At 34.4% G+C, this 121,896-nt stretch overlaps 1 protein-coding gene across 7 annotated transcripts; it reads right to left on the bottom strand.

Moving 5' to 3' along the window:
- Positions 1 to 3,207: 3,207 nt before the first annotated feature.
- LOC143249549 (uncharacterized) lies at positions 3,208 to 106,752 on the bottom strand. Of its 7 annotated transcripts, XM_076499585.1 has the most exons (14): positions 106,682 to 106,751; positions 104,162 to 104,255; positions 103,497 to 103,638; positions 102,046 to 102,304; positions 82,758 to 83,073; positions 38,069 to 38,217; positions 19,341 to 19,483; positions 18,539 to 18,754; positions 18,285 to 18,371; positions 18,032 to 18,105; positions 14,888 to 15,070; positions 13,918 to 14,021; positions 13,471 to 13,518; positions 3,208 to 7,248 (listed from the first exon to the last, which is right to left on the bottom strand). In XM_076499585.1, exons 4-14 carry the CDS (start codon positions 102,160 to 102,162, stop codon positions 5,341 to 5,343), a joined length of 3,345 nt encoding a protein of 1,114 aa, XP_076355700.1. In that variant the 5' UTR covers positions 102,163 to 102,304; positions 103,497 to 103,638; positions 104,162 to 104,255; positions 106,682 to 106,751; the 3' UTR covers positions 3,208 to 5,340. The 7 variants fall into 7 exon arrangements, with proteins under 7 accessions (XP_076355700.1, XP_076355697.1, XP_076355703.1 ...); XM_076499582.1 differs by lacking the exon at positions 103,497 to 103,638 and having other exon boundaries at positions 106,682 to 106,752; XM_076499588.1 differs by lacking the exon at positions 103,497 to 103,638 and having other exon boundaries at positions 82,758 to 83,021.
- Between the last annotated feature and the right edge of the window lie 15,144 nt (positions 106,753 to 121,896).

Raw genomic sequence — 121,896 nt, 5'->3', positions numbered from 1 at the left:
AGATAATTATATATTCAATTTAAGTAAACAACAAAAATGATATTTTTACTCATAATTTGGTTTGTTTTGAATTTCGCGTAAAGTTACACGAGGGCTATCTGCGCTTTAGAAATTAAAAAAATGTTTATCTCGGTAAAAGACAATGAACCTGTGAAGAAGGAAAAGTTTTCACACAATATTTTGTCACTACGTACTACAAGGCCGAAATCCTTAGATCTCATTAATTAATAATGGATCAAAACAGAACGTTGTAGCCGAACTTGGCATATGCAGAAAGATATTTTTATGCATTATCTTGAGGAACAAAAATCTTAACATTGAAGAAACCAACAAAACACGGTTTGAATAACATTAATTAACACAATATTTTGAAATGCATACCAAATTGCTACAATGAGTTAAAACAATAAAATTATACTTCATTTAGAACTTGACTGAAGGTTACAGATATAATTAGCTATTCAAAAGTAATGAAAATTCGAATTACTTAACACAATAGTCTGGATTGAACACCAAATATGTTATAATGGGTTAATACAATAAGATTAAACTAGATTTTAAACTTCAGGTTACAGATATAATTAATTATTAAAAAATAATGAAAATTCAAATATACAAATACAGCTCCAAAACATACAAAATTTGCATGAAATAGACTCTTTGTCAAAAATATTTTAAACTAAACATGGATGGCAAAGTTTCCAGAAAGCTCATTGATGGATACAATATTTATACATATAGATGCAAATATTTTGTTTTCCTTATGCCCAATCTTGGATAAGAAGGAGAGATTTGGTCAAATTTTATTTAAACCATTCACAAAGGAATAAACAAATACATAAATACTGTGTAAACCTTTTAAGTTCTTCAAATCAGGCATAACAATCAAGGAAATATAAAAAATGTGTACGTATTCTTTAACAGTACCAAATTAAAATAACTAAAAGTTTGCACTTGAACCAATGTTCCTTTACTGATGTTAGAAAAAAAAAAGCACATGCCTAATAGAAAATATCAGATACTTTTACCTTAATATAAAAAACAATGTTTTTGAAGGTTCTGTAGCTTCTGTGATGAATTGTACCTTGAGATGGAATTTATGACTTGTCATTATTTTACTCTTAGTTGTTAAACATTGCACAAAATAATTAAAGGATGATTGGAACATGAAATATTACAGATATGATAAGTCAAAACCACTGTTATTAAACAGAACATGTATTCTGTTTTTAATGCATTGTTATTTTTTTTGTACATAATACTTTTCTACTTCTACATAATACAAAACAAAGAATAACTGAATTTTGCAATATTATAGCTAAAAGTGTGACAAGGCAAAACCACAATGCCAGCACTTTCATCAGCTCATTGTTATACATATTAGTTATGTGACCTGATATGTAAATCAGCAATCATTCAGCCTTGTCTGTATATATTTGTCTCATACAATCTTACCTTAGTTGTTTATTTGAAGTGAATCTCAAAGCTTAAAGCCATATCTGCAGGGCTGAGAAAAATACTGTTCCTATGAGGCATTATGGAATACATTTTGAAGTTATTCCTTGCAGTTTTAAACATTTTGGGGGTTAGTGTATGTTACAAAGGTAAGCATTTTAGTACTAGAGAAAGGGAAGTCACTGAAGTAATTGTTTAATCATTTCAGTAGATTTGCATCTGTGGCTTTTAAATATTCTTAAGTTGTTCATGCCTAGACTTCATAAAGGACACTTCAAAGTTTCACTCATAAGAAGAGATATTGCACATATAAAAGCTTATTTACATAAAGGAAGCTGTGAAACTGCTTCCACACCAATGTTACAGTTGCTTGAATACCTAAACAAGGCACACCCTCAATTAAAACCCTTATCAGTCAATTTTGCATTAATATCTGCTTCAAGACTAAATCTGATGTTTTCAGTTACAATAGAATGTTAAGTCATTGTATAATAAGTAAAAAACAAATAGCATAAAGCTGGTGTATATACTAAATACTTCATTACAAGTTTTCCACTCATTGTACAAAACAAACCATGTTATTGGCAGTGGTGTTCAAAGTACTTCCAGCGGATCACTGATATGACGGGCAATATTCTCCTATTTTACAGTCATACTGTGGCTTTCAGCAGATATTGAATTCATACTCCTTTAGAGAGAGAATCTGGAACCAGATCCAACCCTAATTAAATGTAGAATAATGTCACAGACACACATGTATATACCAATGTTGACAATATGTTGTAATCATGAACAAGCATTGGTGGACATGCAAACCTCTGCCTTCTGTAGAAATGTGTTGTTAAGGCCAGACATTATAGGGATCACATCCTACAGCTTTTTCATGCTGTAATATATCAGTGCATTTGGTACAATGGATGATAATTTCCACTCCCACTATAGTATAGTGGATATGAACTGAATGGAGTGGTATGCATTATAATTAGATGTTACTTCTATCTAGCATGTATGAAATGCTCTTAGGTGATGCAAATATCCTATCAGGGATTCCAGACTTTAGAAATGTTCTGGAAATAGCTCTGTCAGAAAAGTATTTAGGACTTTCTGTGACCTTAACAACATTGTAACTGAGCATGAAATATTGGTGCAAGATTATCCTTGTTGTTCTTCAAACCCCTACTTTATATTGAAGTGAAAGGAAGAAAATCAGTCTTTATCAGATATTAATTTGTGAGTCTAGGCTGAATGACTAGTTATTTGCATCTTAACTTGATTTACATAATAATTAAATGGGAATGACATGGTTTTATACACTAGTTGTACCTTCTGTCACAGTTAAAACATTAAAAAATGCAGTTATTTTTTAACTGTTCTATGCAGTTTTCATTACATTTCATAAGACATGTGTATTCTGTAGTTAACATTGGTGAGTTGTTGTACATTATACCTTACACTTATACCTATTTTTCTTTTTTTTTACACTATTATTTTTTCCTACTTCTAAAGACAGAACCAGTGTACTGCCAGTCACCTATGAAAAATGCAATCATTATTGTTCGTAATTAATAATCATCAGAATAAAGGATAGTTGAACTGCTTTGTTAAATTTACTTAATTAATAAGCATCATTATTTACATACACAGATTGTAATTTATACATAGCAGAGAGGGACAGCATTCAGTATTGTTTAAACTGTTCCTTTAGGCACAGCATTTGCTCTTATTGAAGTGGCAGAACAATAGAAACCTTACTACACTCGTACCTTTATCAATACAGTAAAATGTATTAGAAAACAATACATGCCATTGAAGAATACAATACACATCTCTTTTGATGCAACACTTGTAGCACTTAACATTCCAATGTTAACAATGATCAATCTATTAGAAAGTCTTCAAATACAAAAAAATAGAGCTTTTAAGAAATATATATAATTTCTATTGTGCATTTATTCTTTACTTTTAATCCAATATTAACAATTAATAATAACTTCTTCTGTAACATTTACAATGAAACTGTGGACTTGATTTAGCATTATAAAAAGATAAACTTATTTATTCATAAAAACTTATGTTTTGTTTTATATAGAGCTTTGTTATATCTATAAATAAAGTATCATATGTTTGTATATATACCCATAGATATTAAAATGTATAATTCCATAAAAATAATCTAATTTAATATTAATTTACTTAGATTGAAAAATTAGCTTTCACATATGAACATTGTAAATACTTTTTTACTTAAAAAGTATTTATACTATATTTTTGTTTGTTAGTCATTTACTCTATACATTTTAAATTGCTCTTTACTAAGTGACTATTTGTACTTCAAAGCTTAGTCAATAACATTTCTATAAACATGTTAATTCCTTTTTTTACCCTGTTTTTGTTTGCTTGCAAGAACATTATAATATTTATAAATAAACATTATAGTTCAAGCTTATGTAAATATATATACATATACACATATATACACACAGAATGAATTATAACAAAAATTTGGATTTCTACTAACAAGAACATATAACATAAAAAACCATAAATCATATAAATGGGCAAGAAATTAAGTATTATAACAAGTGTCACAAATTAAAATGATTTAAGCAGAGAGTCCTATAATAGCATATATACATTAATTACTTCAACATGTGTCTTAAAGTTTTACAGAAACAACAACAAATTCTTGTTAAGTCCATATGATTTTAAAAATATGGACACACAACTAAGAGAAAAAAGTAATATTTTACAGAAATCTTCAAAGCATACTTTTGTGCTTTTATTATGGTCTTTCACAAAGATATATAATTAAACATTCAGTAAAGTGAGATTACTCCTACATCCCCTTATGTAATTAAATCACATAATTTGTGCTCAAAATATTCCCCCCCCCCACACACATCTAATTCTTCTACATATATTCTCCATTACCCACCACAAAGTAGTAGAGGGACAAACTAGATATCAAGTCAATGAACATGGGCTTGGCTGGTGAACAAAATAACACTTGACATTTCATAATAATTGATGATGTAACACTGGATATCACATCAGTTTCAAACTTTCCGATCTTTTAAGTGAAGTGAGGCAATTCAGAAATCTTCAGATTTTGTTAAATCAATCCAAGAACAAAGTACAGGAATGTTTTGTTCAGACTGAATAATAAAAATATGTCATGTGTTGTAAAATGTATCCAAAATTAATCTTTGTTTTGAATATGTATAGGTTCCACACAGAACTGGTGCTATAGGAGTGCACCCCTAAATTTAACTTTGGCCAATCCAAGTTAATTCTTTCTAGTAGGTTAAAAATCATTTGATTTTTGACTTGTCCATTTGTTATTCTTGAAGTAGGCAATACCTGTTACCATCTGTGAGGAGCACTGCTTAATGAAACATTCTGTAAAAATATTAGCAGCAGTGTCCTTCAATGGTTTGTTTAGATGACATACAGAGGTTACTGCCTCACCAATGTTATAATGAGAATAATGAGTTATGTGGGTAGCACAACATGCTATTCTGGACAAATACTAAGTTTCTTGGGAACTAAGGAATCTTGTATTGAGTGAATGTCACTGAAGAGTTGGCACATCTTGGTCGTCAGTAGTTAGTTTAGTGATTCAGTGAAAGTGTTTAGTAAAGACTGTTCATTTAGCATTTCACTTTACATCAAGTATCATTCCTTCATCTGATATTGACTCTGCTAGTAAGAGACTTAGTGCCCCTCAGTAGGTGATATCTTGAGTAAATCTCCTTTCATTTAGTAGATCCATTTGATACCATGAAGAAATATTCAGTTCACCTTTATATACCACAAGTAGTGAATGAGATAAAATTTAACATTATACAACACTAATATCTGACAACACTAGATATCACTTCAGTTTCAAACTTTCCCACCTCTTAAGCCATGCGAGATATTTCTTAAACCTTCAGATTTTGTGAAATCAATCTGAGCATAAGACAGAGGAATTTCTTGTGTAGATTGAACAGTAGGGGTTTGAAAAGTTGTGCTTCTTAGTGACTGAGTTTTCTCTTTGTCTGAATCAGTTGGTGTTAAATCAAGAAGTGCATAGTTAAGGTTTAATCCTGGACTTTGCTGAGGTGGTTGAGAATCTTCTGGGAGATGATGATCACCAGATTTAATAGCTTCAATTGAAATGACTTGTCTTTTCACCGGTTGAGGTTTTCTTTCCAAGTTGGTAGAGTTTAAGTTGTGTATTGGATTTGGCATGTCTGTTAGACTGTTCTGAATTGGACATTGAATTGAAGAATTAGCTTCAGTTATTCCCAGTGATAAGTCTGAAGCTGACTTGTTGATGGAAGAGTTGGATAATGCTGGGTAGGAACTTTTTTTGTGGTGCAATGAAGTCTTTATTGTTGGATTAAGAGATTTATCTAGTGAAATAGACCTCTGTTTCCTTAACAATGTATGGATATCTTCACCATCAGAATAAGTGTTTTTTTCACTTTTCAGCCCATCATATATATTTCTACTTCCAAAAATGGGTGAGTGGCCTATGTTACAGTCAGATAAAGATCCATTGTACAGAGAGGAATGTATTACAGAGTACTGATATGAGCTCAGAAAGTTCATTTTCTCATGATTAGGAGATTCTTTTGATGACAATAAAACATAATCTCCTTCTGCTGCTTCTAGAGGGCTGTTTATAGAAGGTATAGAAACCTGCAATAATTTATTGGGGTGCTTCTGAATATCAGGCAAATCCTGTTGGGAAACAGAATAATTATCCAGTGTTTCACTCAGCGGGTTCTGATTACTCTTTTGGTTGATTTCACCATTCTTGCCATTTGTTGACAAATGATATAAATTGGCACTCTTACTCTGTGCAAAAAATGTGGAAAAACCTGATTTTGTGGTTGGCAAAATGTTACGATAATTTAATTTCTGGTTGTCTTCTAGTGGAAGAAGTCTAAATGACATTGATTTGGAACTTTTTAAGCTATCTGACAGGTCATCTTCTTTTTGAGGTATGATACATGATTTATTCATTTCAAAACTCATGTTTTTATTTTCATTGAATCCCATACATTTTGATACATACAAAGGCTGAAACAGATGTTTATCTTTAACTAAAGTTTCTTGCCTGTCCATTGTCATGTAGTCTGAGGTGTTTTGAAAATAATTTAAACCATTGTGTAATTCTTGGTTTGTAGAATCTGCATTCATATTTCCATCTTTAGACATGGATGTGTAATCTGATGTCTGATGAGATCCAGGTTTCATATTAAGGTAATCATTAGATGGTTCCCATTGGGTTGAAGAAACACATGTATGCTTATCAGCGATCTTGCCATTGAACTTAAACAAAGTTTGTGATGTTTGTGTTTTAGTGATAGTTTCTGCACTTTGGCTTTTTTTTCCTTTGAATAAAGTTGGTATTTCCTTTGCTTTTAAAGATTTTCTAAATTTTGAAAGAGAAAAAGGAATGGTACTATTTTGTTTTTTAGCAAGTTTCAGAAGTACTGAAAGGGGTGTGGGTCTTCCTGTTGCTGTTGTTACATGTTGGTTATCATGAATTTGGTCTACATGAGCTTCATTACTTGCTAACCTAGAATTTATGCTTGGAAGTTTTTGTGAATAATCTATCTCTTCAAGATTTTTATTGAAACTTCTTTTCTCACTTGTTTTGCTCTTATCCTTAATTTTTGTCACAAGTGTAGGTGCACTTTGAGACTTCTTTGTAAATCTACACTTTTCATAATCCCTTAACACTGCAGAAAAGGGATTTGATTCACATTGCATTTTCATATTTGGGTTGGAGGAATGCTTCTGCAAGTAGAACAAAACAAATAAAATATGAAATTATTCCAACTGTGAGAAATATTATAACTTAAACAATTTTTTAAATATCAAATGTTTTTAAAAAGTGGACATTTGAAACAGTTGTTCTTTAGTAGCATAAATTACTTAATAATCTAGTCTTTTCTGTAAAATTGCAGTACTCATGAAACAAGATGTGCTTCTTCATACACTGTACTTTACATGCAGCCACATTGTTCCAAAAAATCAAGTTAATGCATTAGCTTTATCATCAAACCTATAAACAAGAATAGCAGCTTTATTTTAATAAAGATTTTTTTTCTTCATTACATAGGTGCTTAAGAATGATGTGTTTTTTAAATAGGGCTCTTCAATAATAGCACATTTTAAACAAAAATGACCATGAATGGTGTTTTTAAATATGGTTTTTGAATAATAATATATATTTTAGTCATTAGGTTAATATGCTTATGACCTCTCTTCTGAAGTGTGGATCATATCAAAGTGGAGAAGTGGTACAAAAGTTTATCAACTAAATATGCACTGATATTTAATCACCCCAGATCTATATATAAGGAAGTTACTACTTAAGGTAATCTGGAACTGTAGAATACTACACTAGTATTATTATACTATGACTTGAAAGTGTGATATAGACATAATCCTCTCTGTTTACAGTCTTCATTGTGTGAAGAAGTTGCCTATCATTTTTCCAGCTACAACAACCAGAGAAGCCACACTAGATGTTAGTACTCAGCCAAGATCCCATCACGTCCTGATAGTCAATGTTTATGCATGAATTAGAGATTATGTTCTTCATTTTAAACTTGTTTTTGAGTCTCCTATTAGTAATGTGTGTTAATTTCATTCTGTCAAAAACAAGTCTTGTCAATCTTCCCAGGATTGAAATACTTAGTACTTAACCTGTCAATTTCAATTCTACCTAACAATACAACAGCCAAGTTTGGTGTCATAAGCTAGGATGTTTCTTTGCAGAGTTTATTTGAAAATTGTTGTTTTTTTCATTCAGTCATGGCTTTCCAACACCACATACAACTTATAATGGTGAAGAGTAAACTGTAACTTAAGTAGAGTGGTATGAAGAGTAGAAGAGACCCTTTTAGGCCCAAGGGCTTCTAGTAGTTATGGTAATAATTATGCCCACATTATCAGTCTATAATTGGGACCAAGATGTTGAAAGACAAAGAAAATTCTCAACCTCTGCTAATTGGCTCCAGTAAGCAGGAACACAAGGGAAGAATGTTGGTTCACAGTAGTGATAACTACTGACAACTTTGATGGAACACTAATGGATTCACTGGCTAGACCAGGTTCTGCTAGACCCTGAGCAGGGTTTGTCTGTGATTAAGAGAGACATGGAATGTGTATTTTTGATGAAAATGCCAAGAAGACTGCACAAGTGTCACATGTAGCAGCCAGCTACTTTCCTGGGTAAAGGGTCAGTCTGACAAGCCACACTTAGTGATTTCCTAAGACTACATCTGTATCCTTATGCAATGTGGTATTCTGCTACTGACCTAATGTTTATGGATGGTGAAAATGTAAGACCTTCCTCAAGGAATGATGGTACCTAAGCTGCATAGCAGTTACAGAGACAATGGTAACAAATATCTGCCTTTACCATCACTGCAAGAGTGACAATCAAGTTGTACCCATATAGCTGGTTGGACAACAATGGATTTGGCACCACATGGTACATACCATGATAATAAAAGGACATGAGGTTGACTTTCTACTTGCCTTTGCTGTATATCATGAGAGAGACAATGGGTCATATACTTAGGTTATATTATATTCAGTAAAGGCAATAATTACTTATACTATGAAATATAAACATGGTGTATTCTGTGTTAATTTGATTTTGGTTTAGTCCAAAACAGAAGTGCTTATAACCTCATGGTTTTTCACCAAAATTGAAGCACAAAGCTACTGCAATAGCTGCCATTATACAAAGTGAGAAACATGGTTAACCATGAACCCACTGGTTTTTATTGCTATTAGTCAATTAATATCTTACAATTGTGATTTTGAAACCATGTTTATTTTTTTACTTGAAATGAAAGAAAGCATTACATTCTTACTGTTTTCTAGTGTTTTCTGATTTAGAAATGAATTTAATTTTTAGAAATAAAAGATTTTTGAACTTTGCAGATACACCTGAATATTTTATCTTAATATTTTTTATATGTATGACAGTGATTTTATAAGAATTTTATGATTACTAGGTTTATTTGTAATGTAATAGCATCATTCCACTTTATTTATGAAATATGTCATAATGTGACTCATTTATTTGGATATTTAACTCATTTCAGAAGGAAACTTGGTGATATGAAGGAACAACTTAAGAAACATTTACAGTTGAAAGCATTAGTCACTGCTTATAAATGAACCATGTTAATTTATTACTATCTCTTTCCCATTGGAAATGGAGTCCTGCCTGAGTAACTAGACAAGAGTGGAAGAAAACTCATGTTAAGTGAATTATATTTTATATTAATCAACAAAACCATAGTCAGGGGCATGGCATATTCAAGGGTTTAGCTAACATAGTTGTAGGTGTAGTATTCCATTAAATATCAATGAAACAGACACTAAAGAGCTTGGAATAGTGTATGCTTACAGAAGAAAGATGACTCTTTCACCATGTGAGCTAAAACTAGATTAATGCTATTTTCCTTGAAAACAATGAGTTGTGGTTTGATTAGCTGTAACTGTTAACCTTACTCTTATAGCTGAACTTATAATCTATCATAGACTGAGCTGACTTGGAGTTTTCATTCCTAACATTTGCTACAAAAATCCCCAATCTTTGACTACTCACTGCTTTTACTTCAGAACAGACCTTGCAGTTTTGAACCTGATCACTGAACTTCCTAGTTAAAATGGTGAAAGAAATTTGTTGAATAACACATTTTATGATTTTATCAAACTTATATATACAATCATCCTAGGAACTGCTTATAAATTAACCATTGGAAATGGAGTCCTGCTTTAGTAACTAGACAAGAGTGGAAGAAAACTCATGTTAAATGAATACACCTGACTCATTCTGCAACAGGAGACCAGCTATGTATGTAGCAAAGCTTCTCTTGACCTTGACCTTTCATAGTACCAAACAATACTGTGAATCAGCCCTAATACCAGAGAAAGTGGAGACTAACTCTAATAGAACCATAAAGTCTCTTATCTTCAAAAGATTTCCCAGAAGTTTAAGAAAAGGTGAAAAATAAAAACACTTGTTTTCCTTGTGCAACTTCAAGAAACTCTTTCAGTGATAGTGGTTAGTGCTTGTAAAAAAATCCAACTGGCAGACAAATCATCACCTTCCTGATAGTTGTTCTACCTATGGCTTATAAATACCTGACTGTGGTAATAGGAAGACAAACAATGATTTAAAAGCATAAGGAAAAGTTTTATTGAGAGTGGAACATACTACATGTTATGACAAAACATTAGTCTGTCTTCTTCAGGTATGATCAGTACTAAGGAATATAAGGTTTATATCTTGTTAAAAAGAAAAAGGATTAAATGTGATAGAAATTATGTCAGTGAGTGACAGGATTATAGGTAAAGGTCATGTCTAATCAAATGTATGAATAGTGAATAGACCTTGCAAAACATGGCTGATGTTGGGGTCATTATTACAGTTTAGTAAGAGGTCATTTGTTTTGATGATTTCAAAAAGTTTCTGCACACTCTTCTGTTTTTATTTCTAGGTTGGTGTCAGAAAGAAGAATTACATCCCAAAGTACTTTGTGACCTCTTTCTTATTGACTGTGGAGGAGACTGAGATATGAAGCTAATACTGCCAGATCCAGGCTATAGATTAAAGAGTAGTCATGGAAATGAGATGCTGAAAAGGGGCAGCCCAAGCATCCAGCAACTTACAGCATGGCTACATAAAAATGTTGTATACATGTCCAAAGCAGTCCTCCTAAAGATTAGCCCAGCATGGCCAGGTGGTTAAGGCATTCGATTCACAATCTGAGGGTTGCCGGTTCAAATCCCCATCACACCAAACATGCTCGCCCTTTCAGCTGTGGGGGTGTTATAATATGACGGTCAATCCCTCTATTCGTTGGTTAAAGAGTAGCCCAAGAGTTGGTGGTGGGTGGTGGTTACTAGCTGCCTTCCCTCTAGTCTTACACTGCTAAATTAGGGATGGCTAGTGCAGATAGCTCTTGAGTAGCTTTGCACAAAATTCAAACCAAACCAAAAGATCAGGAATAAATGGAAGAAGTGCATATGGGTTTTGACTGCCTTCTGTCATCTCTCCAGATGTATGATAAATGTATCTCAATTTTTTGTGTATGTGTGTGTGTGTGTGTGTGTGTGTGTGTGTTTATGTAGCTTTTGTTCAATTATTTGATGTTGTACCAGATTTATTTTGTTTTGTGGATTATTATTTTGTAAGTGCAACTTGATATGAGATTTTAATGTTTTATTTGAGTTGGGTTAGTTTTCATTTTTATAAAATAACTATGTTTTGACCTCAGTCAGGCCTTATTTTGTCCTAATTGTCTTTATCTGTATTAACTTTAATTATCTTGAGTGCTTCATGTTATGCACTAAATTTTAAAATATGTAACTGGCCAGTTTTCACTGGTAATTACTGTATTTATTTTCTCATTTTTATTTAATTATCATTTTAATACCTTATGGTTGGTTAGGTCTAAGTAGTATGCATAGTTTCTTATGATTCTGAATTTTTTGTATCATTTTGTTTTTTAATTTATTGTATTTTAACTAAGTTAATTTTAATGTAAACTATTTAATATTAATATTTGCTATTTTCAGTTTCGTGCTTAATTAAGGTTGAGTTTAGTGTATTTATCTCGTTTTAAATTTTAACTTGTGCTTTGAGGTTAAACAAGTTTTAATTTTCATTTTATTTTGGTTAATATTATTTTATTTTACTGTTAATCTTTTTAGCTTCATTTTTCTTTATTCTCCTGTGATCAGTTTCAGTTTTAAAAACATTTATGCTGTATTTATTAGTCGTTTATTCTTGTTAATTTGATTATCTTATGATTTTATTTATCCCTGCATTTCACTCTGTTTAATACTGTTGTATTCATAATTCATTTCTATATCAAGTAATTTGTTTTTTAGTTTACATTATTAATTTCTAGTTAATGAAAGCTAGCTACAAAGATCAAAGCTAAGAATTAGCCCAGAAATGAATAGTGTTATTTTACTATTCTTGCTTATAATGCATTATAGTCTCTGTTTTTGTTTCGTTTTTTAATCTAACCATTCTAGAGGTTTGATTATGCTTTCTACTGGATAATCCTAAGGAACCTGCCCAATAACAGAAAGCATTACAACAAGTGAATTGAATTGAGTAATCATTTTTTTTAGTGGTATTTACAGTTGTTATGTTGAGCAAGTTTAGGCAATTTAGATTAGTGATGAATCCATTTACTAAGCTAATAATGCAAAATAAATCTTACAATAAAAATACATAAAACACGTAAAAATAAAATATAAATACATATATTAAACATTATGATGACAGTAAAATAACAGAAATAATAGCAGAATTCAAGTAAATTACACAGTAAGCCTCGGTGGTTCAAGTTTATATAAGAAATAAAACTTTTCATTCTTTGTTTTACACTCATGTTTAAGTCCATCTTTTTTTACTGCATCCATTATATTATCTTGTAAACAAGTGTTTTCTCTTATTCCATTATTGCAATATTTAGTAGATTTATAACTGTGAATGATAAATCAACTTTAAGCTCAGCTCATCAAAGGCAGAATATTCTTATTAAACAGGTGAACATAACTGATTGTTCTACATTTTTAGATATAGATGAGTGTGAATCATTATTTCAATCAGGGCGCTTCAATAACAACATTATTTTTATTCATATAACTACAACTGATTATATGGCAGGGGAATCTTTTTTAATGTATTCACACTGATGACCAAGAATGGTTAGTTTACAACCAGATACTTTATTAATGGTAAACGTTTTTATATCATTAAGTTTGTAGAAAGAATGGGTGTTTGATAATTTCAGATTTTTAAGTATTTCAAACATGATAGATGAAATTGCATACAATTTTTACTGTTGTTAAAACATGTGTATCTTAACATATCACCAAATAACAAAAACCTACTAGTTATCAAATTTGAATCTAATATTCCGTCAAATGTTTATTACGGATACAAGAAATAATATGACTGTCATAGTATACCTGTTGTTTAAAGGTGGCCAAATCATGAGGCAGAAAGAATGATGTAACCTATAAGAAAGTCACACGCACACAAAAAAGATGTACAAGTTTCATACTTGAAATAATATTGTTATAAAAATAAGTTATTTTGCTTTAAGATGGCAAGCAGCAACTCAATGATAATAAAGGATATCAAACAATAATAAAAATGTTTTTTCTTGTCACACTTTTCTTATATATTTAGGTTCTGATATATTTACCAGCTATTTGATTAAACAGCAAATTCAAAACATTTGGCATGAAAGTATTACAAAAACAATACAGTATGCTTTTGAAGTTACAGTATTGACTGTAAAACAAATAAATATTTTTTGTTAAAAAATCTTTGGATTAAAAAATCCAACACAGTTATTATCTTTCATATTACTAACTTTTCATATCTTTTGGGCTAAAATGCTCAATATTTACCTTATCAAGATGAAATTTCTCATTGTTCTGTGTTGCTATTGAAGAAGAGTCTGCCAGGATTCTCTTTAGGTTGACAGGAAATTCCATTTCCAAGTAGTTGCTGCCTGTTGCAGAAATCAAGAAATCATATTTTTTATGAAAAACTATAAGAGAAAAAGTAACAACACTTGTATATACTTCCAGAAGTTATAGTTTTAAAGGTTCCAAAAAAAACAATTATTTAATACTGAAAAATTTCTGTCAACTATGTTTAAAAATTTGTGCATTATTTTGAAGTGAAAAAAAGTCATTTTTCTGACAAAATGTAAAAAGTTTAAAATTTATGCAATTTAATGCATAAGTAATTTGTAAAAATGTGTCTAAACATCCAGTGAGGTCCATATGTAAAACACATACATTCCAGACTTGGGATAAAGGAGCTGGTGTACCAAGATATGTCTGGAAAGAAATGGTTTAAGACAGTATTAAGAGAAAGGAACAGATGTTATTTAAAATATCATCATAAGAATATGAAGTACTAAGATTTACTTTGGAATGAATGATTTTAAAACACTGTTAAGAATTACAAAATAGATTATTGAAAAACCAAATGGTTTATTAGATTTTTCCTGGAAAGAAACTAAAAGCATATTTGCTTGATAACTCAGTATATCATTTTATGGAACAATTTTGGATGAATGTTAAATTGCATCCACTGTTTTTTAACCCTCACATCAAGTTTAGTACAACCCTTTCTTATCTTAGTTTTGTTCTATTGATTGTCCTTCTCTTACTGTGTATGCTTGCACATTGTAATCTTAGGAAGTACAACTATAAGAAACACTTGAAGTTTTCATGCCATATTTACAAGTTTGCTTTGTGTGCATTGTTTTAAAGAGGTTCTGCAATTCAGTATCACTAGTTTTTTATTAATACTAAAATTTTCTGTGTATAACAGTTAATAAAAACATATACTGCATACAATACTCACATTCCCCCAAAGACACTGATGAAATTAGCTGATTCATTTCCATATATCCTTCTTGAGCAACTGATAAATTAAATGGTGATGTTTTTGGTAGTTCACACTTTTCTTCTAATGTTCTATCCATGTTCATATAAACATTTCCATCTTCTTTCTGTGTCACTGGTTTTGAAAGACTATGTTTAGCTTCTGAAAGAAATCATAACAAAAAAGAATGATTTGAAATATTAATATATTGGATTTACATCAGAATCAAATGTAATTATAAATAAATTTATAATACTAGATTATGGATGGTCATTTACACTTTTGTAATATGAAGCCTGATATACTATTGTTGAAGATTTTATTTTTCACAAATTATGCTTTGTAACAATAGCGTTTTAGGTCTATGACCTCTAAGCAATGATAAATTCAAATTTAAGGCATAAAAGCCCAATGAATTTTTCTGCTTTGGGTTCTTTGGTCATCTCTCTCATAAAAACAGTCATTGATTTCAAGGGTTGATGAAACTTTGGAATTATGTCTTCTTCAGATTGATATCTTTATTTATCATCTTGCTAACAGCACCAAGAGATATACTCGTTTCTTAATAATGGCTTTTAAGGTAAATTTTGAAAGCATTTTACAAATCCAGACAATGCAGTTTGCTTTTTTTATGAGTGACTGTTGTCTGTCTGTCACATAGCAGTAGGTGTACAACCATCCTAAGATTTACAATGAAATGGTAACTAATTTTAATACATTTCTGTGATTTGAAAATATATTTTGTAAAACAGAAAACAACGAATTATTTAAATATAGTTTTACCTAACAAATTCCAATTAACTTACTTTAATTTGCCCAGTCCGTTCTCAAGAAAATATAGACTAAAAAAAACAACTAACACACATGAAAATACAAATTTCTTATAGGTTTTTCTGTCTTATATTTTCCTATTTAAACCTTCCAATAAAATCACCATATTATTGGAACCAAAATAGGAATATTACAGCTTTCCAAATATACTTACCAATTAACTAGGTTTTTGTTAAAGGTTTTGTTTACTACTACAGTGGAAAACTTTACCCTTCAAAGTCCTGTTTTTGCATGTTTTTATGAAAATGGATTTATAGTCCATTTTTTAACAAATTGGACCATTTTTAAAAACAGGTTTTACTAAGTTTTATGATCTTTTAAGCAACATATGTACACCAAATACAAAAATTCAAAATTTTTAAATGCCAAAGTACCCTTTGCCACTAAAACTAGCCTTGCAACAAAAGTATTCCATTTTGCAACTAGCCAACCAAGTTAGGAAAAAAAAATATTAAAATACTAAATACAACCTTGTTTCAAATACCTGCAATTTTGTAAGGCTATTAAAGTACACTAATCCTAAAATACTGTGGAGCGCCGTTAAGCCGCGGTATTTGGAGGGTCAACCTGCTTAACCGCGGCTTAAACCTTTGTGACTGAAAAGCCGAAGTCGCCAACAGCTCCACAGAGTAGCCTCATCCGGGCCATTGCGTGATCATTATATCGGATTATCGAATTAAAAATCATACTTAAATTATTGATCACTTTTTTCACGGATTTACCGCGGATTAACTTTAATGTATGGAGAGGTGTGATTCGGTAACAATGGCGGCCTCCATAAAGCTAACATCGAGAGCGGATAAGGTAAATTAACGGTCGATTTCTATTGTAATATATTTTATTTATTTCCCAAATTAAAGCAAATCCTTTTTAAATATCCCCTTGAAGTTATAAAGCCAGGATTAAATTCGTAAGCCGCGTTTTTACACGTTCTTAAATTAGCGGTGAGCCGCGATAATCCTCGCTCACAAGACTTGCTACAGCGGCTTAAGCGATTTCGCTCCACTGTATTGAAATATAACAAGCTAATGTGGAGACAGAAATCATCATACCAGATTAGAAACTGTACTTATAGAAAAGTATATGATGGTAAAGTTTCATTATTCAAACTAAACTAAAAAAAAAAACTTGAATATATAATTTTCAAATTTATTAGAAGGGTAAAGCTTGTCCTTTAGATATATAAATTGCTTGTTTGTTTTGAATTATGTGGAAAGTTATGTGAAAGTAGTGAAAGATTAGAGGGAAGGCAACTACTCATTACCACCCACCACTATCTCTTGGGCTACTCTTTTACCAAATAATAGTGGGATTGACCATAACATTATAATGCCCCCATGACTGAAAGAATGAGCATGTTTGGTGACATGGGGATTAGAATCCTTGACCCTTAGATTGTGAGTCAAGTACCATAACCACCTGGCCACACCAGGCATACATAAATGGAAATTTGTGTTATTCCATTCAATGCCAATACTTTATAAATATTTGACAGATTTTTAAATAATACTAAATCAACCAAATTCTTTTCAAATAGTGGAGTCATGTCCATATTGCCACAGATGGGCACCCCTCAATCCCCTAATGCTGTCAATACATTGATTTAATAAACTCAAACACCTGTATAAACATCTGATTAAACATTTTTGAACTATTTGTTTGTACTGGAAACCAATAAGTTAATTTATTAACAGCAGAAATTTAATTGAATGAAAAGTAAAAGGTAACCCATTTATTATTGCTTGTATGATTATTATTATTAATCCACCACTAATAACAAAAGTACTTTGTTGTTTGCTTGTGTCCCACCCCACTCCAAAAAGAATTATCTGTATGGCATTACTGTCTCTGTTTGTTTTTTCAATTTCTCACAAAGCTACATGAGGGCTACCTGTCTCTAATTTAGCAGTGTAAGACTAGAGGGAAGGCAGCTAGTCACCACTACATACTGCCAACTTTTGGGCTACTCTTTTACCAACAAATAATGGCATTGACTATCACATAATAATGCACATATGTCTGAAAGAGAGAGCATGTTTGGTTGGATTGGGATTGGAACCCATGACCCTCAGATTGTGAGTCGCACACCCTAACCACCTGGCCACATAAGGCCAATCATTGTGTTTAATCCAATTACAGTTAACAATAATAATCTAAGGGCAAAACTGAGAATTAGCTAATTTGAAATAGGCAAATGTAACACTGAATTCCATCACCAGTAATCTAAAAAAACAAAAGCTTCAATAGGTACAGATTTTCTCAGATTATTATGTAATCCAAATAAAAATGTACCTGTTGGTGGGTCCATCGGCAGGTAGTCTTCACATATTTCATCCTGAAACTCTGTTGAAGGAAAACTGGAACATCTATAATAAGAATACAAGATTTAATTGTTGTTTTTCTAAAGAATTTCATTTTCTGAAGGAATTACATTTCCTTGATTAAAATTAAAACTGAAACACATCATCACTGGTATTTTGGAAATAACAGAAAACTAGCAGAGTTTCATAAGCAGATGCTACTTCTTGTTAAGTATGTTACAAACCTGAAGGTCTGGCAGACATAATGATTTTCAGGTGCATCTATAGACAGGTTACTGGTTACACTGCCTAAGGAACAAGCTTCATCAAGGCTGAAAGTAACAAACAAAATTTATTCAAGACAAGATAATCTTAAAAATACAAGTAAAGAATCTAGTAAATGGTAAATAACCTAAAGAAAGTAACACAAAAGAAAGATCTGAAGAACAGCATGAAGTTAACAATGAGTTGTTTTGGATAAATTAAGAGCAGAGCTCACTTTACACTTCCAACTTCACTGCAGCTTTCACTTGGTTTTGATGTTCGAGATACAATATGGTCACAGAGATCAGCCAAAGAAGTTCCAATGGAGGTCCATTCCGAGCTGATAGATGATCTCCAAGATGAGCTAAATTTGCTGTTTTCACAGGTAGATGAACTTCTAACACGATTTACTGGCAAAGAGTTTTCAATATTTCTTGAGGACTTCATGTAACTGTTTCAAATGATATGGAAAAAAACAACAACATACATTATAAAATTGTTTAAAGATTTGTACTTTATGTTACTTTATTTGTGACAATATAGAAAACTTTAATGAGATGTCTCATTCTGAAAAGTCCTGAGAACTCTAAAACAAACTGAAATTTCAGGGGTGTTTCTCCAGAAATTTCATACAATGCTTTTCTTAAGGACAGTCTACGTTAAATTGAGATACTTATTAAATTGCTCCTCAGTGATAAAAGTATAATGTGTTAAGTAAATTGGTGTATATATATCCAGGTGGTGCTATACGTTATCTAAATACATCCAAATATATCGTCTTTCGAAAAAAAACAACATAGAAAATGGTGAATGAAGTGAATCTTATTTTATGTTTTCAACGTCTCTGGCAACATTATCTCTTTAAGATTTTATCGCGGAATTTATTTTTCACACGAATAAAAACCCAAGAAATATTGAATTAGCAAACATTATTTTGATATTAGAAAAATATAGTTGTGTTCTTATTCTTCTTCCCAGTTTTAAGTTAAAACTGTGTCGCAGAAGATAAAAAATTCTAAGAGTAGAGACGCACTTACTTTAAGATTGTTTCGTGCATGTTCTGGGAAATCAAATTTTCTTCTGCTTGCATCCATAGCTCGCCCGCTCCTGTTACTGCTGAGCGACCAACTTCCATGAAGAAGAAACAGTCAGAGTGTCCACATCTACGGATTGTTACCAACTGAAAGACAACAAAAACAAGTTTCAAGTACAAGTGTCCAAGAAAGCCACTGAAAAATACTTCAACTGAGCTTTTGACAGAAACGATTGTTGAACAACATGCCCAAAATTCGACAAAACTTGAGCACCGAAACATCTAGGAAATCAGTTATATATGGTCGACACGATCTGTTTGACTTAAGACGACAGTTTCTCTAAAGAATTTTCTGAGAAAATATAACACAAAGTTAAACAGTTTTTAAGATGAATTTAAAAAATGACATTTTTTTTAAAAAAAGCATACAGTTATCTGTTTCAGAGAATTTAACTTATCATCATGAGTAATGAAGACCTGACAGTACAAATAAAAATAATGTAGTTCAGTTCCAAGCTTCTGTTCTATTTAGGTTGCATTCAAGAAGTTTTTCGTAATTTATTCCGGCAAATGTACATTTTAAAATTTATCTTTTATTTTTATATTTCTTTATAATTTTTTAATTTGTTTTCTCTTCGTGTCAGACCTCATCTCTGCTAGGATAATATAGTAAAATATAATATATTTGTGGTTTCGTTTTAAGGCGCTGAAATAATAACATGTTACATCATTGAATGAATGTTCAGTTTCACAATATTAGCAAAGAGTTCTCTGAATCCCAGGTAGATGTCGTCACCCTACGCCACAAAGAAGAAGTATGGGTTAATAAGCCAAGTGAAAATGTGGCAAAGGTACTGTAATGTCTCCAAGGGCAAAAGTTCACGTAGCCTGTTGTCAAAGGCTCATCGATATAAAAGACATTTCCATGTCCGGAAAGTGCCATCAAAATAACTGTTCGTGTAGCTCATTATACACTTGATCATCGAATGGAATGATTACTATGTGGAAAATATGTCGATTTTTCCTCAAGATGCTTTCGCAATTCGCAATCCATAAAAGTGAAAACCGATCTGTTTGCAGAAAGTGTGAAAAACTGTTGCAAAACCTAATGGGATGATTGGACTTTTCTGGTTCTGATGGGAACGAATAAAGTACTTTATGTCTAAACTACACAAAGCTGATTGTATATGTCGTCCATGTTGTAGTGTTAGCTTTCTGAATGAGATAAACATTCCCCAACAGTACACGCGTTATCCAGACCGCAAGAACGCAAGAGATGAACGGTCAGAAAATGAGGAAGAAAGAGTGGGATTATTTAAGACTTGCAACTTTCTAGAATAGTTAATTATGTTTGATCTGTTAGAAGTGATGGAAGATTTCCTCACACGTACTAATTCGAAAGCATATGATAGAGGGCACAGAAATTAAAAGGTAAATAGCCGGTAATTATAAACATGTAAAAATTACAAGATTAAATATATTGGAAGGAGAACGTTAGTTTAAGCCATTTTGGAGAAGATAACTATATTTGTGAAGTAGTTGGTTTTAAAGGTGTTCTCTTTTGAGTGTGGCTACTTAATCCATTCTACAGAAAATCTATTGACGTTTTGTTTTTGGCTACTAACGTGGCGTCCACAACGATGGCCTTCTGATGTTGCTAAGATGTTGTCGAATTGTTTATCGCACAAACACACAACGTTTCTAGATTATACAACAGATCAGATAGTTAGATATACAGATGCAGAAATTGGAGTTCGATCCCCATATTTGGGTTATGTTGTTTACATATTCAAAAGTGATGCATCTAGGTTTTTATGGATACTAGATTTAAATGCAAAAGGTTGGGAATGTTAGTGTTACGTCTGTGTGATATATCATGGCAGTGAAATCCTCTGCGATTATCTCGTATTTCTCCACTATTGCTATCTCGGCTTTTAGCTGAGAAGATGATATGTTAGAACCAGAGAAACGCGATTTTTATTACCTCTCAAGTCTGATCGAAAGAACGAATCACGAATGTCATAAGCTGCTTTCAAGACAGTAGTGGATACTTGAAATTTAGAGTTGCCTAATTCGAATGAAAAAGTAATTTCCTGTGTTTGGGTAGTAAAAGCATCAACTTCATTACAATAATTACATAATCTTAGGAACTGAAAATAAGGGAAGTATGGGAGGAATAATCTAGGTAAGAATGACTGTCAGTTGTTTTACGATATGTAATAGAAGCGATGCAGTAATTGCCTAGGTAATGAAAGTTATCAGTAAATGTTGTACGAGTTCAAGGGTAGGGTAAAAACAGGTTACCTAAGGTAAATCTTTTTTTTTTTTTCTCTCTCTCTCTCTCTCTATATATATATTTACATGTTGAGACTACACTGACGACATCTATACATCTACAGCACATGTATCTGTTTCTCTGGTATGCTGGTAAAAAAATTCCAAACAATAACTCTTTTTTTTTATTTTTATAACAGTTATGTTGAAGGAGAACATACGTTAAACTTGTATTAACTCTAGCTAAGAAAAACACAAATCCTCCCTGATATCTAAATAATATTTAAATATGGTAAAAATATAGTTCTCGTGGATACAATTAATTTAGCAATCTAAGACTAGAAGGAAGGCAGCTAGTCATTATCACCCACTGCCAACTCTTGGGATACTCTTTTATCAACGAATAGCCGGATTGATCGTAACTTTTTGACGCTCCCACGGCTGAAAGGGCGAGCATGTTTGGTGTGACGGGGATTCGAACCCGTGACCCACAGATGACTAGTCGAGCGCTCTAACTACCTGGCCATGCCAGGCTAAGACGTCGGAGTGCATTTCGATAAAATTATTTATGGAAAGCAGAAAACAGGTATAGGTGGCCCACATTAAATGTACAACAATTAAATATTTAGTGGCTCACATGCATGTATGCACATGCCATAGTACAAATATTCACGTGTTATTTGAAATAATCCACTGAAAGGAAAAATTACAAAGTTTTGCGCTAACTTAAAAAAACAAAACAAAATCAAACCATTCTTTGACAGATTCTTTACGCAGAGTATTCATAATGAAACTTTACAGAATGGACAGCAACTGCCGGTTGTGGGGCCCGGCATGGCCAAGCGTGTTAAGGCGTGCGACTCGTAATCTGAGGGTCGTGGGTTCGCATCCCGGTCGCGCCAAATATGCTCGCCTTTTCAACCGTGGGGGCGTTATAATGTGACGGTCAATTCCACTATTCGTTAGTAAAAGAGTAGCCCAAGAGTTGGCGGTGAGTGGTGATGACTAGCTGCCTTCCTTCTAGTCTTACACTGCTAAATTAGGGACGGCTAGCACAGATAGCCCTCGAGTAGCTTTGTGCGAAATTCAAAAACAAATAAAAAAACAAAGTCTTCCGCCTTTCGTGTTCAAGACTTTCGAAACGTCGTCCTCTACACTTGTGTCTGCATAGCAGGCAGTTGCCGTTCATTCTACAAAGTTTCGTCAAAATCAAACCAATTATCACAGCAGTGTTCATGGCATATTTTAAAAAAAAGACTTTTATATAGAATACGCTATGTGACAACTCATTTCACTACAGTTTCACACACACACAATGAAGATCGAACTTAACCATAATGTGACGGTTAAATTTAATACAAGTTATACTACGTGACAATTTTCACCACATTCAACGAAACTCGATCTTAACTGTGTACATAATACGACAGTTAAAATGAGATTAATTATTAAAAAGTTATGATGAAACACTAGCCTTACTATACCAAGTAACGGATTAAGGTTCGCTAGTGTTAATTAACTGTTATGCTTAAAATACGAGCCCATATAACGTTTCAACTAAACGTTATATGTTGTAATATAGCTCTGGTTTTGAAAGAACATATTGATAACTAGTTATATTTATTCTGAAACAATGAGATAAAAAAAGGTGATCGCCAAGCATTTCGAAGTCCTGTTAGTCGTAGGTCCAATAGCCACAGATTTTTGGTGTCCGCAATACAAGTGAAAACTGAACGAATAAACATATTTATATATCCACAATAAGTGGATGCAATCTCAAACGAAACGTTTGAAAGGTACATCTTGACAGGAGTTTCTTTTTTTTTTGGCTATGGAATAAGAATTTTGAATGTATATTTTCTCTGTAAAGAATGATTCCTAAATCCAATCCTGATACGTAAATACGCGGGCTCTACAACTAACATTACACAAACTTACAAGCAAATGGCACTGAGGAAGTGATGATAAAGATGAGAAATTGCAACATTTTAGGTCGTGTTCTGGAGCGTTAGTCATAAAATATACAAAAATTTCACCAACCAATCAAGTTAACATTTCAACAGTTAAAAAACAGAACACGATAAGGGAATTAATGTTCAAATAAACATGTTGTACTAAAAACACTGGCGCATTTTAAAAGAATCAACTGAAAAGGCTCATTTTCTAAACCATCACTTTACACTTCTGCTTCAATACAGAAGAACTGTCGGGATCCTCCATTTAAAATTGCGCTAAAACAAGGTCGAGTTACGGACGATTTAACAATAAAAAATATCCTTCCACCTATTTCACGTGCTAACTTTGTATTCATCACGTGCTTTGAGTAGTTGTGTAGCAGCCTACTTTGAATAATAACTTTGATTTGTATGTGAAAATACTATAACGTCAACTAATGCTGTTAAACTGCTAATTTAAAACTATTTATTCATTTTATTTCCGGGGGGTTACATGAAATGTATCTGTCGTGGTAACTGCTTTTCTATATTTTAATTTACATGTAAATGCAAATATGTTTGAAATTTATATGTTAAACGTTTCCTTTTTTTAATACAGAAAAAAGTATTAGTAAGTGTTTACAATATTAATAGTTTGTTTGTTTGGGAATTTCGCACAAAGCTACTCGAGGGCTATCTGTGCTAGCCGTCCCTAATTTAGCAGTGTAAGACTAGAGGGAAGGCAGCTAGTCATCACCACCCACCGCCAACTCTTGGGCTACTCTTTACCAACGAATAGTGGGATTGACCGTCACATTATACACCCCCACGGCTGGGAGGGCGAGCATGTTTAGCGCGACACGGGCGCGAACCCGCGACCCTCGGATTACGAGTCGCACGCCTTACGCGCTAGGCCATGCCGGGCCTTTACAATATTAATAGTGAAGACGTTTATTGGAAGCTCATGAACTCAACGAGCATTGGAATAATACTTTAAGAATTCCGTATTTCTTGGAACAATTAATTACAATATTAGCCATGTATAGGTGACAAACGCACTCTGCAATTTAATCTAAACCGTGTGTAGAACTCATATATTGCAGAATTAGTTAATAAGAGCCATTGCTATTTATAATTTGACCAGGTGGTTGAAAAGTATGCTTGTTGATTTATTTATGTACGTAATTATTTATTGTCCCCCCAACGTTTTAGTAAATCGTCTCGTAGATTTGTAAGTCAACATGATAAGTGATAAGACATTTAGTTTAATACAAGTAAATTTACATTTATAATCTTTCATGCGCATTTCATGAATATTCATGTCGATTCAAACACAAACAAGCAATTTAATAAAGAGAATGGGAGGTTGTAAGTTGATACGTATATATACGTTAATTAAATTGACAAGTGTACTTGGCGTTCGTGTAAAATTATAAGTAGCAAGTGCGTTCATGAACTAAACTATTGCACTCGTAAGTTCGTACAATTACCAATATTGTATTCTCATCTTAACGTAAGCTGAGGGTCGCGGGTTCGCATCCTCGTCGCACCAAACATGTTCGCCTTTTCAGCCGTGGGGACTTTATAAAGTTATGGTCAATCCCACTATTCGTTAGTAAAAGAGTAGCCCAAGAGTTGACGATTGGTGGTGATGACTAGTTGCCTTTCCTCTAGTCTTACACTGCTAAATTAGGGACGGCTAGCGCAGGTAGCCCTCGAGTAGCTTTGCGCGAACTTCAAAAACAAACAAACAAACAATCAATCCTCTTAACGTTGTGATCACATGGCCCGTTCCGGAATCAAGAGACTGACTAGCTTACTGGTTCGCTAGTTCTTCTTGATGTTGAATAAAAATAATAGTTAATTAGATATTAATAAAAACAATAAACATAACTCTGATGTCTAATTTTTAAATATATTTGTAAAAATTAAAGTTTACACCAAAATAGTTATTGTACAAGAAGTTCGTAATATAAATAGCGTCTCGGCCAGTGCTGCTACTGGTTTATATCGCCCCCGCACGATATAACACAATCTTGAGCAAAAGGCATCGTCGCCACCACATTAGTAGGTATATTCTAGTTGAAACCTTATTACATATTCATTTTATTTTCATTCATAATTTATTATAATTTATACAGCGAAAGCTTTATCAGTTTTCCGTGTTACTTTATCATTTGAAACGATGTGTGATTGTTTGTACTATGGCTTGTTTATTTGTATATTAAAAACGTAACATTTGAAGGTTACGAAGACTGTTATCCTACTGCTTGTAGGACGATAGATTTGACACCCGTTAGTACAGCGGTAAGTCTATGCACTTGCAACGCTAAAATCAGGGGTTCGATTCCCCTCGGTGGGGTCAGCAGGTGGCCTGATGTGGCTTTGCTATAGAAAAACACATACACGCGACAGATGTACTGGTACATTAACAAACGTCGTTTCTCGTTTCCATTGTCTTAAATGATGCAGGATTATTTGTAATACAACAAGTTTATGTGTACATTAATTCTTGCTTTAATTCATCATTCCAGACGACACATGTCTATTTATAGCACATGAACATTGTTCACTGAGCACCTTATAGTTTCATTGTAGGACAAGCCAGGTGTATTATTATGTAATATACCAATCAAATATAAGTTATTCAAGTGTTCATTTATGATCCACATGTTTAATATTGTTTACGTCAACAATTTAGCATATTTCTATGTAAAAATCACCAATTATCGCCATGGCCTGATGGTTAAGATGCTCGACTCGTAATAGAGAGTCGCGAGCTCGAATACTCGTTACCGGACATTCTCGCCATTTCAGCCAAAGAAGCGTTATAACGTGAAGGTTAATCCCACTATTCATTAGTAAACGGGTTGTCTAAAAATTGACAGTTGGTGTGACTAACTGGATTCCCTCTAGTCTATCACTACTAAATTAGAGACGGCTAGCGCATATAGCCCTCATGTAGTTTTGCGCTAACTTAAAAAAACAACAACAAAAGCAAACCATTCTTTGACATATTCTTTACGCAGAGTATTCATAATGAAACTTACAGAATGGACAGCAACTGCCTGTTGTGGAGACACAAGTGTAGAGGACGACGTTTCGAAAGTTTTCCGCCTTTCGTATTCAAGACTTTCGAAACGTCGTTCTCTACACTTGTGTCTCCATAGCAGGCAGTTGCCGTCCATTCTACAAAGTTTCGTCCAAATCAAACCACTTATCACAGCAGTGTTCATGGCATATTTTAAAAAAGACTTTTATACAGGATACGCTATGTGACAACTCATTTCACTACAGTTTCACACACACACACAATGAAGATCGAACTTAAGCATAATGTGACGGTTAAATTTAATACAAGTTATACTACGTGACAATTTTCACCACATTCAACGAAACTCGATCTTAACTGTGTACATAATACGACAGTTAAAATGAGATTAATTATTAAAAAGTTATGATGAAACACTAGCCTTACTATACCAAGTAACGGATTAAGGTTCGCTAGTGTTAATTAACTGTTATGCTTAAAATACGAGCCCATATAACGTTTCAACTAAACGTTATATGTTGTAATATAGCTCTGGTTTTGAAAGAACATATTGATAACTAGTTATATTTATTCTGAAACAATGAGATAAAAAAAGGTGATCGCCAAGCATTTCGAAGTCCTGTTAGTCGTAGGTCCAATAGCCACAGATTTTTGGTGTCCGCAATACAAGTGAAAACTGAACGAATAAACATATTTATATATCCACAATAAGTGGATGCAATCTCAAACGAAACGTTTGAAAGGTACATCTTGACAGGAGTTTCTTTTTTTTTTGGCTATGGAATAAGAATTTTGAATGTATATTTTCTCTGTAAAGAATGATTCCTAAATCCAATCCTGATACGTAAATACGCGGGCTCTACAACTAACATTACACAAACTTACAAGCAAATGGCACTGAGGAAGTGATGATAAAGATGAGAAATTGCAACATTTTAGGTCGTGTTCTGGAGCGTTAGTCATAAAATATACAAAAATTTCACCAACCAATTAAGTTAACATTTCAACAGTTAAAAAACAGAACACGATAAGGGAATTAATGTTCAAATAAACATGTTGTACTAAAAACACTGGCGCATTTTAAAAGAATCAACTGAAAAGGCTCATTTTCTAAACCATCACTTTACACTTCTGCTTCAATACAGAAGAACTGTCGGGATCCTCCATTTAAAATTGCGCTAAAACAAGGTCGAGTTACGGACGATTTAACAATAAAAAATATCCTTCCACCTATTTCACGTGCTAACTTTGTATTCATCACGTGCTTTGAGTAGTTGTGTAGCAGCCTACTTTGAATAATAACTTTGATTTGTATGTGAAAATACTATAACGTCAACTAATGCTGTTAAACTGCTAATTTAAAACTATTTATTCATTTTATTTCCGGGGGTTACATGAAATGTATCTGTCGTGGTAACTGCTTTTCTACATTTTAATTTACATGTAAATGCAAATATGTTTGAAATTTATATGTTAAACGTTTCCTTTTTTTAATACAGAAAAAAGTATTAGTAAGTGTTTACAATATTAATAGTTTGTTTGTTTGGGAATTTCGCACAAAGCTACTCGAGGGCTATCTGTGCTAGCCGTCCCTAATTTAGCAGTGTAAGACTAGAGGGAAGGCAGCTAGTCATCACCACCCACCGCCAACTCTTGGGCTACTCTTTACCAACGAATAGTGGGATTGACCGTCACATTATACACCCCCACGGCTGGGAGGGCGAGCATGTTTAGCGCGACACGGGCGCGAACCCGCGACCCTCGGATTACGAGTCGCACGCCTTACGCGCTAGGCCATGCCGGGCCTTTACAATATTAATAGTGAAGACGTTTATTGGAAGCTCATGAACTCAACGAGCATTGGAATAATACTTTAAGAATTCCGTATTTCTTGGAACAATTAATTACAATATTAGCCATGTATAGGTGACAAACGCACTCTGCAATTTAATCTAAACCGTGTGTAGAACTCATATATTGCAGAATTAGTTAATAAGAGCCATTGCTATTTATAATTTGACCAGGTGGTTGAAAAGTATGCTTGTTGATTTATTTATGTACGTAATTATTTATTGTCCCCCCCCAACGTTTTAGTAAATCGTCTCGTAGATTTGTAAGTCAACATGATAAGTGATAAGACATTTAGTTTAATACAAGTAAATTTACATTTATAATCTTTCATGCGCATTTCATGAATATTCATGTCGATTCAAACACAAACAAGCAATTTAATAAAGAGAATGGGAGGTTGTAAGTTGATACGTATATATACGTTAATTAAATTGACAAGTGTACTTGGCGTTCGTGTAAAATTATAAGTAGCAAGTGCGTTCATGAACTAAACTATTGCACTCGTAAGTTCGTACAATTACCAATATTGTATTCTCATCTTAACGTAAGCTGAGGGTCGCGGGTTCGCATCCTCGTCGCACCAAACATGTTCGCCTTTTCAGCCGTGGGGACTTTATAAAGTTATGGTCAATCCCACTATTCGTTAGTAAAAGAGTAGCCCAAGAGTTGACGATTGGTGGTGATGACTAGTTGCCTTTCCTCTAGTCTTACACTGCTAAATTAGGGACGGCTAGCGCAGGTAGCCCTCGAGTAGCTTTGCGCGAACTTCAAAAACAAACAAACAAACAATCAATCCTCTTAACGTTGTGATCACATGGCCCGTTCCGGAATCAAGAGACTGACTAGCTTACTGGTTCGCTAGTTCTTCTTGATGTTGAATAAAAATAATAGTTAATTAGATATTAATAAAAACAATAAACATAACTCTGATGTCTAATTTTTAAATATATTTGTAAAAATTAAAGTTTACACCAAAATAGTTATTGTACAAGAAGTTCGTAATATAAATAGCGTCTCGGCCAGTGCTGCTACTGGTTTATATCGCCCCCGCACGATATAACACAATCTTGAGCAAAAGGCATCGTCGCCACCACATTAGTAGGTATATTCTAGTTGAAACCTTATTACATATTCATTTTATTTTCATTCATAATTTATTATAATTTATACAGCGAAAGCTTTATCAGTTTTCCGTGTTACTTTATCATTTGAAACGATGTGTGATTGTTTGTACTATGGCTTGTTTATTTGTATATTAAAAACGTAACATTTGAAGGTTACGAAGACTGTTATCCTACTGCTTGTAGGACGATAGATTTGACACCCGTTAGTACAGCGGTAAGTCTATGCACTTGCAACGCTAAAATCAGGGGTTCGATTCCCCTCGGTGGGGTCAGCAGGTGGCCTGATGTGGCTTTGCTATAGAAAAACACATACACGCGACAGATGTACTGGTACATTAACAAACGTCGTTTCTCGTTTCCATTGTCTTAAATGATGCAGGATTATTTGTAATACAACAAGTTTATGTGTACATTAATTCTTGCTTTAATTCATCATTCCAGACGACACATGTCTATTTATAGCACATGAACATTGTTCACTGAGCACCTTATAGTTTCATTGTAGGACAAGCCAGGTGTATTATTATGTAATATACCAATCAAATATAAGTTATTCAAGTGTTCATTTATGATCCACATGTTTAATATTGTTTACGTCAACAATTTAGCATATTTCTATGTAAAAATCACCAATTATCGCCATGGCCTGATGGTTAAGATGCTCGACTCGTAATAGAGAGTCGCGAGCTCGAATACTCGTTACCGGACATTCTCGCCATTTCAGCCAAAGAAGCGTTATAACGTGAAGGTTAATCCCACTATTCATTAGTAAACGGGTTGTCTAAAAAATTGACAGTTGGTGTGACTAACTGGATTCCATCTAGTCTATCACTACTAAATTAGAGACGGCTAGCGCATATAGCCCTCATGTAGTTTTGCGCTAACTTAAAAAAACAACAACAAAAGCAAACCATTCTTTGACATATTCTTTACGCAGAGTATTCATAATGAAACTTACAGAATGGACAGCAACTGCCTGTTGTGGAGACACAAGTGTAGAGGACGACGTTTCGAAAGTTTTCCGCCTTTCGTATTCAAGACTTTCGAAACGTCGTTCTCTACACTTGTGTCTCCATAGCAGGCAGTTGCCGTCCATTCTACAAAGTTTCGTCCAAATCAAACCACTTATCACAGCAGTGTTCATGGCATATTTTAAAAAAGACTTTTATACAGGATACGCTATGTGACAACTCATTTCACTACAGTTTCACACACACACACAATGAAGATCGAACTTAAGCATAATGTGACGGTTAAATTTAATACAAGTTATACTACGTGACAATTTTCACCACATTCACGAAACTCGATCTTAACTCTGTACATAATACGACAGTTAAAGTAAGATTAATTATTAAAAAAGTTATGATGAAACACTAGCCTTACTATACCAAGTAACGGATTAAGCTTCGCTAGTGTTAATTAACTGTTTATGCTTAAAATACGAGCCCATATAACGTTTCAACTAAACGTTATATGTTGTGATATAGCTCTCGTTTTGAAAGAACCTATTGCCAACAGTGGCATATACAGAGTTCAGGTAGTTGAAAAGTTTGTGCTCTTCAATCAAAAATAAATTGTGTCACGTAATTTAATATACTTGGAAGACGAACATTTATTGTCAACTGGCTTAAAATTTAACGACTAGATAGACAGACAGATAGACAGATATTTAAGATTATATGAAGCTGTAAATTAACTGGAAGATAAACGTAAACAATATAATAGCATTCTATATATATAATAACTATAATTTAAATCATCATTTTATTTTAATATAAGCTGGAATACTCGTCCCCTGGACGGAAGTTATGTAGTCATGATTAATGAAATGTTAGTTCAGAACATGAAAAGTTGCTTCCCTTATATATAATTGTAAGAAAATGAAAAAAGGAAAACTGAAAATTTGTATGTATCTCCGCAAAGACCTAATGAACTTCCATACCAATTTTGGTAAAGGTTCATCCAAACCCTGAGCAGTTACATGGACAATCAACAAACAGTAATATTATATATTTATATAGATTCATGACACAATGGGGGCGTGATGTTGGTGCTCAATGCTTTCAATAGTTCGATGCTTAATTTGAATTTAAAGTTTATTTGAACATTCCACATTTTAGTAGTTTCTTTACGGTTTCTTTCTCCTCGACGCACAAGTTTTATGCTTGAGATTGTTCGTTGAGTTTTTGTGTGGAAGTTTCTTATTGTTGCCCCATTGAGCAACGCTAAGGTTCTGAGTTTAATTCTTTATAGTGGACACATTGCATATAACCTATTGTGTATGCACGAGTTAAAAACCATCTTTTTGCTGTGTGTGTATGTTTGTGTTTGTGCGACTTTTGTTCTTCTTCTATAACTGCATCTCCCTGTTTCATGAATGTCAGATTTTACACATTATTTGTCCTTTTCGTCTCGCTTCCCCAACTTCACTGGTACAACGCTATGTCTGCAGACCTATACTATTAGAAACCGGGTGTTGATACCCCTGGTGGGCAGATCACACATAAACATAGGAGATACAGGTGAATTTATTCGACATTTCGCTGCTTTATTTGTTTATGATTTCAGCGTTAACGATTTAGTCTTTCAGTTATTTTTCCTTTCTTCAGTTATTGTGTACTTGAATTAATGGCTGTCTTTCCGATTTGCTGAAAAAGGCATTTTATCATACTTGTCGGCGATGCGAAGAACAAAGAAACAAGGTGTATTGCAGTGTCGGCTTAGATAAATTTCTGTTAATGTTTTAAACGGGATGTTTCCTCGCTCTGGAAAATTTGTTTATTATTGATCTAATATAGATAAGATTGAGAACCTGTTTGTTCCTTTATTCAAACTATCGTAAAAGAAACGCCACGAACTCGCTACAAGAATTCTAAATCACGAGTTTGTAAGGTCTCGTTCCTGGCATAAGGGGTTATCTTAACACTATAGAAGTTTATTATTTACTATATTAGTTACTAGCCAGTTGCCATAGATAAACCCCCTGTGGGAATTTAGCTAGGGCAATCAGTATTCATAAACAATGTTTGGTGATGTTTTAACACACACAATTATTATAAAACATGTTTAAACATTGAACATTACATGAGCGCCAAGGAATTTTAAAATGTTTAGTAATTACCATGAAATGAATGTAATTTTTTTCTACCCTCGTAGCATTTGGTTGTCATTTATGATTTTCTTAAATGTTAACTTCCATAAAAGTACTTGGTATTGATACCTTACGCGTAGTGAACTAAACGGCCATGAAAGAGAACTTTAATAAGAGTTCAGGTATAGCCGTTTCTAAATATGAACTGCTAACCAGAGGGTAAGTCGATTATAACAATCATTCGTTGCCTTACACCGCTTTGAATAGAAAAATGAGATTGATTGTTACATTTATGACGTACCCACAGCTGGAAGTGTAGAGTGAGTTAAGCGCCACTAACTTTTGATTTTACGAAGCGCAGTTCAGTACATTTAAGACCATATCCTGATCAGCTGAAACACTATATAAGGAAAATGTTTTCAGATTATGTATAGAGTATTTTAGTAATTAGTACTTAATCACATATGTTTAATATAACAACACTACTTTCTGGAAGCCCTCAGATATTAATATGTAAAAACCTTTCGAAAATATTTTAAATCTGGACTCGCAAATAAAAGCATCTTTTAGAATATTCTTTGTTTAATTAGTTCCTGGCAGACTTACACTAAAAAGTGATAATGTTCAAAAATTGTTCATGTTATGAGATAACAATAAAGTACAGAGAAAATTAAAAACTACACTATGATCAACACAAACCTCATGCCGCTCTTGAAAAATACAAAACTATAAAAGAAATTATACATAAACTAAATCCTGATGTTTCTATTTCTGTATCTTTAGTAATTTATAACTATAAAGTTTAATACAGACCTAGCAGCTGAGCCAGATATCACGCTAAAGCAACCCCTAGCTTATATGTCCTCAGCTTTTACTACAGATCTAAAAGGCACTGGTTTATTTTAAACAACGTTGTACAGAGGGTTTAACACATTATACTAAACCGATTTTGAATAAGTAAATCATCAAGTCACGTGATAAAGACAGGCGGTATAAATCTGCGATGGAACGAAATATACCAGAACTATGTATGTTTTATTAGGTTGTCCAGAAAGAAATGTCCTTTTTGAACTGCGAAGTTTGGAAAAGTATAAACCAGTGCTTTTAAACATACTTTATTCAAAGTAAGTGCCATTTGTTTCAACTCACTTTTGCCAACGTGTAACGATGCTGTTTATGCCCCTGCTATAGAAATAAGAGTTTCTATGGTCAATGAACTCCCTGAAAGCTTCTTTTGCAACTGCTTGGTTTTGAAAGCGTTTTATTTTTCAAAAGTTGTTCAAGTGTTTGATAAAATGAAAATCTGTAGGGGAAAGGTCTGGGAAATAAGGTGGAAGAGACAGAACCTCGATTCCCAATTCGCTCAATTTTTGAAGTGTCATCCTTGACAGGCCTCATAACGCCAATTTTGTTGATCTTCTGTCAGCTCATGTGGAACCCACTTATCGAATTTTTTCGTCTTTCCAATCGTACGTAGGTGGTTGGCAATGCTTGATTTGCTTGTGTCTAGCTTTTCTGCAAGCTCACATACTGTTGTGCATCTGTCTCAACTGCTTCCCTTAATGTGTTTTCATCTAAGGATGGCTTCCTTCCATGACCTTCGTGGCCTTCAAGACTTTCATCTCCATGCCAAATCAATTGGACCCAACATTCAGTAACAGATCCATGGCCGAACGCCTGGTTAATGTTCCGTGTAACTTTGGTAGCTTTTCGTCCAAGTTTAAAGTCATAGAGGAAACTCAGACGAAAGTCCTTCTTTTCCATGCTGCCTTGGGTTTTGCGAAAATTACTCGGAGTAGAGTTAAAACAGCAGACAATTAAGACACCTTGTAAGCGACAAACGTTAGATTAAACTAGTCAATCAACGATAAATTACAAAATATTCAGCTTTTAAATGTCATCGTGAGAATTCCGACATTTATTTCTGGACAACCTAATAACTTTGTTTGTATTTTTGTATTGCGTAGGTAATGTAATGTGTGACGGATTTACTATTATATATTTATTTTAACTTAAATATGTATTTAGAACGTAACTTATATTATTAAATCTGTATTACGAAATTCCCGCTTATTCACTAAAGTTGTAGAATATGTATCATATATTTGATACATATTGACATTTATTTAACTTCTAAATCTAAATTACAACTTAAATCCACTTCAGGCTATTTGAAGTCGTAATGCGTAACAGATACTACTAAAAATATTAAAACACTCTGGTCCGGCATGGCCAAGCGTGTTAAGGCGTGCAACTCGTAATCTGAGGGTCGTGGGTTCGCATCCCGGTCGCACCAAACATGCTCGCCTTTTCAGCCGTGGGGGCGTTATAATTCCACTATTCGTTAGTAAAAGAGTAGCCCAAGAGTTGGCGGTGGGTGGTGATGACTAGCTGCCTTCCCTCTAGTCTTACACTGCTAAATTAGGGACGGCTAGCACAGATAACCCTCGAGTAGCTTTGTGCGAAATTCAAAAACAAACAAACACACAAATTAAAACACTCAGATCATAAAGTGGTTTTCAAATAGGACTTCTACAATTTCCAAGATAGAGATATTCCTTGTGGTTAATTGAAAATTAAAGGAATATAGATCCACTTGGAGAATCAGAGCCATTCAGAAAGAATCGCATACTTCAAGTAGCTGAAGAATGAAATGAGTATTCATGTTATACTATGCAAAGACATTCCGATCAAGTTGCCTGTGGATTTAAGTGCAATTGGACTGTTAAAACACTAGATGGCTTATGGAAAACATGGAGGGAGGAATTTGCTTTAGCCACGAAAGGATTACGAAGGTACCTTTTGCAATGCAAACTCTGTTGCAGAGTTGTTGTCAAGACGCACGATCTTCAGACAGACCTTCATCGGACGTTGTGAAATGGACTGTTTTGACACAGTGAAGCTTAAAAGTCGTATTATTATAACGAACGTAACATTTGTACGTAGACTGTATCTCTAAATTTTGTGATAAAATTATCTCTAGAAAACGTAAAAAATCTAGTTAAAAAACACTTCCGGAATATGTAAGATGCAAAAAAATAAATACCAAGGCTAGACCATTTCTTTACATTTTGATAAAATTATGACAATTTGTTTGTTTCTTTTAACTAAAAATTAGAAGAAAAACAATTTTGAGCATTAAAATTAAAAACGAAAAGCGAACCTTATAAAGAGCTAATTCAATTTATCAGAAAGATTTTCACATGTTCATAGAGCAACGTATCATTGCAGGTGGCATTATCATCTATATTTTTATATAAGGCTCAGGGCGAATTCCTAACCAATGCAGTGTTGACACGTACGGAACTATAACTGGAGAAATATGCAACCTCTCTTTTCTTTCCGAAGATGAATAACGACACATCGAAATAAGCAGTCAAAGAAAACATCATTTTGAAACTGATAACCTTCAGTGTTATTCATGCAAACGGTAAAACTCGTACAGTGATGCGTTTCCAACAGCAATGTTCCTGAAACCACAACCCAGTACAAAGCAACGCCCTCATATACAATAAGAAGGCTATGTTTACGAAAGAAAACACACTGACAAAAACGCTCATTGCAATGAAGTTAGGCACAGTCCTTGACAAAAGAGGAATACAGCTTCTGTTTCTTCAGTAATACAATGAGAAGAAGATGCTTAAAGAACCCAAAAAGAAATTCTGTTTCTTTTCGAGTATGTGTCACGTGGTCAAAACCAAAGAACAGTATTCACTTTCAAGATGAACTGATGTAGTTTTTACCTTTAGAAGTGTTGAGATAGAGGTAGATTTCTGTAGTTACTTACGTTATCCGTTTGAGCTTAACAGACGAATATTTAGTATATTTGAATACATCTTTTCCTTACTTAAGTTATGTTTCAATGGCACTACAAACTAGTTTATTTCGTTTGTATAGCTTACAAAATCCTTAAAGTTCGTATATGGAGATTCTTTTTCTTGCTGTTAAACTGTGGAAATTTATATTTATGTATGCAATTAAGTACACAGTTACACAATGGGCATTCTGTGCTCTGGCCACCGCGGGTATCGAAATCCGGTTTCTAGCGTATAATTTCGAAGACATACCACTGTGCCACTGGAGGGCTAAACTTTAGAAATTATGTTATTGTGTAGCTCTTTATCATATATTATATCATGTAGGTAGGTAATCTGATGCTACTAAAAATTGTTTGCTTTTAGGAAGGGGGTTGTAACAACCTTATCTAAAGAAAACTGTTAAAACACTCAGATCATAAAGATGTGTTCAAACAGAGATATCCATTGTACTGAGTTTATTTTCTTAGTAGGATGGTTTCTCCTGTTCAGAAATACGTTATGAGAAAAATAGTTTTTTTTTTAATTTCTTCTTCACTTGATTTTATTAAGTTACTATGATTAAAGCCAAATCGTTTGTTCATTAAACCCGAGTTGTTTCCATTTTTTAACCACTTAAGTTCTTTGAACTAATCTTATTGTCTAAATCCTCGATCCTCCTGAATGTGAATCTATTTTCTTGTCTGCACATTTTCTAGACAAAAGACTAAAGTTTTACATAGCCCCTTTGGGGCTGAGTGGTAAATCTAACAAATCTAACGGCTTCTTGTAACGCTAAAAATTGGGTTTTGATACCCGTAATGTGCAAAGCACAGATATTCCATTGTGTATCTTTATCCTTAACAGCTGATAGACAATTTACACAACAGACCTGAAAATAGTACATAAGTCTTTAGTTCTGTTTTCTTAACTTTTATTCTAAGTTGTATATATTAATTTTGTGGAAAACGTCTTAAATTCTACACCTGGTCTTCTACGTAGCATTATCCAAAGTATAAAACTATAGATTTATCACTATTTCATGAACATCAACAAGTTATGTACAACTGTACAGATACATAAAATAAAACAATCCTACAAACAAAAATAACCTAGTTAATTTGACTGTTGTTTGTAATGTTTTCTCGAGAAAATGACTGTGCTTTAATTATCTTTTGAATAAGGTAATGATTGTAACATAAAATTAGTCACATGACCATGGTAAAAATACAGTCAGTTGAGGAAGGTTTATTCAGCAAAGTGTAAAGAGAATTGTTATACTGAAAAATACCTCTAGTTTCAACAGTGAGTCGCTTTTTTTTTGTAACAAGAATTTGGCTAAAATATATTACAAAGTTGCAATGTTTAGCTTTGTATGTATATATAAATACACTGAAATTTTTTCATTTTTCATTAGATGTCTAAGCAAGAATCTTAGGTTTGAATCAATCATTGTTAATATTTCGTCGTGTTGTTTTACTGTTTGTTTAAACTTTTTAAAGATTATGTTTCCCAGTTTTATATATAATTTCTGAGTAATGATACTGTGAAACATGTGAATGTTAATAAACTTAATAAAAACAAGTTTTATATCCTCAATATTACTTACAGGGAACACAATGGGTTCCGTTTCTTCGTCTTTCAGTGTCATTTTGACGAGACTTAAGATACTTGCTGAGAGACAAAGACGATAAGGACCTGTAATATTCTTACTAGTTCCCAGTCCTTTGTTTTTGACAGTCACTTGCCAAACATGTTCTGAAAAAACGACAACAAAGATTTTCCATTAACAACTAAGTAAACACAAAGCAGTTAAGATTTAACCATTTCAGAGTAACTTGTGACAATAAAAAAAGTTTCGGATTTTATTTGAGCTTGAATTTTGCAATACCATCTTGACGTTATAACAGTATCCATTAATGGATTACAACAGTATCGTTATAATAAAAATACAAAGTTATTACAGAACTGTAACACAATTCTAGAAAATTGCCATCCTGCTAAAGTTTTACACTTAAGGTCAAGATACAGTTAAATCAGACCACTTGCATACAAGACTCAGTTTATTCCTTTTAAGGTTTATATCGTAAAATTCGTTTTTAAATTAAACCTTTGTTAATGACATAATGCATTTGCCCTTGTTTTAATATAACATTAAAAAATCAGCTTCAGCTATGCAATTTCTATAGTTAGTACTAATATAGACTTGCCTCGGCCATCTGAAGGGTCAATGAGTTGTAATGATTTACATTAGATAATATGAGGCTACTTGTGGTAATGTCGGCCTGGTATGGCCAGGTGGTTAAGGCACTCGAATCGTAATCCAAGGGTCGTGGGTTCGAATCCCCGTCACACCAAACATGCTCGCCCTTTCAACCGCGGGGACAATATAATGTGACGATCAATCCCACTATTCGTTGGTAAAAGAGTAGCCCAAGAGTTGGCGGTGGATGGTGATGACTAGCTGCCTTCCCTCTAGCCTTACACTGCTAAATTGGGGACGGCTAGCACACATAGCCCTCGAGTAGTTTTGCGCGAAATTCAAAACAAACCAATCAAACAAACTTGTAGTAATGTCACGTGATGGAAATGTTGATATCGAGATTGCTCTGGTGGCGATTAATGCAATCTTCAGAGACAACACCAGTTTTTTGGTTGACTTGTATTCTCAAGTTTCAAGAAATTGCATTTGGAGATTACAGACCTACCTGAGAGCGGGTCTTTTCTTATTTGTCATTGTTTTTTGTTTAGATAACGGACCATCCGTTCTTTCTTAAAGTTCTTTATCAGATTTAAGTTTTAATTATTTCCCATTTCATTTTAGTTCTATAATGTAGTTTTTGTATGTCGCTTAGTAGAATGATTTCTCCTGTTAAATAATAAGTTATGAGAAAAATATGTTCTTTAAATTTCTTCTTCACTTGATTTTATTAATTTACTATGATTAAAGCCAAATCGTTTGTTCATTAAATCCGACTTGTTTCCTTTTTTTATCACTTTAGTTCTTTGAACTAATCTCATAATATAAATCCTCGATCTTCCTAAATGTGAATCCATTTGCTTGTCTGCACATTCTCTAGACAAAAAACTAAAGTTTTACATAACCCCCTTAGGGCTCAACGAATAATCCGACGGCTTCTTATAACGCTAAAACCGGGCTTTGATACCGGTGATGGGCAAAGCACAGATATTCTATTGTGTAGCTTTATCTTTAACAGCAAATGAACAAAGTTACACCATAAGCATGATGGTAGTACGTACAACTTACTTTCAAAGGTTAGCACGTAAAACATAAATATTTGTATCAGAATATTTATCTTGATCACATAAAAACAGTTGTCATAACACCTAAACGAGTTGTTGCAACTTGAAGTTAAAACAAAAGCTAAAAAAATGCATGGTACAAAATTCACGCCGAAATTTTTAGAAAGTCGCATTTATTAGTTGTTTGTTTGTTTTTTTTTTTTTAATGTGATGAAGAAAGTAGCGTAGCGTAAACTCATGTGCTTAATCAAAAATTGTGAGATGATACACACAGTATGATATGCATTCTTGGATTCCACTAAAGTGTATTTTGACTGAAAGAAAAATATATTCACTCATTATACTTCTTTATAGAATGTAATTTTTTATGTTGTGGTTAATTAAGTAAAGTGTCAATGTCACAGTTTGTTAGATGAGTTAGAAATAACGTACTGCCGTGAACAAAAACTATACATAAAACTCAAAGCAGTGTTAACAAACGTGTTATTTTATTTTATATACGCTAAACGTCTAGTTGGCAGCAGATAATATTGGCATATTATGTTGTGTTTCAACTTTTACAAAATTCGAGTTGAATGCCTTAAACACCTGGCCATGCTGGGCCCTTTTTTTACTGTAAATTCATTATGTTTTGCAGCATGCAAAAACTACTTTCATCCTATATCTTACAACTGAAGTGAAAAATAATTTTAAGTTGCATATATATTTTATTCTAAAGTCTGGTGTTCTGTATCCTTGGGATTTTAATCAACCCTTTTTAAACTTTTCTTAATCAAAATAATTTACAGAATTTGTTAAGAAATTGAAGATTGTTATCGAAATACAGCTGCTAGAATGTTTTTTCATGTTATTGAGAACCAAGCATTTCATGCTCATTTGCTGGGGCTGTTTTTTATTTCATTAATGTGTACTCTTCAAAAAAAGAAACGCAAAAGGCAAAATATGAGACAAATTTTTAACAAGTTTATTCCGGGTAGTTCTGTATGACATGTGTGAAACTTTGCACATTCACTGCTGAACATCCAAAGTCTGCAAAGGCGAAGTCCACGCTCACTAGGTGAAGTTTAACGTCACTCAACGTCAATAACGAGTATGCCCCCCGTGAGCATCAATAACTGCTTGGCATCTCCTGCCCATGGAAGCGACAAGATGACGAATCACATCCTGTGGAATGGCTGTCCACTCAGCCTGCAAAGCTGCTGCAAGCTGAGGTAGAGTCTGTGGTTGAGGTTGTCGCCGTCGCAGGTTTAAATCTGGTGATCTGGAGGGCCAGGGAAGAACGTTGATGTTGTGGTGTCTCAAGAAGACAGTGGTGAGTCGGGCTGTGTGACGACGGGCGTTGTCATGTTGAAAAACGTCGTTGACGTTCACCATGATAGGTAGCACATGGGGCCTAAGAATCTCGTCGACGTATCGTTGAGCCGTAAGATTCCCTCGAATGTGCAAAAGGTCTGTTCTGGCATTGTAGGCGATGGCAGCCCACATCATGACGCTGCCACCACCAAATCTGTCAACTTCCTGCACACAGTTTGCTGCAAAACGTTCATCTCGGCGACGGTAAACACGGGTCCTTCCATCCTGCCTACGAGGCATAAAACGTGATTCATCGCTGAACCAAACATGCCACTATCGTCGATGAGGCCATACCCGATGTGCCCGAGTCCACTGCAGCCGTGCTTGACGATGTTGCTGGGTGAGGATGACGCCTCTGACTGGACGTCGAGGTCGGATTCCTGCATCTCGTAGACGGTTGCGTACGGTCTGATCGGAAATCCTACGCAGCCCTGGTACGGTTGAGGCAGTAGACGCCGCAGTGGTGGTCCTATCCCGAAGGTGACGTAACCGGATGTTGCGATCTTGTGCGGGCATGGTCACACGAGGTCTGTCGTGGACGGTCACGAGTTGATCCATGTTGTTGGTGACGATTCCATAGCCTTGTGATGGTGCTTGGGTGAACATTCACAGCTCTGGCAACATCTGATCGAGATTCGCCTGCTTCCAAGCGACCAATGGCGTTGTTGCGTTGTGCTTCAGTCAGTCTTGGCGTAACTGTATTGCGTGTCGGTGGCTTAACACTGAGCTGTGGAAACCGAGAACCCGTCACTTTTATAGGGATTTTGCACATGTTACACTTGCAGAACATGCAGATCTCTCAAACAAATTTATTGGACACGCATGCGTTTTGGCGAAAAATCCGATGTTTTTCTCCGTCTTCAAAGTGCACAACTTTTATTGTCATTTTGGTCTGACAGTCAGTGCCTTAACACGTGTAACATCACATACTCTGAGCTTGTGACGTTATTACATATATTTCTCTTTAAAATAACAAAAATATCCCTTTTGCGTTTCTTGTTTTGAAGAGTATATTTCATATTTTATTAGGTTTAATGCATTTTCAGTACATCTTCACAGTAATCACTGAAGGATTTAATCTGTTGCTCGGCTAACAACCACCAGGGGAATCGTGATAGGAAGGTCGTTAAACTAATTTCTAATGCCCAATATTGCAAGCTTCTTTAGCGTATATTTGTATAGTTGTGAAAAAAGCTAAAGTTATTTAGCAAAACAAATGTGTTAAATGTTTTGCTCTCGACACCGGTGCAATTATTGTAATAACTTTGTACCTACTACCACCTACCGTACCTCTATTATTAAGTTTCATCTCTTTAAAAAAAACACGTCTTTTTTGTCGTAAGTTGTTGTTATTTCTAAGTGAACACTAAACATTTAATCCTAATTATCTAATACTTTATACTGGCAGAGGGCCGTGAAACATTTGCGATTAAATTAATATCTTTATTGTAATAGTACTTATTTAAATACAGGATTTCTGGAATAATGCAAAACAATTATAATTACAGACACCGAAATCTATAAATTCACTTGCCCTAGGCCTGTCATTAGTTAAGCCTTTATTAAGTATGGCTTATGTTCAATAAAGAGATAAATTAATTGAACCCTCTGTACGTCTTTTGCTTTAGTATCGTAAGGGCTAATAAACTTTACTGTATGTAATGCTATCAATAAATAAACTTACAGTGTTATTTTACAACCTAACGTGACACATTTTTAATTTTAAAAACTATGATAACCTTTGATATGTTCTACAAAATCTCCACAAATAGTATATTTTCAACCGTTGAAATAAAGTACGCACTCATTTTCAGGGCAGACAAAAACTATTATTATAATAGCTGTATTTGATTAAAACATTGGATTCTTTTTTCTTTGTCTTGATTTCTCTCTTGCTCTTTTTACTAAATGCAATGTAAACACAAGAGTTTTTGTTTCATTTTATAGAGTATGGTATGCATTATGTAAAATGGTTTTGAAATTTTCACTTCTCTAATTGTAGTGATTTTTAGTCGATCCACCTTAAATTTTACAATGTTGTTCATCTAAAGCATCACAAATACATGCTTATCAAATAAATCTCTGATCTCAAGCCTTGCACGTGAAATTAAACGAATCAAAACAACAAAACGTGAGAATCAGGAGCATATGTGAATATTCAAACTCATAAAGTTCCATATCTAAAACAGGCCATCACCGTTTCGTCAATTGTTGGAAGGTATTTACTCCTAATAAAACAGAAGAAGAAAAAGAAATATTTTAATATATTCAGGTCACTAAAACGGACCACTTTACAAACATTATAATAAATCCTAAGACATATAGATTATTAAATACTGATATTTGGATAATTTTGAAGTTATCCTCCGCACTTTAATAATGCATACTTATGGGTTTACATATTCATACATAAAATAATAAAAGTCGCCAAATAACACGGTAGGTAACTGATTTTGGTCTTCTGTGCCACTGAGTTGAAACTATTCTGAATAGATCTAGTTTTGAGTTCCGATATCACTAATACGAAATTGTTCCAGATAATATGTAGGTCTAGTTTTGATTTCTCATATCACCAATATGATTCTGTTCCAGATAAATTTATTTTTATTTCCGGTGCAATCAATATGAAACTTTTGTTCGATCTAGATTTGTTTATCCATGCCACCAGCTAGTCGGTGGTACGTCTGTTGACTTGTAACTTTGAAAACTCGCTTTCGAATGCCCTGGTGGGCATAGCTCTTGGTGACAAACCCGTGAAACGGAAGTAAAACTATTCTGGACAGGTCAAGACTTAAGTGTAAGAGCTGTTTGTGTGAAGTGTTTGTCAAATGTGACACACAAAAAGATACTGACATACATATTATGTACAAACATAGTCAACATTAAAACTGAGTTTCTGATATGGCTAGACATGGTGTTATCTTCAATGTATTTGCCATCCTTATTTGCTACAACGAGATAACATATTTTCTAACTATCTTATCTGTCTTTTCAGCTTCAGTTTCGTTCATTTTTTCCTTCAATTAATGTGGACTCGCTATTCATATTCAACAGTTTTACTGTTTTCTGGTGCTTCTATTTTCACCTTATATTATCTTCAAAACCTTTCACCTTCTCTTCCCACTCACTTATCTTTAATCTATCTTATAATCCTTCATATTCCATTTTTCTAGTTATTTTTCATGTGGTCCCTTGCTTTTCATATACATTAAAAATTTCAATGCTATGATTAATTATACATCTTGTAAGTTAAAACGCCTATTTATCATCGTGTAACTTACACCACCATTACACTCTCACACCCAGTATCGTTTACCTGAAGTCCTTCGAGACAAACATACGTAAGTGTTGATTATCGCATTTAATCAGAAACCCGAGATAAGAAAGACGCTTCTGACGTTAAAACGATGGAGTGACGATCTTGTTGCCAGGGTTACGAACGTTACCCGCACAGCAGATTGTATATGTATATGTTAGAAAGAAATAGCTGATTGAGGTTTGTTTGTTTTTTTTTTTTTTTACTGCATGTGAGAACTGCTGTTAGAGAAAAGTGGAAGATGCGATTGAATCAATTTGTGAATACTTTCTGAGACTATGCGGTAGTTGTTTATCCTATGATTTGAGTATAAAGGTGTAAAATGAGTCCGATTGTGCTTTAAAAGTAAACAGATATCAACTTTTATTATGAGTCGAACGCTGTTTAGTGGTTAATGTGCCAGACTGTAGAACTAAGGTTCCGTGGTATGTGTCCCGTTACCACAAACAATAATTTGGGGCTTTGGATACGTTATAAGAATGACAATTAGATCTCTCTAGTCTATATTGCTTAACAAGTAGAGACAACTAGAATGAATAGTTCTTGTTTTACTAGGTTAATGTGAGGTAACTCTGTTCAGTATGTTAAGTGTATTACTTTATAAGTATCAGTTTCTTTTTAATTTTCGATAAACCTTGTTAAGAAAAAATGAAAAGATCATCACAGATATGATTGTCCACCATAGTTGACCTAAGCTTGTTTTACATCTACTACATTGCGGAATTGCATAGCAGTTTTACAATGTTTAAGATTGTTATTTCATCTAAAAACAAGAGCAATCGGAGAGATTACATACCCTCACCCCAGTGCTGTTTTTGAAGTAGGCTTGGGTTTATTATGAATAATGTCAAATTCTACATTCAAAAACTCAGGAAATTCTCCTCAGATCCAGATCAACAATTCAGATTATGTTTTTTGCAGCGTGACGAGGAATCTCAACTTACTTTCTTCCTTACTTCCAGATAGCATTCCCCGATATCGTCTAGATGTGAGTTGAGGTATTTAAACTTATCTGTTTGAGTTACCTCCCTATCCAGTTTATCTTGTATGTTGACCACAACTGCCTTCCCCCTCTGTCTTTTGCCTTTCCCTAATTGTTCCTGCCAAAATTAATCTCGCCTGTAGTTCCTCCTCTCGTCTAGCCGTAACCACTAGATCGTCAGCAAATTACAATTCCCACAATTCTACTTTTCTGGTATTTTCTAAAATAACATCTTTTACCGTTATGAAATGGAATGGGTTAAGAGTTCGCCCTCGACGCGGTCTTACCTTTACTTCGAATTAATCACTATCTACTTGTTTAGTTCGTACTTGCGTCTTTACACTTTCATAAATTCCTTGGGTCACTCTGACAGTTTTCCTGAACCTCTTAAACACCAAGAACAACTTGCTTTTTGGTACCCTGTCATACAACTTCACCACATAACACCAGTATAATGTTCCATCTCCCACTAATATCTCCTACAACTGCCTTGCAACGAATATTGCACAAACCATACCGTTTCATAGCAAAAAAACCAAACTGTTTCTAATCTATTAATATGATGCTCTTTTAACTGTTATTCAATTTTTCCCTTGAATATTTTACACACATGCTGAGTTGCCTTAGCGCCTCTAAAATAGCCATATTACAATACGTCACCCCTCTGTTTATACATATTGGTACCATTGTTTTATGAAACTTTCTCCACCTTCTGTACTATCTACAATAACTTCCACACCATATCTACGCCTGCTTTACTCACAGCTTTATTCCTCTAAAGTGTCAACTCTGATGAGCCACTCCTTACCTTGTTCCATTTCCGTAATAGCGTTTTCAACTTCTGATCTGATTGGCCCGACAAGGCGTTCGACTCCCAGTCTAAGTGTCGCGGGCTCGAATTCCCGTCACATCAAACATGCTTGCCATTTCAGCCGTGGGAACGTTATAATGTGACGGTCAATCCCACTATTCGTTGGTAAAATAGTAGTCCAAGAGTTGGCGGTTGGTGGTAATGACTAGCTTCCTTCCCTTTAGTCTTCCACTGCTAAGTTAGGGACGGCTAGTGCAGATAGCCCTTCAGTAGTTTTGTACGAACTTTAAAAACAAACAAATCTACTGCATTTGTACTGTTTGTGTTTTGTCTTCATCTGGTCACTTCTTCTTCCATATCTTGATTTTAGCTTTTATTTTACGGTTATTGATTCTACTCTCTCTGTATCTTTCATATCCATTACTGACAGCTATGTTGGTTCACTATTTCCATTTTACAGATAATTATATTCCTCCTGTCTGTTTGTTTGACAATCGCAAAGTTAATTTGACTTGCGTAGTGACGTCTCTTGTACGTTATTAAGTGTTCATCTCTTCAGTGGAATCCAGTGTTAGCAACATGTAATTTTAAAGCCTCTGTCAGTTAAAGAATTATATTTCCATCTTAATTGTGGTTTCCATACTCTTGTCCTCCATATACACTCTGAAAACTAGCGTGTCCTTTACCAACATATCAGTTTATATACATAATTCTTCCTGTTAATAGTATGCTATTGATCAACTCCTTAGGATCATCCCTAAATTGTTACCTCTTCTCGTGACACGTTGTTGTGGAGCGTACATTGATATCAGATTTATAATTACATCATAAAAGCCACCTATATTATCACTGCTTATCCTTTGTACTTTTGTAGCTTTATCTTTTTCTTTATTTTGTGTTATGCTTTTTTCATTTTTCCATTTTTTTTTGTTACCGTAGTAGTATAATTTATATTCTTCTCACAGCTCTATTCCACTATCGCCTATCAACTAAGTCTCCTGTATACAAAAAGCATGAATTTTGTCCCATCATTACATCAACTATTCCACGCCCATTCCCAATCATACAACTCCAATTTCAAGTTGCAAATCAGCTTATAAACTTCATTCTGCGCCATGATGTCTCTGGTATGTTTGTTTTTGAATTTCGCACAAAGCTACTCGAGGGCTATCTGCACTAGCCGTCCCTAATTTAGCAGTGTAAGACTAGAGGGAAGGCAGCTAGTCATCACCACCCACCACCAACTTTTGGGCTATTCTTTTACCACGAATAGTGGCATTGACCGTCACATTATAATGCTCCCGACGGCTGAAAGGGCGAGCATGTTTGTTGTGAGGGGAATTCGAACCCGCGACCATCAGATTACGAGTCGAACGCCTTAAACCACTTGGACATGCCGGCCTTGTCTGTAGTAACCTTCGTCTACTTCTCACAGCAACCAGGAGATGCTTTTGCGCGTCGCTTAGAGGAGACACCCTAGCCTTGTTAATCTCCAATAACCCGAGATTTGTGTTTAGTTTTATCTAAGATTTTTTTTTTTTTACACTCATATGGTAAGCTTTCACAACAACCCTTCTTTTTCATACGCAAGAGGGACGTAATCATTTGGGCTGGAATAGCCTCAGTCTGAACTTGCTTGGTGGAGTTAGTAATTGTTCTATATATTTCGTTGAATATAATTACATTGTTGGATTTATGACTGCGGTTTCTATGTAATTACATTGTCGGATCTATGTGTTCAGCAGAATGTAATGACTGGTCTCTGTATGCGTTTCTATATAATGCTTTGTTCGATCTATGTATATCGTTTGAATATACTTATTGTTGAATTTATGAATGCGTTCCTATATAATTACATTGTTAAATCTTCGTATACAGTTGGATTATATTGATATTATTGGATCTATACATGAGCTTAACACATGTTGGAACATAAGTAAATACCACATTAATTTGTATTTCCGAAGTTTGAAGTCGAAGTGTCATTTTATGTTTGTATGTGTAAAATTTCAAAAGTGTTGCTTAAATGTTTGTGAGGTCAATGGTTATGTAGATATCAATGATAGGCATTTCTCGTTAGTACAAATTAATATACGAGGCACTGAGACATGATCGGACTTTTCCTGTTCCTCTGAGGAACACCAGACTTTAAGATAAAATATATGTGCAAGTTAACATTATTTTTCACTTCAGATATAAGATGGAAGTAGTTTTTGCATGTTGCAAAACATAATAAATTCACAGTAAAAAAGATCTCGGCATGTTCACATGGTTAAGGCACTCGACTCGAAATTTCAAGCACACAGCATAATATGCTAATATTATCTACTACCAGCTAGATGTTTAGTGTATATAAAATAAAATAACGCGTTTGTAAAACTTTAAGTTTTTATTCATTACGTTCAATAACTTACAAAAATGAGCCCGGCATGGCCATGTGGTTCAGGCACTCGACTCATAATCTGAGAGTCACGGGTTCGAATCCCCATCAAACCAAACATGCTTGCTCTTTCAGCTCTGTCAATCCCATTATACGTTGGTAAAAGAGTAGTCAAAGAGTTGGCGGTGGGTGGTGATGACTAACTGCCTTCCCTCTAATTTTACACTGCAAAATTAGGGACGACTAGCGCAGATAGCCCTCGTGTAGCTTTGCGCGAAATTCAAAACAAACCAAACGAAACCAGTAAAAATGGTTTTACGACATAGTCGTAAAAAATGAAGACAGATGGCTGTTACGATAAAACAAACCTTGGCCTAGTTACAGTAGTAAACAACAAGCTTTATGATCCAGTTTAATTAAAACAATTTGGGAAAGTGTCCAATACATAGGAATGGCGGAAGTAAGACTTTAAGTGATATCCTGAATTCACTGTTAAAATAAAAGAACGAGTCTTGTTTTACAAACACGCTGTCAAAATTCCCACATTGGGACAGACCAGTCACTTTCAGGCTTGGCTTAACTGAAACATAAAGTAATAAACATCAATTTACGTGCTTGCCCCTTGTTAGGGACGTAAAAGAAAAACAGGTAGATATATCTACGATTCGTCCTTGTGGTTAGTCAAGATAAAACTAGTTTAGAGTCAACAATGACATTTAAAAAATATATAAACTGGTTTTGTTTTTGTTGTAGGCTATGTTGTTGTGTTGTTTTTTCTAGTTGTTCGAGGGCCTGGCATGGCCTAGCGCGTTAAGGCGTGCGCTTCGTAATCGGAGGGTCGCGGGTTCGCGCCCGAGTCGCGCCTAACATGCTCGCCCTCCCAGCCGTGGGGTCGTATAATGTTACGGTCAATCCCACTATTCATTGGTAAAAGAGTAGCCCAAGAGTTGGCGGTGTGGTGGTGATGACTAGTTGCCTTCCCTCTAGTCTTTCACTGCAAAATTAGGGACGGCTAGCGCAGATAGCCCTCGAGTAGCTTTGTGCGAAATTCAAAACAAATAAACAAATCTAGTTGTTCGTAGAATGGCTCTGAGCTTGTGTGTGTGTGTTTCAAATACAACTGCTTAGCTCAGAGTTCCGTCACTTTTTGATTAATTTAGGATCTAATTATAGTTTTGGACTCAGGAGGTCAACCCCTTTTCATTTATGTACCTGATCCCGCCCAAGGTCTCAGATTAATTTATCCTAATCCTGCATATAATAATTTCAAGTTCCGCGGATATTACAGATTCTCTCTTGTTTTTAATTCATATAAACGTTTGTATTGTTTTGCCAGAGGGATTGTCAGTACCAATGATGAGTGCATGACTCATTAACATTGGAAGGTTTCTTTTAAGTTCAAGAAATAACATGGAAATATACAAATTACACTCAGACAAGGTAGGTTTGGAGACTGGTGATTAATTAATGAGTATGTTACAGTAGTTGGAGGTTTGGTGATTGATTAGTGAGTGTGCTATAGTAGTTGAGAGATTGCCGATTGATTAGTTTGTTACAATAGCTGGGAGACTGGTGATTGATTAGTGAGTGTGTTACAGTAGTTGATTTATTATTTTGTTTAAGTTTGTTAGTCGACGTGCATATTACATTATTTTAGTGTGTATAAAAATTTCTGTTTCGATCAAGTATCGTAGCTACGAGAAAATTAGCAAATTAATGGAATTCTTACTGAGACCTTTATACTTATTCGCAAACTTACTTATTATCAGCTTGTAAAAAGTGTAAGTGTAGAACTTCTAGTGGACTGAATTTTGCATTGTTCTTTTCACCAAACATTATTAAAGTAAATGCCCAACAGTAGACGCTTTTGCAACACTGGTGTTAGAAGTGCGATTGTTTTGATAAAAATTATATAGAAGCAAAACTAAACTTCAAAATGATAACAGGTGCTCGAAGCGAGATTGACAATTTACGCAAAATGACGAAACTGTGAAAAAAATGTACAGCAAAGATCAGATAATAAAAACAATTAAAAGTAATAAGAAAACCGAGAAGAAAGAGACATATCGACTAGCAAAGTTGATAATTTAAAAATAAATAAAAAATTCATGATTATGAGACACCCACTTGAAGTAAAAATGTATTCTCAAGACGGCTGTTATGGGTATTAAAACTTAAGATAAAGCACAGAACAACGTTTCGACCTTCTTACGGCATCTTCAGGTTAACAAACTCGTTACAAACTTTCTTTATTAACCTGAAGAAGACTTAAGAAGGCCAAAACGTTGTTCTGCACTTTATTTTAAGTAAAGTTTCAATACTCATTGCAGCCGTCTTGAGAATACAATCAATCAAACACTGTAATGAACTTACCAATCTGTCTACAGTATACAGATTTCAATACTTTCAAATAGTTTGCGGTGGGTGGTGACGACAAGCTACCTTCCCTCTAGTTTTACATTGCTAAATTAGGGACGGCTAAAGCAGATAGCCCTCGTGTAGTTTTGTGCAAACTTCAAAACAAACAACCAATTGAAATCTGCTTCTATCGAGTGGTTAAAAGAAGTATATTTATATAACAATATGCCACTAACTTCACAAATCAAATGTAAATACATTTAAAACAGCAGCGTCTAGCAGTGGTTAAAAGACTTTTGTTGTGTAAGCGGTAACGTTAGGGACTTACAACGCTAAAATTCTGCCTTTGATTACCCATGGTTGACAGCACAGATAGCCTATTGAATCGTTTTGTGCTAAAAATAAAGAAAAAGAGAGTTTGATGATCTACAATGCTTTTTCACAATTCTTTTGAAATTAACAAAATGACCCACAAACACAGTGAAGAAATGAAACTAATATTTTTAGTGAAGTAAAATTAATTTACACCTTATTTTTCAGGTAGACCTGACTTGCCAACAATACACTAAATCTAACTATTTCCAGTGAATTTCTGTTCACTTTGGATTCTGGTTTATTTTGAATTTCGCGCAAAGCTAGACAAAGTCTTTCTGCACTAGCTGTCTCTAATTTAGCAGCGTAAAACTAGTCAACACCAGCCACCCCTCACTTTTGGGCTACTCTTTTATCAACGAATAGTGTGATTTACTGTAACATTATAATGGCCCCACGGCTGAAAGGGCGAACATGTTTGGTGCGACGGGAAGTCGAACACGCGACTTTCGGATCACGAGTCGAGTGCCTTAACTACCTGACCATGCCGGGCTGTGGATTGTGTAAACTTTTTTTTATACAGTATTTGTTCTTAAGAGACAGAGAGTGAATTATCCGAGAACTTGGTGTTGATCCAATACTATTTATAGCAATTCTTGATCATCGTAGATCAATGAAATAAAACCACAAGGGTTTAAGCCTGCAAGTCAAATTTACAAGTTAAAATACATATGTATCAAATTAATAGTCTATTATTTATGTTTTAAAATACTAAAATACGTTTTCAAGATATTACAGTGAGGTAAATTACACTAATAATAATTAGAGATGTAAATAAAAACTAACTTTTATTTCAAGTTAATATTTTACACAATTCTCGGTAGATGGCTATAATATTCAAAGTCTTCTGCAGATTAACATTACAAGGCTATGAATATGAAAGGCATTCAAATCCGAGTAAGCACAGAGGCTAGCAACAACCTTTGCAGCTAGAGATGTGTTAACCTTGAGCTGGGATAGTATAATTATTAATGACATATTAAATAAAAAAAATTATTTCTCGTTTGACCAGAGTCACCCTTAATTCGATGGATGTTTTTTTCTAGCAGAAAGCACATGACTCAAAGTGTGTGTGTGTAAATATATATACATATTGCCCACAGTATTTACGAATATAAGTTCCTATTTTTACTAAAAATATTTATTAAAAAACACTCAACAAACGTTGTACTCAGCTGTATTATCTATTTTTATTCTGTGACAGCTTAATACAAAATAAGCTTGAAGATGGTAGAGAAACAAACAGATTGTAAACTATTCCATTCCAAATTTATTTAATAGATGTTTTCTAAAATTCCATAGGCTACTGCTGCTTTATAGAAATTCAATTAATCAATCTCCGGTAACCTTACGATTATTTACGTCCAAAGACTGAAGTCAAGCACTATTGTCTTAATTTTATGTCTATATATAGCAACAAAAACATTGCATAAAAAGCTCTATATTTAAATTTTATTTATTTGATGTGAAAATGAGTTTTCTTGATATTTGTTTTCCATATTACAGTAATTATAGATCTTGACATTGAGTTGTTACGTGTTTTTTCGTTACGCTTGTAACCACGACACAAAGTTTGATTGTTTTTGTTTGTTTTTTAAAGGTAATGACGTTGAATTTGAGGTCTAATCACGCTAGGTGTTTGAGATTTGTCATCAAAACGGCAGACACATTTTTACTGTTCAGGATTATACCAAATAACTGTTATATGAGAAGTTTTCTGTATACAGTATTAGGTATTCTTATAACAAGTAAACCATGTATTCTTTTTTTTATATGAGTATTATGCTACTGTGTTTGATTAAAGACGTTGTTTCGCCACTATTCAATCACGTAAAACAACACTGAAATTAAGTCTCAAGTCTTTTCTATTGTAATTACAAAACTGACTTCGAGATATGTTGTATGACTTTGTGCTTTTACCTGATAACAATAAAACCAAGCGTTTACAATGTCATGCTAGTATTACGGAACTATAATTGATATAGAAACCACAGAAATAATTTTTAACTTACTAATTTATCTACGACTGTGTAAGACTGGATAAGGAAGAGTTATGTTTGTATCGTGTTAAATAACTTCTAAAAGAGTAGCCCAAGGTTAAATTATGTGGTTCTGGCCAGACTCTGGAGTTTATTTGAGTTGACATATTAGTTCTGAATTCGAGAACGATGATAATTTTGCCTCAGTATTTACTCCCCTGCCCCTCAGTAGCTCAGCGGTATGTCTGCGGACTTACAACACTAAAAACCCGTTGTGGGCAATGCACATATAGCCCATGGTGTAGCTTCGTGCTTAATTCAAAACAACAACAACAATTTATCCCACCCCGTCTTCTTATTACTGCTCTGGGAACTTATTAGTTATCGATTTATTTTATCTGTTTCTCGTCATGGCTTCTCGACCTTACAAAAAGGTATATACCCATATGGAAACTTTATAAAATAAATAGTATTTGGGACATCTAATAATAATGTTAGTTTTTCCATCGTGTATGAATTAGTTTGGAAATCCTCTTCCACGAAATCATAGACAAACAAATAAGTTAGTTTTGTGTGGTACTGTTGCTCGATAAATTATGATCAATCTTAGAGGATAAAAATGATGTTTATCAGTATCATACTTGGGTTACGTTGATATGTTTGGCTCATGCTACTCTATTTTCTCTAAAATAAACCCCCGCTTGTCTGAAACTACACGACACAAACATGGATATTCTACTTTGTTAGGAATTAGAATTTTAACTCACAGTTTCAATAAAATTGTGAAACCAGATATAATATTCAGAATTGTAATTCTCAACACTGTCAGGGTGATAGGTCTGGAATGTGAAAATTTGTATGAATGGATTAGGGAAACTTGAGAGTAAAACCGAACTACAGTTTCAGTGTTACGTTGACGCAAAAATATCCTCCATACTTTATAGCCGTGAGGGCGTTATGAGAGTGACATTTGAAGCTTACTACTATTCATTCAAACAAGAGTTGGCGGTAAGTGTTGTTGATAAAGTGCCTTATATATAACCTACCTGCTCAAAAAATATATTAATGAAGTAAGAGCAACATTTATTACGTGACCGAGATTAATCGTATGACAGCAACATTTATTACAGGATTGACATTAATGACGTAATTAACATTTATTAAAAGAATAACATTAATGATGTAACAATAACATTTATTAAACGGCTGGCATTATTGAAGTAATAGTAACATTAATTAAACAACTTACCTTAGTGACGTAACTGTAACACTTATATCAAAAATATCATTAGCAACGTAACAGCAGTGGCGACACAAGCACCAAACTTGTGGAACGGGGCAAGAGGCGAAAGCCAAACTTTTTTGGGCAAAACAAGATGTCTTACACTCACGCAAAATTTAAAAGAAGCTCGATATTCTTCCAAATTTAAGCGTAATAAATTACATTGACCCTACGGCAGATTTTGAAAAGTGCACTGCATTGAGTTTTAAAGCCCAAGTGTAACATTTATTGTTAAACATTTATTTTAGTGCCTACACTTATTTCTGTGTAGTTTTCTTTTTAGCATGTGGCGTATATTGTTGATTGTGTATTGCACAAGTCCCGCCTGTTCTCGAAATTTGTGGAACGTTCTTGTGCGTAAGAATTAACAATGTATTAGATGTGTACGTAATACGTGTGATTGACGGTAGTGTTGCAACCGAACTTTGGTGAATGTTTTAGAGTCTTGGGTGACTAATATATATATATAAATCGACCTGCCGAAAGACAAGAGATTATTGTTGCTTAGCTATAGTCAGTGTGCTATAGGCCTAGAAAGCTATAATTGTGATTAATGCCTATTAATCGAAAAAAAAAAACTACATGATTTGACCGTTCAATTTCAGTGAATTACTTCGGACGTTAGAATTTATACGAGGTTATTAAACATCATCGCCGGAAAAAAATCAGCTTGTAAAGGTGTGAGGTCAATCAAGATAACTAGCTTAAGCGAGGTGTGTAACAATATCACCTCAGAATTAATTTGGTCGTTGTGGACCTGGATCGTCGACAAAATATTCAGTTCTAGATTGGATATGACTCAATATGGTTCGAAAGGTTGTAAATCTCTTATATATAAACCATTATTTGTAAAAAAAAAAAACTATTAGTAATAACCGTTATTATAAATTGAATTGTTTTTTATGTTTGTATATTAAAATATATTTCTGTTAAAAAAGGAAATTGTGTGCATCAATCTTGTTGACAAACAACATAAATGTAATACATATTAACATTTAATTAACTACTAAGCTCAAATTAAAATTCCGATTATTTAAAATACGTAAAGTATGAAACATAATAAACAGGAGACTCATCCAAAATAATCATAATCCGTAACACAAGGTATTCACAGACCTCGGAAAGAATCAAAACTTTTACCATTCGAGTATATCTAGTAATTTTTAGTGGTGATGGTGGTAAAACAAGTCATTTTAAAAGTGGATTGATTAATAATGTTATTTCGACATTGTTTAATTAAATAAACAATTATTTAGCACAGTAATATCATTAGTATAAAAAGTAGGGTTAAAGGGAATACATATTATTGTAGGATTTACCAGGTTGACTTCTAGTATATAAGAAAAATAAACATCCCGGAACGTGTTTTCTGTTTTCTTTTTATCACGTTACATTTGCTCTACATATGTAGTCGAGAAATAATTTGGATGAGCAGTAGGTTCCTGTAGCACCGCTACTACATAACATTAACATTTATTGCAGGACTGACATTGATGATGTAATAGTAACATTTCTTACAGGAGTGACATTCATAACGGTTACTAGCCGAATTAATAATAATAATAAAGAAATGCCAAAACAGAAGACCATGAAGTGACACTGAAAGAAGCCGTATCATAACCACAATAAAACAATACATTGTTTTAGATATTATGCAGCACACATAGTACGAATTTACGGTTTTTGTTAACAAGATAATTTCAAAGCTGGAAGAAAAGAACCAAGAAAATAAAAAGCTTATTACAAAGTGTTTGTCTCATTACTAAACATCTAGTTCTTCAAAAGTATTGAATTAGCTTTTCGGTTTCTATTTACAACAATTAGTATAATAATTCCTACACAGATCTTTAGAGTGATCGTGTCCTTACTGAATGTCACATATCCTTTAAAAGCAGTGTTTAAAATGTGGAAATATATTTATCTTTATTGATTAGACTAGATGTCGGGTCCCCCGCTGGTACAGCAGAAAGTCTACGGATTTACAATCCTAAAATCAGGTGTTCGATTCCCCTCTGTGGTCTCAGCAGATAGCTCGATGTGCTATAAGAAAACACATTCACTAGATATCGGACCCTGATTTACCCGTTACTTAACCCACTCTATATTTGCTTACAAGCCGGATGCATGAAGTGATATCAATTGGGTTCTCTTGTTTCTATCCTTTCGTGCGCATGCTGACCTGCATCCAATCAAATGAAACCTTATATTTATACCCACGAAGCCATGACAACGTGACTGTTGAATAGCTTCGGCTACCTCATTATTGGTTTTAAAGTATAATATCAGCGAGGGTAAAGCACGCAACAACACCAGACTGTTAGAGTACAAGAGTGATCTGAATGCAGATACACACTGTTGTTTAATTATCACCAAGAAGTTGTAGAAACTATCACATTTCTAACACGTTAAACTTAAATTGTAAGCAGTTTTATGTATTAATTTAACTTACAACATAACCTGCTGATACGCAGTTTCTATTTTGTTATATTTCAAGTAGCAAACAACAGAGCAAGTGAAGTTATGTTTTAAATATGTAGTAACACTACATCTCACACCCGGCAGAACTACAGGTAACATATATTGAAACAACATAAAAAACAACTGCACGTACTTTAAAAGTCTCGCGCCCGCGTCGCGCTAAACATGCTCGCCCTCCCAGCCGTGGGGGCGTTATAATGTAACGGTCAATCCCACTATTCGTTGGTACAAGAGTAGCCCAAGAATTGGCGGTGGGTGGTGATGACTAGCTGCCTTCCCTCTAGTCTTACACTGCTAAATTAGGGACGGCTAGCACAGATAGCCCTCGAGTAGCTTTGTGCGAAATTCCAAAAACAACAACAACATTAAAAGTCTACGAACATAACATCTATCAATAACTCAAATTATACCACACATGTATTAATATTTCATCTTATACCACCTTCCTACGACTGCAGTTCACATCTATATTGAGATTAATCACACCTGTAGCTCCTATACTTTCCAGCTACCAGGTCTACATCTATAGACTAACATTTCAACTTGCTAACACATTATTTAAGAATTATTAAGATCACGCTTTACGTCGACACTGCATTTAAAATACGTCTCACATTTGCTATGACTATATTTAATTTCTACTAGGGTTACATCTAACTCTTATCTTATGGAAATGGTGCGGAAAAGGGGAATAAAAAAGCAAATACAACAGAAATGGTGCCCCTTTGTCGAGTGAAAATGAACTACATAATAGTAATCATGTGTATATAGTTGACAGTGTGATTCGTTTTTATCCAATCGATCAGAAAGTGCCACACCTAAATAAATGCTATATAAGTCAAGCAGTAATACCATGCCCAATGGCAGTGGTAGTAGCAGTACAATTCCATAATGATTCGCAAAAATGAAATAACGCACGAGAAATGGTATAAATTAGTATTAGCTGGCCATTGATATTCCAAGCAAAAAATTACGGCAAGATTCTGCATAATAGAAAATGTCAGTCTCATTACTAAACATCTAGTTCTTCGATAGTATCGAATTAGCTTTACGGTTTTTACCCACAATAATTGTCATTATCAAAAATATGGTAACACTTAATATAAGAATTGATCAGATGTGCAATACAAATTCAAAACTCAAACATACTACAAACAACATTTGAACAAAATTTCATTAGCATTTTAAACACACTGTTGAGTGGTAAGCAAACCAAATGCAGAGAAACAAGTCACCAAAGCACAAATATATCAGTCTGACTAACTGACTTTGCAGAAAAGGCATATATCTCTTCTGTCTTCACCTTATGCAAATCTAAATATACATAACTGAATTGCACAACCTTACTTAAAAGCGTTGTCCTTACTTTTATCTATAAACGTCTTAATAACAAGTATTAAGAATAACCGTTTTGCAGCATTATTAACGAGTAGCCATATTCTGGTTTTAACAACACGCTCTGTGAGTTGTCAAGTAATAATCCGGCCTCGTATTACGAGCAAGTGTATAGTTTCTTATGCGCACGCGCTATGTAGTCAGCCTGTAGTTGTATCAGCTAGATAAAAAAAAATGTGGACTACGTAGATTCTAGAGATCTAGGATCTTAATATGATACACTATTTGAAAGTAAAGTTTTTTCGGTTCTATACATCTGACTCGAGGGTTATGTGTTGGACAAAACAATTCTATCCTAGTAGTCGACGCTTAAGACGTGGGTCTTCTAAATAACAACGAATACTACCATTGTCGAAGTCTCACACAGCTTTGCTCGAGCACTCTGAATTTAAAACAAGAGCAATAAGTTGTACAATTTTCTTTTATATTGTTTTCAAACTGAGAGTGGCTTACTGGCATCTAAAATTATGCATGCAACTTTTTAAAATATGCATTTCAAGGAAACAAAATGAGAGAAAAGGAGAAAATTTTAGGTCGTTAACCTAATATAGAAATAAGGTTAGAAATAATAACGCTGAATATGCGAAACAAGTCTTAGCCTTTAATTCAGCCAAAGAAGAGGCTACCACCATGGACAGATGGAAGTAAAACTATAGCAAATATATTAGCAAAAGCCAGGAAATGTCGAGATAGCTCTAAGAAAAGATATGGGAAGGATAGGCCCAGAGCCCAGTTATTCTCGAGACTTAACACCAAGAAAAGACAAGTGTAAGAACATAAATAAAGTATTAGGAATAGGAGCACCAAATGTATATAAAAAGGAAGAAACTAGCGAGATAACATTACAACAGATGATGGTTTTAACATGGTGCAACCTCAAAGTGGGTGTCACCATTTTCTGCACATTCGTACTTTGTGTTTTGATCCAATTATAAAATGATTGAGCTTTATCGGTAGCCAATCATTTCTAAATGCTCAACAAATTAAAAAAAAAATAGCAGTTTTGATACATTGCCTACTCCATACCATAAGCAAAGTATGGCTGTTATAGTTTCCTTTCTGACTTCCAACACCAATCCCCTCACCTAAGATATTACGCATTTCGTTAGGGTCACGTAAGTTGGTTACACACATGTATCTCTACTTGGTTGCTTTAATTTAGTTTGAACAATTACCAAGTTACAAAAAGTACACGAAGTAGGAATTGACAGAATTATGGCCAACCTACTTTGAAGTTGTACCATGTCAAAAACCATCAAGTGTTGTAATGTTATTGCTCGTTTGTACTTTGTTTCCTTATGTTTTGGTGCTTCCGTTCCTACTTCCTAATTTTTTATTTAAATTTTTGTTATACTTGTTAATAATAGAAGAATTCGAGGTCAGAAACCGAAATTTTCAAAAAGTAAGTCAGTTTCAGATTATGTTCTTTAACAGATAGACGACAGCCGAGGACAGATCTTGTGAATGACCTTGCTGTAGAAAGAGGTTTGAATGTTACCTCGAGAATAGTAAGATAGATACTAGCACGAAGTGGTCTAAATAGCCTTACAAGTGCTCAAAATCACTAATAAAAAGAGGTAATCAATCCAAAAGATTAAAATAGGCATTATACCACAAACAGGGGAATAATCAAAACTGAAGAAATGTGATATTTAAATAGGAACTTGAAGTCAGTTTATTCGACAAAATCCACGATAATGTGTTCGGAGACAAGAATGTATCAAAGACCAACAGCTACAAAAGAACATATGGGATAATTATGAGTTGGGGAACCTGCCTCAATGGTGTCAGTGATTTATACAAAACTGACAGTGCTCTCACTGCTGACAAATACAGGCAGAATGTTATCTGTCACGCAACTGAGCATGGATTTATCTTTCCGCAAGACAATGTGCTAAAGAAAAGAGTAAATATAGTAGAAGAATACTTGTTGGTAAACAGGTCGATGTATTAATAGCAGTCGTGGTATGGTCTGCTAAAATATCGATATGAACATTCTTGATACTGTATGAATGGGTTTATGTAACAACCGAGAGAGTCAAAAGGCTGAACAACAGAGGAACAACACAGAGTAACTGGGATAATACTGAGTCAAAAATCTTACCTGGGTAAAATGTATGGTAGCATGAAATTAAGGCGTAATGTTCTATGTAAAGTAAAAAAACTCGTATGTAGAATACTAGTGTGTTGTATAATTCACGCTTTTATTTTGCAATGTTTTGTATCATTAATAAATTCGCCATTTAGTTGACAATACTTGTAGTTTGTGACTCCTTTATATATATCACTTTTCATTTCAAAATTATTTACATTAAGAAGGGGATAAATAGGTGTAGTTGATGACGATGATATATCTTAAAATTAATGAAAAAATGTATATTATCTTGAAAAACCACGTTTCCAACTGTGATTATATAATTTTAATTATTTCATATGAAACTACAATTTTGCAATTACACTTTGTGCTTTACATATATATACTCTTCAAAAAAAGAAACGCAAAGGGCAAAATATGAAACAAATTGTTAACAAGTTTATTCCGGGATGTTCTGTATGACATGTGTGAAACTTTGCACATTCACTGCTGAACATCCAAAGTCTGCAAAGGCGAAGTCCACGCTCACTAGGTGAAGTTTAACGTCACTCAACGTCAATAACGAGTATGCCCCCGTGAGCATCAATAACTGCTTGGCATCTCCTGCCCATGGAAGCGATGAGATGACGAATCACATCCTGTGGAATGGTTGTCCACTCAGCCTGCAAAGCTGCTGCAAGCTGAGGTAGAGTCTGCGGTTGAGGTTGTCGCCGTCGCAGGTTTAAATCTGGTGATCTGGAGGGCCAGGGAAGAACGTTGATGTTGTGGTGTCTCAAGAAGACAGTGGTGAGTCGGGCTGTGTGACGACGGGCGTTGTCATGTTGAAAAACGTCGTTGACGTTCACCATGATGGGTTGCACATGGGGCTTAAGAATCTCGTTGACGTATCGTTGAGCCGTAAGATTCCCTCGAATGTGCAAAAGGTCTGTTCTGGCATTGTAGGCGATGGCAGCCCACATCATGACGCTGCCACCACCAAATCTGTCAACATCCTGCACACAGTTTGTTGTAAAACGTTCACCTCGGCGACGGTAAACACGGGTCCTTCCATCCTGCCTACGAAGCATAAAACGTGATTCATCGCTGAACCAAACATGCCTCCATCGTCGATGAGGCCATACCCGATGTGCCCGAGTCCACTGCAGCCGTGCTTGACGATGTTGCTGGGTGAGGATGACGCCTCTGACTGGACGTCGAGGTCGGATTCCTGCATCTTGTAGACGGTTGCGTACGGTCTGATCGGAAATCCTACGCAGCCCTGGTACGGTTGAGGCAGTAGACGTCGCAGTGGTGGTCCTATCCCGAAGGTGACATAACCAGATGTAGCGATCTTGTGAGGGCGTGATCACACGAAGTCTGCCAGATCGTGGACGGTCACGAGTTGATTCATGTTGTTGGTGACGATTCCATAGCCTTTTGATGGTGCTTGGGTGGACATTCACAGCTCGGGCAACATCTGATCGAGAGTCGCCTGCTTTCAAGCGACCAATGGCGTTGTTGCGTTGTGCTTCAGTCAGTCTTGGCGTAACTGTATTGCGTGTCGGTGGCTTAACACTGAGCTATGGAAACCGAGAACCCGTCACTTTTATAGCGATTTTGCACATGTTACACTTGCAGAACATGCAGATCTCTCAAACAAATTTATTGGACACGCATGCGTTTTGGCGAAAAATCCGATGTTTTCCTCCATTTTCAAAGTGCACAACTTTTATTGTCATTTTGGTATGACAATCAGTGCCTTAACACGTCTAACATCACATACTCTGAACTTGTAATGTTATTATATATATTTCTCTTTACAATAAAAAAAATATCCCTTTTGCGTTTCTTGTTTTGAAGAGTATATTTACTTGGATGTTTAACAAAAATTCATTGTCAAAACCTTATATTCATTGTACACATTAGAATTAGTATTTCGTATATTATCTATTTACCAATTATGTTTGTTCACTGTTAGAATAGTAGTTAATATATATTACTGAATTGTATTTGACTTATTTTTTAAGTCCAATTCTGAGGATTCTTCTGGACCTCAAATATCCTTAACATAAAGCCTATAACGACTACACATAACACCAACAGGAATTACATTTATATTGATCTTCGCATCAAGCTGAGGTTATATACCGAAGTGGTCATTCCATTGAACATAACTCGATTGGCCATGTCTCTGTCACTTTGCTTCCCCGGGATATGGGTCATGCCCAAAGATTTATCCAATTAGAACGATCTGGGAGTAAATTCTATCTTGAAAATGTATAATAAAAATTATTACTGTGGTAAGTAATCTAGAATTGTGGGATATTACACTAGGACTTTAAATTTGATTTAACAGTCTGATATAAACTCCATCTGTTCTGTATTCGTTGAGTGCAGAAGTCTTAGCTTCTGCAGCCAAAGAAGTTACTCTATAGAGGTTACAAATAAACATGTTTTTAGATAAGAAATCAGGGACAGTGAAAGAAACAATAATTTATCTACACCCAACCTTGCTGTCTATGGCTGCTGCTGGTCTTTTTAACATTATGCAGAGACAGGGTTGTACCCACCACTGCTGAGTTTGTGTGTACACAAATCCTTTTTTTCCAAACAAATGTAAACTTTTCTTCAACACAAAGAATTTAATTAAGTTACATGAAAGTACAATGTTTATTTAAAAAAAAAAATTCTAAGAGTGTAGGCCTTTTAAACTTAGGTAGGGGTGTACCATTTGTTGTGTATTATAATTTATTTCGGACTAGTCTCCGAATTATTATGTTATGTTAACATATTACTATTTCGAATAACTGTATATTTGAATTTGAATTTAGTAGTTAATTAAATGTTAATATGTATCAACATTTATGATATTTGCCAATAAGATTGATACACAAAATTATCTTCTTTTAACACAAATATAATTTAATATACAAACAAAAAATAATACAATTTATAATTGTTCTTACTAATAGTTATTACAAATGACTGTTTATATACAACAGTTTTATAAACTTACAGACAATACTGTTTCTTATATCCGGTCTGGAAGTGAATATTTTATTGAAGATCCAGGTCCACGACGAGCAAATTAATTCTGAGTTGATGTTGTTGCACCTTGCTTAAGCTAGCTAGATTAATTGGCCTCACGCCGTTTACAAGTTCACTTCTTACCGATTAAGATACTTAATGTCCTCATAAAATAATAACGTCCAAAGTTATTCACTGAAGTTGAACGATTTAGTAATGTTCGAAATCTATAAATGTTCCTAGTCCAATTCTGTAGTGTTTTTTTTCGATTAACAGTCGTTAATCACAATTAGAACTTCCTAGGCCTATAGCACACTGACTGTAGCTACCAAATAATAATAATAATAATCTCTTCTCTTGGCGCGTTGCTTTCATACAAATCACGCGAGTTTCTAGAAAGTTCACTTGACAACAGTACTGTCAATCATCAGTATTACATACACACCTACTAGTACGTTGTTGATTTTTACTTTCAAGAACCTTCTACAAATTCCGAAAACAAGTGGAACTTGCGCAATACACAGCCAACAATATACGTCACAGAAAAAAAAGAAAACTATACAGAAACAAGCGTCGGAATTATAATAAACGTATAACGATAAATCTATTATACATTGTAATACTTTTGTTTAGATTGTGAGTAATTAACAACAAAAGACACAAACTTTTACTTTTCTCTATATAAAATTTTGTATAAGAAAAATTTTAAATGTAGTCTACGTTCAATCCAACTAACTACGTTAAAGTTTGTTTGTTTGTTTTGAATTTCGCACAAAGCTACTCGAGGGTTATCTGTGCTAGCCATCCCTAATTTAACAGTGTAAGACTAGAAGGAAGGCAGCTAGTCATCACCACCCACCGCCAACTCTTGGGCTACTCTTTTACCAACGAAGAGAGGGATTAACCGTCATATTATAACGCCCCCACGGCTGAAAGGGCGAGCATGTTTGGCGCGACGGGGATGCAAACCCGTGACCCTCAGATTACGAGTCGCACGCCTTAACACGCTTGGCCATGCCGGACCAACTATGTTAAAGAACGGGAAAATGTTCCCATATTGTTTGAAATACGTTTCCGTGAATCCAGTTCAAAAAAAAAAAAAAAAACAAACTTGCATTCTTATTGATGACCAATACTTCAAATTTACGTTTAAACCAAGTTCGATGGATAATAAATTTCACAGTATTTTCTACTTACATCACAAGTTCTTCAAATCTCTACATTGTGACATTACCTATACCACCCATAGAATGTCACAGCTTGTTATATTTATTCACTGAGCTAAAATAATCCAATCTTTCATATCGACGTCTTTATTTACTCTTAGTAAACACTTTTCTGACGTCATATCAAACTATACACGTTCATAACATCAACATCCAATATGTTGAAAAACAACGAGGGTAAATCTCTTAAGCTTCACAAATTCTCTAGTTCTTTCTTTATCTCTATATTTAAAGCTTCTTAAGATGTTAGTTAACGCTAACTCAAAACTGTCAATCTAAAAACTGAAAAACGTATTATTTTTTATCTGAAATAAATTTCCATAACTGTAGGTTTAATTTCTAAAAAAATGAATGTTTAATATATATTTTCTACTTTTTTACGCTTGAAAATATTCGCTGCCATCTATTTCTAGAGATTAGATACAAATATAATTTAATTTTTTAAACTAACACTAAATGTCTACGGTATCTCTATGGCAAGGCTGAGGGCTTCCAATGCTAAATTCGGGTTTCGATATCAGCAGCGGAAACAACACAAATAGCTCTTCGTGTAGTTTTGTGCTTATCAACTAACAACAAACTGCCACTAAATAACACAACAGGACATGAAATGTTGAAATAAAAAGTAAGTTATCCATAGCTTAACATGTGTCTTTTGAATGAAAGGCAACACTAGAACAAAAACATGTTGTAACAGTGTTAAAATATGAAGAAGACTGAAGCAAAAAAGTCAGTCATTTGTTTGAGCTAACTACTGAAGAATACCAACTCAGTCATTAATTAATAAAAGACCAAGAAAGTAAATGGAGTCACAAACGGCATTACCAAAGAAGCCAGCTCTCATCAAGCCTGAAAAGAAATATTTTGATATGGCTTTACTGAAGTACATAGAAACCCTAATCAATAAAATGAAGCCTCATATAATACCACGTGTATAACTGTAACCACGTGCAGCTAAAATACAGGTCAAAGTTATGGAAATACATTACCATAAAAGTTTTCTAAATACTACTCGAAATGAAGATGTAATTATAATGTATGCAATTACTTTTGTTTGTTTAAGCGCAAAGCTACACAACTGGAGATCTGCGTTCTGTCAGTTGCAGTTTGTGTTTAATGATTGAGGTAAATACTCCATGTGGTGGCAAGGCTTAGCGTTACTAAATACATAGACTTGTTGCATTGAATAACTTTTAACATAGTTTATAACATAAATGTATGTGAAACAGAGCTAGACAAAAGCCTTTTTTTTTCTTCACGCGTGTAACACCATTTTTTTAAAATTATTATATAGTGGGTGGGATTCAAGCTGAGGTGGTACTTTAGTCGGTTCAGATCAGCGTTTCGAATGATGTAAGACTCTCTTTCCACTTTGTCGGTTCTTTTTACCAAATTTTACTATAAGGAACCAACAGTGGAATCTGAGGCATAAACTAAGAAAAGACAGACGCGACACGCTATCGTTTGGCATTTTATTCTCGCGTGTAATCTCTCAGGGAAGATATGAACTTTGCGATATCCCAAGATTTGCGACGATCATTTGAAAATCAATTTAACGACTATGATACATACACGTATGCATAGTTTGCAATATGATTCTAAGAGCAGCCAATATTTGGGACTACATACGTTGAACTTCAAATGATAAGAACGGAGAGAAAACGTTAAAAGTACGAGCATCTGATACTTTAAGAAAAAGACGCCAACTACGAGACTTTCAATGCTTTACTGTGATTGGTGAATATCATGGCTTACATCATTCGACTGAGGGCGGCAGCAGTTAAAAAAATCGCGGTAGTTTGGATCCTTGCGGGACTAGCGATATCATCCTGCATTGTTCCAGACACCAGGTTGTGATTGTGGCGACACAATACTGCGCATTTGTTCCAACTTTTATACAGTTTTTAGCTCACTATTTCTCAGTAGACAGAGTGAGGGGTTAGAAACCCATTAGATTTACCTAAATTTTTCAGAGAAAAGTTTAGATGTTCAAACAATAGCGCTCATTACATCTAGTTGGTGGTAAAACGGATTGTTCGTATTAGGTTAAAACATACTAAATGTAAACAACACAATCTTAATCTTTGTTATCGTTTCTTCAAGTGAATGTCATAAAAAACAATAAAACTAAATCATATTTAATATAATTGGTCTTCTGGTCTTCAATTTGTGTAAATCGCCACGTTTAATATATATATAGTTACTAACTGCAGTGCCCGTCCATTGGTAGGGTGAAATAAAAACTCATTTGTGAATAAGAATATAAAATTGTGCTTCTATTTTTTACGTAACATAATACGCATTAAAAATACATAGAGGTACCAACACTGAAAAGGATAGATTGTTTTCAAGAATTCTATGAATATAAAACTAGCTGGGGTTCAGCCCTCCTCATGACCTTCCTCTCGCCATCTTACATTATTGTGTCAAGCTGTGCTGATGTGGTATCAGAAATCAGATATAAAATCATATGGGGCCCAACCCCCACTACTTTAGGACCTTCCTGATGTTACCCTGTATTACTGTGTCAAATTTGGTGTTGATTAATCAAAAAATGTGGAAACGTATAAGTAAAAGACACATATATTAATGTTTATTTATATTTTATATATATATTTTATAAGCGGCGTGAAGATGTGAATTTTACTTCCACTTCCTTTTTTTAAGTGTAAAATTACACAATAGCTATTGAAACCTGGTTGCTTATCATAATGTCTTCAGAATTACCAGTGAACCACCAGGGGAGGGCCAGTTTCACATCTAAAAACTAATCAAGTTCTAGAGAATGACATCCTCACTACCTATCTAGACAGAAGGATAAAAACAGATTTTGTGTGAAACAGAATATGAAGTTCCGGAGAGTGACAATCTCATCACCCACCTAGACTGAAGGATGAGAACTGATTTTATGTGAAACAGTATGAAGTTCCAGAGAGTGAAAACCTCATCTCTCACCTAGACGGAAGGATAACTGATTTTGTCTGAAACAGAGTATGAAGTTCCAGAGAGTGAAAACCTCATCTCTCACCTAGACGGAAGGATAACTGATTTTGTCTGAAACAGAGTATGAAGTTCCAGAGAGTGAAAACCTCATCTCTCACCTAGACGGAAGGATAACTGATTTTGTCTGAAACAGAGTATGAAGTTCCAGAGAGTGAAAACCTCATCTCTCACCTAGACGGAAGGATAACTGATTTTGTCTGAAACAGAGTATGAAGTTCCAGAGAGTGACAACCATATCTCTCACCTAAACAGAAGGATGAGAACTGATTTTGTGTGAAATAGGTTATGAAATTCCAATGAATGGCAATTTCACCTCTCAACTAGACGGAATGATGAGAACTGATTGTGTGAAACAGGGTATGAAGTTTCAGTGAGTGACAACCTCATAACCCACCTAGACGGAAGGATAACTGATTTCGTGTGAAACAGAATATAAAGTTAAATGACAGTCAGTCTGCAACATCCACTTAGATAGAATGATGCAAGGGCGTGGAAATCATCACGACTCCAAAAGGCATAATTTTTTTTAAACACAACTCCCGGGAATGTAGTTGTTACGTAACTGTGGTTGACTGCCTAGATGGAATATGACGCAACGTCTCGAGTAGTAAATAGAGTTTTGGACAGCCGTATATGAATGCAGTGTGAACGTTTTATATGTTTATTTTATTTTCGGTCTCTGCTGTTATAGTTATTCAGCAAACATTGATAACTGAAAGCATTCAAAAGAAATGTTATTACTTGCTTCATAATTAAATGTAGGCCAAAACTGATGTGACAAAAACTTTCTTTGTGATATGCGTAGTTTTCCACTCGACCATACCAAGTTTCGAATCTGATATTTCAAAAAGGAACAAATACTTAAAGTAATAAGAAACAAGCTTAAAACTCCATAAATATACGGAAAGAAAATATTGCGTAAATTAATATTCAATTATTGGTGGTGTAAACAACTTTATACAAACACAGTTAAAACACTGTACACGGTTTACGTTAACTTAGTTCTTCTTCAGTATAGTTATTTATACAATGCCCCTCCTTCCTGCCTTGTATCTATCGCTAATTTGTTCTGGATATTTTGAACATACACCAAGTACCGAGGGGCAGCAAAGATTAAACTAACTTGAAAGTAATTTTCATACGCATAATAATTATTTAATAAAAATTAAAGTAGACCCAAGAATTTTGGGGAAAAAAAAAGCGAAAGTCCTCCAAAAAACCAGTTTCAGACTGTCTAGATAAAATTCAAATATGGCTAAAAACAAACACCGAAAATAGAAACTCCATATAGAACATTATACATGTACGTAACTTTGTATATATATATTGTGATGTACGGTGTCTGTCCGAGCTTTCGTCTATCTCTTGTTTCAAAAGCGGCGCACGCAGGCAAAGCTCAATATTCACTGAAATGATGGGAGAACAGACAAGAATACTTTTGGTGTCAAATTTTATTTCTCCAGCAAGAAATTTTACACTAAACTGTTAAAAATTAATCACGTTGTGTCATTCACATTTCAAAAACTCATAGAATGAAAATGTAGATTCACCATGTGTTGATGTTGAGCGACTCTTAGCCTGATTGAAATGTTCAATTATCTTTCGCGGTGGACAGCAGAAGTAGTTCAGAGATAATCTTTCTAAACTCCAAAAAATAATTTAAATTGATAGATTAACTTAAACTTTTCCCGTCATTGAAAATGGGTAACCCTTGTTTGTATACCTATATTAAACATGGATTCAGTTCCTTGTTTTGGTTTGTTTGTTTTGGAATTTCGCACAAAACTCCTCGAGGGCTATCTGTGCTAGCCGTCCCTAATTTAGCAGTGTAAGACTAGAGTGAAGGCAGCTAGTCATCACCACCCTCCGCCAACTCTTGGGCTACTCTTTTACCAACGAATAGTGGGATCGACCGTCACATTATAACGCCCCCACGGCTGAAAGGGCGAGCATGTTTGGCGCGACCGGGATGTGAACCCGCGACCCTCAGATTACGAGTCGCACGCCTTAACACGCTTGGCCATGCCGGGCCTTCACAAGAAGGTTTGAATATTGAATATGCTGTAAACGTGAAGATCATGGCCAGCACAACAGTTTGAACTTTGTCCCATTCAGCGGAAGAGGATTGAATTTTTATTAAAAATGTGTTTAATATTCAAGTGTTTTACACTCAAGACAGTTTTTATAAATGTATAAAATTTGTGCCTCTTATTTACAGACTGTACAAACAACCATGACTCAAGTTTTAACTTTCTTTCAATTCTTCTTACACATTCTGTAGAACTTGTACTAGACATTTTCTATGTATAAAATATCAACTTAATTAGTAGGCAAAATAAAAAAAAAATCCAGGTTAAAATATCCCTTTTGTAGAACTTGTACAATGCAAAAAAGAACATTACCCTACCCTGATATAAGATTAGAATGTAATGTAGACAGAAATTTCAAGTAACTTTTTACGTTCTTTTCTTTCCCATTCCATTTATCCTGACAATTATTTTTCTTCATCAACTTTTTGGCTCGGCATGGCCAGATGATTAAGGCACTCGACTCGTAATCGGAGGATCGCGGGTCCGAATCCCTGTCACACCAAACATGCTCGCCCTTTCAGCTGTGGGGGCGTTACAATGTTCGGTCAATCCCTCTATTTGTTGGTAAAAGAGTAGCCCACGAGTTGGCGATGGGTGGTGACGACGAGCTGCCTTTCTTCTTACCTTACACTACTAAATTAGGGACGGCTAGGACAGATAGCCCTCGTATAGCTTTATGCGAGATTCAAAACAAACCAAACCATCAACTTTTGTAAAACTGCGTTTAATTTATAAATACTACAACTTTACTGTGTGACGTGAAGTTCTATTTTCAAACAACAAATATACAATCTGACGTGCTGGTTGCAAACTTTTACACTCTTCACAACGTTTCTAACTTAAATGCTTTGACTCATGAAGAACCATTTATATTAAATAAATCAACTGTTTTGAATAAGAATTGTTTGGCGTTTCCAGCTCCGTCCTTACTTAAGATTGCTGTGAGAGGTGATTTTCTCCAAAACTATGAAGTTTAGATAAACAAAATTAAGGATATGTGCAATTTGATTTCACAGGTAAAGTGAACTTTCAGTCCATACTGAGCTGTCTTTTTTAAGCTTTTGTACTGTACTTTAAATGTGTTACCTTAACCTTTTGCAGGTTAAAAAAAGGAGACGAGAATTTCTCTGTCTTTTTATTTCTCTTGAAAACCCGGAAAACACACACTAGGTGGCTAGAAATGAGCAAAATCTGAGCGAAGGATTTTTCAATAGTTTTTATTCTCCAAGAAACTTGTGAGACGGGGGAAGTGGATCAGAAGTGAGAAGTTGTAGCAGTCGAGTTGCGAAACTTAGCATAAATGGTAAAACAGTTGCGCCACTTGTGTAAAGCAGTCCATTTTACAGCAGAGATGTGGTCAGGATTTCTACTATCTGAAGTTGACACATTTAATGCATCAAATTTAATAATAATTTTGTTAGAAATATTATAAAATATTTTAATTATGAAATACTTCTCTAGTTTAGTTTCAAGCGCTTATTCTAACCCTGGTATAAACCTAAAATAAATAGCGTGAACCAAGAAAGAACAGACAACTTAAACAGCAACAATATCTCTAGTCTCTACATTGTATCTGGATATTTTATTGCTTTATATTCTGATTATTATGGAAACAAGTCAAAATGATGAAAATTTTGTTTACAAATGTTGACTTCTAAAATTTTGTTGTGGTGCGAGTTTTGTTCAAACTCAACTATTTACAATAACTGTAGTAACGATAGAGGGGTTAGTTTATAAAAATATTTTCATTTTTAAAATGTATAAGAATGTTTAATAAGGACTTGGATTGTCGTGGACTACTAACTTAACACGACAAATTTGGCCTGGATTACTCAACCTGTTTACGAGGAGATGCGTCCACAGACAGGCAGACAAAAAGTCTTCTTTGATATTAGATAGTTACCGCATTGGCTTGGCTCAAGTATGTATAGTGTGTATGTTAATAACGCTGTACCATGATTTTTGTACCCAGCTCTGGTTCGCCTCGTCCGTAAGATCTGAATAAAATACTTTAAAGGAAGCTTTCACACCGATCATTAGTGGGAAATATATTAGGGTAATATTTTATTTTACAAAAGTGAGAAAAAATCAAATGAAATAATAAAAAGAGTCTTGTGGTAAGCTACGAAACGAAAGCTTGAACATAATGAGCATGTAAGTTTGAGAGATGCGAGATAATCATGCCCGATATCTTTACAATAAACTTGAATTTTGTAACGAGTAACACACATGCGTACAGTGATTCACAAGTTGTACTACATCACCTTCGTCAGGTGAACACCCATGGAATATCTTAAAATCTACAATGTTCACGCAAAACCGTAATCTGGCATGATTTGTTTGTTTGTGTTTTTGAATTTCGCGCATAGCTACACGAGAGCTATCTGAGCTAACCGTTCCTAATTTAGCAGTGTAAGACTAGAGGGAAGGCAACAAGTCATTACCACCCACCACCAACTCTTGGGCTACTCTCTTCCCAACGAATAGTGGGATTAACCGTACATTATAACGCCGCCACGCCTAAAAGGGCGAACATGTTTGGTGCAACGGGGATTCGAACCTGCGACCCTCGGATTACGAATCGAATGCCTTAATCTACCTGGTCATGCTGGGCCAATCTGGCATGAACCGCGACTTTTGAAAACATTTTTTTTTTCTGTATAATTCTAACAAGAGGTGATGTGTAAAATTATATGTGAGGGCGGAATTTGCACAAAGCGAAATGTCCTCCTCAAATTTCAATAGCAATCGTATCTTTCTGATCAAAAGTTAAGTTATTCATCAGTTGCACCAGAACTTAGCGGAAAATAAAACAACATTCATATTTAGATATCGATCGCACACGCACTTTTGAAACAAAGTTATATATTATAAGACGTAGGATGGTACGAACTGCGTTAATGTAGGTTTTAAAATAAAAAAAAGATCTATTCATTCCACTTTTTCTTTATCACCAGATAATCTTTAAAGCACTTCCTCTGCAACACGTTTACTTCTTTAGTTTCATGGATGATAGTTTTTCAAGGATTATCTAATACAGATAATCAGCTTAAACAAAATTGATTATTCAAGACTGGTCTGATCCACAGAATTAGCCATGACACTTTCGATTTACTCAACTTTCAAAGGACTTTGAGTAATATGTTTTTCCCCTAGGATTATTCGAGATCGATATTTTCAACAAAGATACAACCAAAAGCTCGGCTTTAGTCTTCCTACACAGTCTTCTGGAATATAACTGCTGGTAGTGTTCTCACCTACAGCAAAGACGTTTCCAGTCAGTAAGGCCCTATTTATATCACACAACTCAATTTACACATATAATTCATACTTAGTTAGGCCCGGCACGGCCAGGTGGGTTAAGACGTTCGATTCGTAATCTGAGGGTCGCGAGTTCGAATCCCCGTCGCACCAAACATGCTCGCCCTTTCAACCGTGGGGGCGTTATAATGTGACGGTCAATCCCACTATTCGTTTGTGAAAGAGTAGCCTAAGAGTTGGCGGTGGGTGGTGATGACTAGCTGCCTTTTCTCTAGTCTTACACTGCTAAATTAGGGAGGGCTAGCGCAGATAGCCCTCATGCAGCTTTGCGCGAAATTCAAAAACACACACGTACCTATAACTTCATCCTATACAGAGAGAGGAACTCTCTGATGGTAGTACAAAGAACACTTTCACGTTAAAACTTTCACGTTGTAAACGTTTAAGATATATCACCTTCATAATACATCAACACGAAAGGAAGCTTCGAGTTTGTTCTCATATTTCCAATTCTTGTCACTGTTGGTTTACTTTCTCTCTTTTTCTTAATTTTACCCTTGACCTCCATTTGATTATTATTTAAAGTATAAAAACAATTCTATATATGAACAGTATGATAGGTACTTTATCTAGCTAATAAACTGAGAACATTGCCAAGTAAAACTTTTACTAAATACAAACGAGTTGTATCTAAATAAATAACAACCTCAAACTAATAGCTAGAGGAAAACTATCAAAATAATAAAGAAATAATAGCAAACTTTCATATCTAAACAACAGTGACAGCTTGCAAGAACAATATTATAACAGAGAAACAATAAATGGTTTTTACACCCTCCACAGCACTCATACGAGTGTGGGACACACAACCAATATAACTTAAGGTTGAGACATAACAGTCTAATATTGGAGGAAGGTAACCATTCAGCACCTTCAGCCACCTACTCTGTTGCTCTTAACAGATTTGTGGAAATCAACTGATAATTTTATTATGCGCCCATAACTAAAAGTACGAAACGTTTTCAGCATAATAACGTGGGCTCAAATTTTGGATCTTCACATTCGCAAACCGACATGACACCTAGCGGGCACACCCAGCAGGCGGAAGGAATGTATACATGTAACATATAAACAGTGACATGAGGTGTTTATTTCTAAGAATTGTTTGTTTGTTTGTTTTATGAATTTCGCGCAAAGCTACATGAGGGCTAGCTCTGCTAGCCGTCTTTAATTTTGCAGTGTAAGACTAGAGGGAAGGCAGCTTGTCATCATTTACCACCGCCAACTCTTGAACTACTCTTTTACCAACGAATAGTAGGATTGACCGTCACATTATAACGCCCCCATGGCAAGTGTGTTTGTTGATTTCTTGTCCTCGGATGATAAATGAATAACAACACAAAACTTCCAATTTTAGAACAGTAGAAAACAGACCTGAATATTTTGATAGCTACGGAAAAAGTGACAAAGGTGAGGCAACATCTCACAGTATGGGCAAGTTCGATTATTACATCATCGAAGTTTAGGAAATGCTCTTGTCTTTCAAGGTGTAAATGCAACACTGTGACATGGACATGATCCATATTACCATTTAAGTACGCTCTGTATATATATGTTACTTGTCATTCTAAAAACATTAAGAGACCATCGTGGAGGAAGAAGTGACTTGTGTATATTTTAAGACATTCTTAACTATTGAATGTACACTTAAAATGAAGTTGATGAGGTTCTTATATTAATAGAAACAAGTCTTGGTTGGAATTTTGTCATGTACAATTCGCAGTTAAATTACATATTTCATTCTTTGATTCTCTCAGTTTCAAATGACAGTTGGGCCTCTCTGTCAATCATCTTGGATGTTTGCAGAAATAGTACATCTTCTACATCTAGTATCTGAGCACTTCAATTCACCAATCTCTCTTAAATCATATGTAGCTAAAACTTTGAACATATAGTGAATGCTCGCTTCAGTTATTTCTTTTGACTAACAGAGTCACCTTTTTCACAATTGAAATGGATTTCGTCGAGGTTAAGTTAGCATAAACTACTTATCACAGCTGCTGTAACAACAAATTTGTACTCTTATATTTTTAAATGTTGAAGCAACTTTTGATACTCTGTGGATTTTGAGCTTTTCATGAAACCACATTCATTCAATTGGTTATAGAAAGGAAAGAGATAAAACGAAAGTGAGACTAGATTCCTTTGTGTAAATTTCGATTTTTGTCTCATCTACTATCACATCGTCAAGATTCAGTCAGTAGCTTTGCAGATTCCGTGGTGAGCTGGTGCTGAGAGAGAAATGTGGCCTTTGTCTGCACCTCTCTCTCTCCAGAGAAAATAAAATTCCTTGGGTAAGTGGGCACTGATCCAGCATAACTACCTGTTAAAAGTATTCCAGTCTCACTTGGTGTGCTTACACCATTGGCCTCTTTACTGTCTTTGATGCTTGAACTTTCTATGCGCAGTCGTTGACTCTATTTAGAGTGCTGATTACTTTACATTTCTGCTTCTTTGTTTGCGTATCTATTCTAAAATTAACTGTGATTGTGTTCTTTACCATACTGCATCAGCCTTCCTTTCACATCAGTTGGCCTCTATTCGATTTGCTGTTCTATGTTTTTGTCTAGGGGCTTTAAAATTTATTCTCACTTTTGCATTGCAAATTGATGATGGTGAGCCACCACTAAAGCTTAGCTGAGACTGTCGTTTAGACCTTTATGGTTTTAAGCTTTTAATCAGTCTGGAAACCCAGTAGCTTATTTTCCTCAAAGCCAACAATATTTTATCTTTATCATAGTGGTCGTGGACCGACTCCAATATCTATCACATGTGTCAATCTCCTTAATTTAATTAACTTATACGCTACTAGATGTGTTTTCTCCTGTTACGGTAAGTCACTTTCCACTTCCTCGGCTGCTTGGTAATACATTCATTGATTTCACTCTTACTCAGAGGTTACAACTTTACTTCTTCTTATTTTTAACTCTTATTAATTCTGTTGCCTTTTAACTATAAAAAACTGAAGGCTGTCATGGCTTCCTCTGTAAAATTACTGCTTGTGGTCATTATATTTGTATTATTGAAGTTGTCCTTACTCACTGACCATGCTGGTATTCCTACCGCAGAAAGCACGACTCTTTTTGTTATTTTGAAGTGGATTACCTGTAAAAGCTGCTCTTATTCTTCGGTTTTAATTCTACCAAAGTCATTGATGCAGGCCTTGCCATTTCCTTTTCCCCCAGTCTTATCTTTTAAATGTCGTTTCTTAATTTCACACTTCTCTCTCTTTTCTGTTCTGTGGCTTGTATCCTTTTGGTTTCAAGACTTACTGAAATACCTAGTTATTAATGTATAGACCGCTTGGCTATGGAGACTCGAGAATAAAGTGTCACATATACCCCCTTCCTTAATGTGCAAATTTCTGCCATAGTCTTCTTTTACATGCGTCTTCAACCTGGATACGTTTCTGGATTTCTGCTATCACTAGACATTCTACTTACAGTATCTAATTTATACCCCCCAACAATAAACAACAATAAAACTTTCTACTGTCCCAAACAGACGCCTCGTTGTCTTTGCTTTATAAATTGCGGTTTCAACTCCAATTAAATTGAGATTCTGAATTCTCTTTAATGTCGAACTTGCCAAACATTGCCGGAAATCATACACTGTTTTCATGGACTGTCTTTTTTATTCAACATCTCGTGTTTTTTCACGTTGTTATCAGTTATCATCTTCACCTTCTTTTCACCTCCCCCACCCTTCTTCGAGAACATGATTTCCATGCCCCCTCTAGAACTCAGCTGTTGCCTGATGTTTTCATTTTTTGTTTGCCTCTTTAATACATAATCTATAAGATATTTCTCCTTTCTATATTTATTTTGTATTTACCTCTATCAATATTAATATTATTTTTGATCTCTAAAGGATCATTATAGCACCAGTTTGACAGTACATCAGTACATGTGCCTCCTAGATAACTGTATCTGGGAGTTGTGACCATTTTTTATTAGTTTTACTTCAGATTACTGGTTCATGGTGTGAATGGGCCAATAGACTCAACGTATGCCAATAACAAGCAGAAGAAAAGTAAAGGATATTGTATTATTCTATAAACTAATGGCTTGTGTCACCCAAAACATGTAGACTGTATTTTTCTTTTAAATATTGCATGCTTTTGTATTTTTATTTATTCATGCTTGAAATAACGTTTAGATTATTAATTAAACTCAGTGTGAAGTTTTTATCAACCATTTTTAAGGGAATTGATATTAGAAAGTTTGAAAGTCAACGATGTCGTCCTGTGCAAAACAATCAAGATGACACGTGTACGGAACAGAAATATATATCCAAAGGAAAGAATGCAAGGGAAAGGTTGGATCCAGAATCGTTTCTCTCACGACGCTGTTGTCCTGTAACTATCACTAATGTGGTGTCTAAAGAAGTTCCCTGAGAGAAGTAAAATTATCGCATTCTGTTCCAGAAATAAAATGTGTTGAAAATGAAGTATGGGCGAGTCAAGTATGTTCAAAACAGCGAAAGACGTTGGCGAACTACAAATAACAGAACTAGTTTATAAAGAGAAGGGGTAGTTACTAAGAAGCTAGATAAATATATCAAAAATAATTAAAAAAAGCTGTTTTCAGTACTTTTGAACTTTGATACAACAGTAATCTAAGTTTCAGATACATTAGAATTCCACTGTAATTAATAAAAGTCACGTGCTTATTTTCTTGAAAGCCACTGATATGTGTCAAATAATTTTCTCGTCACTAAGAAGATACAAACATATTTGACTTTCCAGTAACCTCGGTGTCTCCCTAATTCATATTTAGAGTTTAAGAACAGACCAGAAAGAACTAATGCTACGCGTCTCTTTGTTTTTCTTTTACTTACTTATTATGTCGCGGAAACAAGAAAAAATGAAAGTGCTTAGGTTGCCCTTGTTTTTTCCTTATCCAAGATTGATAATTATTAAACATTTATATTACAACCTGATCTCACGTAGACTGAACCAGGCCTGATAACTATTAAAAGTTATTTAACTTGATCTCGTGTAGCGTGGTAACTATTAAAAGTTATTTAACTTGATCTCGTGTAGCGTGGTAACTATTAAAAATTAATAGGGCCTATTTAAATCTGATCACACGTAGCCCGAGTCGAGCCTGATAACTATTAAGTTGATATTCCAACTTCTTTTCACGTAGTCTGAAAAATATTAAAAGTTAATATTCCAAACAGCATCCCGTCCCCCAGTGGCATAGCGGTACGCCTGCGGATTTACAACGCTAGAAAGCGGTTTCGATACTCACGGTGGGCAGAGGCCAATCGTGTAGTTTTGTGCCTAATCCAGAACAAGAACCACCACCAAACAGTATCTCGCGTATCGCCGAATTCTGCATTTTTTTCATACATCGTAGTACAGAGTGATTGGTAAATACCTCAATAGTTTGTACTGATAAAGTTACATAGTCATCGCCGTCGATTATAATATTATCTATTTAAATATTATCTTACGTGATAATATTTAGAATAGGCTGAATTTTTGGCAAGCAATTGTCATGAGAAAAATGAGTTTTACTTATTTTTGTACATACACATTAATACTCGGTCTTTAAACAATGAACGTATATTCGGTGCATTTTCAAGCAGGAATATTACACGTATCACAACAATTGGAAAATAAAATTACAAAAGCGATTTTCAGTCAGTTAACCACAAGAAAAAGCTGACCTCGACGCCACACTACATTCGTACAAAGATCGTATTGCGAAGTGCCCTACAAGTATTTCTTGTCCATATATAGATAGGGCGGGGTGAGTGAGGTCGAATCGTACAAGTAATATTTGAACTTAACGGTTTTTTTAAAAACTCACATGAGTAACCTTTCGCTGTCCTCACGAATACATGACATCAACACCAGTGATACCATGAATACCAATACCGAAACTTCTATTCCACAAGTCTTATGGTACTAAAAATATAATATTTTAATCGTTGACACAATTCTGAAATAAGAGGATTGGATTCAGCAATGAAATTTAGGCACCTTCAGGCCGTTGAAGCACGATTTTCTTGTTATCCAAGACAAGACAGCAAAACAGGTTTCGGAGTAAACTGTAAAAAATATATTTAACGATATTTTTGGGTTTAACACAACAGAAGATATATCGTACTCCTCACCAAAATTAATTTTAACATGAATCATGAAAATCGAGCTTCCGAATTAACGCACTTTTGTCGTTTTTACTAAAATGTAAAAATATGATACCTTGCTGATTTAAGTAAAATAATATTTGGATTAACCGGTCACGTAGTCACAGTAAACTTTGACGTAAAAACTATTTCATCATCCAATCAGAATCTCAATGTTTTGAAGATCGTTTGACCACATTATAAATTATCTTCATCCACAGTCGAATTTGTGTTTATATTTTTATTCGCCAAAAAGCCGTTTAAGGTGCTAATGTTTTTGTCATAACTAAAAATACGTTTTGTATTGGCATTGTGTGATTGTTCGATATTTCTTACATGTTTTTCTTCAGGGTGAGCTATTAAAATATTTTCACTGTTCTGTTAGACTTTCTTGTACTTCAAACTCCCGACATCTTCTTACGAAACTAAAAAGTAATTCTGAAGCAGAACTACATTCTTTTGTACACGGATTCAGCAGTTTCAATTAAGAATCACAATTTTATCAGAAAATATATTCATTTTACTATTTAATGATAAAAAGTTCAGAGTTGTGGTGGTGTTGCTGACAAGTCGGCGGTTTTAGGGATCAGTAGTTAAATAACGTTAAATGACCCTTTCTGAAAGAAATAAAAACAGATATAAAAAAACTAATAATGGTGAAAGCTGTGTTATTTCGATGGCTATTTCAAAAGAAGACTATACCACTATTTGGAAGTCCTTTCTAATAGTTATAAGTCCCTGCAAATGTTTATACAAAATTTGGCCTTGTAAGGGTATAAATATTCATTTAAAGAAAACAATCACTTAATGATACGTACATTTTCCCATTTGAACTTGTTTTTATAAGTCTAGTTACATACTGGTTTTATGCATTGTTTAATTCCCTACATAGTTTATACAGACCAGGAAAGGATACTACGCTGCACATAATTTCACATACCTAGTTGAAAAGTAGAACGAGTTACAATAAATGTTTTTTTTTCCAATCGTTTCAGTTTTTGTTCTATTTCTAAAATACAGAGGTAACTGACATAGTGAATGGATAAACCTGAGGATACTATGAAACTTAGTTGATAGACATAATATTATTCGCACTGAAGAACTGAAACGTTTCTTGAGAGATATTTTCTCTCTTAGACAAAAGAGAAAATAAAAATGGGGAAAAATTTAACTTCTACATGAAAATGAAACTAAATTTGAATAAAATATACGTGCATGTAAGCATCTGACAAAGTAACTATAATTCTTATTGGAATGATAGCTAAACGTGCGCCGATAGATAATTTAGTTTCAACAACTGTTGTAAGTATAAACAAGCTCCGAAAGTCATTTTAGGTCGACGTGTATTTGTACGGAATTAAACGACCCAAGTTTTTAATTCATCTAGAACGTCCATCTACGCAAACAGGAACTTTGTAACAAAGGAATCTTTGCAGTACCATTTTATTTTGGATTTCAGTGCTTTTATAAATACCAAGAAAACTAACAAGTTCGAAATAGTTGGCATTTTCGATTTCTCGTATTGACCACTTCTCAACCACATGATTTGAGGAATGACAGCATCAGCTAACTGAAGTATTATCAATGTCTACAAGTTTAAATTGAAGAGTTACTATTAAGTTTCCTATCAATAATGCTTTGTTATTTGTACACTAACACTCAAGAAAAAACACATTATAATATAACGTACTGTGCTTTTAAGATCACACTGAAGTGCTGTCTTTGAAATATACTATCAGTCCTTTCTCTGTTACATTAAACTTCATGAAGGGAACCACAGTTGGTTCAAATATCGCGAACGGCACAGAAACTCGTCTTAAGTATTGAGTTACCGCTTCATTATCACATGATCCCTTCACTATTATATCTGCTACTGAGTGTAGACATCACCAAATAAATTCTTTAGCCATGTTCTCTCGAAATCACAACAACAAAAAATAAGTAAGATGAAACTGTTTTGGTGACCTTTCTTCAATCCTTTTTTTATGAGCAGCGAATGTGACAAAAACTTTCAGCAACAATAGTTTTTTTACTCCTATAAACTCTAAAGTGTAAAATATTCATAATTATTTAACCTTAACTTTAAACTGTTATTTCTAACTCCTCTCTCTGAGCCCTCTACATTAATGTTTTTCATCATGAATAAAAGAGAAAATTTCCACTTTAAATGCTAAAATCGAAACAATTATTTTAATTATTAAAACCTTGCACAATATTAGTTGTGGTTGTTTTGAATTAAGTACAAAGATACTCAATGGGCTATCCGTGATTTGCCCACCACGGGTATCGAATCCGGTTTTTAGCGTTGTAAGTCCGCAGACATACCGCTGAGCCATTGGGGGGTATAAATATTAGTAGGCTAGTAACTTGTATAACTAAATTGACTATAGTCTGAACGATGGTGTCAAATATAAAATGAATGTAAACATCACAATAAAAAAGTGCATAACATTTTATAACCATGTCGTTCAGCAAAAACATGTGACAACGTAATTTCAACACTGTTATGGGCTTCTGGATTTATCTAATCACCCCAATAAACTCCTGAAAACTTTAAGCATTAGCAATTCATTTAACAATATGTACAAATAATAAAATCTACTGCAAAAAGAAAAAAAAACAATTACAAAACAACCACATATTTGTATGTGTGGTTAAAATGCACTGAAGTAAATATCAAAAATATAATATTGTTTTAATGTGTTTTTCGTCTGGATCTCTTTTTAGGACAGGTTTTTAATTAATAAATCTTTTCAAGCTAGCTAAGCCACAACACGAAGTGTTAAACAAAAAACTTAATCGCATTATATACAAGATTTTGTCACCAATTTTAAGTATTACTGGTTTATATGATTAATAAACAGTTTTCGCAACAAATATGTCGGAAGTAATTTGTTTAGCCTAATGAACTCTGATAATCAAGAAAAAGGGAAGTGGACAACAACCTGTCCTTCTATAAAAAGTATGAGCTTTTAATTTACTCTTCCTTTGTAAAAGTTGTTTAGGGGAAGTTAAAGATGCAGAATATTGTTCGTTCTATGTTTATACATAATACCACTGTATAATCTAGCTAATATTCTATACTACTTAAGTATTACGAAATTTAACTTGATAATCTGAATTCAGCAGCAAATCTTAAATAAATAAAATATTTTCTTTAAAAACACGCAAGCTTATGTTTTAAAATGTTAGTCAGCTTGAATAAAGTAATACTAATTTCGCCCACTCAAAGCTTTAGATGTCATTTTTGAAATATACATAATAATTTAAACGTACAAAAGGCCTTGAAACTTAGACTATTTGAAATAAAACTCTATAACTGAATTTACTAACGGTAAATTTAAATATAGTTTTCCATAAAATAAAAATAAAATTATGTATACATAAAAGCTTTTTTGGATGTTATAGGTTTACACATAATTTTGCAGTGAGAAATATGCTAAACTCACCAAAAGCAGGTTTGGGTTTATTTTGTCCATTTTCTATTGTTATTCCCTGCTGTAGTTCCAGCATGGCCGTCAGCCAAGCTTCGAGTTCTTCTTCAGTGTCCATGGCTACAGAGAGACAGTCATACTTAGTGTGCAAAGCAACAACAAACTTCTGGCGAGTATCCATCTTCCTGTTGATGTTGAAACAAGCCTCCAGATAAACTCTGCGTTTCGATGATGCTCCGAGTCTCCATTTCTTCTCGCTATCATAGTACTCCAGACGGGCTGGACCCGAAGAAGAATCAGTTCGTAACACAAAAAATTTCTTCTTCGCGGTCTGAATGAACAACATACAGAATATATTTATTAAGTTGTTCGAATTTTAACAAATACGCTCAGGTGAAGTTACTGTAATACGCGACAAAGTTCATAAAGGCTATCGAATTATATGTAATAAATACGGAAGGCTTAGCTCAAGTTTAGTCAAGTCTATGTGTAGTTGCTAGTCTTGTATAATGCAATTGTAACGTTTTCGTACAAATGATTTCATTTTCTTAATTGAACTACATATTCTAAACACTATTTAACAAGCAATCTCTGACTCAATAGTAGTAGAAATGGTAAGGCACTTTGTACGAGCCATATCCGGTATTTAGTCTCTTTTTATGAATGCCTACAGGAATATACATTTTTATAAGAAATCCAGAAGTGTACGCTGAACTATAAGTGGACAACATCCAAAGAAGCTATTACTGTTTTTTTTTAGTAGAGTTGGATATTTTCTTAACCATAGTTCAGACAGTGATTAGGGCATCGTTGTATTACAATATCTATGGAATACTCACCATTTCTCACCAGTGAGGAACTGCTGAAACATCGAAACAGAATCTCCTTGTGTTTGTTCTTGTCGAGATGGCAGCTAGGTTAGATTCAAAGCAATCCTGCAAAATATCCAAGGTATTGCACGAGTAGCAGCTGTGAACATGATAAAGATAGCACATCAGTTGTTTAAAACGTTAGCCATAACAGAAGACAGAGAAGTTTCGTGTACCTAAAGAGACGTACATCTGTGTACAGAAGCGTTAAACGTACGGATGTGTCCGAAGACTTGCTCTTAAATGAAGCTGACAGCAGGAGGAAAAAATAAACGATTCGAGACCAAGTAAAGAACGAAGAGTTTTTCTCTGACTGAAGAGCAAGAATACTACAGTAAGAGGAATACCTCAAATAATGTTGAAATAGCATGACCATAGTGTGTGGTAGGACAAATTCCTTACCAACTACTCGGATTGAAGGGAACAGTATGGAAGAATGGTCTTTGGATCAAGTTGTGCATCTCACTACAAGGTTTCTGAATATTCGATTCGTACGAGTATCCCAACACCCGCCAAAACAGTCGTATTGTTTTGCCGTTGAGTCAGAGATTGTTTGTTAATTATTTTTATGATTATTGAAATGCACTCTTATGTCACTCATTCTATTACTACTTATGTTAGTTATTTTCTGACGTTAATATTAAAATTATAATTGATACCTTTTATTTTTTCCTTATTACTAAATAATTATTGAAATTACGCTGCTATAAGTGCAAGCTTTGCAACAGCTCATAACCATGTTAAGCGTTCGTGATGACGAGAAAACCCACTTGTTGAGAAAATTATATATTTAAAAACCTTCACACGTTTTCGAACACTGCAAATCAAATAAACACAACATAACCATAGAAAACACTCAAATACTAAATAAAGAAACAAACATTAAAAAACGCAAAATTAGAGAAGCCTTACTTATGCCACAACTCAAGCCCAAAATAAACCAATACAAAAGAACACATTTATATTTATATTAATAAATATATCCAACATCTAAGCACGCCCTCTACATTCCTACACTCAATTACATAACCGCCTTCAAACATGTGGTCAGCTACCGGTCAGTAACCCTTTCTTTTTTTGTGAACCTGACGATGACCGAAGAAGGTCCAAACGTTGTTCGCTCCTCTATATAGTACCTTTCTATCCATTACAGCTGTTTTTAAATATATAACATCTTGAGCGTTGTCAGGGGCAGCTGGAACCTATAAAAATTTGAACTTAATCACCTTGACCTCGAATACCGGTTTAACCTTTTATATTGCGAAATGTTTCATGCTGTGGAATTATAAAATACATTAATTGAAGAACAAAAACGTAAGCACGAATGCACATAATTTACACGTATATTTAAAACTCGTATACGTCCGAACTAACTACATGATAAGCAAATTACACGTGATCCAAAGACTCCTGTACGCTACATCCATTACATGTAGATGAAAATGTTTAGTTGTTCTTTCCCAAATTTTCTTTTAAAGATCTTCCTCAGTGGCGGCGCCACGATATTTTCGTTGGGGGGGGGGTGAGGTAAACTGTGGTGGGGTTTCCCAAAATGACATCAATATAAAGTATAGATGGTAAATTATAATAATGTAAATACCAAGGTACATTTCAGAAAGGTGTACTATTTTGAAATGCGTTTTCAATGCAGTTTTCATTGGAAACTCGTACTCTAATTAATAATTCATTATTACAAATTAGAAATAATCTGTTTATGAAAATATGCGTATATGTAAAAGAGGAAGCTCACCTAAATTCCATCCGAGGTAATACATAATAATAAAGAAAATCAAGATTAGCTTAGCTTGAACATTTAATATACTATTAAGAGTAAAACTACAAATCAAAAGAAATGTAACATAAAGACATAGTTTACATAGCAGAAACGAATTATCCCATGTAAAATTAATACACTCTGAGGAAAAGTAAGGTCACTATCAGGCTAACTATCTTTCATTATGTTGTATTTATGGTCAATATTACTTCAAAACAATGCACCTGTTCTGGTGATTGGCTGTAAATTTTGGATAGCTGATACACAATGCCAAATGATCTCACAGAGGACACAACACCGGCTAAATGCTTCACAGTTTTGACCTATATACAATACACTTATACATGCATGCTATGTTTTGCTTTTCAATAAAAGATAAATTAAATTAATGGGTAAATACCTGTGAAACCGATGGTCTATCAAGTAAAATTTCTGATGATCTGTTGTAACTTGAAATCAACGTGGTTGTCTAATCTTCGTCAAAACTCAAGATAGAATGGCATTACACAGGGAGCGGCAATACAGCGCATGAGTTTCAGTGCATTCAGTACGTTGCTATGGGATGTATGACACATACTTCCGTCTTAATGAAGACGTTGAGTTCTACAGATCTATGTCTCTTTGATGTTAATTGTTAAACAACAAGGACGATTGTGTTTTCCATATTTTATGAATATATGTAGGTAACAATATTGGGGGGCTGAGGGGGAGCTTAGCTCATTTATGGGGGGGCTCAAGCCACCCCTTGGCGCCGCCACTAATCTTCCTGCCAAATAACCGCTGGTAACCGAACAACTCTTAAATCTTAAAAAAAAATGTATGAGAATATATGTTAAGAAATTAGGTCGAAAGATCGGAAATAACATTTCTCTCGCAGAACTTAAGGTTTCATTCATCTGATTAGAATAATGAACAAATTATTAAACCTTCTGGTTTGTTGTAATATACCAAATTAGTTAAGTAAAGAAAAAGCCCAGCATGGCAGGTGGGTTAAGGCGTTCGACTCGTAATCTGTCGGTCGCGGGTTCGAATGCCCGTCGCACCAAACCTGCTTGCCTTTTCAACCGTGGGAACGTTATAATGTAAGGGTCAATCCCACTATTTGTTGATAAAAGAGTAGTCCAAGAGTTGGCGGTGGGTGATAATGACTAGCTGCCTTCCTTCTAGTCTTAAATTGCTAAATTAATTGTATCCACGAGAAGTACATTGCCTTTCCTCTAGTCTTACACTGCTAAATTAGGGATGGCTAGCGCAAATAGCCCTCGAGTAGCTTAGCGCAAAATTCAGAAAAAAAAAACAAGTAAAGGAAACAAAATAGCAAGTCGGTAATTAAACGTTACTTTAGCTTTGGAAGTAGATACCTAACGACTGATTATAATAAAGATAATCGACAGCCAGTGGAAGAATCGTTTAATATCCAAACAACACATGTACTTTGTAACGGGACAGAAAACACTGAAGAAAAGTAATTATATGTATAACTTTGTTCCATAAACGTTGGTTATTTTGGTCTTTATTGTAATTTCCGTGTTTTTCAGTCTAACTTTTCACGCTGTATTTACATCGTTTATTGCCGTTTAATAGACTTAAAAAAACTCTTCGTTCTCGGTCATTAGATGACAAGCAGCTATTAATTTGTCACGTACCCTGACTTTGACTCTTGTTTGGCTTTAGTGTCACAATTTTCTTTTTTTCTGCATGACATACCAATGTTGCTTCAACGGTGCATTAGCGACGGCTGTGTTCAGTAGAGTACGATGGCGGTTAGCGCTTAATAGCGCATGGTGACAGTCACTAGTGTACAGTGGAAGGCAGAGGATATTAATCCAGTAGTGTGTGGTGCCTGTCAGTGATGTATTACGGCAGTTGAGGCTAATACTTCAATAGCGTATGGTGGTATACAGGGGGTGGTAGTTCAATACGTATGGTAGTGATTAAGAATTAATAGTTCAGTAAGTACGGTGGCGACTATAGAGGATTAATTCAATAGCATACGATGGCGATTAGGTACTAACAAGTTAGTACGCACAGTGGCAGTTAGAGGGTAATAGCTCAGCAGTGTAGTGTATGGAGCACTAAAGGGCAATAGGTCAGTATTATATAGGTAGATGTACGTTGTTTTGTTTCAGGTAATAATACAGGTTCATGCTCCACATGAAAACTTAGTTTGTCAAGGTCATGTGGTGTACGATCGTTTTCCAGGTTAAAGGTCAGTGAATATACAGTAATATTTCAGCGGTTTGGTTTGAGTTTCGCGCAAAGGTCCATGAGAGCTATTTGCACTAGTTATCCCTATCTTAGCAGCAAAAGACTAGAGGGAAGACAGCTAATCACCGCCATCTACCGCCGACTCTTGGGCTACTCTTTAAACAATGAATAGTGGGATTGATCGTCATCATGCCTCACAGTTGAATAGATGAGCAAGTTTGGTGGGACGGGAATTCGAATCCGCGACCTTCAGATTGCAAGTCAAGCGCCCTAACCATATGGACAAGCCTGGCCATAAATCAATGAACTTGGAGTTCATATAATATGAATAAATGTTTGCTCTTCCAATAAAAACTTCAAAAACCAAGGCATAGCGGCAAAAACAATAACAACTATACTAGAAATATACACAGCTTGTGTACGTTTAGAAATTTAGACCGATTTAATTACGCTAATATATTTTCCCTCTTTTACTTGCACGTGACAACGTTATCAGTGCATGTATTTTATTTTATTATTTTGGGGCCATAATAACGACATCACATGCTGAATTATCAATGAAAACCTGTTTAAAACCGGGGGTAAAACAGAATATTTTACCTGAAAATAAGAAATGTTACAAATATATCTTCAGTAACCTTGTAGTTAAAGTCTTCTTTCAGTTCTTATAATTTTGTGTATCAATGAACTACTGAATATCAAATGACCAGTTCTGACGCTAATTATAACAAATACATCTGATTCATTAGAATATTCTATGCATACATAAGCAGACAAGCTTGTTATTGTTACTGTAGATTTTAGTTTCTAACCCAGGTGTTCAGAGTTTCAAAATATTGTATTTCTACTGAATTCCCTAACCAAATAAGAGTCAAAGAAGTACAAGAAAGCGACCAATAGTACCTTATACAACACAATGAGAAAACTTTTATATGAGCACGTTTAAATTACAAATTATATATTATCTTAGTGAGTTAAAGCTCCCTTCTATTCAGATCTACTCACTGAATTCAAAACAGTTTTATTTAAAGCTGCGTCAGTAATTTGTAATTCTTACGAAGTCAAAACTTCAGGCAATTCATATTCAAGTTGGTATTGTGTACTCTTGACGAAGTTAAACCTCCTTGTAAAGCAGTTTCATCTGTGAGGTGTAATTCTCAAGTGGATTAGACATTATTCGCGTTTGATTGGCGACTTATAGCCTTGGCGAACGTATAAAAACAACGTTCCATCCATGTTTAATCTAACACGAATAGTAAGTAATTCACTACCTCCTTCCTCGAGAACCAACAACCATGCTGCAATAATCAAAGTCCGAGAACTCACTCGTGTATGTGTGTGAGCTTTCTGCAAGTTTGTTTGTGTGTTTGTTTTTGAATTTCGCTCAAAGCTACACGAGGACTATCTGCGCTAGCCATTCCTAATTTAGCAGTGAAAGACTAGAGGGAATGCAGCTAGTCATCACCAACCCCCGCCAACTTTTGGGCTACTCTTTTACCAACGAATAATGGGATTGACCGTAACATCATACTGCCCTCACGACAAAAAGAACGAGCATGTTTGGTGGGACGGTGATTCAAACCCGCGATCCTCGGATTACGAGTCGAGTGCCTCAACCACCTGGCCTTTAATAAGGAAGGATATAATAAGGATATTACATCCAAGAGTACTGTTATTTATCTTAACATTCATAATATGCGAAATCATGTTCTTCCGGGGCCAAAACTGAAATACCAATATTCTAATTATGAACACAATAATACAATTAAAATAAATATTAATATTTATTATGTTATAATAAATAACATATATATATGTCTATAATAAAATAGACATAAACCATCATTAATAAACACTACATATTATATACTGTTGGAGAGAGTAAATTGTGACTAAATGAGAGGGCGAGAACATTTTGTTTTGTATTTTATGGACAGTATCATAGAATTAGAAGAAGAAAAAAGTGCTGGGAAAACGGGTCATAAAGGACCGAAAGTGTTCAACAACAACACTCCTAAAATTATACTCTCACGTATGTAACAATTATTTCACACTTATAAGCACAAAGGCAAATTTCTAACATTTTCAGATGGAGGATATAACACTACAACCATTTTCAAATTTCAACCTACATTCTCAATTTTGACAAATACAACCACATTTTCTGTACTGTGTTTAAATTACACTGATCCTCGATTTGGCTAGCACACTAATTTGGCAGTCTATGAGTACGAAACTACGAGTACACACAAAGCACGTTGAGGTTTTGGCTCTTACCATGACTCCCTGTAATCAGCTAAACTATTGGTAAACCCACTTATTAGTTCTTGTACTGTAGTAATACGTCTCCTGCCATTCGTGTTGACAAGTAGGCAGAGAAAGTAATTATAGTTTTTACTGGTCTGTCCAAGGCAGCAGCAATGTTGTTAAGCCTCTAAGTTTTTTGTTCATCTTTAATGAATTACTTTTCAAGGCTTCGCTAAATATGTCGCCATTTCACAATGGCAGTAACAGGTTAAGTGCATATTTTTCATATAAATAGCAAACATTAGTGTTCCTTTCTTTCTACAAAAGTCTGGACTCACCGTGCCTTCGGTCGAGATTGTGATTAAGAGTAGCGGCAAGTAATATCAGTTACATGCTGAAGTTTCATTCCAGTTATCTGTTATTTCATGAACCAGCGTTGCTCTCTTACTTTTTACTGTAACAATTAGCCCATTTGTAACTGCTGGCTTGTCTAAGAAGACAGTATCAAAATAATTGGCCAATGTCATAAGTTATAAGACAAGTTCCGATTCTTCATCTTTCGTAGTTTTGCCAATATCTGGGTTGTTTCTTAATTTACTATCAAAGGCGCTCGCAGAATATATAACAGGGGGGCAAGATTACAAAATTATATCACCGCTATAAGACTGCTACCCTTTAAATGTTGCTTATATATAATGCGGAAGAGGCAAATGTTCCGCCCCCCCCCCTCCTGCGTACACGTATGACTACTATAACATAAACATACCGGGCCTATCCAGTCACTGAAATATACGCTGGTTGTGCGCAATACTGGTTGGCTTCCTTTTCCTCTAAGGTTGGGTGAGGGCACTGTTGTACTAAACTCATTAACGGGATGGCATACAACCATTGTTGTTGGAAGTGCAGGGAAATACTAAGTCAACTTAAGTCCTGCTAGTTTAATAAACACTAAGGAGTAAAACGTTGAAATATAAGTTGAAACTCATTTTATAAATAACAAAACTATTAGGAGCTTCAACATATCGTATAGTTCTGCTTCTTTGTGGCTTTGCTAAAAAAAAAAAAAAAAAAAAGAAAAGATGTTTCGGCTGCGACACACAGGGGTAATGTGCCGAACTACAATTCAATGAATTAACATACATTATTACCACGTGCGAAAGATGTAAAGTTTTGCGTATTTTGGTCGCACGAAGGTAGTGAAAGACTATGCAAACCAATGTAAATTTAATAATTTAGAATTAAATATGTATTACTACCAAATTTACAACTCCATTTATTAACTGTTATGAGTAGTTCTGACAAGTACGCTCTTCTTAAACTTGATCTATTATTTATTGTTATGAGAAAATTAAAACTTTATTTTTCTCAAAGTTTAATTTGCCATTGACGATATCAAACTGAAGTAGATTTTATACAAGTTTAATCCATGATCTATAGAGTAACGAAGTTAATACCTTGTTCATATATACAAGTTAATTATGCAATCCTGTAGTTAAAATGCTTGGGCACCAGCGGGGAGCTGGGGTTCACATGCGAGGAGATAGCATTCGTCCCAACCATTGAGTAAATGTCGCCATTTTTATCTACTTCTGCGACCGAAACCAAAATTTACTACCCTCGTTTTTGTGCTGTATAAGTATGTTTGTTTGAATTTCGCGCAAAGCTACACAATGGCTATCTGCGCAAGCCGTCCCTAATTTAGCAGTGTAAGACTAGTTTTATGCTGTGTAGTACACTATCAGAGTAGTTTACTATACATACTTGTTTCCTGCTTTCAGTTTTAGTATAGTTTAGTTGTATCATGTTTTTAATTACTACAATGTCAAATTAAGGGGGTTTCTTTCGTTCTTATATAGCCTAAAGTGGTCCAGTGGTCAGAGCAGCACATCATGGTTTTGTGGGTCAATCGCACGTGTTCTCTATGTCTTCGGTGTGTTATAAGGGTGAGAGCCAAAGCCCACTATTCGAATAGCTCACGAGTTGAACAGCCCTCTAGTCTCTCAGGTCAAAATTTAGAATAGCTAGTGCAAACAGTACGGAAAAGAAAGTGTGTTAACTTGTTAATAATGGAAACTGAGAACTGAATTAGCTTAGAAGTCATAACAACAAAATATTAACTTGTGAATGACAAAGAGGAAACAGCAAAAAAAGAGATCGTATGATTCCACATCCATGACGTTTACAATGAAAAAAATATTGTCTAGAAAAATGAAGACAGGTATTCGTTCAAAATGAAACAACGAAAAAAAACCGATAGAAACACAATGTAAGTTTGTTTTTTGAATTTCGCTCAAAGATACATGAGGGCCATCTGCGTCAGCCGTCCTTAATTTAGCAGTGTAAGACTAGAGGAAAAGCAGCTAGTCATCACCACCCACCGCAAACTCTTGGGCTTCTCTTTTACCAACGAATAATGGGATTGATCGTAACATTATAACGCCCCACGGCTGAAAGGTCGAACATGTTTGGTGCGACGGAGATTCGAACCTGCGACCCTCAGGTTACGAGTCGAGTGCCTTAACCCACCTGGCCATGCCGGGGCCGACTTGACATAATTTTACGTGGGATGAGTGCAAGGTTAACGAATGCATGATGGAATAGTTTATCGGAATAAGAATAGTACAGAATAATAAAAGTGGATATAATACATTGTTTTATCTAACTATATTAGTCAGCTCATAAGTAATTAAGTAGGCACAAAACAAATTAATAAAAATAAGATAATTAACATACATTTAATTTTTGAAAAGTTAAATAAGACATCGAGAAATAACAGCGACGACATTTAACTAACAAATATATTTTATTCGTCATTAATTATTCTGTAAAATGTACAGAATGTCAGCTAAACAATAAATATATGAAACAGAATTTTTAAAAAATACAACAAATGTTTAAAAACTTTCATAAGAAAAAACTGAATGCACTCAGTACTACATGTAAAACGGAAGTATATAAAATTACTTTTATTCATATAAAAAGTATTGATTACATTATAAAAAAATGCTCCATTATACTGCAGTTTGATCTGTGATGTAGAGTTGTGATGTACTTAAAACAGCTCTTGGCGGGCTAGAGATGGCCTACTGTTTAGAGTCCATGATGCACGTGCTGTTGTCGGGGTGTTTGTGTGTGTGAATGGTACTCCGCCATTATTAGGTTAGAGTAGCCCAAGAGTTGGCGTTGGGTGCTGCTGACTCGCTACCTTACTTCTAGCCTATCAGTTCAAGCGTTCATTGGAAGCTTTATGTGTAATTTGAACAGTTAATAAACTCACTGAAATAACGTTGCTATGACGATATCACTATATATATATATCTACACGCATCAGGTTTTTTTATAGTATGGAGTTTATCCCAAACTGTGTGTGTGTGTGTAAAAATATTTGTGCAATTCAAAATTCACCTATATAAATAGGTTTAAGTAGATAAATATTTAAAACAAACATAGTTGAGATTATAAAATTCCATTCCAGAACTGATAAATAAATGTATTTATTAGAATATTCATCATTTTTTGTATTATTTGTTACTAGACCTGTATATATATATATATATATGAGGTACAATAAGGCGTCATGTGTTAAAAATGAAGTTAAAATATAATTGTGCAGTTGAAAAAAGTCCTTAGGAAAAACTCTGACACGTATTACTCTGCCTCAGTAACAAACAACTCAATAAACTAGTTAATTTTTAACTTTATAGGAAATTGTGAACGTTTATTTACATTTGATGAACCACAGCAATGTCCAGATGGCACTGTACGAACATAGAAACCTAAATATGTAAGGCAGCACAATGTCGTGTAATTGTTGACAAACTACATAATTTCTGTATTTCTAAAACTGACACTGGAACAAGACGTCTTGTAGGATATAATTTAGTAATATATCAATTAATTATAATGCGCAGCGTTAATTAAGCTGACATATAAGCAGCCAAATATGGCTTTAACATTGGCTTATAGTAATTATATTACGTTTGTCATTAGCATAAATTTTAAACAAGTTATTTTTGTTTTAGAATATCAGATTATTCGGGTACGTTGAGCTGCTCAGTAAAGATTTTAGCTTTTTTTTTTCACGTTTTCATAATTTACGCCAGCTTCAAAGATCACATGCACTGTCACAAGAAAAGCTTTTAATCGCCACAAATGTTTTAAGTTTCAACTACCTAAAAGGTAAAAGTGTCAGAAGAAAATACTTAAACGTTGATTAGTTCCAATAAAACTAACGATATATTAGCACCGAAGTTCACATTAAAGACACCAATTACTTTTATTTAGGGAATGAATGAACTTTTGTTACTTTTGTGTAAATATCATCTAATACGATTTCAACGATTTTCAGAGACGTTTCTAATGGTAGAATTTCATAATAAATGTAACGGTGATATATTTCACACAAAGACAGAAATATATTATCAAACATTTCTCCATCTATCTGTCTAGAATCCAGCCATCCATCTATCTTAAATTAGACCAATGATTAATATGAACAATGACACATGAGTATACACGAGAGCTGATAAACAGTTCTAACGCTTCTGGTGGTTGTTAAGCGATAAGTCTGTTAGCGCAAAGCGATAAAAATCGGGTTTCGATACATGTAGTGGGCAGATAACCGAAAGTCTATTTATCAGCTTTGCGCTAAGTAAGTAACAGTCAAATAACTTTTAGGCAGAAAAACACATAAAACATATAGAAATAAGTAGCTCTAGAAACAAAGTATGGGTTATAAATTACAATGACAACGAGGTATCTTAAATCAGCATCATACGTCATGAACTTCCTGTCATCAGTCTTTCAGAGACGTAATTGATACTTTCCACTCGACAAACTGAAAGACGATCTTTGCGGTCTTCACAGCAAAGAACGAACAGTCGATAGGTAAGCCTACACGATATAAAGTACTAAACAATCCGATAAATGCCTATGTTTATACCCCCTGTCTTTTCATGTATTCTATCGTATGTCATATGGAATTCTGAACTTAAATAAACTCTTGGATAAGAGTACAGTATCACGTTATGCATTCGTTTGAGATATTAAATTTGCTATACACATATGTCTGTACATACGTGGAGAACAAACGTTGGTACTATTAGCATTATCTACTAATTTTGTTTTCTGTCATTTCTCGTCAACCAATCAACGAAAACATAATATCGGTATTTGAGAAAAGAACCCTTATGTTGTATCTATTAAAAACTATGAAAATAAGGTTAAAACCATTAAGTTCACATGGCAGACTGATTATAATAAACTCAGCACTTGGCATGAAAATAAATAAAACTATCTCTGTAGTCTACAAAATGGAAATTACGAAGTTTTGTGCTTATTTTAAAAGCAGTGCAGTAGTATTTTAGGGCTGTATTAGATACACCTTATTCCTATCCAGTTCGTAATCTTGTGGTGTCAAATTTCACAGAATTTAAGAAAAATGGTTTCCGTTACATGATATGAAACAAGATAATTAAAAATTGTTTATTTAAAAGGGGTAATAGAGATCGTTAAAATTACAGAAAAATGTTGAACCAAAATACAATGATTATATTTTTAAGTCTACAAATAGGGACTATAAACAAACTAGATTGGAAATAATGTCTATGTAGTTTCTCAAATTAGGCATGTGTAGATTGTATCAATTTTAGTGGAGTCAACATTGGAATTTCCAGCTTAAGAAAATAATGTAGACACTACTTTCAGCATATTTTGTTCTTTTCTATAGTCCCTAGTTGTAAACTTTGCATTTTGATTCAACTTGTCTCTGTAGTTTTATGACGATTATATCCCTCTTTTCTAAATTAATAATTTTTAATTACCATGTTTCTGAAATTTTTAATGTCTATTTATGGGAAATACATTTTAAACAAAGTACATGCATATGTATTCATTTGAATGTTACACGTTTTTCAATAATTTACTGGTGCAGTTTTGTTTTTTGTGTGCACACTCAACCATTATTTACTGAGACAGGTAGTTTTGTATCAGAGGTTTCGTGTAAACATACGTTTACCAAGCGAAGTACGAAAATCAACAGATTAAATCACCACCCGTAATAGTAGAGAAATCTACTATGATGATTATCTATTATTAGAAAAGTGAAATAGTCTCAGGAAACCATGTAGAAGCAAAGTACAACAATGAACTCCAGAAATTATGAACCCTCAACGTGGTACTTTCCAATTAATGCTCCATAAGTTGCACAAGTAATTTTCCAATTAAAGTGCATAAGTCAAACACTCGATTTTTTCAACAGTGAAAAGTCAAAGACTTCAAAAAATTATTCAAGATAGAAGAACGAAAACGCTTGAGCTAATTAAAAACCTATTCTATTACATATTCAATACTACATTCATTATTACTGTCTAGATTTCAATAAAATATTCGTAGCCATTTTTTTTTTGTAGCGGGCTTGTAAAACTATAATCAATAATATAAGACTAAAGACAGTTATAAACATGTACGTTATTTAGTCAACTAAAACGTTTAAGCATTTCCGACTAATATAACGGAGCTTAAATGGTTTTGAAAAGCTTATGTTGGTAGTGAAGTACTTATAAAATATTTTAGGGTGGAAATCACGACTTTCAAGAATTAACTTTAAAATAGATCTAGAGCCTTCGCAGGAATTTGTTTGGTAGCTGTGTAAAGATTTTGACGCAATGTAGCCATTTTTGCTTCGGTACTTGAATTACTTCATGTCTTTCGATATTAAAATTTAATGTTGCATTGTAAAATGTGTACTTTAATATTATTGCAGTTGGAAGCTACATATTCCTTATTGTTGGTATTACTTTATCATAACTTCATGGTCATGTTAGGATAGGCATCAATGTAGAGTAACTACAAGCGCAGAGCTTAAGTACAAGGAAATACATGTCGAGTCAAAACATTGACTATTTTGTTCTCGTGCATTTAACAGTGTTATATTACATTTTAAAGTTGAAAGTCATGTATCATCCCCATATTCTTGTTTGTATTCTTTTTTTTGTCACTACCATCTCTGGATCATATTAAATTTTAAAAAAATATTTTTAATTACTTGTCGTAACAACTTAATCTACTTTGAGTGCAAACTCGCAAAGAGTTACTCGGGTATTCAAACAGTTACCGTATTTCCCGGCGTCGAAGCGCTGTTAAAGACAGTCCCCCATTTTGATTAGCTAAATTTTGAAAAAAATAATAAATATGAGAATAAGGTCCAGCACTTCCACCGATATTACCAAGATGTTTAGTGACACTTCCACCGATATTACCAAGATGTTTAGTGACACTTCCACCGATCTTACCAAGATGTTTAGTGACACTTCCAATATCTTACCAAGATGTTAAGTGACACTTCCACCGATCTTACCAAGATGTTAAGTGACACTTCCACCGATCTTACCAGGATGTTTAGTGACACTTCCACCAATCTTACCAGAATGTTTAGTGACACTTCCACCAATCTTACCAAGATGTTTCGTGGATTGTTTAGTGACTTATGGTACATAAATCCTCTTTTGTTTTTTTTTGTGAGCTATATGCTTATCATATTTACCTTTGAAAGTGTATACCTCATCACTAGGATATGTGTATTACTACCGGTAGTAACGTTATACTAAGCCTGTTCTAGGAGTGCCTTTTCTTCAGAAGCCATAATATGGTCTATGTTAAAAAAGAACTGATTCAACTGAACTGTTACAGAGAACTCCTACAAAGAGCAGGTCTGTGTTTGAAATCGTTACACAACAACTGAACAGAATGGTCTGAACGGAACCAAAACAAACTTAAGATATTTTTGCAAATGGCTGCCGTTACCGGGTAGTGTTTCCGCAGTTTATTTTTCATGTGTTACCTTATGTTACCTTAATATCAAGATCATTTGAGGTAAGTAAAAGTGTCATTATTTGATGGAAAACAGACAAATTAGTCCTTCGACTGGTTTACCTTAGCCCACTGCGGAAGCGCCAATGAATTTTGTGATCATTTATGATTATCTTGTTTATTTATTCGTTATTTACTACAAAGTGTATGTCTTTTTAATTTCGCGCAAAGCTACACGAGATCTATTTGCGCAAGCCGTCTCTAATTTAGTAGTGGACGACTAGAAGGAAGACAGCTAGTCATCACCACCCACTGCCAACTCTTGGGTTACTCTTTTACTAACGAATAGTGTGATTGACAGTAACATTATAACGTCCCTCACGGCTAAAAGGGCGACCATGTTTGGTGTGCTGGGGATTCGAACCCACGACCCTGAGATTACGACTCGAGTGCCTTAACCACTTGGCCATGCCAAACAATTACAACGTAGCTTATACATTTCATTCTGGGTCATACAGAGGGGCTTGGATTACTGTCTAGCATTGAAACGCTTCCTCTAGGCTTAGGTTAAGGCCTATGAGCAATATAATCTTCGGCCTGGAAGACGCAGGGTAAATTTTTGAGTCTTATTTTGGGTCTTCGGCACCGGGAAATACGGTAACTACTTTTTTCACATGAATTAGTGTTAAAGTCACAGAGTCCTGTGGATTTTATTCATGACTAATGTAATACAACTGAATATATTATAACATCAGACTATTTAAGTGAGGTCTTAAAGAAGCAGATTAGTTGCTTTGTCAATGAAGAAAATTTATGCTATGTTACAATAACTCTAATATAGCATGGACCTGCTGAAAATTATTCATAATGATTCTCAAAATGCAAAGAATTATAAACTATTGTAGCACATAAAATGAGCTAGGCCTTTCGATTATTTATGATAATCAGATTTGCAATATTTCAAATATCAACTCTGTATTTTTGTTTTCATAAACAAGTTATCATATATCTGTCCGAAAAAGAAATAATGTTAGAAACCGGCTCCCTGGTGGTTCAGCTGTAAATTTACGGACTTATGACGCTAAAATTCGAGGTTCTATCCTTGCTGTGGGCAGCGCAGAGAGTTCATTGTGTGGGAATGCGCGTTAAACGAATTTAAACATGGTTTTAGCGCTCTCTATCAACTCATTCCACCAATGTTCTAATTTTATACTGCGCTTATCTAGTTCTTGTTTCACCTGTTATTTTTACATCAATCGAGTTTTTAAACAACAGACACTTCGCATCGTTTGTGGCATTTACTCTCTTTTTTGTTTATAGAAATTTACATGGTTACAAAGTATGTTCATAGACAAGAAGTAAACAAACTTAGGATAGTTTATAAAGGAGTATTTGCTTATTGAATTATGCTCAGAGGTGCTCGAAGACTATCTGCATTAGCCGTCCATAATTTTAAAGTGGTAGATTAAAGTGAAAACAGATGATTAACATCACCCACCATCAACTCTTAAGCTACTCTTGTCAGGCTAAATAGTGGCTATTCACCATCAATCTTATAAAGCACGTATGGTCTCAAAGTGCAGAGCAGGCTTTTATTTATTTTTTGCAGTTGTACCACAGTACCACAGTTACATCATCCAACAGGCTAACTATTAGAACGCGTTCGTTCCGTTCACAGAGGTACGAAAATATCCAAATACCGCAGACCTAAGTATGCAAAATATTTTTCGCTCTTGTATTTGCCGGTTTCTTACTTTAGAAACATTTCTTACGAGACAAACGTAAAAGTGAACGTGAGACAAATAAATGAGTAGACTACGTCTGGAAGTCACGTGGCTCGTCTTTGGCGCCGTTAGAGACGAAACCAGTTTGGTTGTTGTTTACAGGTAGAACAAAATAACGGGAACGTGTTTTAAATAACTAGCACCAGAGCCAACATAGTTTCGTGTGAAAAAAAAAACTTTCAAAATATCTCGGGCTTTTCTTTTCCTACTTACAGACTCCCATTGCAATGATGTCAAGCTCATGAACATAGGTGTGCAAATCAATCCTAATCACAATTTACTTCACTGTATGTAGTAAAGTCGTAAAATTTATTGGTTATAAATATCGCACGTGTGATGTCGAATTATCATGACGAATTTGTGGCTTGTATTCAAACAATGTTGTATTACGGTAGTATAACTTACGTAAAAACGAGATATTTATGGAAATCAAACTATGCGTTATGGTCCTAAAACAAATACAGTTACTCAGTTAGTGTGTGTATGTGTTTTATATACAAATCACGAAGCAATCACGATTCAGTGACTATTCCGTTAAGGTATACTCATAAGCCATGTTCGTTTGGCCTGTATCTTGGCTGAAATACTGCTCGAAGCCACTACACCTTCGTATTATTGCCTGCTAGCGTCTATATTCAATACAGTTGTAAACTTAAAATAAATCATTATAATCATACACGTGTAACAGCAGAAAACAACACATTTATTCAAGTAGATAAAGACTTTTGTAAATACAGCTTTGAAAGTGTTTGGATAAAAGTTTCTATTTTCTCTTGTTCTAAACATTTTTACAACTACCACTATGCAGGTCCTCTTGCCCCCCTCCCCAGTGGCTCAGCGGTATGTCTGCGGACTTACAACGCTAAAAACCTGGTTTCGATACCCGTGGTGGGCAAAGCACAGATAGCCCATCGCATAGCTTTGTGCTTATTCAAAACAACAACTATGCAGGTCTTCTTAAACGTTCAGAAGCCCGCGCCACTTCTATCTTTTGACATCTATTTTTTTTACTTAGAGCAAAAATAAATAATGATGGCACATAAGATAATAATTAGCCCAAAAGAAGATTGACACATAAGTTGAATATTTTTGAAGATATATTTATTAATATTATTTAATATTTATTAAATGTTTTTCTATCTCTTGTTTGTGTATAAAAACAAGCTAGGAAACCTTACAAATGCAAAACATAACTGTCTAAATATGAGGCCCCCTTTGAGCTTGAGGCCTGGATCAATGAATCTCCTGCCTTCCCCCACCATAACTGGCCTTACCATTACGATACATAATAACTTAACTTATGCTACTCAGTCTTACCCATGTAATGGGTAAAACAGATCTCTAATCAAACCCCGTGATGTATGTAGCAAGTAACAGGTCTACACTGATACAAAACTTGGAATTCAAAGTGGTTGCCTAAACTTCAGTTACCTTTTCAAAAATGTTTGTTTTTGAATTTCGCACAAAGCTACACGAGGACTATCTGCGCTAGCCGTCCCTAATTTAGCAGTGTAAGACTAGAAGGAAGGCAGGTAGTCATCACCACCCATCGCCAACTTTTGAGCTACTCTTTTACAAACGAATAGTAAGATTGACCATAACATTATAACGCCCCCACGGCTGAAAGGGCGAGTATGTTTGGTACGACGGGGATTCGAACCCGCGACATTCGGCTTACAAGTCGAGTGCCTTAACCACCTGACCATGCGGGTCAGTTAATATTGTATATATATTCTTTCCGTGCTATCCATATTGCCGTAATAGATTTTATTATATGTTTACTCTGTAAGATATACAGGTTAGAATATTTTATATACAAGTTCACACACAAGAAGGGCTATCTTTTACACTTCGTGAAGCGTCTCTAGAAATCGTACAACCAACTAATGGGAGGTAAGTCTCCAATGTTTGTCACTTTGCTCATTTAAAAAAAAAAGAAAGAGAAAGGACAGCATTACAGTAAGTAGACTCAGATGTTAGTGTAACAATTAGTCAAGTAAAAACTCTGCAACAGCTGGTAAATGACAGACGACATAGCATTAAACGTAACTAATGACGTACCATATCAACATTCTACCAGTAGTCCTTTAAATAAGAGAACAGCGCATATATGAAACAATATTGTTGAGGATACGTGTGAGGATACAACTAAAATTTATTAAGAAGCTCAAGAATAATAGGTTGTTTGTTATTAAGTACAAAGGTACTAAAAGTACTTATCTGTGCTCTGCCCACCACCGGTTTCTAGTAGTAATGTCCACAGACATATTACACTGTGCCACTAGAGGGCAGCTCAAGAGTAAACAATCCTTCATATCACTACCCAATGTCCCCCGCTAGTACAGCAGTAAATCCACGGATTTACAACGCTAAAATCAGAGGTTCGATTCTCTTCGGTGGACTCAGCAGATAGCCCAATGTGACTTTGTTATAAGAAAACAAACACACACACACTACCCACAAAGCGTATAAAGCACTAAACCTTATTAATCTTAACATTATAAACAATTTTGCATATTACATAAAAGTAACCCATTTATGACATTAGCAATTTCGATCTAATCGTTATGCTAATCCTGTTTTATTTTAAACTGAAAAAATATACAATATACCTTCAACTTTCTTAAGTAACCCGTCTTTACCACATCAGATTGTGTTTCGTAGTCCAGATTGGGCGTGAGGTGTTTTCTATTACTGGACTCTTTCCGTTTCAGTGACATCACTGACATGATCAAAATTGGCCTTTTTGAAACCTTCCAGATTTATGGAGAATTTTTACACATGATTCGTGCTCCCACATCCAGACTCAGTTTCACCATACGCTTTCGTGGAAACACAGAATACTGCAATCAATTATCACAACCGTTGTACCTACACAAGTAGACGATGACAGTTAAATCGGGAAGTTTATTGTACAAACAAACGATACTGTCTAGATAATTGATGTTAGCTACTGGAGTTGGATTGAATGAATTTAGTATAAATGTCGTATAAAACAACAACAATGTATTATATTACCTGATCCAATCGAAATTAAAATAATTAAACAACAACGTTGCCGATGAAATAGTTTTATATTAGCATTTATTGCATTAAAGATACGCACTACATAACATGTTCATGTTTTGTTAATCAAGCATAGAATTACTGCATATGATTTTCAATCATTTGCAAATTATACATTCACTGCTTCATTCTACTGAAGCTAAACTCTAGCAGGATTGAGTTTAAACGATTCAAATTATTCAGTTATTGAATAAGAAAATGGAGCTTAATTTTATTTCACATAAAGTCCAAAAAATTCTAAGCACCAAAGCTACGTGAAGCTACGAAAACGTTAGTTCTATTTTCGTGCATAGTGTCAACAAGCTATCTTTCTGCTAAATTAGTGATAAAGATGAATTTCTACCGAACTGAAAAAAAAAAAATCACAAACCAAATTTCATACTTGGTTGTGAACAGGGTGACAAATTTCAGTCAGATGCTGGCGCCTCTATGCAATATTTTTATAACTATAGAACCAAGTTGAAGAATGTCGATTTACAGTAGAAAAGAAAAGTAATCAAAGTCTTATTTAAACAAGTTTCTTAGAGGTCGTTATTTTTAACCAATAACCAGAAAGGTTATTTAATTATTGTTTAACACCAGTACGCCAAAAGTTTGTAACGGATTTAATGTTACACATTTATTTTCATATCTATGTTTGTTTTAGTTTAATATATATTTAGAAATGCATGTAACTTGTATTTTTCTAAAATGTATTGCGAAATTCTCGCCTTTCCTCTAAATTTGTAGAAGATTCTCAAATGTAGGAATCAACAATATATGTTTTACGAAAGCACTAGCGTGTCTCCAAATGTTGTTGCCAACTAAACTATCGAGAACCTCGCCTTAAAGCTTGTAGAAGAGAACCAATGCAACGCTGAGAGACGGTTTTATATTCTTGATTTGTTACAGTTAACATAGTATATACCTCGAAAGCCTTAACTGTGCTAAATGTTTATCAATCGGAAAACTACAGATATTTGACCAGGAACATTTGTATATTTCGAACATTACACACCGTTCAGCTTCAGAGAATTAACTTCGGACGTTAATATTTCCACAAGGACGTTAGATATCTTCTTCGGCAAAAAGTTAGCTTGTAAACCGAGTGAAGCCAGCCAAGAATAGAGTTAGCTAGCTTCCCGTCAAGTGAAATATATCTGTGTATGAACATAGAGTTAATTCATTCATCGTGAACTGTCAATAAAATACTCAGTTCCAGACCAGATAGAAGACTCAGTATTGTTTGTAAGTTTTAAAACTTGGGTATGTAAATCATTATTTATAAGAACTGTCTTTATAAGTTGTATTGTTGTTTGTATATTAAAATATATTTATGTAACGAAAGAAAATTGTGTCTATCAATCTTGTTGGCAAATATTATAAATTTGTTACATAACAGCATTCAGTTAACTTCTAAATTAAAATTTCCGCCTATCTGAAATCTTAATACGTAACATAATAAATCGTAGACTCGTCCGAGATAAATTAATAATAAGCAATTAGTTAAACAGCGTGTATTTAAAAAAATCGGATTAGTATCAAAAGAAAATTATCCATCACCGTCCAAGTTTCACTAATTATATATATATATATATAATATTCATTTTCGCAAAACGGTTTCAAGATTTTAAATACTACTAACTATTTAAGATATATTCAATATATATATAAATATCTTACCATGTCACAACGTCTTTTCGTGGTACAGACTTTATAGACAGGAAGGTAAAATCTTGTTACGGAATTGTGCTTCTACAAGACCTAAATCAGGTTGCTGAATGAAATGCAACATTTAAGATCTGAAGTCATTATAAATCAAGAATGAAATAAAACAAAAGTCATTCCAAAACGTTACTGTCTTCTGTAGTTAATTGTGTGTATATATATATATATCTTATCTATCTGTCCAAAAACGACTTACGGCAAATACAATTTACCCAATTAACAACAAAAAGTGATGTGACATAGCCTAATGGTAACAAAAAGGTAAATAAATTCGGTATAATTACGAACATGTTTCCATTTATCGTTGTTATATAAATATTAAATGTTAGAACAAATGGAGTTGTACGCGATATTTATAAATTCGTAATTTATTGAAGTGTATTGGTAAAAAAACTAAAACAGTTTTTATATTACATCCCAAGAGATTTATAAAATTGTTGTAACCATGTTTCAGGATATTTCTGTTTCTGTACTTTCTCACCCCCAGTGGTATGTCTCAGGACTTGTGTTAAAAATCAGGTTTCAATACTCGAGGTAGGTACAGCATAGATAACCCACACCATAGCTTTGCGCTTAGCAACAAGAATAATTTCTAATTTTTAAGTATTATTAGATACACACCCAAAATAATTTACTGGTCATTAAAATAACTGTCTACACACAGTAACTTAAACCTATATGCGACTGTCATATTTACTAATACAATTACAAGTTTGACAAGAACATCGAAACGTCCAAAACAATAGGAGAGAGCAATTGTAACTGAATAAAATTGTTTGACATTCAGTAAAAATGCTTTAAAATATTACTTAACTATTTCACACAATAGTAAATAACATGTTTGCTCTGTGTTACAAAATCGCAGTATCACGAGTTTGCTTTGTCATGAACATTTGATATTACGAATTTTTCGAAAATGAAGCGTTAAAGAAAAAAGATTGTTTATGTTTAATCATGCATGACTGAACAAAAAGCTCAACGTGTAAGTAATAAAATAGTCCAACGGGCTAATACACCGATGTGGACAGGCTACCTATACACCATTATATTTTAAGTTAGTATTTCAAGCAATGCGGAAGAAAGGAAAATATTCATATATATGTATTTAAAAAAATCAATTTAAGAATTGGTCTGAGGCTATTCAAGGAGCGTTTGTTTGGCTCAAAGCATAACACAAAACATACCCGTACAAAATTTGCACAGGGATTCCCAATAAAAGAGTATTAACAGACAAGTGTGTCTGATCCTAAAGTATCTACTGACACCTAGATGGCGGATGCACCAGAGCAGGAAATAAAACAATTAAATATAGTGTGCTCTACAAAAATAAATAAATAAACAATTTAACATTAAAGAGACTCTCTGTATTCAGAAGTTAAAAATCTAAAGTTAATTAGTCATTGTTAAAAATGTTTATGAAGATATAACACAAGAGGTTCGTTGTAATCTTCTCCACAAATACTTAGAAATAGTTAAGAAGAATAGTTAAGAATAGAAGTTAAGAATAGTTAAGAAGAGTAGAAGTGAAGGTTTTTGGCTAGGTATCTTAACAAAAAATTGATAATTTCAGTAGTCTTTCTAGTAAAACAAACTCGAATCGACTTATTATTAACACAAACCTTACCCCAAAAACTTTGCTTATAAGTTAATTACTGAAAGAAGATCAGTTAGTAAATACTAAACATTTTATGTTAATTACTAGAAGAAGATGAGACAGTAAATACTAAATATTTTATGTTAATTACTGGAAGAAGATGAGGCAGTAAATACTAAATATTTTATGTTAATTACTATAAGAAGATGAGGCAGTAAATACTAAATATTTTATGCTAATTACTGGAAGAAGATGAGGCAGTAAATACTAAATATTTTACGTTAATTACTAGAAAAAGATGCGGCAGTAAATACTAAATATTTTATGTTAATTACTGGTACAAGATGAGGTAGTAAATACTAAATATATTATGTACATAACCGAGTATTAGCGTTTGATTTCATGAGCTCATGGATTGGTAGTTTGTAGTTTAAACACTTACCTAGTTTCGTACTTTTGTGTTAAAATTACAAAAACAGCCTCAGAAAATTGGTACTAGCTGTCTTTTCGATTTTATACACGTTACTGAATATCGGTTTTTAAGCTATATTTTTAAATGATAACATACCACAGTTAAGTAAAACTTATTCGCATACATATCCAAAGCTCCACGTGGTGACTTTTTAGTCTGAGTGTCAATGCTACCGACGGTAAATTAGGCCAACGTGTACCGGTGCTTGCGGAAAACACATTGTGTCCGAAATCACATACATTCATTTTTGTTTCTTACAAAATACAAATTCTTATGCTACATTTTCAAAAAATTATATTAACCGCATGTTCGACCATTATTCGTTAATCCTAAATATTGTACATACTTAAACAGTTTGAAATAGATATAAAATAGTATTAATTGCAGTAGATTAAGAGGGATAACTTACACGCATGCGGCGTGTCCCACATGGAGTGCAAGCTCTACAAATGGTAGAACGACCCTGTCTTTACTGCGTGTGATCAAATTGTTTATTAGCACTGTTTCTTTGGTAAGACAACAGAGGGCAGGAAAATCCAATGCTAAAAGTTCCAACTGAACACGTTAAAAATTTAGAGAGAGAAAAAGAAGAAATAAACAACCAATAAACTCAAGTGTTAATTTATTACAACGTAAAATTTAAATGGTCAAGCTATGTAAAACATGTAACGCATAACAATCCTAAGTTATAATGCTATGTAGCTAAAATAAATAAATAATGTATTATCTCTGACTCTAGTGTATTAAAGGTGTTGAATATATTTCAGGACAGCTGGTATGGGTATTAACACTTTTACCAAACCTGAAGATGACCAAAAAAAGTTGAAACATTCTCTGATTTTTTTTGGTAAAAGTGTTAATACCCATACCAGCCATCTTGAGATACATTTTTACTTCAAGTTAGTTTTTCATCTTCATGAAAGGTATTGAATATTTAAAAGCCCTCCGGGAAAATGCCAGGGATAAATATTGAAACATATTTGAATGTAGTTTATTTTATCTTTTATTGACAAAAATAGTATTACTCACGAATGAGGATTTGTCGCATTGTAAAAAGATAATGTTTCATCTGCCCTTTGGAGCTATTTCCTCCGTTTTTACTCAAACAGCCCTCAGCAAAAAACGACAGGGGTCAATGTTAGGTTACATATCTTAACAAATCTCACAGAGCTTCAATTGCACATGGATGTCAGCTTCTAAGACTAGGTTTAAGCAGATCTAAGTCACAACAGTCCATTAAAGATGAGATTGCTATAATTCCAGTTTCTTCGGCCATCATTTTTATAAAAATAGCCTTTAACTTCGATGTTAAACTCAAATCTATGATTAATTTCTTAAACTGTATTGGCAAAAATGTATCTAATATAGAAAGTAATATTTATCAGCTCCTTGGTGGCTCAGTAGTATGTTTGAAGAATCATAACACTCAAAATTGGGTTTCGATACCTACGGTGGCTCGAGCACAGATAGCCCGTCGTGTAGCTTTGTTGTTTTAAAAAAGTACTTATAAACATTTAAACTGGTAAATGTTGGCTCAAATCTGCTAAGCAATTGTTTTACAATCTGGAAACTAAATCTCGTAATACCGTTAGGCAAAGAAATTATTTTACAAGGAACTATAAAATCTCTAGATATATAGTATAAGTTTATACTCATTTGATGTGATATTTCACCATGTGTCATTTTTCGAAATGTCATTTCTACGGTTATTTTTTGAAAAATGATTCTAATATTATTCTGTGTTTTAAGACTATGTTATATTCTTTGGTAAATATACAAATTTTAAAAAAAAAAGTTGGTTACGTCTATGATTAGACCCAAATTGGAGGTTAAGTCGGGAAATGTTTTCCGCATTCCTGCATGTTAAATGGATATTTATCAAGTTAAAGAAAGTACAAAGAAAAAGTTTCTGTGTAGTTCATGTTTTCTGCAATCACTTTTTCTTATTGATTTAGCTGATGTAATTGACTTAGTTTATTTGATTAAGTATAACTATAGTAGATTATTAAAGAAAACAAAACGACTATGAACCACAATGTATTTAATTATATTCTGTAACCACTAGTTGTTATAACTGACCGCAACTATTAGTTAAAGATTTTCGATTTTTTTCTAAATAAAGAAAATAATATAAGATTTTGATTCCCTTTCTATCTTTAGTTTTATTTCATTTGCTACAAGGCTCGGCATGGCCAGGTGGTTAAGGCACTCAACTCGTAATCTGAAGGTCGCGGGATCGAATCACCATCATACCAAACATGCTCGTCCTCTCAGCCGTGGAGGCGTTATAATGTAACGATCAATTTCACTATTCGTTGACAAAAGAGTAGCCTAAGAGTTGGCGGTGAGTGGTGATGACTAGCTGCCTTTCCTCTAGTCTTACACTGCAAAATTAGGGACGGCTAGCGCAAATAGCCCTCGAGTAGCTATGCGCGAAATTCAAAACAAACCAAAGCAAACAAATCATTTGCTACAAATAACCAGGATACAAGCAGGTTCCAGGAACACTTATTGTTTTGTAACTTTTACAAGTTATGTTAGAATGTTGAATAATAAAGAAAGTTAATTAAAATGAATAAGAGGTACAGAAATAAACAGATTAATTTATCCAGACAAAACAAACATTTTATAACACAATGAGAAAACCTGTGAGTTGAAATTACAGGATTAAAAATAAAAACTAACCATTAAGTTGTGTGAAAGAAGAATATAAAAGTCTAAATCGAAATATATCCCATTCCCGCATTGAGTTTAAATTAATTTCCATTTTTGTCCTATCAAGCTAAACTATACAATCTACTGCACCTGCACATCGTTGGTCCAATACAGACTGAGTTAGCTTTTAATGATCAACAGTGAGTTAAACAAAAAGTCAGAAATAACAAATTTATTTTATATTTCTAGATCGGATATGATATATTCAACAATTGAAGTTAACTGACGTACGTGTTCAACGCACGAAAAACAAATAGGGACCCTCGTGAAATGAAACAGGATGGGTGAGATCAAACCCAGAAGCTGAACGTCTCTTTCATTCCCCAGTGGAACTTTAATAGATTAACAATGCATGCTAGGTTTGGTAACAACTGCTTCAGCGGTTTAGCAGTTATAAGCGGACAGACACATAAACAGACTTTTGTTAAATAATGGTTTAGATCAGTGGTTCTCAAACTTTTTAGACCTGCTGAACGTCACATCAGAAAGAAAATACATCCTGAAGCCTTAATAAAAAAAAAAAACTAAAAATAGAAAAAAATGGCCACGAGCACCAGATAAAGTTTATTTTATGCTTTTAGAATAGAAATTTATTTAAAATATCAATATTTAAGGAACAATTTTTACTCCTACTTAACTTGTTCAAAAATTTCTGCTTCCAAAATTTATATCAGTAAAAGTACAGTGTACTTACTTATCAGTGGCTCGGATGGGGTTGCTTTTGTTCACAAAGTAGTTCAGTATTTGGAGTTATGGCTGTTACGTGTGAGCGCAATTTATCTTCAATATTTAGATTGTTTCTAAGGTTGGTATTTGTAACTGTATATAGTGAAAATGTTTGCTCACAAAGATATGTTGTTGGAAAACGCATCAAAATTTTCAAAGCTCTGTTACTTATTTCACGGTATTCCATGGCTATTTGAATCCCAAACTGTGTAATTTCTTCCTGCTGAAATTTTGTTTTTTAGGGTGCAATCAGTTGAAATTTCTATAAGCTATCCTTTTTCTTTCAAAGGCAAATCGTTGATATTTGCAGAGTCAACAAAGGGATTTTGAATCCACAGTAATTTTTCTAAATGAGGAGAAAAGTACTCCCCAGTAGTTGTACACAAGTCAGATATATACTGCAAGACTGAATCTTTTGCATCTTAACTTAAAGAAATTTCATTCATAAATTAAAAGAAAAATACTGGAATTTTCGAAGCAGTCAAGTACGTCCATAAGTATACATTCACCTCAAAGATTTAGCTTACGTTGAAGCGCTTCCTGGTACCCTGAATTGTGGCATTCACTTCATTTAGATAGACAAATACGTCCAAAAGATAAGCCACTTCTGTTTCCAGCATTTGTCCCTTAATTTGTATGCAAGTTCAAAATGGCATTCAGATAAAAAAGAAACTTATCTCCTCAAGCAGTTCGTAAAACTGAGCAAACACTTTTCTTCGAGAAAGCCATCGGAATTCAGTATGAAGCAACAAATATTTTATGCAAACTTCCCATATCCTCAAAGAGTAAACTGAAGATTCTCGCATTGAGTGGTGTTGATTTTATAAAATTAAATATTTTTATGGCATCACCCAATTTCTCTGTTAAGTCTTTTGGCATTCATTTCATTGCAAGTACATGGCGATGAAACAGCGGTAAATACTCTCGATGTCCAGGTTTTTCTTTTTTTATGCGTGCCACTGCGCCTGAAAATTTTCCAATCATAGCTACAGCCCAATCAGTGCATATACTTGAGCAAAGCTGCCATTGGATTTCGTGTTCTTCCATAAATAAATCTATTAGTTTAAATATTTCTTCTCCTGTTGTTTGAGTAGGCAAAGGTTTGCAAATTAGCATGTCTTCTTCAAAACTAGCTTTGTGAGTATAGCGAACAAACACAAGAAACATCGCATAACCTGCAACATCTGTTGATTCATTCATCTGAAGTGAAAAAGTTGGACTTGCTTTTACTCGCCCGCCTTATTAACTCAGTTAAACAATTTGCTGACATATTCTTGATTCTTCAAGAAACCGAGTTGTCAGAAAGGGGCACGGATTTAATGTTTTTAAGAAAATTCGCATCAATTGTGCACTCTAACAAATATTTTGCGCATGGTTTTATCGAATCTTCTGCAATTGTATGAGCTTCATCTACTTTTGCAATACGGTAACTAACACGATATGAAGCAATAAGAACACCTTTGTAGTCCTTATGGACAAACGAACGAAATGTAGCTTTCCTTACATTTAATCGCAAACATTTTCTTTTGAAATAGTCGGAAGTTGGATTTTTTTAATTGGGAATGTTTGGTTTCTAGATGCCGTTTTAACTTTGCTGGATGCAAACTACTGTTACTCAACACTGTTCACATTTAACACACAACCCACTAGGTCCATCTTCATTACCTGTCCATGTAAAACCAAATTCAATAAAACTTTCATCATACTCTCTTTCCTTTCTTGTTTCATACTTCTTGCATCATTCCTGCGTTGAAATGCTTGCACACGACGATAACGCCAATGAATCTGTATTAGGCTTAGGCCTAAGAAGATTTTTACTCGTATCAGATTTATTACTGATATTCAGCCACTTACCTATTATAAGGGTGACAGCTAAATGTCCAAAAAACAAATGTCATTTGTCTAAAAAACATATTATTATATCTTTGGCATTTCAGAAGTATTTTCACGGACACAAAATAGCTTCTTAAGGAAAACTCGTTCAAGCACTTGAGTTTTATCATCGTAAAATGACATGCTGACCAAAGATCAGAAATAAACATTTGTGGAAAAAAGGGTAGGCCGCTATAATAATATTTTTTTCTAAAGAAAAAGGGTAATCTATTATTTTTACAATTTTTTTTGTTTTAATAGAAATTTTTAAGCCAAATAACAAAATATTAAGCCAGATCTGACGTATGTCTAAATCTCGAACGAAATGAAACATGACGTCATAGAGCTTATGGTACCAAGTTTGTCTAATTAAACGACAACGAATCTCACCAATTATAATTGTCATAAATATAATTATACTTCAAATAAATATACTTTGAAATTGAAACAATTGATACTGCATCTAACTGCATCACAATGTTTCAAGTTTGGGCAAGTTTCATCTACGACGTCATGTTTTATTTCGTTAGAGATTTAGCCCTGATCCAGATCTGGCTTTTAAAAGACACTTGGCATCACTACCGAAGATTGACCGATGTTTCATATAAAAATTACTTACACTGCTAAATTATGGACGGATAGTGCAGATAGCCTTTATGTAGCTTTGCGCGAAATTCAAAAACAAACAAGGAATGCTGCTCTTATACTCTCGTTCCTATGATTAAAACACCACTGCAAGGATTTAAGCACATTACGACATCCCCCACATCATTTAAAAAGGGATTTCAACAGTATATACATATAATGGCCTAAAAATTTATTTATACAGTTTATTTTCAGTCATGGTGTGTGATAAAAAATGAACAATTTAGTTTAGTTAAAAGCTCTATCTCTTTTTTTCTGGTCACGCACGTATAAAAGAGACAGTAATAAGGACGATTTAAATTCTGGTCACTGCCATGCCCTAAAGGTGAATAGAGTAACTTATGTAGGTTATACTGTATTTTACACAGTCTGCTACAGCAATACATTTGTTCTTTTACCACCTGAGAATCAGGTAATTTCCATATAGGGAGAACAGTATTCAGCCACTCTATGTTGATATGCATATAAGTGGTAGGATTTTATTTTTCAGAACATGATAAAAACTCATTAAGATTTCTGTACAAAAAATAATAGCAGAAACTCGTTTGTTTGTTTTTGAATTTCGCACAAAGCTACTCGAGGGCTATCTGTTCTAGCCGTCCCTAATTTAACAGTGTAAGACTAAAAGGAAGGCAGCTAGCCATCACCACCAACCGTCAACTCTTGGGCTACTCTTTTACCAACGAATAGTGGGATTGATCGTGACATTATAATGCCCCCACGGCTTAAAGGGCGAGCACGTTTGGCGCGACGGGGATGCGAACCCGCGACCCTCAGGTTACAAGTCGCACGCCTTAATACGCTTGGCCATACCGGGCCACAGAAACTCGTAATGTATACTTTATTAGAAGCAGTTATTTTCTTTGTCATGTAGTAATGACGTTTGGTGGGTCGTGGAGGAGTAAAACACACATATTTCATTATTCTCCACGCTATTATATAATTATGATAGCACTTTTCTGATTTTCTGTCAGTTTAATTCGTATCCGAGATGAATGGAATACTTCTTCACATAAGCTAATGCCAGAGCACCTAACAAATCAGATTTTAGTGACTAAAATTACTTTATACAGTCATCACTATACTGAAAATGAGATTCTACTTTATTTAGTACTGAAGGCAGTGTTGCTATGGTTGACAAAATGACCAGAACAGTCTACAATATGATTTAAAGCTCAGAAGGTTTCAGACTTCTTTATTACCTTTGCCATCGAAAGTGATATCTTTTAACCCCTGTGTGTATGTGTGTGTGTGTTTGTTTGCAAAATTTCTCGAAAACAACTGAATGGATTTGAAAGAAAATTTGTATACATTTGGACTACGACACAACGTAAAAGTGATTAGTTTTTGGAGGGTCGAGATAATTCAGTCAAATACAATCAGATTTTGATAAATCTTATTGGATTTATTAATAATGCTATTTCTCATTATCTTGCCATAAATGGTACATACATATGGATTTAAGGCCAGATATGATCAATGCTATATGATAGTGGTATGCGCTCTACTGAGTAACCATCTAATTGTTTATAGGTTCAGGCCAGTCTACTACTGTTAGGAGTTTAGCAAAATCAGTAGACTCTCTATTAACGCTTACTATGTGCCTGAGAAAAATTACAAACATCTGCATTAAATATCATTCTCTTGGTTTCACTTTCAGATCTACTCATCAGAAATATTGAAATCCCACACATAAATTTCTAGCTGCAGCCTGAAATATTATTGACGTTGATTAGAAACTATTCCAACTACAAACATTATAGTGTTTGTCTTCAGCTGCTCAAAAGTATCTGGCATATTGCAGAAGACGAGTGGCATAATGTAAAGTTCAAACAGGCCTTCTGAAGTACTGAAAGAAGTGATAGCTGTGTTTTCATCATTTTGTTTAACTTGGTAGTAGCCAGATGCGAGAAACAGACTACACCATTGTATTTCTTTCAGTGCCTGACAACATGACAGTGGAAATACGTCAGTTCCCATCTTAACTCCTCACAGAACCTTGATGTAGTTTCTTTCTTTTAAAGAATTGTTACATTCGACATAAAATAAAGTTCTGATAGTTGAATGATTCCATTCTTTAGGATTTAGTCCGTCTCAATGTTTGATATATCATGGGCGTTATAAGAAAACCTACCCTTGGTTGCTTTATAGAATGCACATCTTCAGTTAGTATACAATACTGGATAATATTGCTCTTCACAACCGACCATTTAGTTCAACAAATACATTGGTGAAATCCATTATAAACATTTTGTGCTTCCCTCAGTGATCTGAATTTAGATAGTCTGTGTAAATTTATATCAGTAGTCTCAGGTTTACTGACAATCATATATTTGTTTATCAAAGAGATGTAGCTACAATAACACTAGTTCTACTTATAATAGCAGTTACTTTTTCTCCCTTATGCACTGTACTATTACTGTTCTAGCCAGTATCTCTACTACTTTTCTATCATAATTACAAACCATAATTAAAATGTATTTTGCTCTGGGGTATATAACAGTCCTACTAAATGATGCTCGGATTTTAGTAATAACACAGTGTGTTTTATAAGACATTGCAATCACTGTATTAGGTGATGGTGCAGTCTGAGCGTTAATTTGTGGTTCATCATCCGTATATCAGATGTAGCTGTAACAACATCACATATGTACACTAGTGCAGTCCACAGCTCTTGTACACATCTGCGTCAACGTTTTATAATTTCATCAAAGAACTGGAATTTTGCTAGCACAAAAAGGCATACTCGGCTTGATAGACGTCAAATTGACCACAGCAACAGCAGAGATAAATAGATGGTTAGTTTCTCATAGATCAGTGGACAGATCTGATGAAAAAATTCGTTATTTTCAGTTAGCAACTCTGAAAGTATTAGCAGTCTATCTTCTCTTTTGAGACTTTTTGCCAATTATTTGGTCTTTTCAAAGAACATTGTAGGTACAGAGACATGACACCCCTGCCAGAAATTATTAATTTGTCAACATCAATAATAGACATATTTTCCACATTGTTCATCAATGTAACTGTAATTTCAGGTTTGTTATACTTCTGCCACATAGTTTACAGCCATATAGGCAAATTTATATTACTATGCAGCATTTGTGGAAGTGGTTTCATCTCTTGTGGTTTTGCATAATGTGCGTTCTTCAAACTCAGGGTCTTTGGTTTTGGTGGAACATCCACAGTTTGGTTAAGATTATAGCTTCTGTGAGAGACATAATATTTTTGATGCTCAAGTGATGTTGCATGGATTCATCAAGGAATCCTTCAACAAACTTATCCATCATGATATATTTTCAATTGGCTGCTACCATGCTGGGATATGTTTTACTGTGTAATCAACACAACTAAATGGTATATGCAGATAAATTCTCACTGGCTCATGCCTTGAGTCCCATTCAATATATAACTTAGTTTTCTGCCAGATTGAATTGTTAACGTAACTGCAAAGATAGCCTCTTAGATGCAAAGATGATCAAGAGAAAGGTATTTTACAGGTCTAGCACCAGTACCTTTAAACAATTGTCTGGCACAGTTAACAGACGGCAGCATGGATAAGGGCAGACTTAGGATTAGGAATATCACAAGAATTAGGGATGCTTTTTTCATGAATTATATAAGGCATTAATGTGTACACAGCTCATGCAGTTGTCACTTAACCAAGGAAAGGGTTTTAGGGCAGGTCACGATTGTAATAGAACAAGTATCACCATTTTAAATCTACACATACACTGCTGGCAAAAATCTTAAGGCCAATGAACATAAAAAAATATATACATTTTTGCGTTGTTAGACTCAACCACTTATTTGAGTAGAGCTTCGAAAAATGAAAATAAGAAAAGAGAAATTAAAAAACAATTTTTTAGCATTTATTAGGGAAAATATGAACACTATGAAATTAGCCTAAATACTAACTGGTCAAAAGTTTAAGACCAAACTGAAACGAAGAGTTAATCGGTGAACACGTAACAAAATTTAGTCATTTGTGTTCAAGCATTAGCATTGTCAAGATCTCCCACTGACATCTCCTGTGTTACATTGGGTAAAAACATGGCAAAGACTAAAATGTTGACAGAGTTTAAACATGGCTGAATTGTTGAGCTGCAAAAGCAAGGTCTCTCTCAACGTGCCATCGCTGGTGAGATTAGGTGCAGTAAAACTGCTGTTGAAAATTTCTTAAAAGACCCTGAGGGATACGGAACGAGAATTTCAAGTGGTCGGCCCAAGAAAATTTCGCCGGCGTTGAGCAGGAGGATTCAACGGGTTGTCTGGCAAGACACCAGCCGATCGTCGAACCAGATTAAGGCCCTTACGGACGCAGAATGCAGCTTAAGAACAATAAGACGGTAGTTACGAGAGAAAGGCTTTAAAAACCGTAAACATCTTCAAAGGCCACGCCTCCTTCCACACCACGAAACAGCTCGATTAAACTTTGCTGAAAAGCACCAAACATGGGACGTAGAAAAGTGGAAGAAAATTTTGTTCTTCTATGAGAAAAAATTTAACTTGGATGGTCCAGGTGGCTTCCAACGTTACTGGCACGAAATGGATATCCAACCGGAGACATTTTCTACATGACACAGTGGAGGAGGTTCCATCATGATCTGGGGTGCTTTCTCCTTCCACGGAACAATGGAGCTTCAAGTTATACAGGGGCGTCAAACAGCAGCTGGCTACATTAGCGTGTTGGAGAGAGCATCCTTATTGACTGAAGGCCCTTACTTGTGTGGAAATTACTGGATCTTTCAGTAGGACAACGCTGCAATCCACAATGCTCGCAGGACAAAGGACTTTTTTATGGCGAATAACGTGATACTTTTGGACCATCCAGCGTGTTCGCCCGAGCTGAACTCCATTGAAGATGTTCGAGGTGGATGGCAAGGGAAGTCTATAGAAGTGGGCGTCAATTCTAAACAGTGCATGATCTTCGTGAAGCCATCTTCACCACTTGGAATAACAATCCAGCCAGCCTCTGCAAACGCTTATATCGACCATGCCAAAGCGAATGTTTGCTGTTATTCGCAATGACGGCCATGCAACTCAATAGTACTACTGAGGCTTCTTGTTGGGCATTTCCTACCCTGTTTAGGACTTCTTTTTAGAATGGTCTTAAACTTTTGACCAGCTGGTATTTAGGCTAATTTCATAGTGTTCACATTTTCCCTATTAAATGCTTAAAAAGTTTTTATTTATTTTCCCTTTTCTTATTTTCATATTTCAAAGCTCTACTCAAATAAGTGGTTGAGTCTAACAACGAAAAATGCATATTTTTTCTTTATGTTCATTGGCCTTAAGATTTTGGCCAGCAGTGTATAACTGAGCTTTGATCAAATAGAATATCACCTAACCTTACATTTTCAACCTGTACTTTTCTACTTGACGTCTAATTCCTGACCGTTGTAGCTATTTCTTTCTTCAACCACCCAGTAGATATCTTGCTTTATGCCACAAGTCTCTAACAAGTTTCTAAGCTGCAATATTGGCCATTATTTTAATGAAAAGTAATACATCTAGAACTTCTTCTACATAGACTACACTGCTGATCCTTAAGCTCTTGTAACCAGCCTGAAATTTACTAAGAAATAACCCTTACATAAAGAGACGGTCTTTTCTTACGAATCAGACATGGAAGAACTTACCAATTCTGTCATTGTACTGTACCCATTGGAGTTCAAGCATCAACTTGGCTTACTAGTCACAGAAGAAACAGTGTTGACTAAAATATTGTTAACGCTGGAGCTGATCTCTGTGTACAATCAGCATTGCCAGAAGGAGGCTGTTACATTAATCAAATATAGGGTTCTCTCTGACCAACAAGAGAACTGATTGCAGCAGAGATTTTTGTTTCTGTCTTGGACCGAGGAACAAGTAAACTGTTTACAGACTACGCTGCTGGGTAATAATAGTATCCTGAGACACAGTTTGGGCCAATAAATTTAGTATATTTTCTTTAATTTAAAAGAGTTGTATTTGATTGTATCTCTACATTTTTATTATGATTAATTCATTCTTAAAACCCTTCCTAGTACTTTTTATAAATGTCTTTGATAAGGCGTGTTATTCGGTGTTTCAATTTTCTCGTTTGGTTATTCCCTTTTTTCTGTGTGATGAGCTTATTTGTATTTTATTTGTAATAAATTAGTCCCTATGATATGATATAACACTGTATTTTTAACTTTGTAAGCTAATTTAAATAATTATTTTTATTGATTATGTAAATTAGTTTCTTGGATGTCAAACGTTATCTTTTTTAAAGGGTTTAATTCTGTATCAATGTGTATCTGAATCATTTTAAATAATTTCTCATTGTATGGTTCATTATTAAGGGGTACTTTAATGTAATTATGTATTGTATCAGCGTCAATGAGTTTGATTTTTTAATTGTAGTTATTTATTAAACAGTAGTGCTGTGCATGTTACATGTAAGTATTTTGAGAAACAAAAGAAAATGCAATCTTTGATCAGGGCATTAGCGTGTCAGGAAACTTAGATTTTGAGTAATAATAAAATATTATATATAGATATGTGTTGGGCTAAGAATTCTTCTACAGTAGGCGTTTGCTTGTTTGTTTTTGAATTTCGCACAAAGCTACTCGATGCCTATCTGTGCTAGCCGTCCCTAATTTAGCAGTGTAAGACTAGAGGGAAGGCAGCTAGTCATCACCACCCACCGCCAACTTTTGGGCTACTCTTTTACCAACGAATAGTGGGATTGGCCGTCACATTATAACGCCCCCACCGCTGGGAGGGCGAGCATGTTTGGCGCGACGGGGATGCAAACCCGCGAGTAGGCGTTTGCAAATTGGTGGTGGTAGATTCAGGAAAAGTTGAAAAACAGAGCTAAGACACTTGTTTTCAAAATAGTACACGCACACACACACACACACATATATATATATACATACGAAACTTGACAAACGTATATACAACAAGGGCCCGGCATCTCCAGGTGGGTTAACGCGTTCGACTCGTAATCTGAGGGTCACGGATTCGAATCCCGTCACAACAAACATGCTCACCCTTGCAGCCGTGTGAGCGTTATAATGTGACAGTTAATCCTACTATTTGTTGATAAAAGAGTAGCCCAAGAGTTGGCGGTGGGTGGTGATGACTAGCTGCCTTCCCTCTGGTCTTACATTGCTAAATTATGGACGGCTAGCGCAGATAGCCCTCGAGTACCTTTGCGCTAAATTCCAGAACAAACAAAGCATTTATATTTTTGAATCAATTTCGGTTATAACGCATATTGAGTTACTTTCTACAAATAAATTGATTCAAAAACAAAATAAACAAATATACAACAAATTATTCACACTGTGGTTGATTCTAGGAATATCATAAACACTATATAGTTTTCTTCTTGTTGTCAAAAGTTCATATAAGCATATTCAATCTTTAGAATTTCAGTTGACGGGCTGAGCTTTTTTTTTTTCTTCTAAAGTTTTTGCACAATATATGATCAAGAAATTTGTTAAGTTGATATCATTCTAGGCATTTTTGTTTCTTATCATGCTTTTGAAGTCAAAGTTGTTCTAACCCTGGGTAATATAGATGTAATGCTACACTTTATGCTAGAATATTATCAGCCAGTCTTCTCTAATTGTTAAACAGATTACATATGAGATTATGGCCTGCTCTATGCTTGAATGAAAATGGTCAGTCTAGTGTGTTTATTTGTAAATTTCTTATTCTTGGCAAAACATGTGTTTCACAAAAATAAAGTGATTTACAGGTCTAATCTATTCTTTAATGAGCTACTTCCACTGAAACAGACTAACTTCATTGAATTCGTGACTCATCAGTACTGCTTGAAAGTGCGAAACAAATAAATAAATTAGACCTCAAAAAGGATGGAATGAAAGCAGTTTCTTCATTTATAGGTATAGTAATTTACTCACACTAATAACCTAAAATAGTTATTGTTTCCAATTTAAAGATATGTTTATCTTTTCCCGCTATATTTAAAACAGTGTAAATACTCGTCAAGTATACTATATTATGCCTCCCCCCTAGTACAGCGGTATGTCTCCCGATTTACAACGCTAAAATCAGGGGTTCGATTCCCCTTGGTGGGCTGAGCAGATAACCCTTTGTGGCTTTGCTATACGAAAATCACACACACTATTTTAGGTTATCAGTGGAAGGTATTACGTATTATTTTTTGTCCCGGACAAGTTTCCAATTTATTATGTTACGTATTACGATCTAAAACAGTCGGAAATTTTAATTTTAATTTAGAAGTTAATTAAATGTTAATATGTATTAAATTTATGATATCTGCCAGCAAGACTGATACACACTATTTTCTTTCTTAACACAAATATACAAACAATACAATTTATAATAACGGTTATTACAAATAACAGTTATTATACAACAGTTTTACAAATTTATAGAAAATACTGAGTCTTATATCTTGTCTAGAACTGAATATTTTATCGACGATCCTGGTCCACCACGAGCAAATTTATTTTGAATTGATATTTGTACACCTCGCTTAAGCTAGCTAACTTGGCTTGCCTCACGTCGCTTACTTTTTACTAATGATGACATTTAATGTCCTCGTACAAATACAAACGTTCGAAGTTAATTCGCTGAAGTTGAATGGTTTGTAATGTTCGAAATCTACAAACGTTCATGGTCAAGTTCTGTAGTTTTTCGATTAATAAGCGTTAATCACAGTTATAGCTTCAGAAGCTTATAGTATACTGACTGTAGTTGACCAATAATAATAACTGTCTCTCAGCTAGCTGCTTTTATATGAATTACGCAAGATTCTTGAGCGTTCAGCAATCAACAATGTAAAACAAATATTGTTAATTCTTTTTCTCAAGAATATTTTTCAAATTTAGAGAACAGGCGGGACTTGTGCAATACACATTCAACAATATACGTCACCTATATCAAACTGAAACACACGTAGTTATTAAAATAAAGGTATAACAGCAAGTCCGTTACAATGGGTAATTTAGGTAATTCACTGAAAATATAGAGATTAATAGGAATACTTATCCATACTATATAGTTGATATTTTCAACGACAATGAATATTTCCAAAAGGTATTTTAAAAATCCACCAGAGAATTACAAATAATGTTTTATATACAAAAAATATACAAATTTACAAGCAGTATTCAGTCTTCTATTTGATCTGGAACTGAATATTTTATTGTCGGTCCAGGTCCACGACGAGCAAATTAATTTATGTTGATAATCCAATACACTTGACTTGATGGGTGAATCTTAGCTAGCCCTATTCTTCACACATGAGTTTTCCAGATGACAATATCCAATATCCTCGTAGAAACACTAACGTTCAAAGTTGATTCATTGAAGTTTGTGATGTTCGAAATCTATAAGCGTTCTTGGTCAAATATCTGTAGTTTTATTATTAATAAGTGTTTCTCACAATCATGGCTTTCAAGGCTTATAGTACACTGACTGTAGCAACCAAACAATACCTTACTATTATCTCTTGGTAGTCGTGTGATGGTCATTAGGCGAGATTCTCGAACGCTACGCTAAGGTATCCGTAAGCCATATATTATTGATTCTTATGCGTGGTTGACATACTATTACACATCATTTTTTTCTTGAGAAACCTTAAAAAACTGGATAAAGAATGCAATGTTTAAAATGCAATGAGTCTATTACTAATGTCTTATA

This window comes from Tachypleus tridentatus, chromosome 4 (genome assembly GCF_004210375.1).
Source record: "Tachypleus tridentatus isolate NWPU-2018 chromosome 4, ASM421037v1, whole genome shotgun sequence".
Classification (NCBI taxonomy): domain Eukaryota; kingdom Metazoa; phylum Arthropoda; class Merostomata; order Xiphosura; family Limulidae; genus Tachypleus; species Tachypleus tridentatus.
Note: the sequence above shows the minus strand (reverse complement) of the source record. Positions and strands in the feature narration are given on the sequence as shown.

Excerpts from the sequence above, each read along its gene's own strand:
- LOC143249549 (XM_076499582.1), bottom strand. The coding sequence starts at position 102,162 with ATGTCAGTGATGTCACTGAAACGGAAAGAGTCCAGTAATAGAAAACAC. Across the intron at positions 15,071-18,031 it reads GCCGATGGACCCACCAACAG|AAGCTAAACATAGTCTTTCA; the intron begins GTACATTTTTAT and ends GATTTCTTTCAG. Across the intron at positions 14,022-14,887 it reads ATCAGTGTCTTTGGGGGAAT|GCAGCAACTACTTGGAAATG; the intron begins GTGAGTATTGTA and ends TTTCTGCAACAG.